This window comes from Pseudorasbora parva, chromosome 11, assembly GCF_024679245.1.
Source record: "Pseudorasbora parva isolate DD20220531a chromosome 11, ASM2467924v1, whole genome shotgun sequence".
In the NCBI taxonomy this organism is placed as follows: domain Eukaryota; kingdom Metazoa; phylum Chordata; class Actinopteri; order Cypriniformes; family Gobionidae; genus Pseudorasbora; species Pseudorasbora parva.
In genome coordinates, this window is record NC_090182.1 from 2,663,065 (window position 1) to 2,792,115 (window position 129,051).

General features: G+C 42.0%; 6 protein-coding genes and 1 long non-coding RNA gene across 7 annotated transcripts; all 7 read right to left on the minus strand.

The window, feature by feature from the left end:
* Positions 1–5,485: 5,485 nt before the first annotated feature.
* On the minus strand, positions 5,486–9,590 carry LOC137092994 (nuclear factor 7, brain-like). Its single transcript, XM_067457610.1, has 6 exons — positions 9,195–9,590; positions 7,086–7,181; positions 6,741–6,971; positions 6,608–6,630; positions 6,407–6,525; positions 5,486–6,030 (listed from the first exon to the last, which is right to left on the minus strand). Exons 1-6 carry the CDS (start codon positions 9,588–9,590, stop codon positions 5,486–5,488), a joined length of 1,410 nt encoding a protein of 469 aa, XP_067313711.1.
* An 8,120-nt stretch (positions 9,591–17,710) lies between these two features.
* LOC137092149 (uncharacterized) lies at positions 17,711–18,390 on the minus strand. Its single transcript, XR_010908164.1, has 3 exons — positions 18,322–18,390; positions 18,146–18,229; positions 17,711–17,834 (listed from the first exon to the last, which is right to left on the minus strand). It is a non-coding gene; the product is annotated as an uncharacterized lncRNA (long non-coding RNA).
* Positions 18,391–21,911: 3,521 nt separating this feature from the next.
* LOC137092150 (nuclear factor 7, ovary-like) lies at positions 21,912–25,323 on the minus strand. The gene is made up of 6 exons (XM_067456411.1): positions 24,928–25,323; positions 23,509–23,604; positions 23,164–23,394; positions 23,031–23,053; positions 22,830–22,948; positions 21,912–22,453 (listed from the first exon to the last, which is right to left on the minus strand). The coding sequence occupies exons 1-6, from the start codon at positions 25,321–25,323 to the stop codon at positions 21,912–21,914; spliced, it is 1,407 nt and encodes a 468-aa protein (XP_067312512.1).
* Positions 25,324–42,672: 17,349 nt separating this feature from the next.
* LOC137092151 (nuclear factor 7, brain-like) lies at positions 42,673–55,367 on the minus strand. The gene is made up of 6 exons (XM_067456412.1): positions 54,972–55,367; positions 52,454–52,549; positions 52,111–52,341; positions 51,978–52,000; positions 51,777–51,895; positions 42,673–43,220 (listed from the first exon to the last, which is right to left on the minus strand). The coding sequence occupies exons 1-6, from the start codon at positions 55,365–55,367 to the stop codon at positions 42,673–42,675; spliced, it is 1,413 nt and encodes a 470-aa protein (XP_067312513.1).
* A 19,980-nt stretch (positions 55,368–75,347) lies between these two features.
* LOC137092152 (E3 ubiquitin-protein ligase TRIM35-like) lies at positions 75,348–84,053 on the minus strand. Its single transcript, XM_067456413.1, has 6 exons — positions 83,658–84,053; positions 76,946–77,041; positions 76,603–76,833; positions 76,470–76,492; positions 76,269–76,387; positions 75,348–75,892 (listed from the first exon to the last, which is right to left on the minus strand). Exons 1-6 carry the CDS (start codon positions 84,051–84,053, stop codon positions 75,348–75,350), a joined length of 1,410 nt encoding a protein of 469 aa, XP_067312514.1.
* Positions 84,054–88,097: 4,044 nt separating this feature from the next.
* LOC137092153 (nuclear factor 7, brain-like) lies at positions 88,098–92,533 on the minus strand. The gene is made up of 6 exons (XM_067456414.1): positions 92,138–92,533; positions 89,696–89,791; positions 89,353–89,583; positions 89,220–89,242; positions 89,019–89,137; positions 88,098–88,642 (listed from the first exon to the last, which is right to left on the minus strand). Exons 1-6 carry the CDS (start codon positions 92,531–92,533, stop codon positions 88,098–88,100), a joined length of 1,410 nt encoding a protein of 469 aa, XP_067312515.1.
* Positions 92,534–114,544: 22,011 nt separating this feature from the next.
* On the minus strand, positions 114,545–120,324 carry LOC137092527 (E3 ubiquitin-protein ligase TRIM35-like). The gene is made up of 6 exons (XM_067456802.1): positions 119,929–120,324; positions 116,151–116,246; positions 115,808–116,038; positions 115,675–115,697; positions 115,474–115,592; positions 114,545–115,095 (listed from the first exon to the last, which is right to left on the minus strand). The coding sequence occupies exons 1-6, from the start codon at positions 120,322–120,324 to the stop codon at positions 114,545–114,547; spliced, it is 1,416 nt and encodes a 471-aa protein (XP_067312903.1).
* Positions 120,325–129,051: the final 8,727 nt, after the last annotated feature.

Genomic DNA, 129,051 nt, shown 5'->3' on the forward strand with positions numbered 1-129,051 from the left:
GGCTGTCTGCTGGCTGATAAGGACTGGGTATCCAGTCACTACCTGGGGACTCATCCCCAGGGAGGCCGTTAGGGGCCTACTAATGACGAGGTTTCTGCTGCAGCCGACATCGTGGCCCATGTGAGCGGGGAGGGTTCTCCCCAGGAACTCACCCGCAGGGAGGCCTACTGAGGCCTACCACCTAACCCAGAGTTAACTGCCCGGACTGCCTCGGCTGGCGTCTCCCGCCAGCCAGCCTTCTATAGTCGGTCCGCCCCAGCGCAGCGCAGCGCAGCGCAGCGCAGCGCAGCGCAGCGCAGCGCCTACGGGCGTGGACCTAAAACACAATGCCCACAGCAGTGCACTCAGCATAAAACGCCCTGAACCCTCTAAAGCGAGGGGAGTACAACTTACGCCACCTGCCTCCAGGGCAGCCGTCTGGTCGTCCAGCGGTCCGCCGTCCGCGCAAGGGCGTCAGCCGTGACAGTGTTTCGACTCCAGGGGAGCATCCTACCAACCGATGCTTTCAGATGGTTGCGAAGTACAGCTCGACCCGAGCCTAAAAGGTGAAGCAGAAGACACAGAGCAAAAAGTGAAAGATATTGAACACACACAACCGGCCATTTCCTGAACCAAGCCGGGGGGCCGCCCAGAAGTGGCGGCCGCACTAGCTCTAGGGGGCCGGGCTAGCAAAACCAGTCTAACTGCGCACCGCGAAGAGACGCCTACCCTGTCCCCACGACCACTGGCTGAGTCGCGATTCATTCTGCTATACACCTTTTTGCATTAATAACAACCCCCAAATGCAGAAGGGGGGTGGGCATTGGCCGGACGACCCTACTGCGGGGAGGCCGGGTAGGGATACAAAGCTCCTGCGGGGATACCGACAGGAGCCCGGGGCAACTGCCAGGGCGATATGCCACCGCGAGACGCCACCGTCATCCCATCAACAGCCTAGGCCAACTTGATGCACTAGCATCGGTCTGATAATCCCACAACAACGGCCCTAAAAAGGACTGGGACAGACCTTATTGCAGTTCATGCGCTAGCCTAACCTCACAAATTCATCTAGATATTTCACTAGCAGAGGTGCCACCGCTACCCAGAGGTGGCTACAGCTAAAAAAGTTCGCCAGGAGAACATACGTCAGTTTATGTCGCCGCTGCATGCCCACGGCATGTGCGGTGGCCTCAACTGCTCATATTACACATATCCAGAAGAGAAAACAGCCTTATAAACTACTGTTGCTACACTAGCAAACATAAGCCTACATAAACACACTGTGTTTATACAAAACATCGTTCTAGCCACCTTTACCGGGGAACTACAGGCCCACTTCTCCAACTGTTACACTTTTCTTCATCTTTTGTAGACAAAATATCCCTCAGGGAAGCATAGAGTCCAAACATACGGCATTGAAAAGAAGAATGTTTGCCCTAAAAGGGGACTCACCCGCTGTCTTCAGTGCCTCATCGCTTAATGTAACATGCATGCTTCGGCGCACTAACCTGAGGGCGGGGCGCTTTATTCTCACATGTAAGGCCGAGGAGGCGGCCGCGAAATCCCGCTTTTCCCAGAGACGATGCACTGTGTGTGGGCAGAGCACACACCGGCCTGGCAGGCTTTCGTCAGAGTCTCACCTCCGCTCATCATCAGCCCGTGCGGCCTGGTGTAAAGCGCGCCCGGAGAGAAAAAAGAAAAACAACAGAACAACAAAGGAGGGGACACAACATCACTTCCGCGCCCTCGGGGGCGGAGACTCACCACCTCGCTTTGGGCGCTGGAAGCGGTTCTTCTCCCCGATGTCCCTCCTCCTGTTGCGGGTGCCCCGCCTCTTCCGCGTCCTACTCCTCCACGGAGGGGTGCGCACGAGAGGCCAGGCTACTGCGTTGGCCCATTTTTTTATTTTTTTTTATTTTTTGATGATCCTCGGATCTTGATGGGCCAGGGACACCCCCCTGCCTGGGCGCCGCCCCAGACCTCAGCGGAATACACGTTCTATACGCCGCTGAGCGCGCCCTCGCCTCTCTGAACTTTCCCACCACCGCCTCGACGGAGGTGCCGAAAAGCCTAGAGGGCAAGACCGGGGCATCGAGGAGAAAAGCCTTTTCTTTCACCCCGATGCCCACCAAGTTTAGCCACCGATACCTCTCCGTGGCGACCATAGCCGCCATCGACCGTCCGATGGCGACTGCTATGTGTTTGGCCGCCCGGAGAGAGAGCTCCGTGGTGCGCCACTCAGCCATCGCATCAGGGGGTAGGCCCTCCCCCCGATCGAGGTCCCTCAGCAGGCCAGCTTGATAAGCCTGCAACACAGCCATTGTGTGCAAGGCCGCCGCTGCCTGACCCGCCGAAGTGTATGCCCTGCCATTAAGACGTGAAGTCGTCTTTAATGGTTTCGATGGCAGGGCTGGAGCTTCACATCCAGCAGCTCCCCATACACGGGGCAGGATGGCTGGGAGGATTTGGCCTCAGCCTTATTTTCCTCCTCATCCACAGCCATCCTCTGATCGACTGGAAAAGCACGGGCTGACGAAGAGGAGGAGTCTCCATTCGACTCCTCCTCCGTCCGCCTGCTCTCGCGACCTGGCTGATCGTCCGTGAGCACTGTGTTCTCCAGACGATGAGCCAGATCCATCTGGGAGCCCCAGGACAAACGGCGCCGCTCAGCCTCGGCATGAGCGGGACCGCTCCCAAATGCTGGCTCTTCTTCCCTCGAGAAGAAGGCCAAGCGAGAGCGGAGCGTCCTCAGTCGGAAAAACGCTCGCAGTTTGCGCAGGAAGCCCCCTCGAGAACCTCCCGCGCGTGCTCTTCCCCCAGGCAGAGCACACAAAGGGTGTGCGTGTCCCCAGGCGTGAGAAACCTGGGACACGGATCAGTGCACTTCCTGTACGCTCCCTTGAATTTACGTGTGCACTTCATTTCACTTTAGAAAGACTTTCTAGCGAATCAGACAAAACAGTCACTGAAGACGAAAGGATGTTGTCATGTTGGCACGGTGCCTTTTTATACTTCCTGGTCGCACGGTGATGACATCACCAGCTGCCGACGGTCAGTAGGATTGTGATTTGATAGCGATTTCAGACACCTGTCACGCTGAAGGCGTTCCCCGTAGCGTCAGCTGACGCAGATGACCGCAAACGGTCATCGGTTAACATCTCTAGGCAGGTGTTAACTTTACCAACTGTCTTGCTTGAATAAAAGGTTCTAAATAAAATAAAAATGTAGTCCATACTACCTTTATTTGTTTTTTTTATATCATTTCAAACTGCATTTCCATATTGCAATTTTGTATAGACTATTCATAAACTGAATTAACAGAAAAATTGCTATATCGTTATGTATATCGTTATCGGGATATCAAATGAGCTATATCGGGATATGAAATTTTGGCCATATCGCCCAGCCCTAGATTTAGCTGTATGAAATCATAAACAGGCATCGATATCGTTTTGATTATTTTACAGTAGCCTAATAAATAAACATAATTTCGTTCAGTTAGCGAACAGACGTCATGAACTGAGCTCAGACCGGCGGCAGGAGTCAGATTTCATTTATCACGAGTGAAAAGCTGACAATATACAGCGGAAGATTCAGTTTCAAAACTAAATGTAAAAGCGCCTATTTAAACAAGCTTGTCATTGTACTGTACTGTACTGTTCTGTTTTTCATTAATAACAGTATTGATGTTAATATTAAACACACCATTCAATCAGATTACACCCAAATTGATACTCAAGTGAAAGTATAATCCCTGCGGCTGCACGGGAATTCATAACGGTGCGCATTATGAATGCAGACTTTATTCTTCATGAAAGATAAAGATAGAAACGCTCACAGGAAGAAAAAAAAGCTTGCAAAAATGATATACGATCCACCTAATCCTGGCCAAATCACAGAGATGTCGATTCGCACGGGACTAATATTATCACAGGACCTCGGTGTTCGGCGAAATATGGTTGGTAATTTGCGGGGGAATTTTTACTTTACAAATTACAGACATGGCCGATTCGCACGGGATTAAGATCACCGACATTCTCTGCAATTATTACAAATCACCAGAGGTCCCCAGATAATACTAGTCCCGTGCGAATGGGGCTTTAGATAAATATTTTTCGTTGTTGTACTATAGCACGCAGTCATTTTCAAGAGGTTCGGCCAAGGACGACATCTGTTGGTGAAACTGCAAATAGAAAAAAAAAAAAAAAAACACAATCTCAGTGTTTGTATATTTTCATATTCACAGAGTTTAAATTATTAGGGCTGGGAAAAGATTAATCTCGATTAATCGCATCCAAAATAAAAGTGTGTGTCTACATGATATATGTGTGTGTGTACTGTGTATAATTATCATTAGGGCACCCACATGGCTAGCGCCGGCCCTGACAAGAAGTGTCATCATGTCCATCTTGATGAGTATCCAAGCAGACATAGTCTAAATATGGCTAAAGAGAACTGTGTACAGTCGAGAAAGACGACACATATCCCTGTATTAGGTCTTAAAGGGGCAGTAGCCGTCACTGCTGTCTGTTTAATGTCAAACAAAAGATAAGGAATCACTCACTGCTCTTGATTGAATAGCTTTTGTAAGTTTAATAAGGATTAATCTTTATTTTAAACAGTTGTATATGCAGTTATCTTACATTTGATTCTTTATTCAATTTCTCAACCTAAAACTAATGTTAGACCCACCTGAAAAGCATTGTTTATTTTATTAGTATCTTTGCTCAATAGTATTTATTTGTGCTGCTGCTTATATTTAAGTTATTTGTGTTTGTGTGAATGACACCTGTTCATTAATGTTGTCCTCAAAGCTTTGATTCGTCATGTGACTCATCTCCACTGTGATTGGTTGTCAGTGTATATCAAAGGTACATCACAGATATTAGCATTTCAATAGGTTGGTAATTTAACAATATTTCAGTCAATGAAATACAGTTATTTACTGTAAATTTAACTTAAATCTACAGTAGTTCTGGCGACCACAGCTACCGTTTGTGTTACCGTAAATGTTATGTGGATTTTTTACAGTGAACTCTTAGGTCGACCTCTTGTATTGAGCCGTTGATTCAGGGAACAGTGATTCTTTAACACACACTCCACTCCAAACGCCGTGTTCATTTCAAAAATACATTTAGTTTATTAAACACAGCCAAGCATTTCTAAATTCAGTTCATATTTCCAAGAAATTAAAATCCAAGCCAAAATAACAAAGTGCTCAAAAAACTGTACTCACCCTGCCCCAGATTATTTTTATGCTTTTCTTTTTAATTTATGAAAGTTGTAGTTTTCTGACCCATGCTTGAGACGGTCACACCACAGGACAATTCTGAGATTGGGCTCAAAAATATAAAGAATCAAAAGACAAAGCAGTTTTTATAACAACAGGTCCATAAGACAAATAAATGTTTAACCATTCACTGCATTTTAAATTATGACAATACTAATTATATTCATTCGTATCATATCACATCAATAACCCATTAATCTGGAAGCAGAATCAGATTTAACTGTGATTTTCTGCTGTAATAATCAGTTTAACTGGTAAGATCCTCAGAGGGGAAGTTGTGCAGAAATTACCTAAGAATGGAAAGACAGTCTCAGTGAAGGACGTCCTGAATGTGAGTAAACGTGTGTTAGTTACAGGATCAGAGAATGACACTGTTCCTCTGTCATAGTCCAGCTGAACTCTCACACACTGAAGCTTCACTTTAACAGGAAAGACAGTGACGGGTTGATCTGGGGATTTAGAGAAGTATTCGCTGTTCCCGTACCACACAAACCAGACATTAGAGTCAAAGAAATCCTTTCCCTTCCTCTGGTTTGATGCTGTGGTTATTCCAAGACCCCAGCCTGTACTGTCACCGACCTCCACATCCCAGCAGTGTGTTCCTGAGTTAAAGCCCTCAGATCCCAGGACACACAGACACCTGTCAAACCTCTCTGGGTTATCAGGAAGTGTTTTATCTTCATCCCTGAGCGACACACTGGTCAGATCAGACGAGAGTGTGAGACAAGGATGTGCTGTGTTTGGATCAAGAGTCAACGGAGCTGCAAAGAGAAGAACATCAGATTACAGGATGAAATATAATCAGAAATGTAAATATAAAACACATATAAAGACTTTCTATAAATCCTGCTATCATGACAATGGTCTGTCAGTTTCTGTCAGAATGGATTGAGGCTTCAGGTTTAATATCATATTCAATAAACACTATTGTGTCCTAATACATAAGCAGAGACCATGAGGAACAGACTTCTGTAGTCATTATGAGTTCACTGTATGATCTGATGATCTTCTGAAATACAGTTCAGATTCACTCAGAAACTCCAGTGATTATTAAATATATTTCTATCAGATGTTAATGTTGTGTGTGTTTCTATCTGAAGGATGTTTTGCGCTGGTGTCAGATCTGCTGAGACTCACTGTGTTGGACAGTTTCCAGCATCTTCTTCCAGACTCTGGACCGCAGGTTACCCAGATAACGGGACACATCAATCAAAGCTCCAGAACTCATCCGTGGATCCGGCTGTGGGATCTGGACTCTGGAGGAACATTCAGGAGTCAGAACTGCAGTGAATTTGAGTTCAGATCCACTGAGAGAAGAGATACGAGCAGCTCACTCACCTTTCCATTGAGGCGTTAAAGTTCTGGAAAATATAGAGTTTGAAAACATGTTAATATCTTCTCAAACACTCTCATTGTCAGTGAGGCTCAAGTTGTTTTATGCTCAAAGAATGAAGCCAGATTGATTGGTCACCTTTAGAAACGAGACGTCATTGGCTTTCATCATCTCCTCCATGTCTCTGATTGTGTGTGAAAGAGCTGAGATGTGTGTGTTCATCTCCTCCAGCTTCTCCTTCATCCTCTGCTTCTTCTGCTCCTCTTCCTCCCTCAGTGCAGTGATTGTAGCTTCTTCTTCGTCTCTGAGAAACTGATGAAGCTTCTCAAACTCTTCTTTAATCTGACGCTCTGTGTGCTCAGCTTGAGACTGAAATCACATCACATTCACTTCAGTCAGCTCTGTGTGAACACACACTCCACTAATGTCAATAATAAACTGTGTGTGTGTGTGTTGAGTGTTTAACTCTTTACACATCCTCACCTCGATGTGTTGGATTGTTTTATCACACTCTCCTTTCATTTCTTCTCCATGTTTGAGCTTGTTTTGTAAGGACGTCAGCGCTGTATTAAATTCCTCCTACAGGTTAAGATGAAAATCTGTGAAACTGAAGAAGCTTTAAGAGGTTTAAACATTGTGTGTCTGGATGTTTTTATTGTTATATAAATATTTTTATGATTTTATGAAGCATTTGGGCCTGACAATGGCAGGACATATATCTTTTAAGGTCCTGTTCTTTGCGATCCCATCGTTCAAGCTTTAGTTAGTGTGTAATGTTGCTGTTAGAGCATAAATAATACCTGTAAAATTATAAAGCTCAAAGTTCAATGCCAAGCGAGATATTTTATTTAACAGAAGTTCCCTTTCGAGGCCCAGCGAGCGGCCGGTTTGGACGACACCGCTGCACTTCCTGCTGTGATGACGTCACTAGAACCGTTTGTTGACTAAAGCTCCGCCCACAAGAACACGCAAAATAGGGGGCGTGGTCTCGTTGCTCTCCCACGTGGAGAAGAGCGCGCATTCAGCACTCGCATCGCCCCGTTATGGTAAGAGGCGGGACCTTTCCGGGCAAAGTGCGCTAAGCTGCTGTCCAATCACAACACGGGAAGCGCTGGCCCAATCAGAACTCGTTACATGTTTCTGAAGGAGGGACTTCATAGAACAAGGAAATCATCAGGCCATTTATAGGACAGAGGAAACAGCGCTGTACAGATCAGTCAATTGTGTGAAAAATACTGCATTTTTACACGTGAAACATGAACTCATGTTATATTGCACACTGTAAACATAAAAAAACGGGTCCTTTAAAATTATTTAATTGCAAATGATGAACATCAAGAAATCACCAAACAAATGTGTTTTTTGCAATGGCCAATTCTTAATTATTATATCCATGCAATTGTAAATTTGTGGTTGTACAAATGCAAATACAGGAACTGAAAGTACACTATATTGCCAAAAGTTTAGGGACGCCTGCCTTTACATGCACATGAACTTTAATGCCATCCCATTGTTAATCCGTAGGGTTTAATATGGAGTCGGCCCACCCTCTCTAACAGCTTCAGCTCTTCTGGGAAGGCTTTCCTCAAGGTTTAGGAGTGTGTTTATGGGGATTTTTGCCCATTCTTCTAGAAGCTCATTTGTGGGGTCAGGCACTGATGTTTGACGAGAAGGCCTGGCTCTCAGTCTCCGCTCTAATTCATCCCAAAGCTGTTCTATCGGGTTGAGCTCAGGACTCTGTGCAGGCCAGTCAAGTTCCTCCACACCAAACTCCTCATCCATGTCTTTATGGACCGACGCTTTGTGCACTGGAGCGCAGTCATGCTGGGACAGGAAGGGGCCGTCCCCAAACTCTTCCCACAAAGTTGGGAGCATAAAATTGTCCAAAATGTCTTGGTATGCTGAAGCATTGAGAGTTACTTTCACTGAAACTAAGGGGCCAAGCCCAACTCCTGGGAAAAAAAACCCACACCATAATTACCCATCACCAAACTTTACACTTGGCACAATGCAGTCAGGCAAGTCCCGTTCTCCTGGCGATCACCAAACTCGTCCATGGGATTGTCAGACTGAAGCGTGATTGGTCGCTCAGAGAACACGTCTCACTGCTCTAGAGTCCAGTGGCGGCTGCTTTACTCCACTGCATCCCACGCTTTGCATTGCTCTTGGTGATGTAAGGCTTGAGCTGCTCGGCCATGGAAACCCATTCCATGAAGCTCTCTACGCTGTTCTTGAGCTCATCTGAAGGCCACAGAAGTTTGGATGTCTGGAGCTGTTGACTCTGGAGAAAGTTTGTAACTTCTACACACTGTGACCCTCAGCATGCGCTGACCCCGCTCTGGGATTTTACGTGTCCTAACACTTTGTGGCTGAGTTGCTGTTGTTCTCAATCGCTTCCACTTTGTTATAATCCCACTAACAGTTGAGCGTGGAATATTTAGTAGTGAGGAAATGTCAGGAATGGACTTATTGCACAGGTGGCAACTTATCACGGCCCCACGCTTGAGTTCACTGAGCTCCTGAGAGCGACCCATTCTTACACTAATGTGTGTAGAAGTATTTATCACATGAAATGAGAGATATTTGTCTTACCTTGTGAGATGAAACCACTTCACTGATGGGTCTGAATGTGTGTTTGGTGTGTTTCTCTGAGTCTCTGCACACTAAACACACAGGCTGTTTGTCCTCCAGACAGAAGAGTTTGAGTTTCTCACTGTGTAAACTGCAGATCTCCTCAGACTCTGATGAACGCCTCTCATTTCTCTCCTTTATCAATGATTCACACAAGGTTTTTAACTCTAGATTAACTGGAGGATCACCTTTTGAGGATCTTCTCCTGCAGACGGGACACTCCTGAGTTTCCTGAGTTTTCCAGAACTGTTGTAGACACTCTTTACAAATACTGTGACTACAGGACAGAAAAACAGGAACCTTGAAGATTTCAAGGCAAATAGGACAAGTAGGAGTTTCAGCAGATTTTGAATCCATTCCCTCGTCTTGTAAAAGATCCAGTAATCTACAATTATCTTTCACTTTCCAAAATTTGGTTTGAAAAGTAAATAACAATTACAATAAAAATCTAATTTAGAAATACACAAAAATCCTAATGCAAATCGTCGTCCTCTGTTCTTCACAACACCGACTCGTTTTAGCTTTCAGTAAAAATGAAAGGTAGAAATAAAAAGATTAGTCACTTCCTGATAATGGTTTTATTAGAGGGTGGAATCTCTGGCGAACTTTTGGACCTTCTGGGGCCGGTTACATAAACCACTAAAACTAAACTAAGTTAGTCATCTTTTCTTTCTTTAAGACTGTTCATAACACTAAGTCATTTATATAAAAATGTACACTGGCATAATTTACTTCCAAAAATAAAACAAAATTGATAGTCTTATAGTATGAGACATTAGCAGTTCATCAAAGGACTGTCTCATCCTCCAGCTGTAGTGCTCATGATCTCCACTAGGGGGCTCTCCTCCAGACTCTTGTGCTGTCTTATCATGGACTACATTACCCATAACCCACTGCCTGGACTCATTATGCTTGATTATATTCAGCTGTGTCATTCCCTTCTTAACTCTGCCTATGATTTCAACATTTCTATTTCACATTTAAAACGCATATTGAGAAAATTATTGATAAATGTAGGAAAGTACTAGCCTAGAAATCTAGACGCACCCTAGCGGCAGCAAATTTAATTTTCCGGCAAGTGTCGTCTAGCAACTCTCAATACCCTTCTGAGCTGTGTTCCTCAGAATCTGGACGGCCCAATCACATCGTGTATAGAGTCGGCGGGCGGGGCCATAATGACGACGGCTGGGTTGCCTTTGCGTGCTTCTAGTAAACACAGAAACTGGCGAACGGCGGCGGTCTTTCGAATCAGCTTTGACTGCGACTCTGGAAGACTTGGAGTTAAGCTTTTCTCTGAGAAAAGAACAAAGAACGGCACTTAAGTCATTCTTGAAAAGGGAAGATGTGTTCGGAGTTTAGCCGACCGGATACGGCGAATGTTTAATCAGTCAGCGAGCTCTACTTCACCTTCGTTGCTCTGGTTGGTGTACCGCTATCCTATCGCGTGCAGAGGGAGTTTGAAAGACAACCGTTTATCCGCCCCTCAGATTGAGCCGTCAATGGTGAGTTTCCAGACCAAACATCTTGATGTCTGTCTGGCTTGTCAGGCTAGGAAAGTACAACATTTTATGCAATGTTTGGTGGGTAAGGATTGGGGGGCTGAGAGGATGGCAATGAGAAGTATGTATAACGGACTAATACGTTCAGCACTTGATTATGGATGTATAATATATCAATCTGCTTCTGTGAGCGGGCTGAAGGAATTGGACAGGATTCAACATAAGGCATTAAGGTTATTAACAGGGGCTATAAGGTCGACTCCTACTGCAGCATTGCAGATTGAAACGGGAAATGCCCTGAGATCTAAGGAGAATGCAATTATCATTAAATTATTGGGTCAGTATACAAGGACATGATACAGATCATCCAGTAAAAGATCGTTTAAATCCATGGTGGGAAAAAGAAAAGTTTGAAAGCAAGAGTTTTGGATGGATGAAGTGATGAAAGAAATGGAAATAAATGAGATGCCCATCAGTTTAACATTTCCATGGTCTGTTATTCCCCAATGGTTATTACCACAGGCCGATGTGGATATGTCTCTGTTGGGGAAAATAGACAAGGACAAAGGGGATAGATATAATGCTCAAATGGCACAAATGTGTATTCAAGGTAATTATTTTAGTTATGTCTTGATTTTTTCAGATGCATCCAGATATGGAAAACAGAGTAGGAGTGGCATTCACAGTATTAGATTTCAAGGTCAAAGTTAACAAAAGATTTTCAGATCATTTATCAGTATATACTGGAGAAATGATTGCAATTTTATTGGCATTACAGTGGGTTGAGGATAATGACTGAACAAGAGGAAGAATCGCCGACATCGCTCTCTCTCCGGTGCCCAAACTACGTTTCCCAACTACACGTGCAATGTGACTAGTAAACGCGAGATCACACGTGCGTCAGACCGGAGTTCTCGCGCGAGACTTTGAATTGTTATTAAAAATGATAAACTGCACAAAGTTTACTTTAAATTGTATGTGCGCTGATTTGTGAAAAAAAGAAAAAAGAATATGGCGGCAGAAATTGTTGGAGAGACAGAGGGAGCCAGGATTGTGTTCTGCAAAGACAGTTTGAGGTAAATAAACAATTTTGTAATGTGCTGCTGCTGCGGCTGGATGTGCAAATGTTTGGCCTTTGTTTCTGTTTGATAGAATTGTAAATATATCTATTAAAATACGGATATTCTGCTCTATAACTCGAGATATTTAGCATGCCAAATATCTCACCGGTGTCGGCGACTCGTCTGTGATTCTCTCTGATCGCGTCTTTGATTATTCACACTGTGTGATTGTCACTCGCGTGCACGAGCACCGATTTGCCTATGATCTCGGGAATTTGTCGCCGATTTCACAAAACCTGTCGGCGACTCAAAATCGGCAGTGTGAACTAGGCTTTAGTTTGAGCAGCGCCATGATGCAGGGTGCTTAGAAGAAGCGTTGAGTCATTTAAAGAGGAGGCTCACACCTCAATATGTAACAAACACATAAATAACTAAATTCAGCTTTGTTTTTATTAGAATCAGCAACTGAAATTATTATAGAAGCAGATCTCCTAGAAGTGGTAAACTCCTCACTTCTCTATGGGACGTTTCCAAACTCCCTTAAAACTGCAATAGTTTAGCCTGACAAGCCAGACCCACATCAAGATGTTTGGTCTGGAAACTCACCATTGACGGCTCAATCCGAGGGGCAGATAAACGGTTGTCTTTCAAACTCCCTCTGCACGCGATAGGATAGCGCTACACCAACCAGAGCAAAGAAGGTGAAGCAGAGCTCGCTGACTGATAAACATTCACCGTATCCGGTCAGTATCATGTATAGAGTCGGTTCTTTGTTCTTTTCTCAGAGAAAAGCTTAACTCCAAGTCTTCCAGAGTCGCGGTCAAAGCTGATTCGAAAGACCGCCGCCGTTCGCCAGTTTCTGTGTTTACTAGAAGCACGCAAAGGCAACCCAGCCGTCGTCATTATGGCCCCGCCCGCCGACTCTATACACGATGTGATTGGGCCGTCCAGATTTTGAGGAATACAGCTCAGAATGGTATTGAGAGTTCCTAGACGACACTTGCGGGCAAATTAAATTTACTGCCGCTAGGGTGCGTCTAGATTTCTAGGCTAGCAGTAGTTAAGCCTCTTCTGAAAAAGAGAAACCTGGATATCTCCAAAAGTTGTTTTCAATCAACTGAACAAATTCTTAAGCTCAAACGGATACTTTGACAATTTCAATCTGGTTTCCGACCGCATCACAGCACAGAGACAGCGCTCATAAAGATTATAAATGATATTCGCTTAAATACTGATACAGGCAAAACATAAATTCTGGTACAACTGGATCTCAGTGCTGCATTCGATACTGTTGACCACAACATACTTCAAGACAGGCTGGAAAACTGGGTCGGGCTTTCTGGGATGGTCCTCAAATGGTTCAGGTCATACTTTAGAAGGGAGAGGTTATTATGTGAGTATAGGAGACCATAAGTCTGAGTGGACATCCATGACATGCGGAGTCCCACAAGGGTCAATTCTTGCACCACTCCTGTTTAACCTGTATATGCTGCCAGTGAGCCAAATAATGAAAAAGAACAATATTGCTTACCACAACTATGCTGACGATACCCAGCTCTACTTAGCACTATCACCTAATGACTACTGCCCCATTGACTCCCTGTGCAAATGCATTGATAAAGTTAACAACTGGATGTGCCAAAACTATCTTCAGTTAAACAAAGACAAAACTGAAATCACTACATTTGGAAACAAAGATGAAATTCTCAAGGTGAACGCATATCTTGAGGCTAAAGGCCTGATAACAAAAAAATCACAAACACAAAGCTGTTCATAACGTTATCATTTGCATTTCGCACAGTAACGTTACAAAATCCCATTGATTTGTTCAATGCTAGTTCTAACTTACTTACTCAAGTATTGTTGCTGCCATTGCACCTTCGTCTTTGCGCTGAAAAGAGTTAAAAGCATGGCAACAATGTGTTAGAGTGAGTTACAAATGAGAAAACGTCATGAGGAACAAATAACAGTTTAAATCAAAACAGGATCTCAAATACTCCGAGTCACTTTGTTCACCCCGGAGCTTCAGCTGCTTTAGTCAAATCAACTAGCATCACATATGATAGAGAAAACTCGAATTCGATTAACAATACATTTAAAACGGTTGTAATATAAGGATTGCTTGAGTTTGCATTAACGTTACCTTTTGCTTTAACGTAGTTAACATTAGTGGCGTGAGAGACGTGGAAAGATGGCCAGCGGTCTCAAAAGCCAGCGTTTATCTGTCCGACTGTGAGAAAGCACAAACGTATATTTTTAATTCCCCGCTGACAAACTGTGGTGTAAAACAGCATATTTAACTCCAAACGTTTACATTACCGTTGATAACACTGATGCAATCGCGCGCTTGCTCCTAATGTTAGATTGTTTGCTGGCTAATTTTACACACATCATTACTGAGCTGGTTAATCTTCAGATAAACATAAAAGAGGTACGAGAATAACACGGAACACGTTCAAACATGCCCGAATTATGAATAAATAAGTTTGAAACGCTTACCTGTTGTTTTTCTTGATTGTAGCGCGAGCCGTCCTGCTGAGACTGGACTGAAGGAGGGAAAATGGCGCGGTTTTGTTGCCTCGGAAACTCACTGCGATGATACTTTGACACGAGTAAATGTAATGACTTTAAAAGAGATTAGTGTAAGACTGTAGGCTTAATATGAAGTAGATTAATGTATATACTATTGTTTATTTATTTGATCAGCTTTTAGTTATTTTATTAGCCATTGATGTAATTTACTAGATTAAAAAATATCTGTAATTTAGATTGAGGTTTGCTTACAATAATACGTTTTTGAGTTAACATCACACATATTTGTTAAGTTGAATTAACTTTTTTGGTAACATTAATTAAAATGAACTTATTTAATTTAGTGAATTTCACTGTTAGGTTTTACAGTGGCTTTCATCACCAGTAGGCTGGACTATTGTAATGGCCTTCTCACCGGCCTTCCCCAAAAAGACCATTAGACAGCTGCAGCTCATACAGAACGCGGAGCAGAAGCAGAAGCAGAAAATATGACCATATCACACCAGTCCTCAGGTCTTTACACTGGCTTCCAGTTACATCTAGGATCGATTTTAAAGTACTACTACTTGTTTATAAATCACTCAATGATCACTCAAAAATTAGGACCTCAATACATCGCAGATATACTGATTAAATACAAATCCAACAGATCACTCAGATCAGCAGATCAAGTCAGTTAGAAATACCAAGAGTTCACTCAAAGCAAGGAGAGTCTGCCTTTAGCTATTATGCCAGCCGTAGTTGGAACCAGCTTCCTGAAAAGATGTAAAGCACTTTGAATTGCCATTGTGTATGAAATATGCTATACAAATAAAATTGCCTTGCCTTACCTTACCTATGATGAAAAGTGATCAACAGTCCAAAAACTGAAAGAAACATAATCCAGGAAACCTGACAGCTAACCAAGCAGAACTTGAGAGAATATCTGAGGATCTTCAAGCCTCAGCCTTTGGTTTGGAGCAGATCATGAGGGAGAGCGGTCAGATCTATGAATCCTGTTCATCTGTGGAGAAGAACAAGAAAGGCCTGCAGGTTCACTTCTCTTCTCTCCCGAGTCTTGCAGCTGAGATGATGAGCTCTGGATTTCCACTGGAGCTGATGGATGGAGATGCTGCTCATGTTCCTGTGATCTGGATCTCTGCTGTTCTAGATCAACTCATCCAGAAACTGGGAGACCAGAGAGTGTTTGTGCTGTCAGTTTTAGGGATTCAGAGCTCTGGGAAATCCAAATCAATGCCATGTCTGGACTCCAGTTTGCCGTCAGTGCCGAAAGGTGCCGCAGAGGAGCTTTCATGAAGCTGGTCAGACGAGATGAACACTAGAGATGAAGTTTGACTAGATTCTGGTTGTCTTCATGCTCTAGATCTGGCTGGAAGATCAACAAGAGATCATGACAATGAATTGGCCACATTTGTTGTCGGTCTTGGAAATATGACCCTGATCGACATCTTTGGAGAAAACCCATCTGAGATGCAGGTGTAACCAATAGCGCTAGTATGCGCCGTAGCTACTCTTTTCTCTATCCGTGTCAGGATACACAGTAATGGACCAGAATACTAGGTCCGCTACAGAGGGCAAGAAATACAGTAAATCACATCAATACAGAAACCAGACAGACCAGGAAAATGACTTTAGCCAAATTATTTTCTTTACTTGCAGGAAATTGAATAAATGTAGATGAAAGGAAAAAAAACAGTAAAACAAGACGATTATAACCACCAAATAAATGGTGTCTTTCCCTTTAAGAAATGTATGTTTGAGCTCCTTTGTGGTTATTTTATCTAATTATGTTTTTGTTGACTTTGTTATTGAAATGGTCTTTTTAATAGTAATAATATTAATATTGATTTATTTAAATTATCAGGGCTTAGTTTATTTAAATTCTATGTAAGTTTGAGGTCTCTTTCTAACTTCTATTTTGGAGCTTTGTTTCCTATTGCTAGGGCCCTATAATTTCCACGATCACGGAATCGTGGAATTGGCATATTAACGCGGAATTGGCATATTAACGAGGAATCTGCATATAAACGCGGAATCTGGTGTTAACGCAGATTTCCCCGGAATTTTACTTATTTGTAATGAAATTCTGTGTCGTGTGGGTGGCGAACGTATCTGAGGAAAGCAAATCTTCGCGACACAACCCCTCCCGTCATGTCAGCTCGCCCCTCAAAACAATTAAAGTATGGCGAAGTTGGTCTCCACGGCTCTGCTTTCAGCAGGGAAAAAGTTAAGAAACTCGACGCTGACGGCGGTTTCACACTGCACGTGCAGGCGGCGCAGAACAGAAGTTTTGCGTATGGAGAGCGGGAGCCGCGCGCTCGTTGTGCTCAGGCAGCATTGGTCGCACGCGCAGCTGAACCGCGCTCGTGTATTGCACAGACAGACAAATATTGTCCATTCTGTCAGATTTTCCGGTGTTCTGCTCGACCCCTGTCATCTCGTGCTTTGATTTATAATGGGCACATTAGGCAGCAATGCATATCTGCTGCAAATGCGACCGTTTTCCCCTCTGTTAGCATAAGCATCTACTTTTAATAATTTAAAGGGGCCTTTAAAGTTGGGGGACTTCTGGCAGTGTATTTTTATTTTTCACAGCTCTGGATATCATAATTGTGATTGTTAAACACAGAACATTTCACTACATGATTTCATGGTGAAATGTTATTTTTTCATGTTAATTTTCAGCTTTAAATGTGTTATTAATAGTAGCCTACTGTCTGTAAAAGATGATTCTTATGAATTTTTTTTTTAGTTCTTTTTTAAAAAATTTTACTTGAAAGAAAAAGCTAATGGAGCACTTTCATTTTAACTTATATAAACTACTATAATGTATTTTACCAGAAAGTTTAAAGCTAATAACCATTAATATTTGAAGTACTTGAAGTGCAGTGTTATGTTGCATCATATTTGTCCTAAAAAGTAAATGTAATGTTTGTTACCTCAAAAATGTAAGGTCATTCCTATTTTTTGTTTTATGTTCTATTAGGGCTGGGCGATATGGCCCAAAAAAAAAATCCCCGATTTTTTCACCAAAACACACCATCCGCTTTTTTTTCCGCTCATTTTAACGGAAAAAAAGGAATCTGCAAAAATTAAAACGGAAAAAACGGAATTTGCAAAAAATAAAACGGAAAAAACGGAATTTGCAAAAAATAAAACGGAAAAAACGGAATTTGGGAAAAAATAAAACGGATTTTATAGGGCCCTATATTACCTTGGCCGAGTTAGAACCCTTAACTCACACAGGAAAATACAATTGCAATAAACAGATTGCTTTGAGAAAAAAATGAAAGTTTAACTGAAAATAAAACTTGACAGTAATTCACTGCATATTAACAGATCAGTTCAGTGCAATGTTGAGGCGATTGATGAGAAATACCGTAACAGCAGAGAAGGCACAGATCACTTGATGAATCGCAGCAGTTCTTCTGATCTCTTTCAGGGTTGTAAGGTGAGCGGCTCTCCGTCTCAGGATCACATCTCATTACAGACTCTCAAAAAAACCTGACCTGTTTATACAAACAGTGCCATGAACATCATAGGCAACTAATACGACATTTAAACTCAGCACATCTTCCATACATCAACTCAATTGGGTATAAAATACTCGGTATCACTCAATACCCAGCAAATCATTTACATCAATGATAATATTCTGCTGATTTGCATTTTTAGCTCTTCAGAACCAGTTACAATACATTACACAAACCATCCGAACAATAAATGCATATAAACTCACATGAAACACTTCAAAGGGTTATTGTAACTCATTAGCACTTCATTTTAGAGAATCAAACACTATATTATTTTTGAAACTCACCAAATCCAGAGAAATATTCCAAAATGTCAGACTCTATAGGCCTCACAATCGGCTGTCATCCACTCGAATAATCATCAATCATCACTAAAATGACCCAAATAACATTTATATGAGTGTTACAGCATCACATAACATATTATTTATGCATATTAAACAAGGATGATTTATATATTTGCCTTTCTGTCTGCTCCAATTTCACCCGCGATCTGCGAAGCGCGTGCTCTCTCTGATGATTTCGTCTCGTCTCAGTGACGTCATGCGCAGCGCCCTTCCTTAAAGGAGCGCTACGCTTCAATTATCAAAATAATTTTTGATCATTATAATTATTAAGTAGCACAGCAGAACAACTTTAGTGGCATATTCATTCAGTATTTTGAATAGAAATATAGTTATTATAATTTATATATAATTATCTTTTTTTTTGAACTTCTCAATTTTGACCTGTGTTGCACAGGACATTCTTCAGATCGTTGTACAGGTTTTCCTGTGGATGAAGAGGGTCAGACTGAATCCCAGCTGTGTGTATTTGTGCATCAGAACGTCTCAGACGTCACAGCTGTAGAGAAAAACACGGAGGGAAGGAGACAACTGCAGAAGACGCTGGATAAGATGACAAAACTCACTGCTATAGAGGAAGTCTATGATGTCTGAAGTCTGTGACGCCATTAGATTTGATGCTCATGATGATGTGAAGTATTCTGCTCATCTTTGGGGGGGAAATCCACCAATGGCACCACCAAACCCAAACTACTGTGAGAATATTCAAGAACTAAAGAAATCTATTGTTTCTCAAGCCTCGAAATCTGGACACACTTACAAAATAAAACTTATTTGAGATCTCTGGGAAGGTTGTGCATAGGCAGTGTTAATTTAACATGGGCGTTTTTCTGTGTACTATTACATAAATCTTACCTGTTACATTTATGTAAAACTGACATATATGAATCACATTCAGTTTATCAATTACGTAAATCTTACCTGTTACATTTATTTATGACTTACATATATGAATCACATTAATTCTTATCACTTATTAATCACTTATTCTTAGGGATGGGCGTATCGATATGAAGTATCGATATATCGATACTGGTGTGAGCATCGAAAGTATCGATACTCAAATAAAAATATCGATACTAAGGCGTTTTTTTTTTTTTTTTTTTTACCAGTAATTTTGTTTATTTAAAAAGATTATTTAATGCATACAATACAAATAAACTATGTTAATTGTGTAGTATAGGACTATTTTCCTGCTCATCTTAACCATCTGAATGCATGCAGACGCTGCAAGACAGAACCAATTGATCACAGAGAGAGCATTCGTTCACTGATGACACTATTCAAACAGAACTGCGTTTCCCAAAACTATCATAAGAAACCATAGATGATTTTGAACACACAGCCCAGAATAATGCTCATCAACAGACAGAGCCTGCATAGTGCAATCACACTCTTTAAATGTAATGTTAAAAGTTGAAATTGATCATGTTCTATGCTGTAACCAATGCTAATATAAATCACTATCAGAATAAAAAGGTTGCATCTTATGGGTGCAATGTTCAGTCACTGGCAGTCCCTTGTGAAAATGAACCATGTTTTTTTTTTTTTACTACAGTAGCCGTAGTTCAAATAGGCTAGTATTTGTAGGTTTCCATGGTTAATTTCACTACTACTAAACATTTTATCCATGTGTTAAAAAATTAGGATCTAATAAGTTTCAATTAAGGCATATTGAATGTTAAAATACCTTTCAAATATGTTAAGTGGGTATTTTTACTCTTAGTCATTTAAATAATTTAAAATATTTAATAATTAAAAAAAAATAAGTTTAAAATTATCGTATCGGTATCGATATCGGTGATACTGGCCTTGAAAGTATCGGTATCGTATCGAAAACAAAATAAGTGGTATCGCCCATCCCTACTTATTCTCTGATTCTCTCAAACTAAAAACAGCTTTACCAATATAGGAACGAGGGATGAACTGTTTTACTTTAAAATATACTCAGCTGCATCAATAAACAGTTTCTCTCAAACCCGTTTGTTTATTAAGTTTTTATTGTTTACATGCAAAAATGACATATGCCATGTCCCACTGGTCAATGACTTGATTCCTCAGAGATTTCCATTTACACCATATATGAATAACACATATTTGAGCAGAGCTCATCACTATATCAGTACAAACAGTGATCAAACAAACAAAATCAAACAATAACCCATAAATGATATAAATCACAGAAAGTCTTATCAGGGGAAAGAATGCTTGTGATAAAGTCCAGACACATAATGTAGGATCTGTCCCAAATGCCCTGGCACATCCGTCTCTTCTTCAATGAGCACCTCCACATTATTCCCGGAGCATGAGCAGATGAATAAGCAAAGGAAGATCATAAACAAAAATCCTTCTACAAAAGAAAATACAGACATTCAGAAAAACCCCACTCATAAACAGTCCTGTGCATGACAACCTCGAGGTCTAATAACCATTGCCTCAGAACTACATTTCACACACACAATCAACTATCAGAGTCAAAGCAGTTTAGAGTAACTATTAGTGGTTACAATCAAACATTACACACACCTGAGTTTCTCCACAAGGATTGTGTCTCAGGGCAGAGTAGGAGAGCTTCTCAATACTCAAACTGATGCGTCCTTATTCCCTCGCTCCTCATTCAGAAACATTAGTTCATATCAAATGTGTGTTAATAAAACATGTCAAACTCAAAAACTGGAATAAACTCAAAGCCATTAATCTAAAAATGTCGTGTTCCAAGATTTAGTTTGAGCGAGTCCCAAACTTTCCCATTAAATGTCAGTAAAGCTCCTCTGATCTGTGATTTACAGGACAGTAGAAAGTTTCTTTATCAAATATTATGCACACACACATTTGTTTTAAAAGGACACACAAGTGTTAAATTGACTCTAATGTTATATGTAAGAGTGAGCGATGAACGAGACATGGCGGAGGTGATTATAGTGTTGTTACTGAAGCAGTTGACATGTGCAGTAAAATGCTTTCTTTTCTTATTTTTAAATGTAAGATAAAATACATATATTTCTGTAGTGTGAAGTCTTTGTCATTCTCTGTCACACCAAAGGATGTTTCAGCCGTTTGAGTCAGTTCATGGTCTTGATAACCTGTTATTAGCAGTTAGCAAGACACCTTTGCATAGTTTCCCATGATTATGTAGTTTAAAGCACATTTTTAATGTAAAATATAATTTGGGGTGTCAAACCAAAGAACAATAAAACGATTAAAGAATTCTGAGAGAAAAATGAACCATGTGCTCATGCCATGGCCTTCAGTCACATGACCTTCACTGGGGTCCTTCAACTGATTATTAGCTGTCTGTGGAATTGCCCGATTTAATATCAGGATATGGCGTCACACCAGAGGACATGGTTTCTTTATCGCGATCCTACGCTTTTAGAAGTATATGGATGAAAAAAAAAGATTGCCATTTACTAAAATAGACACTTTTTTATTCCTGAGATATTTATGAACATTTTTATGCTTTTCTTTTTAATTTATGAAAGTTGTAGTTTACTGACCCATGCTTGAGACGGTCACACCACAGGACAATTCTGAGATTGGGCTCAAAAATGTAAAGAATCAAAAGACAAAGCAGTTTTTATAACAACAGGTCCATGTAAGACAAATAAATGTTTAACCATTAACTGCATTTTAAATTATGACAATACTAATTATATTAATTTGTATCATATCACATCAATAACCCATTGATCTGGAAGCAGAATCAGATTTAACTGTGATTTTCTGCTGTAATAATCAGTTTAACTGGTAAGATCCTCAGAGGAGTTGTGCAGCCATTACGTAAGAATGGAAAGACAGTCTCAGTGAAGGACGTCCTGAATGTGAGTAAATGTGTGTTAGTTACAGGATCAGAGAATGACACTGTTCCTCTGTCATAGTCCAGCTGAACTCTCACACGCTGAAGCTTCACTTCAACAGGAAAAACAGTGAAGGGTTGATCTGGGGATTGAGAGCCGTATTTGCTGTTCTTGTACCACACACACCAGACATTAGACTTAATGAAATCCAGTCCCTTCCTCTGGTTTGATGCTGTGGTTATTCCAAGAGTCCAGACTGTACTGTCACCAACCTCCACATCCCAGCAGTGTGTTCCTGAGTTAAAGCCCTCAGATCCCAGGACACACAGACACGAGTCAAACCTCTCTGGATTATCAGGAAGTGTTTTATCTCCATCACTGACCGACACACTGGTCAGATCAGACGAGAGTGTGAGACGAGGATGTGCTGTGTTTGGATCAAGAGTCAACGGAGCTGCAAAGAGAAGAACATCAGATTACAGGATGAAATATAATCAGAAATGTAAATATAAAACACATATAAAGACTTTCTATAAATCCTGCTATCATGACAATGGTCTGTCAGTTTTTGTCAGAATGGATTGAGGCTTCAGGTTTAATATCATATTCAATAAACACTATTGTATCCTAATACATAAGCAGAGACCATGAGGAACAGACTTCTGTAGTCATTATGAGTTCACTGTATGATCTGATGATCTTCTGAAATACAGTTCAGATTCACTCAGAAACTCCAGTGATTATTAAATATATTTCTATCAGATGTTAATGTTGTGTGTGTTTCTATCTGAAGGATGTTTTGCGCTGGTGTCAGATCTGCTGAGACTCACTGTGTTGGACAGTTTCCAGCATCTTCTTCCAGACTCTGGACCGCAGGTTACCCAGATAACGGGACACATCAATCAAAGCTCCAGAACTCATCCGTGGATCCGGCTGTGGGATCTGGACTCTGGAGGAACATTCAGGAGTCAGAACTGCAGTGAATTTGAGTTCAGATCCACTGAGAGAAGAGATACGAGCAGCTCACTCACCTTTCCATTGAGGCGTTAAAGTTCTGGAAAATATAGAGTTTGAAAACATGTTAATATCTTATCAAACACTCTCATTGTCAGTGAGTCTCAAGTTGTTTTATGCTCAAAGAATGAAGCCAGATTGATTGGTCACCTTTAGAAACGAGACGTCATTGGCTTTCATCGTCTCCTCCATGTCTCTGATTGTGTGTGAAAGAGCTGAGATGTGTGTGTTCATCTCCTCCAGCTTCTCCTTCATCCTCTGCTTCTTCTGCTCCTCTTCCTCCCTCAGTGCAGTGATTGTAGCTTCTTCTTCGTCTCTGAGAAACTGATGAAGCTTCTCAAACTCTTCTTTAATCTGACGCTCTGTGTGCTCAGCTTGAGACTGAAATCACATCACATTCACTTCAGTCAGCTCTGTGTGAACACACACTCCACTAATGTCAATAATAAACTGTGTGTGTGAATGTTGAGTGTTTAACTCTTTACACATCCTCACCTCGATGTGTTGGATTGTTTCATCACACTCTCCTTTCATTTCTTCTCCATGTTTGAGCTTGTTTTGTAAGGACGTCAGCGCTGTATTAAATTCCTCCTACAGGTGAAGATGAAAATCTGTGAAACTGATGAAGCTTTAAGAGGTTTAAACATTGTGTGTCTGAATGTTTTTATTGTTATATTAATATTTATATGCTGAATGTGTTAATCTCAGAAGCATTTGTGCCTGAAAATGGCAGGACATAAAGAAATCACGTTTTCACCAAACAAATTAGTTTTTTTATTGCAATGGCCAATTCTTAATTATTAGATCCATGCAATTGTAAATGTGTGGTTGTACAAATGCAAATACAGGAAGTGAAAGTACACTATATTGCCATAAGTTTAGTGACACCTGCCTTTACTTGCACATGAACTTTAATGCCATCCCATTGTTAATCCGTAGGGTTTAATATGGAGTCGGCCCACCCTCTCTAACAGCTTCAGCTCTTCTGGGAAGGCTTTCCTCAAGGTTTAGGAGTGTGTTTATGGGGATTTTTGCCCATTCTTCTAGAAGCTCATTTGTGAGGTCAGGCACTGATGTTGGACGAGAAGGCCTGGCTCTCAGTCTCCGCTCTAATTCATCCCAAAGCTGTTCTATCGGGTTGAGCTCAGGACTCTGTGCAGGCCAGTCAAGTTCCTCCACACCAAACTCCTCATCCATGTCTTTATGGACCGACGCTTTGAGCACTGGAGCACAGTCATGCTGGGACAGGAAGGGGCCGTCCCCAAACTTCCCACAAAGTTTGGAGCATGAAATTGTCCAAAATGTCTTGGCATGCTGAAGCATTAAGAGTCCTGCTCTAGAGTCCAGTGGCGGCTGCTTTACTCCACTGCATCCCACACTTTGCATTGCTCTTGGTGATGTAAGGCTTGGATAAGCTGCTCGGCCATAGAAACCCATTCCATGAAGCTCTCTACGCTGTTCTTGAGCTCATCTGAAGGCCACAGAAGTTTGGATGTCTGGAGCTGTTGACTCTGGAGAAAGTTTGTAACTTCTACACACTGTGACCCTCAGCATGTGCTGACCCCGCTCTGGGATTTTATGTGGCCTAACAGTTTGTGGCTGAGCGGCTGTTGTTCTCAATCGCTTCCACTTTGTTATAATCCCACTAACAGTTGAGCGTGGAATATTTAGTAGTGAGGAAATGTCAGGAATGGACTTATTGCACAGGTGGCAACCTATCACGGTACGACGCTTGAGTTCACTGAGCTCCTGAGAGCGACCCATTCTTACACTAATGTGTGTAGAAGCGTCTGCAGGCCTAGAGCTTGATTTATATACCTGTGGCCATGTCTACTAGTCTATTGTATACACAAATAGTATGTGTGTCTGTTTAGCACTGTATTTATCACATGAAATGAGAAACATTTGTCTTACCTTGTAAGATGAAACCACTTCACTGATGGGTCTGAATTTATGATTGTCATGTTGTTTTGAGACTATGCACACGACACACACAGGCTGTTTGTCCTCCAGACAGAAGAGTTTGAGTTTCTCACTGTGTAAACTGCAGATCTCCTCAGACTCTGATGAACGCCTCTCATTTCTCTCCTTTATCAATGATTCACACAAGTTTTTTAACGTGAGATTAACTGGAGGATCAACTCTTGAGGATCTTCTCCTGCAGACGGGACACTCCTGAGTTTTCTGAGTTTTCCAGAACTTTTGCAGACACTCTTTACAAATACTGTGAGTACAGGACAGAAAAACAGGAACCTTGAAGATTTCACAGCAAACAGGACAAGAAAGCTCTTCAGCAGATTTTGAATCCATTTCCTCGTCTTGTAAAAGATCCAATAATCTACAGTTTACTTTCACTTTCTAATCTTTGCTTTGAAAAGTTAATAATTACAATAAAAATCTAATTCAGAAACACACAATAATCCTAATATAAAGTGTCCTTCTCTGTCCTTCACAGCTCTGACTCGTTTCAGCTTTCAGTAAAAACGGAAGGAAATAATAAGACTAGTCACTTCCTGATAACGGTTTGTAAGAGGGTGGAGATTCTGGTGTTACATAAACCACTAAAACTAGTCACAAGTTAGACATCTTTTTTCTTTTTATACTTAATAATGTTAAATCAGTTACATAAATGTGTACATTGACATAATTTGATACCAAAAACCCAAAACTGATTGTCCTTTGATGAACTGCTAGTGTCTCTAATATAAGACTGTCTCATCCTCCAGCTGTAGAGCTCATGATCTCCACTAGGGGGCTCTCCTCCAGACTCTTGTGCTGTCTTATCATGGACTACATTACCCATAACCCACTGCCTGGACTCATTATGCTCGATTATTCAGTTGTGTCTCATTAAAATAAACGGGGATTGGTTGACCGGGCAATAGGAGTTCGGAACAGTGCTGCGTTCCGGTTCGTTTTTATTATCCCCTTCACTTGCTAACTTCCCTCCATCTCGTTCACTCGGATGTGCGTCATTGCTTGCGTTGTACGAGCCCCACTACTGGTGGAAACTTTGCAATGGACTGAACTGGAACATCCTAAACCCTTGATCACTTGGAATCCACTGTGGTGTTTTTTTTTATTTTATTTTTCCTTTACGAAATTGTTTAATGCAGCATTCTATATGTATATGGATGTGTTTAGGTTGTTTTAAATGTTTTAAAAACTATCATAGAGTTGTTTGTGGTAGGGATAATTAATCGCGATATGCAGTGATGTCACAATCGCGTTGCATTGTGGTATATGAAGCTGCCCGAAGTGTACATATGAAGAAGACTCGCTCCCTCGGTCAAAATCGAAGGAGCAAGGGTCTGTCCATATAAACTTCCTTTGTCCACTTCATGAAGTGGAACGCACTTCAAAATGGCGGCGGGGATTCCTCCAAGGGGGAAGTGCTGAGGGAAGTTCGCAAGTGCGTGTCTTAAAGTGGAGTGGAACGTAACACAGGTCGATTCTGTGGTTGGCAAACAAATGGATTGTGAATGGAGCAAATGATGGAAGGAAGTGACGTAGATAGTAGAAGGGATTTGGATATGGAAGGAGAAATGTTTGATCGAGGTAAGGAGGGATCTAGAAATGGTAATTGGACAGTAGTAGAAAATAGGAAACAAAAGAAAAAATGGAGTCCTATGCCAGGTACGGATAGTGAAAGAGAAAACGGGGCAACTAGAAAAAAGGAAGCATATAAAGTACTGATGAAATTTACTTCAGAATCGGTGAGTGCAATAAACACATTAAAACAAACTAAAGCACTGAAGGAAAAGTTGGGAAAAATAGACAATGCAAAGATGTTGAGAGATAACCGAATGTCACTACAACAAAAAACAGCAATAGGATTAAAATCAATGATGGGTCAAAAAATCTGCTCCATAGTGGAAGAAAAGAAGTGGATAAGAGGAGTGATTTCAGGAGTACCGACTGATGTTTCTGATGAGACAATAAAAGCCAAACTTACAGAGGCATCAGTAAATAATGATAAAAGACTGAAATGTGTCAGAAATAAGGAAAGGATGGATAGTTTGTCACTTATGTTGCAATTTGATGAGGAGAAGTTACCAGCTAGAGTATTTCTTGGATATGTGAGTTATATGGTACGGCCATATATTCCTCCACCGCTCACCCAACTAGCAGAACTTCGGCTAACATTCCCTACAAGTTTGGTTAATGTTCTGAAGAAAACATTTGAATGAATTTGAATTTTCCTATCCCGTTAAATGCAAACCAAGATATAATATTTTAACTGCAACATTCAAAGGATGTTTTAGTAATGTTTCTGAGGTAACAAGTTGTACAATGATCTTAAAAAAACATTGTCCCAAAGTTTCATAATAACAAAGGAAGAACATTCCCTCTGCCACATTAGGAAACTGTTTTGAGGATATCATTGAGCGATGAGATGTTGAATGTTCTTCTAATGTGACGACTTAACAAAATTAGAGCATTTTACTTGCAACCTTTTGAGTATATTTTGGGAATGTTCTTAAATTGAATGTGTTTATAATGATCTTAATAAAACATTGTCCCAATGTTTCATAATAACAAAGGAAGAACATTCTCTCCGCCACTTTAGGAAACTGTTATAAGGAAATAATTGAGGCCGGAGATGTAAGAAAGCGTTCTGATGAGCCCCAAAAACTGGGGACCACTATAATCATCACCAACTTTCAACGTGATGTACCGCGACGGCCTTTAGGACAGAATCAATAAGTATCGGAGTGGGACTATCGGAAGAGCCTGTGGCAGGTTGACTGTTGAGGGAACTCTTGTAAAACTGTTTAACGATATCTCAGAACCTAGACGTAGTTTTGGGAGTTCATCTTCCCGATAGGTCCATTTAGCTCATTGATGGACTCTGGGCCCGTATTTATCAAACATCGTCAAATTACTCACAAGAACACTGCTAAGAATTAACTTAAGAGTAAAAAAATTCTTGGCTCAAAGCTGCGCTTAAAAGTTAGTTATCAAGCATCCCAATCACACTTTACATTTACATTTACATTTAATCATTTAGCAGACGCTTTTATCCAAAGCGACTTACAAAAAAGGGGAGAGCAATAGAAGCAACGAAACAAACAAGGCCAAAAACCTGTAAGAGCTGTAAGAAATCTCAATTAATTAGCACAGTACACAACTTTTTTTTTTTTTATATATATATAGCCAGCTACAACAAATACTCACGTACGGAAAATACAGAACACTGGATTTTGATAGCTATGATAACAACCCATTAGGACTAAGGCTGTTGCCCCAGCTGTTGTCATTAATGCAGATTCAGTGGCCCAATGGGTTGGTTTTGTATGGCATTCTAGCTAAACGCGCAGCAATAGCCATCGACAGCAAAAACTCACGTACGCAAAATACAGAACACTGGGTTTTGGTAGCTATGATAACTATGTAACATACCCGCCTGAAGGCACAAATCCGGATGAGAGACGTAGATATGATCAGTAAGTGCTATTCTGTATTGGTCAAGTGCAATAGGAAAAGTGCAATTGGAAAAGATGTGTCTTAAGATGTTTTTTAAGAATGGCTACAGACTCGGCAGCACGAATTGAGATCGGCAGGTCATTCCACCAGGTGGGAACGGTCCAGGAAAATGTCCATGAGAGCGATTTCATGCCTCTTTGGGATGGAACCACGAGGCGCCGCTCATTTGCAGAACGCAAGCTTCTGGAGGGTGTGTAAGTCTGAACAAGTGAGTTTAGGTATATTGGTGCAGAGCCAGAGGTTGTTTTGTAGGCGATAACTAGTGCCTTGAATTTGATGCGATCAGCCATTGGCAACCAGTGCAGTTTGATGAAGAGAGGCGTAACATGCGCTCTCTTCGGCTCATTAAAGACCACTCTCGCCGCTGCATTCTGGATCAGCTGCAAGGGTTTGATAGTGCATGCTGGAAGCCCAGCCATTATAGTACCAATACCCTTTAAGTAAAGTGTAGGACTAAATCTTAAGTGTCAGTCTTAAGCTTGGGACATACTCTGCAAGAACAAAGAAATGTGTTCGTTTTCTCGAGGTTGCAAGAACAAGAATGAAGTTCGTTCTGGCCAGTACATTCATACTTCACGAGAAAAGCAGGTGCGTAATCTACGTTTCTCCGCATTAACCACGCCCACATTAAATATCTGACCAATCACACAATAGTTCTCGGACACCAGCAAGAAAAAAGTTCTGCTCAGACGATGTGCCGAGAACATGCTGCGAGAACAAAATAACGTAATTGTTCTTGCGTTGTATGTTGAAGCCTTTAGAGTCGATTCAAGACTTTGCTGTGCCACAAACAGGATTTTGGAAGATGTCACTGAATCGCTGAATAGATGTCCTTATTGAAGAACTTTCTCAGATAAATTCCCATTGAATGGTGAAATTCCTTTACATTCAACACACATTTGACGATAAAGTATTTTCAAGACAATACATTATAATATACACATTAGAAATGAAAGATAATCACGTTTCCACCATGTCTTAATTAAAAGTTTTAAACTGGTGTGCTGTTAACTGACCCGTATACAGCCTAGATTTCATGATATAATCAGCCACCATGGACTCCAAAAGAAAACCAAACTGGCGGGAGGAAGAAGCGATCGCAGAATGTTATAAAAGGCAGTTCAGTCCAGCAGCACTGACAAAGATTATGCCTGCTCTGTCCAAACGATACGTTTGATTATCGTTTGTCAAACATTTCAAAAACATTCTTCCTCTTCTAAAACACATTTGTCTCCTCAGTCATCACAAGCCCCTACTGGCAACTCCTCAACACTTGAGAGACCTCTCGAGCGGTCTTAAAGCTGCTGTCCGTAACTTTTTTTGTGTTCAAGATTTACAAAAATTATATTATGAGAATGTACAACATGAAGCCATTTTCCAAACCGTGTTTTTGTCTTACACTGAATCATTATGGGACACTTATAATAAGTGTTTATATTGGGACTTGTTACGTCCCTATGTAATCTAGGGTTAAAAGGACTTATAACCGAATAGCTGTTGGTGTGATGTGTGGAGGCAGCAAGGTTCAGTTCCCAACCCCAGAGCTTCTTAACAAGAGATAGACCTCAAAACAACTTGTGTGGAAAAAGAACAAGGACTTTTATTTCCAAACGGGAGGATTGAGGCTTCAAGAGGGGGCAAGGCCAAAACAACAAACATAAAACCTCTAACTAATCAGGAGAAAACTAACTAAACTCAAAAAGTAAAGAGAGCAAAATACAACAGAAGTACACTGACTCCCTAACTAACTTAAATAGGAGAAAACAGAATATAAAGAAATTGGCACCCACCTCTCTACTAATCCTTTCCCCAAATGATTAACAAAATAAAAGTGATAAACAAGAAGACGACAAGATCATTAAATACTAACAGATGATGACGTACAAAACAAAGGAGTTTACTTGTAGTAGGTGCCAGTTACCACAATAACTTTAACACAATACAAACTCAAGCAACAATGGTTCTCCTTTAAAGTAAAAAAGATAAAGAAAGAAACTAATAAAGCTGATAGGGTTTGAGAAGCGAATCCTCCCAGAACAGCCCTCCACACACACACACACACACTCCGTGTCTGGAAAGGTACTCCTTAAATTCCCAGAACCTCCTCTTCTTCTTCTTCTTCTTCTTCTTCTTCTTCTTCTTCTTCTTCTTCTTCTTCTTCTTCTTCTAATTTAATGGCGGATTGCAACCATATCTTATCAGGTGCATACCGCCACCTACTGTACCAGAGTATGAAGCATGGATTCAATGAAACTACCTAACATCATGGTATTATAAAAAAAAAAAAAAAAAAACCTTCATATTCTATAATATACCCCTATATTTTTCAGGTATTCCACAACTGCTTTCTGTGTGTCCTCTATACCTCCCCCTTTCGTTCCCAGTATACCTTCAAGGTTCCATGTTCTTCCTGCCTGCTTTATTTTTTGCTTTAGACTATTTCTTTGTTCTACATATTTCCTACAATGCAACATTATGTGTTCCACACATTCTGTAATTTTGCATTCCAAGCATTCATTTGATTGATTTTTACCTAACATAAACAATGTTTTATTTAACCCTGTGTGGTCAAACCTCATTCTGGTTAAAACTACCTCCTCCCTTCTGTTTCTTCTGATTACACCCTGTGCATTGATAGATTTCTGTATACTATAATATTTCCTTCCATTATTATCAGTATTCCACCTATATTGCCATTTCTTCATCATTTCTTTTTTAATCATTGCCTTAGCTTCTCCTTTACCAAAGGGGATATTTATAATATCGCTCGTCCTAGTTGATTTTTTTGCTATTTTATCAGCCCACTCATTTCCTTTTATATTAGCATGAGCAGGTACCCAGCAGAATCTCACATCTATCCGAAGCTTTCTTAGTCTAAATAAACTTTGAAGGATTTCTAGCATTAAATCTTCTCTATTAGATTTCATATTTTGAATACTGTAAAGGGCAGCTACAGAGTCAACACAACATACCACTCTGTCTGGTTTTACTTCCTCCACCCACTGCAACCCTACAATAATTGCCATCATCTCTGCCGTGTAAACTGATAGCTGATCAGGTAATTTTTTCCCAATACTTAAATCCCATGTCAGAATGTATATTCCTATGCCTACCCTATCTTTTTCATCTTTGGACCCATCTGTATAGATGTCTAGGTAACTGTAATATACACTTCTTATGTATTGACTTGTCAAGTGTCCTTTCTCACTCTCTTCCCATTTTTCCTTTAGTTTCATTATATTTAAATCTACCTCAGTTTTTGGAAACAGCCATATAGGGATATTACTTATAGGTGTAGGTATTACTTATAGGTGTAGGTGAGTTAAACCAAGTATTCTCTAATATATATTCCTCTGATTTAGCCTTAATTACCCATCCAAAGCCATTACCTTGAAAAGAATTATATTCCCAGCATTCTTGAATAACATTATTGGAAGGATTTTCCTTACCGCATCCACGTAGGCGACACCAATATGTAAGCATGAGTTTCTCTCTTCTTAAGTCAGATGGCACTTCTCCTAACTCTACCTGGATTGCATTCGTCGGTGTTGATCTCATCGCACCAGTACAAAGCCTCAAAGCTTTATTTATAACTCTGTCTATTTTTATTAAATGTGATTTAGCTGCTGCTCCATATACAAAGCATCCATAATCTATTGTTGACCTCATTAAAGCCCTATAAATATACATCAGTGATTGTTTATCTGCTCCCCAGTCTTTCCCAACTAATGTTCTCATTAAATTTATAACTTTTTTACATTTTGTTTCTATCTTTTCTATATGTACTTTCCATGTACCCTTTTGATCTAACCATAAACCTAGATATTTAAATTGATCTATGGTTTCCAAATTGTGTCCATATAATTTCAAGTTTTGTTTGTCTATCCCTTTCTTCCTGGTAAATAACATATGACAGGATTTACTTGGAGAAAGCTTAAAGCCCCAATTGTATGACCATTGTTCAACTTTCTTTATTGCTTCCTCGATTTTACTTCTCACACCTATGGGATCTCGTCCTCTTGCCCAGATGGCACCATCATCTGCATACAAAGCTGATCCAATACTTCTGTCCAGATTCATAAAAATATCATTAATCATAATGTGACCGGGGATTTAAATTAACCACCAGGAACACATTGAGGGGTTCTTTTCACTTTGTAGTTTATTTATCTGCATTTCTTTAAGAGTGATTCACTATCAGAAATGGCTTCTCAACTTTAGTTGAGATGACAGTTCACAAAAATCTCAGTGAAAAAGATAGAAAGATCAAAGATAAAGAGTAGAATAATGTAACACGATTCCAAAATCAAAATATGCACAATACAATACGACAGTGGGAATACTGTACAAAAAGATCAAACAGCATGAGTACATTTTTATATTACCCAATTACACATCATTGGAGTGAAATGTTAGAAAATAACACTCACATAACGATCAGCTCCTATACAGTATACCACCACATTCAATTCACCAGGGCTGAAATCACCAATATAATGTTGTACACTGTGTAAACAATCACATGAACATTACATGAAACATTTGGAAAACATACGTTTATCACATTTCTCAATGTTAACTGAACAGGCCTAGACCGCATGGTGTGACGTCATATATCCGCGGACATTATACACAACATTACCTTTCAAATATGACAATTCTCCGAAGTAACACAGAAAAATATACATCCACAATTGGTATTTATCCAGGATATAATCATAAAACACTGTATTCACCCGTGGATGATCACAAAATCTCCCCAATTTCCCAAGAGTGTGCGTCTCTCTCGCACTGCTCGCTGCACATCGGACAAAAATGATCGAGGAGAGAGAACGCATGCGCATTGCCTTGCACCCAGCACACACAGTGCCACCTGCTGACGACTCCAGGAAAATACAGATAACCACTGTTTAACATGACTCATTTCACTGAGAACAGTAACTAACAAAGAAATAACAGTTTTAAACATACAAGAAGAGAAACAAACGTTAAAGGTATTTACCACCCGGTTACATTCTCCCCTGCAAGAAGTCAGCGTCCTCGATGTCTCATTCAATCACGAATTTCAGCATTCATGGCACCTTGTAACGCCTTCTCGAACAATGCAGTGCCAATACTAGCCAGTACTTGAGACACCATGTCTGTGCTGACACTCACTGCGTGACAAGCCGACCTGGGTGCATGAAAAGGATTTGTGTGGACACCCGCAGTTGCTCGCTTGCTCCTACGCACAGCTGGTACTGGTACCTCCCTCTTGACTGGGTTACGCACCTCACCAGTCTCTAGCTCCTGTGATTGGACACACTCTTCTGGAGCCTCTGCATTCAGGACCACATCATCCGATTCTACAGAGTCTCTACTAGTATCTGCTGATACTCGTACCTGGATACCTTTAGAGCGGTCACCTCTCAACTCTGGATTCATGGGAGAGTTTGCAGCCACGCCCACTGAGGGTTGCACAACCTCCTCTATTACCACAAAATCTAGTCCAGAAATCTCGTTCCCATCCATGACGACAGGCTGTATATCTGGCAGGGATTTCGCTCTACTCCTAGGCCTAGGAGTTGGCACGGCACCTGGACGCAATTCTGATCTGTGCACCCTTTTTGAAGGCCCTCCCTCCAAAGGTTCAACAGTGTAAGTTGTGCCTACTACTTCCACTACTCGAAACACAATCGGGCTCCAGGCATCTTGAATCTTGTTCCTGCCTGGAGACCGCTGGCGCAGATATACCAACTCGCCCACACTGACCTGGGGACAAAATGTCTTTTCATTTAGACGAGTCACTCTCTCAAGTGCTTTCTCTTCTGAGTGCTCCCTTGCTTTCTCATGGGCGTATCTGAGTCTTTCCTGATGAACAGCCAACCAGTCTTGTTTTCTCTCTGAGACCTCCTCACTACCCAACAACGCATCAATGGGCAGATGTGGTTGTACCCCAAAAAGGAGATAAGGGGAAAACCCTGTAGTTGCATGAGGCGTTACATTATACGCGTGAACTAACTCTGGAAAGTACTCAGGCCAACAACGCTTACGTTCTGGCGGTAATGTACGTAACAGGTTGTGAAGTGTTCGGTTGTATCGTTCACATTGGGCATTTCCCTGCGGCCTGTAAGGGGTCGTACGGGTCTTTTTCACCCCATAGAGTCTGCACAGCTCAGCAATTACCTCGCTTTCAAAATTTCGACCTTGATCGGAGTGCAACCTCTCTGGAACTCCGTACTTCATAAACCACTCTTTTAACAAGACCTTTGCTGTGGTATCGGCCTTTTGATCTTTTTTGTGGGAAACGCCTGTGTAAACTTTGTGAAAACGTTGGTAACAACCAAAACATTTTCACGCCCATCAAAAGCAGGCTGTAAGACTGTGAAGTCCACCGCAATCACTTCCAGAGGTCTGGAAGCCAAAAATGCTCTCATAGGGGCACGAACTTTGGGCTGAGGCATCTTTGTGAGGATGCACCGTTGACACTTCTTTACCCATTCCTCCACATCCTATTGGAGAGGCCTATTGCCGAATGGCAGTTCCCTATTAGATTGGTGACAGACGGTGCTTATCCGATGGCAAATCCCACCGGAAACCCCGCAGGGCCGGGAAACGACCATAGGACGGCCTGAAGCGCCCCGTCCCTGATAGCAGACCATGCTAGCCGCCTGGCTAGCACCCACGCACACTGTTGCAAGACCTGGGAACCGGGGCTCACCCTACAGGAGGCCTAAAGCGGCCTAGATTAGGGCTGTGCGATAACACGATATTTGATCGTGGACGATCAAAATTACTGCACAATCCACTTTTTCAGAAAAATCGTTGTATCGCCATATATAGTGCGCAACACGTTATATCCTTAGCAGTTCGATAGACGGCGCCAGGTTAACAATCTCGTATATGTTGCTCGTAAATTCAGTGAGATTAAGTGACGGAGTCCGTGACAATGGAGGGAAACACGGAGGAGTTGGTTCCTAAAAAAAATGCAACTTCTGTAATATGGAAATGGTTCGGATTTTTGCTAACAGACACAGCGCAAACAACAGTTATTTGCAAATGTTGCAATGATAAGATTCGCACGACAAATAGCAACACAACAAACCTTTTTAACCACCTCAAGAGAAAGCACCCGAAAGAATATGCAGAGGGTTTAATTTTAAAAGGACCCCACGCGAGTACATCACCAGGTACAACCAAGCAGCCAGAAACGACAAGGCTTAAACAAACAACTCTAACAAAAGAAACATATCAGAAAGGAGCTCCGTATGAGAGGACGAGCAAGCGCTGGAAAGACGTAACTGATGCCGTGACATTTTACCTGACCAAAGACATGATTCCTATAAAGACTGTGGAAAATGAGGGCTTTAAAAGACTGTTCAAAGTCGTAGATCCACGTTACGAAATACCCAGTCGCAAATATTTCTCCTCCACTGCCATTCCACAGCTTTATTCAGAGTGCCGCAGCAAGATTCAAAATAAAATTCAAAACGTTAAGTTTTTTGCTACAACGGCTGATTTATGGTCTAGCCGTACGTCAGAGCCGTATTTAAGTCTGACGATTCACTTTGTTCATGAGTGGAAGTTGTGCAGTGCGTGTCTAGAAACAACATATTTTCCACAAGACCACACAGGCGAGCTCATAGCGCAAGGTCTTAAGGACGCGCTTGAATGTTGGGGACTGAAAGAAGCAAACATGACCTGTATGACGACAGATAGTGGGGCCAATATGGTGAAGGCATTGGAGCTCAACAGCTGGACTCGTCTGCAGTGTTTTGGGCACAGACTGCTCCTAGCCATCGGTAAGTGCAACTAAAAATAATGGTCTCCGATATTCAAGTGATTATATTCAGCTATTATAATAAATCATTGCAAATTACATTAGGAACTTTGAACATAGTAAAATCATGAGATTAATTTGCTATAATAATTGCACTGGTATGAGTAAATGTTTTGTAAATGAAATGTTATATATACATTTAAACATTTTATATACATTTTTACATTGTGTTGTGCATGTGGTTAAATCTAATTGATACATTGTTCTTTTTTTTTCTTTTCTTTTTTAAAAAGTGCCAAAGACCCTCGTGTTGAACGTGCAACATCTGTCTGCAAGAAAGTTGTCAGCACATTCTCCTTCAGCTGGAAGAAAAAGAGGGAACTAAGTAATGCTCAAGCTGAGCTAAAGCTACCTCAACAGAAGCTCATCACTGAGTCCCCAACGCGATGGGGTTCGAGGCTCAGCATGATTGAGCGAGTGCTTGACCAGGAAAAGGCGATTTCTCAGGTCCTGAAGGCAGACAAGAAGGTAAGGCATTTGGTCACATCATGGCAAGATGTTGACGTGATGGAGTCTGTGAAAAAGGCACTGAGTCCACTGAGAGACTTTACTGATGCACTCTCAGGTGAGGACTATGTGAGTGTGTCTTATGTCAAGCCAGTGCTTCACATGTTGAAAGTCAACATTTTGAGCCTGAATGATGAAGACACTGAACTAACAAAAACAATGAAGACAACCATTCTCAATTACCTCACTGACAAATATCAGGACCCCACCACTGATGACCTGTTGGATATGGCTTCGCTTTTCGATCCCAGATTCAAAACACAATTCATTGCCAAAGACAAGGTAGAGGGAATACAAACCAGAGCTGTGGCTGAGCTGGAGTCTTTGATGAACATAGACATACAGTCTCCAAAATCAGATCAGCAGCCCACATCTAGTACCTCAGCCTCCACATCACAAATCCTTGATGAGGATCAGACTCCACCCAAGAAAGCAAAGAAATCACTTTCCAGCTTTTTAAAAGCCTTCGGTGTTGCAAGTGCATCTGCAACCACATCAGTTTCCTCATCTGTGAAAGAGGCAATAGAAGGAGAATTGAAGGGATACTTGTCCACGCCAAATGCAGAAAGTGAGGTGGATCCGCTGGAATGGTGGAAAGTACATGAGGCAAACTTTCCAAGAATTAGCCAGCTTGCTAGAAAGTATCTCTGTATTCCAGCCACAAGTGCTCCCTCGGAAAGGGCTTTCAGCACTGGTGGCAATATCGTCACCTGCCAAAGGGCATCTCTTAAGCCTGAGAAAGTGAATCAGCTGGTCTTCCTTTCTAAGAATTTGTGATTGTGATTTGTCATACTTTGTAATCTTTACAAATGTATATGTTCCAAAGCTGCTAAGTTTACAAGACTCAGGAATGAGGTCAGGAAATATTTTTGTATCTTTATTTAAATTTTTTTTGTTTCTGAACTATGGTACTATTTGTATCTTTATTTCTGATCTATGGTACTTAACAGAGTACAAAAGGTTGTTTACAGTTTGTATGTTTATTTTTCTTTTCTAAGCCAATGTTTATTTTGGGAGTTATGCTAAAGTCTGTGCACTTGCATTGAAAGTTATAATTTTTATTTAAACTTTATTTAACTTTGAAAAATAATAATAATCCATTAACATTTTTGAAGGTGTTGCTAAGGATCTATGTCTAATAAGCTATTTGATTTGTAAGACTTGTTAAACTAAGATTTGTTAGATTTGTTAAACAAATGTTCATTTTAATGGTACAGTAATTGTAATGCAAGTCTTGTTGAATGTTCTTTCTTTGCAGAATAGCACTTGCATTAAATCTTCACTTGATTAAAATATTCTTAAACATATATGGTAAGAGTATATATTTTTATATGGGGACATTAGTTTGGTTGTATTGTACCTTTGTAATTTGCAAAATAGTCTTAAAAAAACAACTTGAAAAAGAATCGGGATAAAAAATCGTGAATCGTGATGTCCCCAGAAAAAACCGTGATATGATATTTTTTACAAATCGCCCACCCCTAGCCTAGATCCTGCCAACCAATGGTCAGAACCCTAGGTCACCCCCTCAGGGGACGCCATGTGAGGCGTGCTGTAACTCAGCGAGCCCTCAAAGTCGGGCTGACAGTGGCTGTCTGCTGGCTGATAAGGACTGGGTATCCAGTCACTACCTGGGGACTCATCCCCAGGGAGGCCGTTAGGGGCCTACTAATGACGAGGTTTCTGCTGCAGCCGACATCGTTGGGGAGAACCCTCCCTGCTCACATGGGCCACGATGTCGGAACTCACGCGCAGGGAGGCCTACTGAGGCCTACCACCTGACCCAGAGTTAACTGCCCGGACTGCCACGGCTGGCGTCTCCCGCCAGCCAGCCTTCTATAGTCGGTCCGCCCCAGCGGCCCATAGCAGCCTAGAGACGATGCACTGTGTGTGGGCAGAGCACACACCGGCCTGGCAGGCTTTCGTCAGAGTCTCACCTCCGCTCATCATCAGCCCGTGCGGCCTGGTGTAAAGCGCGCCCGGGGAGAAAAAAGAAAATCAACAGAACAACAAAGGAGGGGACACAACATCACTTCCGCGCCCTCGGGGGCGGAGACTCACCACCTCGCTTTGGGCGCTGGAAGCGGTTCTTCTCCCCGATGTCCCTCCTCCTGTTGCGGGTGTCCCGCCTCTTCCACGTCCTACTCCTCCACGGAGGGGTGCACGAGAGGCCACGCTACTGCGTTGGCCCATTTTTTTTTTTTTTTTTTTTTTTTTTGATGATCCTCGGATCTTGATGGGCCAGGGACACCCTCCTGCCTGGGCGCCGCCCCAGACATCAGCGGAATACACGTTCTATACGCCGCTGAGCGCGCCCTCGCCTCTCTGAACTTTCCCACCACCGCCTCGACGGAGGTGCCGAAAAGCCCAGAGGGCAAGACCGGGGCATCGAGGAGAAAAGCCTTTTCTTTCACCCCGATGCCCACCAAGTTTAGCCACCGATACCTCTCCGTGGCGACCATAGCCGCCATCGACCGTCCGATGGCGACTGCTATGTGTTTGGCCGAGAGAGATCCGTGGTGCGCCACTCAGCCATCGCATCAGGGGGTAGGCCCTCCCCCCGATCGAGGTCCCTCAGCAGGCCAGCTTGATAAGCCTGCAACACAGCCATTGTGTGCAAGGCCGCCGCTGCCTGACCCGCCGAAGTGTATGCCCTGCCATTAAGACGTGAAGTCGTCTTTAATGGTTTCGATGGCAGGGCTGGAGCTTCACATCCAGCAGCTCCCCATACACGGGGCAGGATGGCTGGGAGGATTTGGCCTCAGCCTTATTTTCCTCCTCATCCACAGCCATCCTCTGATCGACTGGAAAAGCACGGGCTGACGAAGAGGAGGAGTCTCCATCCGACTCCTCCTCCGTCCGCCTGCTCTCGCGACCTGGCTGATCGTCCGTGAGCACTGTGTTCTCCAGACGATGAGCCAGATCCATCTGGGAGCCCCAGGACAAACGGCGCCGCTCAGCCTCGGCATGAGCGGGACCGCTCCCAAATGCTGGCTCTTCTTCCCTCGAGAAGAAGGCCAAGCGAGAGCGGAGCGTCCTCAGTCGGAAAAACGCTCGCAGTTTGCGCAGGAAGCCCCCTCGAGAACCTCCCGCGCGTGCTCTTCCCCCAGGCAGAGCACACAAAGGGTGTGCGTGTCCCCAGGCGTGAGAAACCTGGGACACGGATCAGTGCACTTCCTGTACGCTCCCTTGAATTTACGTGTGCACTTCATTTCACTTTAGAAAGACTTTCTAGCGAATCAGACAAAACAGTCACTGAAGACGAAAGGATGTTGTCATGTTGGCACGGTGCCTTTTTATACTTCCTGGTCGCACGGTGATGACATCACCAGCTGCCGACGGTCAGTAGGATTGTGATTTGATAGCGATTTCAGACACCTGTCACGCTGAAGGCGTTCCCCGTAGCGTCAGCTGACGCAGCGCGAGTTCCCTTTCGAAAGGGAACTCTTTTTTTTTTTACTGACAACTTTGATCGGTTAACGTTGATACGGTCAACCATCGGTCAAACGGTCATCGGTTAACATCTCTAGGCAGGTGTTAACTTTACCAACTGTCTTGCTTGAATAAAAGGTTCTAAATAAAATAAAAATGTAGTCCATACTACCTTTATTTGTTTTTTTTATATCATTTCAAACTGCATTTCCACATTGCAATTTTGTATAGACTATTCATAAACTGAATTAACAGAAAAATTGCTATATCGTTATGTATATCGTTATCGGGATATCAAATGAGCTATATCGGGATATGAAATTTTGGCCATATCGCCCAGCCCTAGATTTAGCTGTATGAAATCATAAACAGGCATCGATATCGTTTTGATTATTTTACATTAGCCTAATAAATAAACATAATTTCGTTCAGTTAGCGAACAGACGTCATGAACTGAGCTCAGATCAGCGGCAGGAGTCAGATTTCATTCATCACGAGTGAAAAGCTGACAATATACGGCGGAAGATTCAGTTTCAAAACTAAATGTAAAAGCGCCTATTTAAACAAGCTTGTCATTGTACTGTACTGTTCTGTTTTTCATTAAGAACAGTATTGATGTTAATATTAAACACACCATTCAATCAGATTACTCCCAAATTGATACTCAAGTGAAAGTATAATCCCTGCGGCTGCACGGGAATTCATAACGGTGCGCATTATGAATGCAGACTTTATTCTTCGTGAAAGATAAAGATAGAAATGCTCACAGGAAGAAAAAAAGCTTGCAAAAATGATATACGATCCGCCTAATCCTGGCCAAATCACAGAGATGTCGATTCGCACGGGACTAATATTATCACAGGACCTCGGTGTTCGGCGAAATATGGTTGGTGATTTGCGGGGGGAATTTTTATTTTACAAATTACAGACTTGGCCGATTGGCACGGGATTAAGATCACCGACATTCTCTGCAATTATTACAAATCACCAGAGGTCCCCCGATAATACGAATCCCGTGCGAATGGGGGTTTTAGATAAATATTTTTCGTTGTTGTACTATAGCACGCAGTCATTTTCAAGAGGTTCGGCCAAGGGCGACATCTGTTGGTGAAACTGCAAATAGAAAAAAAAAAAAAAACACAATCTCAGTGTTTGTATATTTTCATATTCACAGAGATGTCAAATTATTAGGGCTGGGAAAAGATTAATCTCGATTAATCGCATCCAAAATAAAAGTGTGTGTCTACATGATATATGTGTGTGTACTGTGTATAATTATCATTAGGGCACCCACATGGCTAGCGCCGGCCCTGACAAGAAGTGTCATCATGTCCATCTTGATGAGTATCCAAGCAGACATAGTCTAAATATGGCTTAAGAGAACTGTATACAGTCGAGAAAGACGACACATATCCCTGTATTAGGTCTTAAAGGGGCAGTAGCCGTCACTGCTGTCTGTTTAATGTCAAACAAAAGATAAGGAATCACTCACTGCTCTTGATTGAATAGCTTTTGTAAGTTTAATAAGGATTAATCTCTATTTTAAACAGTTGTATATGCAGTTATCTTACATTTGATTCTTTATTCTTTTTCTCTACCTAAAACTAATGTTAGATCCACCTGAAAGGCATTGTTTATTTTATTAGTATCTTTGCTCAATAGTATTTATTTGAGCTGCTGCTTATATTTAAGTTATTTGTGTTTGTGTGAATGACACCTGTTCATTAATGTTGTCCTCAAAGCTTTGATTCGTCATGTGACTCATCTCCACTGTGATTGGCTGTTAGTGTATATCAAAGGTACATCACAGATATTAGCATTTCAATAGGTTGGTAATTCAACATTATTTCAGTCAATGAAATACAGTTATTTACTGTAAATTTAACTTAAATCTACAGTAGTTCTGGCGACCACAGCTGCCGTTTGTTTAACCGTAAATGTTATGGGGATTTTTTACAGTGAACTCTTAGGTCAACCTCTTGTATTGAGCCGTTGATTCAGGGAACAGTGATTATTTAACACACACTCCACTCCAAACGCCGTCTTCATTTCAAAAATACATTTAGTTTATTAAACACAGCCAAGCATTTCTAAATTCAGTTCATATTTCCAAGAAATTAAAATCCAAGCCAAAATAACAAAGTGCTTAAAAAATTGTAATCACCCTGCCACAGATTATATATAATTTTTTTATATATTTTTTTAATAAAAGTTGTAGTTTTCTGACCCATGCTTGAGACGGTCACACCACGGCTCAAAAATGTAAAGAATCAAAAGACAAAGCAGTTTTTATAACAACAGGTCCATAAGACAAATAAATGTTTCACCATTTTCTGCATTTTAAATTATGACTAATTATTTAAATTTTTATCTTGTCACATCAATAACCCATTGATCTGGAAGCAGAATCAGATTTAACTGTGATTTTCTGCTGTAATAATCAGTTTATCTGGTAAGATCCTCAGAGGAGTTGTGCAGCGATTACATAAGATTGGGAAGACAGTCTCAGTGAAGGACGTCCTGAATGTGAGTAAATGTGTGTTAGTTACAGGATCAGAGAATGACACTGTTCCTCTGTCATAGTCCAGCTGAACTCTCACACGCTGAAGCTTCACTTTAACAGGAAAGTAAGTGACGGGTTGATCTGGGGAATGAGAGAAGTATTCGCTGTTCCCGTACCCCACACACCAGACATTAGAGTCAAAGAAATCCAGTCCCTTCCTCTGGTTTGATGCTGTGGTTATTCCAAGAGTCCAGTCTGTACTGTCACCGACCTCCACATCCCAGCAGTGTGTTCCTGAGTTAAAGCCCTCAGATCCCAGGACACATGCATACCTGTCAAACCTCTCTGGATTATCAGGAAGTGTTTTATCTTCATCACTGACCGACACACACACACTGGTCAGATCAGACGAGAGTGTGAGACGAGGATTTGCTGTGTTTGGATCTAGAGTCATCGGAGCTGCAAAGAGAAGAACATCAGATTTCAGGATGAAATATGATCAGAAATGTAAATATAAAACACATATAAAGACTTTCTATAAATCCTGCTATCATGACAATGGTCTGTCAGTTTCTGTCAGAATGGATTGAGGCTTCAGGTTTAATATCATATTCAATAAACACTATTGTATCCTAACACATGTTGGGTATAACGGGGCTAAAGGCTCTTTGATTTTATTTTCCTCTAAACCATTAGATGACACAAAAACTTGCCTCAGCACTTTCCAAAACATGCGCTTTTCGAGATGCTCGTGGAGATTCGTCTGATCTTTGAGGCGATCTCAGGCAGCAGCGCAAAGTTGATCCTGCGCTCATTTGATCTAATATTTGATGTTTTTAAAAAGATTTAAGTAGCAAATACAAGGCGCTATAATTATTATAATTTAATATTATTATTATTGTTAATGTTGTCAGTTTTGTTCAAGGTAATTAAAGCATCAGTTTGTCAGTAATGGTGGAATATGTAAAAGTATGATATTTGGGGTAAAGGCACCATATTTAACATGATAATAAACAGCTGCTGACTTTTCCATTTGTTGACATGACGGTTAGATTCAGATGATAAGTTTCATATATTAAGCTGGGTGTCCACCTTAGAGATAATCACCATATTTATAATGAAACCATCATATTTAAAAACCATCATATTATAATAAAATATAAGTTATTGTTATAACTGTAAATATATATTAAATTATTATGGGTTCCCTTTCAGTCGGTCACGTTCGACGTACGTCAGAACTGAACCGACGAATTGGGATCTGACTTCAGAGACCTATCCACTTCGAGTGTATAAAAACGAGCCAATCGGAGATTGGCATGTGATCCACACATTCCACACTCCGCCCCACAGCGCGGGTATAAATAGGAAGTGGAATGGCAGATCAATGCTTTCAACTTCGGAGCCGAACAGTAGTGTTTGCTGTGGCCACGAAGAGTGTGTAAATTGAGTCTCTCTGAGAGGAATGAGAACTGCCAGTGCGGGTGAAACGGCGCTTCAGCGAGAGACCGATTTGACGTTGCAATCGTTTGCATTCAAAAAGAGCAAAAGAGCTTTATTGTTGGTTCGCTGGGCGTTTTCCCTTGAGTGTCACACGCAGGCTTGCACTGTGGACTGCGTGCTGACCGCGGTCATCTCCCTGAGTGCTTCAGCACATCTAAAAGAGCAGTTTTTCCGTTCTAAAAGAACAACATGGTTTGACCCTGCGTCTTTTTCAAGATGTCATTCAAACCGTACATTCCTGGAATGCAACTGTTTCCTGTCCTCATTGACGGCCACGATCGCATGTGAGACTGCGATCGTGGGTGATTCATGTTCTCACAGAAGAACATGGTCACGTCGGCGCGTTGTTCGTCTCACCCTTTCTCATAAAAGGCTTGAGTGTTCAACGCGCCGTGTGCCGTCGAGCGGCAGGCTGAAAGCGGTGGTTGTCACAGCAACCGGCGCGCGTCAGTCGGTGCTCTAGATGCGCGGCCGAGACTATGAAACCTCAGATGGGGTTGAGTCCCTTCGCCTATCCCCCGATCTAGATCATATTCTGGTGTTACTGGAAAAAGGGCTACTTTGGCTGATAAGCGCTGGTGGCCTGAGGATTACAGTGGGAATTCCCCGCCGGGTAAACCCCTTCGGGCCCCCACTCCTCTATGGCATCAAAAGCATGCTGAGACTCTGTTCGTGGGTGGAACGGATTCTCTCATGAGAACATGACCACGTCAGGGCATTGTTCGCCTTGCCTTCTTCATTGAGGCTTGAGCGTTCAGTGCTCTGTGTGTCGTTCTGACGGCCACGTTCACTGTCTCACATGCCTGCTTGTAGTGATAGATGGAATCGCTGATCCTGAAAGAGAAAGGGTCTTAGCGTTTAATTTTTTGCTCTGGCAAGAGGACAGATGTCAATTGCTGCATCGGAGAGAGGGAAATATGGAGGGCCAAAAGGGCCAAAAATAATTTTTTTTAAAAAAAAGTATAATTGTTTTCCCTCTCTCACTGCCCTCTGCCCTGCACGCACGAGGGTAGTCCCAGCCCAGGGGTTGTGCAGGAACTGCGTGCGGTGTTGGACCTCGCCCTAGGGGCGATGAAAATCCCTGCACGCTCCCTGGGTCTGGCGATGTCCACACTAGTGGTCCAGGAACAGGGGGCTAACCCGGCAGATATGCGTAAGGAAGGCCTGTCTGTTCTTGGTGGCCCAGAAGCAGACGGAGGCGTTGCACCAGGGTGCCGACGACCAGCTGCTCGGTCGTCGGTCGCGGCACCTCTGCCGGCTTGTCGCCGAGGGCATCCCCTCCTGTGTCCACCTCCACCCTGCTAGAGCCCAGCAGCAGCCTCCACTGGAGGAGCAGGGTGTCGGGTGCGAGGGAGGTGCCCAACCCGTCCAGGGCCCCGCTAACCGGCAGGCAAGCGTAGGGGACGTAGCCCTGAGACGGACAGGCTGGGGAGAACAGGAGCTGCTCGGGGGGAGGTGATATTCGTATCCCTCCCCCACCCCCCGGAGGAGGACCGGGGGGCTCTGACTGGTTAACGTTCTGCCACTGGCTCTCCGGAGTCCAGCGGTACCCACATATTCAGAGCAGTTTCCTCTCACTCTGGGCCTCAGAGGGCCAGGTTGGAAGTGTGCGACACCCCCGGGCCTTGCTACTTCTTTCCTCCCCTCCCTCGCCAGGGGGCAGTAGTGTGGGCATCGAGACCGCCCCTGGGCCTTCTCGCCCACACTCTGCCCCAACCTGGAGTACTCGGACAACACTCCAGGCCGCCTTCGGGCCTCCCGAGTAGGGTCTGAGTGCCCCACCTCCCTGCCTTCGGGCAGCAGGCAGCAGGGTGGGCTTTGAGGACGCCTCTGGCCTTCTCACCCACTCTCTGCCAGTGTTAATTTCGTTGACGAAGACTATGACGAAAAATATTCGTCAACTAACCTTTTTCACGGACGAAAACTAAATAAAAACTAAATAAAAAGTCAGATATGATGACGAAGAACGTGACGAAATATAACTGCCACTTTAGTCAACGAATAAAAATGAGACGAAAATATATGGGAGGGACGAATGGAGAAGAGATCCAATCATAAGTACTCTTTTTGTGGGCCGTGTTGGGTAGAAACGTAGAAATCCAATCAGAGCGAATCTTTGAGGGTAGGTTGATCTATGCAGAAGCAGCCGAGAGCCATTTAAAAAAGCCGCGGCAAATGCAAGCGCAACAGCTAAACAAACGCAGCAGCAGTTACACAAAAAAGACAGAACAGAAATGTCAGAGGCACATGAGTTACATGCCAAAGCACGCACGCCAAGTTTATTTTATCAGATAAACCACCGTGTTTCCGCTAGCTGCTAAACTTGGAATAAAATAGAAGCTCAAGAAAACCACGTCTGACCTGTATTGATTAGACCAGCGGTTCCCAACCGGGGTGCCGTGTAAAACGCACTTGCACCGCGGTCCATCTCACATCTGATGATGACGCATCTTGGATATGGGTTGTAACTTGAAAATAATGCTTTATGTATGTTTCTGTCGATGGATACACGTGCTGGCTCCTCAGTGATAGGCTACACTACAACAACGATAATAAAATAAAAACTGGCAAAACGGTTTCTCTTTGTAAACTGTGTTCAATGCATGCGAGTGCTGCCGTTTGTCCAGTCATTTCGCCGTCCTCACCCGGGACGGGTATATTCGCCAGAAGACGCGAATGAGAGCGCGCACGCGCTGTGTGAAGATCTGTCATCCGAGAGCGCGCACGCGTCCCACAGCGCGCAAATATTCAGTTATCGTTCAAGTCTTGCGCTTGAACGGACAAACTCATACAAAAAGTATGTCAACATGTCCATCTTGTTAAGTATCCAAGCAGACATAGTCTGAATATGCCTTAAGTGAACTTTATACAGTCGAGAAAGACGACGCATACCCCTGTCTTAAAGGGGCAGCAACCTTTAATGTCAAAGAAAATATGAGGACTCACTGCTCTTGATTGAATAGCTTGTGTAAGTTTAATAAGGATTAATCTTTCATTTAAACAGTTAAATAAGTAGTTATTTTACATTTGATTATTCTATTTCTCTACCTAAAAACGTTAGACCTACCTGAAAAACAGGAAATGCATTGTTCATTTTATCAGTATCTTTGCTTAATAGAATTTATTTATGCTACTGCTTGTATTTAAGTTATTTGCTCTTATCTTCTTTATTTTTAATAGTCCTTTATTCTGTGAACATAGCAAATACCGAACCGTACTGAAACCGTGAACCTAAAACGTTATACAAACCGACCCGTGAGACTAAGACTAAAACTCTTATGATATTTAGTCGACTAAAACTAGACTAAGACTAAAAGATTTCAGATGACTAAAATGGGACTAAAACTAAATGGTGTGTTATTCAAAAGACTAAGACTAAGACTAAATCTGAATTTGCTGTCAAAATTAACACTGCTCTCTGCCCCTCCCGGGAACACTCAGATAACACTCTGGGCCGCCCACGGGCCTCCCGAGTCGGGTCTGATTCTCCCACCTCTCTGCCTCCGGGCAGCGAGCAGCCGAGTGAGCTCGAGGACGCCTCCGGGCCTTCTCACCCACTCCCTGCCCGCACCAGGAGGACTCGGGCCACCTCCGGGCTTCCCGAGTTGAGCCAGAGCACTCCATTGCGCTGCCCCACCCCGGGCATGTCTGTGGTGCTGTTGGTGTGGCTACAGCTCCCTCGACCGTCCCGTTGGCTCATCAGTACCATCAGACTCGGCTACGCGATTCAGTTCGCTCGCCGGCCACCCAAGTACAAGGGCGTCCTCTTCAACTCAGTGCGAAGCAGCGACGCTCGAGTCTTGCGGTCAGAGATCGAGGTCCTACTGGCGAAGGACGCGATCGAGCCGGTTCCTCCAGCCGAGATGAAGACAGGGTTCTACAGTCCCTACTTCATCATGCTCAAGAAAGGGGGTGGGCTACGGCCAATCCTGGACCTGCGCGTCCTGAATCGGGCCCTGCTCAAGCTCCCGTTCCGGATGTTACGCAGAAACGCATTTTTCAATGCATCCGTCCCCAGGATTGGTTCGCAGCGATCGACCTGAAGGACGCGTACTTCATGTCTCAATTTTTCCTCGACACAGACCGTTCCTACGTTCTGCGTCCGAGGCACGGGCATACCAGTACAAGGTCCTGCCCTTCGGGCTGTCCCTGTCGCCTTGCGTCTTTACTAAGATTGCGGAGGCAGCCATTGTTCCACTCCGAGAACGTTGCGTTCACATTCTCAACTTTCTCGCCCAGTCTCGGGAGCAGTTGTGCGAACACAGGGACATGGTGCTCAGTCACCTCAGCCTGTTGGGCCTTCGGGTCAACCGAGATAAGAGCAAGCTCTGCCCTACTCAGAGAATCTCTTACCTCGGTATGGAGCAGGATTCGGTCAACCAGACTGCGCGCCTCATGGAGGAGCGAGTCAGGTTGGTGTTGAACTGCTTGAATATGTTCAAGGCAGAACAGCAGTCCCACTGAAACTTTTTCAGAGGCTCCTGGGGCATATGGCATCTGCAGCCGCGGTGACGCCGCTCGGATTGCTTCATATGAGACCGCTCCAACACGAGACCGCACAACGCTTCATGGCCGAGTCCCAAGGTGGGCGTGGCGGAGCGGCCAGTACTGGGTCCCAGTGACTCCGTACTGCTGCCAAACCTTCAGTCCTTGGTCAGACACAACATTTCTCCGGGCCGGGGTGCCCTTAGAACAAGTGTCCAGGCATGCTGTGCTGTTCACGGATGCATCATCCACGGGCTGGGGGGCCACGTACAACGGGCATGCAGTTGCGGGTCTGTGGACAGAACCGCAATTGCATTGGCATATCAATTGCCTCGAGTTGCTAGCAGTACACTTGGCACTGCGCCGCCTCAAGGGGCTGCTACGTGGCAAGCATGTACTGGTCCGTACGGACAGCATGGCGGCCGTTGCGTACATCAACCGTCAGGGTGGTCTACGCTCCTGTTGCATGTTCCAACTCGCCCGCCACCTGCTCCTGTGGAGTCAGAAGCAGCTGAGGTTGCTTCGGGCCATTCATGTCCCTGGTGCGCTTAACCAGACAGCCGACGAGCTCTCTCGGCAGCCAGCACCTCCGGGAGAGTGGCGACTCCACCCCCAGGTGGTCCAGCTGATATGGGACCAGTTCGGAGCCGCACAGGTAGACCTGTTGCCTCTCCGGACTCGACCCATTGCCAGTGGTACTTTCCCTGACCGGGGGTACCCTCGGCACAGATGCACTGGCGCACAGCTGGCCCCGGGACCTACGCAAGTATGCGTTCCCCCAGTGAGCCTTCTTGCACAGACTCTGTGCAAAGTCAGGGAGGACGAGGAGCAGGTCTTGCTAGTTGCGCCGTATTGGCCCAACCGGATGTGGTTCCCAGAACTTACTCTCCTCGCGACAGCCCCTCCTTGGCCCATTCCCCTGAGGAAAGACCTTCTTTCTCAGGGACGGGGCACTCTATGGCACCCGCCTCCAGACCTCTGGAATCTTCATGTCTGGTCCCTGGACGGGACGCGGAGGTTCTAGATGGACTACCACAAGCAGTCGTAGATACCATCTCTTCAGCTAGAGCCCCCTCTACGAGGCGCCTCTATGTACTGAAGTGGAACCTGTTCGTTGACTGGTGCTCTTCCCACCGGGAAGACCCCCAAAGGTGTTCGATTGGTGTTGTGCTTTCCTTCCTGCAAGACAGGTTGGAGCGAAGGCTGTCTCCCTCCACCCTCAAAGTGTACGTCGCCGCAATAGCGACGTACCACGACGCAGTTGAAGGTAAGTCCGTAGGAAAGCACGACCTAATCGTCAGGTTCCTCAGAGGTGCGAGGAGATTAAACCCTCCTCGTCCATCCTCGATACCCTCTTGGGACTTAGCTCTAGTGCTCGGAGCACTTCAGAGCCCTCCCTTCGAGCCGTTGGAGTCAATTGAGCTTAAAATCTTGTCAATGAAGACAGTGCTCCTGACTACATTGGCCTCTATCAAGAGGGAAGGAGACCTGCACGCACTTTCGGTCAGCGAATCGTGCCTAGAGTTCGGGCCTGGTAACTCTCACGTTGTCCTGAGACCCAGGCCCGGATACGTGCCCAAGGTTCCTACCACTCCCTTCTGGGACCAGGTGGTGAACCTGCAAGCGCTGCCTTCGGAGGAGGCAGACCCAGCCCTGGCTTTGCTGTGTCCGGTCCGCGCTCTTCGCGCTTACATTGACCGGACCCAAAGCTTTCGGACCTCAGAGCAACTCTTCGTCTGTTATGGAGGCCAGCAGAAGGGAAAGGCTGTCTCCAAGCAGAGGTTAGCCCACTGGATAGTGGATGCTATAGTCTTGGCTTACCAGTCCTAAGACGTGCCTCCACTAGGAGTGTAGCATCCTCCTGGGCGCTGGCTCAAGGCGCCTCGCTGACAGACATTTGTAGAGCTGCGGGCTGGGCGACACCTAACACGTTCGCTAGATTTTATAGCGTGTATATACGTGTAGAGGCGGTATCTTCCCGCATCCTTGCCCCTGGTGGCCAGGAGCGCTAAGTGCCCGTTCTAAGTGTCGGCTTGCAACGCCACTCCCGCCCTCTGGGCCGGATACGTGCGTTTATTTTCTCCAGTTGTGTTCCCCGGGAAACCGGCTAACCCTGTCGAGCTCCTCTGTCACCCCATGCGGTGTCAGACGTTGCGGACCGTCTGACGCTAGGCCTGCACCTGTATGCTTGTGGAACGTGGTTGTAGGCAGGGTTCCATATGTAGCGGTTCCCTCACGGTAACCCCATATGTGTATTCTTCCACGGTACCTGCTACCCTTTGGGCTAGCCCCGTGTCTTTCCCTTGACAGAGCCCCGCTGGGCCATCTCTGGGCGTGTTCTTTCCCCCCTACAATTAGGTTGGAACCACCCCAGAGACTGCCATATGTTGCACTACCCTGCCAGGTTAGTCCTTATGTGTATTCCGCCTCCACTCCTTCCCTGAGGGATGTGGCCCCGCAGCGTACCTCTTCCGAGAGAGCACGCTTCCCAGCGGTCTATGGTCACTCTAAGTGGGTCTTGCAGAAACAGCAGTGACTGACAAAAGTATTTGTATTAATACTGTGCCTTTTGCCCCATGTGTGGCCCTCGTCACCTCATACATTTAACATATTTTTAAAAAAAGTAAACCACTTTTATGATTTATTTTCACACAAAATCTGTTGCTCCATAAATGTTCAATAGAAACCTGTATATTTTTCTGTATATCATACACTATAGGAAAGAGATCATGAATCCTGCTATCATGACAATGGTCTGTCAGTTTCTGTCAGAATGGATTGAGGCTTCAGGTTTAATATCATATTCAATAAACACTATTGTATCCTAATACATAAGCAGATACCATGAGGAACAGACTTCTGTAGTCATTATGAGTTCACTGTATGATCTGATGATCTTCTGAAATACAGTTCAGATTCACTCAGAAACTCGAGTGATTATTAAATATATTTCTATCAGATGTTAATGTTGTGTGTGTTTCTATCTGAAGGATGTTTTGCGCTGGTGTCAGATCTGCTGAGACTCACTGTGTTGGACAGTTTCCAGCATCTTCTTCCAGACTCTGGACCGCAGGTTACCCAGATAACGGGACACATCAATCAAAGCTCCAGAACTCATCCGTGGATCCGGCTGTGGGATCTGGACTCTGGAGGAACATTCAGGAGTCAGAACTGCAGTGAATTTGAGTTCAGATCCACTGAGAGAAGAGATACGAGCAGCTCACTCACCTTTCCATTGAGGCGTTAAAGTTCTGGAAAATATAGAGTTTGAAAACATGTTAATATCTTATCAAACACTCTCATTGTCAGTGAGGCTCAAGTTGTTTTATGCTCAAAGAATGAAGCCAGATTGATTGGTCACCTTTAGAAACGAGACGTCATTGGCTTTCATCATCTCCTCCATGTCTCTGATTGTGTGTGAAAGAGCTGAGATGTGTGTGTTCATCTCCTTCAGCTTCTCCTTCATCCTCTGCTTCTTCTGCTCCTCTTCCTCCCTCAGTGCAGTGATTGTAGCTTCTTCTTCGTCTCTGAGAAACTGATGAAGCTTCTCAAACTCTTCTTTAATCTGACGCTCTGTGTGCTCAGCTTGAGACTGAAATCACATCACATTCACTTCAGTCAGCTCTGTGTGAACACACACTCCACTAATGTCAATAATAAACTGTGTGTGAATGTTGAGTGTTTAACTCTTTACACATCCTCACCTTGATGTGTTGGATTGTTTCATCACACTCCCCTTTCATTTGTTCTCCATGTTTGAGCTTGTTTAGTAAGGACGTCAGCGCTGTATTAAATTCCTCCTACAGGTTAAGATTAAAATTTGTCAAACTAATGAAGCAATAAGGCAGGACATATATTTTTGAAGTTTTTAAACTGTAAACGATGAACATCAAGAAATCATGTTTTTGCCAAACAAATGTTTTTTTACCCCGCCCCATAATCCCCCCTCTACTAAACTTACACTTGGCACAATGCAGTCAGGCAAGTCCCGTTCTCCTGGCAACCGCCAGATTCGTCCATGGGATTGCCAGACAGAAAAGCGTGATTGGTCCAGTGGCGGTAGGGCTGAGCGGTATATCGAGTTTGTACAATATATCGATATATTTTTAAGAGACGACATGGAATGAGTCAATACCGTTTATATCGATATACAGCAGATTGATATGAGCGCATCTGGAAAATAGCTGGTATGCTGAGTGAGCTGATGCAGAGAAAGTGCATGGTACAATTTGCCTTCAACATGACACGCTTTTTTATTAAGGGGTTCAAGATAACTGGCTATAGTGCAGCAGAATGGGACAGAGATCTAACTTAGACTCGTTATTACTACCTTGCACCTTCCTGGAATGTTTCTATAAATATATATTTCTGTGCATTCTGACTAATAAACAAATCTCCCCACTATCCTGCAGCAGTCCAGTGCCCGTCCTCTCAGTAACAGTGTTTTTCTCGTACTCATCATATTTTATACCTGTTGCGTTTACATTTCTCAATGAATTTGACTAATAAAAAGGATCGCTTGTGTGTGCTGGTGCTTTTAGTCCAGCCTTCTTAAGTAGAATAAATGCTCGGTATGTGCCTTAAATAAATGCAAAGTTAGAGGAAAATGACAGCCAACTATAGGCCTAAGTTACACTGAATATTAATTAAGCATTTTGGGCATAATTTATAATGTAAATTACATACAATAATTTGGAGTAAATGAAAAATGACAGAATTGTTTAATACAAATAAACAATAGATCGTATTCATCAGGTGTCAACACACTTCAGCATCGCGGTCACTAGACGATGACTGACACCCTGTGGTGAAATAATGGCGTATGTTTACAGAGCTTTCTCGGGTCGGCTTGGATGGATTAAAATTTCATTTTCCGTTGAGTTTGGAAAATAAAGTACATCGTAATCATCAGAACATCTCTCCTCCACTCTCTGTCTGATTTCACTACCTGGCGGGCATCCTCCCAAAATGGCGGGGATGTCGTGATTTATGGGGGCGGGGCGTGGTGTCATGACGACATCTCATTCTCAATTGAGAATTTCCACGACAGGTGCTTTCCTCAGTGCATAACTTACATTTCACATGTATATTCTCCATCTGAAAATGTTAGAAAGTCCAGCAAATATGTCCATTTTGCTGTCAGGAGAGGACGAGCCTTTTAAAAGTAAATATTCGCTAAAATGCCGTGTTCGGCATACAGACGGAGCGCAATAAAATAGGAACGCTATAATTATGACTAAAATGTTTCTAAAATATTTGTTATTGGACAATAAGTATCCCATATGTGGAGTTTCAGACCTACAAGTAAGTCTATTTTTTGTGAAAGTGACCATTATAATGGGGTAATATAAATATAGGCTATGCTTATATTATTTTCATTTTTAGTTTAGTGAATTTAAAAACAAAATGATTAATTTTGTTTTTAGATTGTAAACCCCCAATTTTCACATAATATATTGCATAGCCTACATTTGAACTGTATTTGTTTATAGTCTTTAATATCAACATTGTTTTTAGGACATCACTGGGCAGGATGTGAAATAAAATTATTATTAAAGAATTTTTTTAAACAGATTTTTTTTTCTTCATCCAAATCGAAACACTTAGAAAATACCGGGATATGATTTTTTTTTGGGCTATATCGCCCAGCCCTAAGTGGCGGCTGCTTTACTCCACTGCATCCCACGCTTTGCATTGCACTTGGTGATGTAAGGCTTGAAGCGTGGAATATTTAGTAGTGAGGAAATGTCAGGAATGGACTTATTGCACAGGTGGCAACCTATCACGGCCCCACGCTTGAGTTCACTGAGCTCCTGAGAGCGACCCATTCTTACACTAATGTGTGTAGAAGCGTCTGCAGGCCGAGAGCTGGAGTTATACACCTGTGGCCATGAAGAGACTGAACACCTGAACTCAGGGATCTGAAGGAGCGGCCCAATACTTTTGGCAATATAGTGTATTTTAGTATCAAACACTTTTGGTGTGTCTTGTAATAAATCACATTTGAAAAAAAATGAATAACCCATGACATATCTATTTTTTCCAAACATGTTTGTGCTGAACATTAGAGCAATTGAAGCTTAGTGGAGAATTTTATATCAGTAGTGATCATGGAGATTTAGTCTGAGCAAAAGCCTATTTAAGGTTACTATTCTATTGTATACACAAATATTACCGTGTGTATCACTGTATTTAGCATTAAACGAGAGACATTTGTCTTACCTTGTAAGATGAAATCACTTCACTGATGGGTCTGAATGTGTGTTTGGTGTGTTTCTCTGAATCTCTGCACACGACACACACAGGCTGTTTGTCCTCCAGACAGAAGAGTTTGAGTTTCTCACTGTGTAAACTGCAGATCTCCTCAGACTCTGATGAACGCCTCTCATTTCTCTCCTTTATCAATGATTCACACAAGTTTTTTAACGTAAGATTAACTGGAGGATTTATATTTGAGGATCTTCTCCTGCAGACGGGACACTCCTGAGTTTCCTGAGTTTTCCAGAACTGTTGCAGACACTCTTTACAAATACTGTGACTACAGGACAGAAAAACAGGAACCTTGAAGATTTCAAGGCAAACAGGACAAGAAAGCTCTTCCAAAGATTTTGAATCCATTCCCTCGTCTTGTAAAAGATCCAATAATCTACAATTTACTTTCACTTTCTAAACTTTGCTTGGAAAAGTAACTAGATATTACAATACAAATCTAATTAAGAAATACTAAAAAATGCTAATATAATGTGTCCTCCTCTGTTCTTCTCAATACCGACTCGTTTTAGCTTTCAGTAAAAATTAAAGCAAGATATAATAAGACTGTAAACGGTTTTGTAATATGGTGGCGTTTCTGCTGTAACATAAACCCAGTGGTGGGCCGGCCATTGGAGACCCTCGCTGCAGCCTGCGGTGGACGTCCAACCCCGCCCACATCCAAGTGTGACGTCAGAAGCCACGCTCATTCCTGGGTACGTCATATTCTCGTTGACTTTGAAAAAAACGATTATACTACTAGATTAAAAAGGTCGTCGAGAAAAACTTTACGTTGGCTTGGGAGAGAGTCGATCAGAAAGTTTGAAAAGGTTTAAAAAGCTTAAAGTTTGAAGATTTTTAGTTTAATGTAGTTTAAAGTTTAAAGTTTGACGTTTTTGAAGTCGATAGATAGATAGATAGATAGATAGATAGATAGATAGATAGATAGATAGATAGATAGATAGATAGATAGATAGATGTAGGCCAGTGACAAATAAGGTTTTCAACTGATAAAAAAATCAAATAGGCCTAGCTTAAAACTGCACATCACAGTAGTTATTATCTTTATGGGACGTATTTATTTATTTATTTATTTATTTATTTTTACTCATGACTGAAATCTAAATTATAAACAATGCATTTAAAGCAGTTAAACTGAGAATCATGTCAACACCAGTCAAAATGTCATAAGGGATAACGTTAATGCATTTTCTATGATTAAAACTTTTCAAATCAATAATACTTAAGGAATATATAAAGTGATACAGTAAACAATGTGTAGAGCTCAGAAAAAGAACATTTGCACAACAATTTTTTTCATTATATTGTGATTTCTTTAAACATGACCCTACTTGTTCAAGTTCTTTTCTCACATTTTAACACTGCGATGTGATTTAAAATGCAAAATGTCTGAAAATGTTTTAAATGACTCGGTATCGTGTTATTATTGTTTTCTCACCGCCATGAAGTGAAATAATGTAGCCTATTTCAATGATTTAATGTCAGTGTTGGACTCAGCTGTGCTGCTTAATATTTTTTATAACCTGCTGTGATACTCTTTTCAAGATTTTTTGATTAATAAAAAGTTTAAAAGAACATAATATAATATTATATTTCACAATATTAGGCTACTACTTTTTCTGTATTTTGTTTAAATAAATGCGGGCTTGATGAGCATAAGACACTTCTGGCAAAAACATAAAATAGCCAAACTACACACACACACACACACACACACACACACACACACACACACACACACACACACACACACACACACACACACACACACGTTGGTCTATGTGGTTTACAGGGACTTTCCATAGGCGTAATGGTTTTTATACTGTACAAACCGTGTCTATCCCCTTACACTGCCCTAAACCTACCCATCACAGGAAACATTCTGCATTTTTACTTTCTCAAAAAAACATAATTTAGTATGTTTTTAAGGCCATTTGAATTATGAGGACATTTGATATGTCCTCATAAACCACATTTATAGTGTAATACCAGTGTAATACCCATGTAGTTATACAAATTTGTGTCCTCATAAACCACATAAACAGGCTCACACACACACACACACACACACACACACACACACACACACACACACACACACACACACACACACACACACACACACACACACACACACACTGCCGCTTGGATGACAGCTGGATCAGACCCAATACGCTGGGGCCCTGCATTTTTAGGGGGCTTCTGAGGGCTGATAATTTAAACAACCAGAAATGGCCATATAAACATGCAGCGACATCTTTGCATCCCCCTTAGTGGGGCACCCCTCTCTCTTTACGCTGGTAATGCTTCCGCCACCTCGCATCGACCACCTTCTTCAAACCACTGGCGTAGCCAAGAATGACAATGTAGGTGGACCCAGGGAAAAACAAGTGGGCCTAGCCTAAAATGCATCTGTTATGAAAATAAAAAAAATAGACCAACACTACTACTACACCTGCTTGAATACACCACCATTTAACCAGAGCACGCCTGTATGTCATCATAAGCTGTGTTAAGAACATAATGGTAAGAGCAGCTTTAGCATGCACCACACACACACACACACACACACACACACACACACACACACACACGCGCACACGCATGCGCGCATCTGACAGACGCAACTCAACACTATCATCAAGTCAGCACAACAGTAGTGAATAGTACAGTAGTGGATAGTACAGTAGTGGATAGTACAGTAGTGAATAGTACAGTAGTGGACAGTTTGTAAAAACAATAATGCTTGTCATAGTTTGGCTCAGTGGACACATACACCATATAAAATAAAGAAACAGTGACCAGGCAACTACATAGTAGAAAATGTATTTCGCCTTACTTTTGATGATTATAACAGGAGACGACGGGGCTTAGAGTTGAACACTGAAATTGCCATGTTAATCTTGGACTAAATCGGCCACCGTAGGAGTAAAAACAAAATCAGAATTGAGAGGAACAGAAACTGTTATTCACTGGATGGTCATATGGCTTTTCACCGCTAGATGGGGGAAAATATCACACAGCGGAGCTTTAACGCAATTTCAACATTGGGAAACGCACACTGGAGCTGCTTTTCTTTGAGGATAAGCATTCAATTTCGAGGCGAGAGCTCATTAGTCAGGGAGCAAAACGCAATAAACTGAATGTAACGAAGTTTGTAGATGGGAAGGAAGGAGGCGGGAACCGGCGAACATTCAAAGCTTTAATTCAAAATAAATAAACAAAACGAAAGTAAAACCGCGGGCAGCCCCTCACGGACGACTGCCCACACAAAGATAATAAAACTTAAACAAAACTCAACATAAAATTCCAGGCCTGGTCCTCTCTCGTCTTCCGCTGCCTTGGCTCCTCCTTTTATGCTCCCGTCCCTCGGCCGCGAGACGAGACCGGTGCGTCACGCAGCTGGTACTCATTACCACTCGTCACCGGCCCGCTCTCGCGGTCCCTCGTCCCGCTGCTTGCCACACCACACTGAACAAGTTCATCATCTAAATGCTCCTGCAGATCTTCAGAGTATTTTTGTACGAGACTCCGACAGGATCTCTTCAGTGGGCATGTCTTTTAGACGGGTTAAAAAGCCCCAGTAGCGGCAGGTTTCTTCGTATGCATTACACCTTCTCTGTAACATGCTGGTCAGGTTGTCAATAATGACAAGGAACACATCTACACAAACCTTTTCACTGCCAGTGAGGATGTGATCAGGAGTTGTAGATTCATCTGCTCTTGTTTTATTTTTTATTTTGCGAGTGGTTGCGGTCCTGTATTCTTGGGTAGCAGAAATTAGTTTGGCTATCATCTCCAACTCTCCAAACTGTTAACGCAAATTTTCTACAAAAGTTGCAAGTGACCGAAACATTTCTACAGCTGTCACTAGATCCAAGTGTACTTTCTGAAGAACGGTGCTCGTTTTCTGAATGTTTTGCAGAATCTTGTTCCATAATATGCATAAAAATGCAGTCTCACGGTGAATTCGCAAGAGATTGAGCTTAATTTCGAATAGCAGGGTTTTCACTGTCGTCTGCGGACAAGTTAAGCAAGACATCCAATAACTTTTGGTAATGCAAGCAAAGGACTTTAGTGGCCTGCGCGTGAGTGGCCCATCGGGTGTCGGATAGTCCTTTTAATGTCTCTAGGCGACCGTTTTAGTTTGAGTCAAGTCCATCCATAATGACTTTCCAACACCTTGGGGATGCCGGAAAAAAAATGAAAACATGACTGTATGAATGCAAAAAATGAAAACGTTTCACTGCAGCAAGTAAAACTGTTCATTCCAACAAGGTTCAGTGAATGAGCAGCGCAGGGTATCCAGTCAGCTAATGGGTTCACCTCCTGAATGTGAGCCCTCAAACCCCGATAAAGACCAGACATGTTAGATGTGTCATCATAACACTGGCCCCTACAGTTTTTAATATCAAGATTCATCTCATTTAGGATCCATGATACGGACTAAAAAGTGAATCTCCTGTGTGACTGAATATCGGCAGAAATTTTAGAAAGCGTTCGAATACTTCCCCTTCTGTGGAAACGTAATGTACCACAAATGTGAGTTGGTCGTCATGTGCTAAGTCTGGGTGGAATCAACTATCATGGAAAAATATTTAGAGATCTGTACTTGAAGAATTATTTCATCTTGAACTCTCTGTCCCATCAGTGCAATAAATTCCTCGCATATGGTGTTAGATAGATAAGATGTACTTCCCCTCCCCTTATTTCCATATTTTCTCATATGTTCTGCAAGAAAAGGGTCAAACTTGCTAAAAAGTTCAAGTTTCCCTAAATAATTGCCATTACTTGGAGACCCGATCGTCTCAACGTCTCCCCGGAATGCGAGGCCGCGTTCTGACAGGAACTTTATCACAGCAAACACTCGTTTTAGGACTTCTTGCCAATATTTTTGCTCGTCTTCACATTGCTCTTTCAGTTCTGCGTCTATTCCATGTGCCTGCGTTCATGCCAACCATGTAAGCATGGTATTTCTATGAGGCAGACTTGATTCATGTTCCTCTGCACACAAATGTTTCCGATCACAGAAACGGAGTGAGAAAAAGAACTTGCAGACTGCCCAAATAATCAACAAAAAAAGCAAAACACGTTTCCAGTCGAAGGAGAATAAACAAGCCATTCTCTTTGCACAGCTTCACCATTACGCATAGAGCAAGTGAACAAGCTTTTGCTAAAACACCTCTTCTGGTTTTTGTAAAATCGCTCTGATGCATGGAATGGTGCGTCTTTATTTTGACACAACAGGGATGCTTTCACCCCCTTACTAATCCAGTAACAACGCAATTGCTCAGTGACAGCAGGGCCCCAACAAGCAGCATCAGTGGATGTAGTATGTTCTTTAATTGGAGAAAACTGCAGGCCTGTAGTATCCGTTGCATCATCATCACCTGATTCAGAAGTGCTGGTCGAAGGAGGGGGTATATTCGGTATATTTGGCGGTGGCCTACCTAAAGTGTGTGAGGACGAGGATGTCTCGATAGATTCACAAAGCCTCCGCGGCTGATGTTGTAGCTGATAGGGAATTAGCCTCGTCGTCTTTGTCGGCAGTGTTATTTTCTATGTGTTCTTCTGATTTTTTTTTAAAGACAGTCGTAAGCTTGGGTATTTTTCTCAGAGTTTCTTCATTTCTCAATTTTTTCTGTGTCTGCTCTTTTCTCTTTTTAGCGCCACTGTCAGATTTTCTTACATTTTCGTTCGACATGTTGAGGAGATGATGTACTGCGTGCATGTCCTGTGACTCTTGATTCGAGTGTGTGACAACTGTGTTTAACGTACGCATAATTACCTCGATCAAAAAAAAAGAAGTTTATAACGCAAAAGAGAATAGTCTTGGGGGCCCCCTAGTGTTCGGGGCCCTGGGCTGCAGCTCATGTTGCCCATTAGGATAACGCGGCCTTGCCTGTCATCCTTAAAACAGGGGTTCAGTTCCATGATCTGTTTGTCTAGAATATCATTCCTCAATTGTTTCAGGTCAGGGTTACCCTTGATAGGTGATGCTTTGCCCACGGTAGACTTGATCACCACATCGCCCAACTAAGCTGGCAAGTGACGTCCAAATTCACAATGTCATGCCTTTTCATCAAATCATCAGTCAGTGCCATTAGTCAGGTCATTTTCTTCATTTCTGAATCCAGTGTAATTCTCTTTAAGCCCTTCGATTAGATCAATGTAATCTGTTACTGATATAGTGGCAGACTGTAAGCCCTTAGTGGCAAAGTCACTCGTTTCAAACAACTTGTTGAACGTTACAAGTAGAAACAGAATTTTTAGCAGTAGTGCGTCGGCCTCAAGTTTGGTCTTCCCTGAGCTTTCAGAAAATTCAGCAAGAGTCTCTAATATAGGACCCAAAAGTGTCAGCACTTTACTCACGGCAGTTACCCACGAGCTCCATCTGATTTCATAATGACCTCTCTAGCCCCAAATTCATTCTGGATTTCCATAAATCTAGCATGTCGATGAGACCCCGTGATAAAACTATGCAAGTGACATCAAAAAATGTTGATATGCTAGGAGAGCTTTAATGCTGTGCACAGGACGAGGTTAAAGGGTTACTCCAGCGATTAGCATATGGCTTTGTATCAGTAGAAACTAAGGTTGCCAACCGTTATGTATTATACGGAATCGTCCCGTATTTGACACATAAAAGTCTTGTTCCGTATTGAACTGATACGGAACGCGCCTTGTTCCGTATTTTTGAGAATCAATTCAGTGCAAATCCATGACAGACATTTTCATTTTTTTTTACTGTTAAAATCAGTCATTTTTTGCAGTGTGCGGTAGATAGGCCTACTAATTTCTCCCCATTTTTCTATGACCAGCGTAGCGTTTTTAACATCTTGGAACATCATTAGAGAATGCTCTTTTAATTGGTCGTTTCAGTCATTGTGAGTCACATATCGTAGCAACCATAGATAATAAAGGCTAGATGTCTTACAGCGGAGTCACCATCGTCATCACCGGCGGCCATCTTGTCACAGGCAAGCTTTCTGTCGGGCTCAGTGGAACCTGATGTAAGATGAGTGATCTGTACGAACATAAATACTTCTATCTCGCTGAAATCTTGACGGATTTACAAATGGTTTGGTTTCTTACAAACGTTATTAACATGGCTACAAATCTGGCTGCTTTAACACGCTGAAATGGCAGCTTTTCGTTTCGATAAACGGGTTAATCGTGCAGCTTGTGTAAAAAAACTATATTCTAGCCGCTATAACTCTGTGCCAGTACTTCACACAATTATTCCGCTTGTTTCCTGAGAAACTACAGGGTCTCAGCTTTCTAAAGAGGTAAGGCATTTGATGGTAGCCAAAATTAGGGGGGAAACGTGATCTCCGAAGTAGGCACAGTGCAATGTAGGGGGGGAAATCCTAGTAAATTGCGTTTTTGAAGTTAAAATAAACTTAGTTTGCATGTTTTATTTGTTTATTTTTTTCAATATATATATATTGTAATGGGTGTATGCCTTTAAGAGAACGTGATTACGTTGTGATGACGTTTTAGAGCATGATGCTGGATGTTGAGTGTGTTCATGTTCCCAACAAGAGAATAAAGTAACCCTGGTGTTCTGTTCAGACACGTGTGTTCAGTAAGTTATTATATGGTGTCAGAAGTGCTTGACGACCACACAGCCTCGGAAGGATGGCTAAATTCAATCCCCCAGATTTTTTTCCATTTGATCGTCCAAATGAGTGAGCTGACTGGAAGCAACATTTTAAGCGTTTTCGGAGCGCTACAAAATTGGATAAAGAAGACGGGGAAGTTCAGGTCAGAACACATATTTAAGTCATTCACCTTTAAAGGGTTACTTCAGCGATTAGCATATGGCTTTGTATCAGTAGAAACCCTGGAGAATATTCAAATGATTGTGCTTTCCCCCCTCATATCCCCCTGAGACAAGAGATTTATGCATTTTATTTCTGGGAAAATTCCTCCTATGATGCAAATTGACGATTTTTGCATCATAGGAGGAATGTTTGCCCAGAGGCTAAAGACTACAGCCAGCAGAGGGAGCCGTTTCCGCATGTTTTGAATCTGCGCATGGGGGATGGAGATCACACTCAGCTGGCAGGGAGAGCTCAGCTTGCAGACAGGATCATTTAAACGGAGCTATGGTGAGCAATGTAAGTCTTTTAACTTCTCAAATTCATTTCTATGAAAGTTAAGCTTGCAAAGGCATTAACTGAAACGCGTGCCAGACTGAACTCCTGTGTGAATGTATGCTGCGAATGTAGTCGCGATTACCTCAGCTCTCATCACTCGTGCAGTCAGTGCTCAGTGCTGTGACACTCGCGCGGTGACTCATTCATTATATTGAACAGACACGTTCAGTTTTTAATTGTAGTCTCTTCTCTAACTCAGTCACAGTAATGACGGTGGCGTTGGGAATGGCCTCACAGGGCAGCGAAGCATTCTGGGAATTGTAGTCTTTCATCCCCATGGGACAAAAATACATTTTCTGTCTTTTCTCAGTCTAGAAGACACCAAATTCAAAAATAATTTCACATTTCTACTGCATTGATGACCCAGTTAAAATACAGATTCATCTTCCCAGCGCTGAAGTACCCCTTTAATGAGGAGGATGACCAGAAGAAATTCAACTTCGTGTTAAGAAAATACGACGAGTATTTCTTTCCTAAACGGAATGTGATTCACGAGCGAGCCTGTTTCTATCAAAGAGTACAGCGCCCTGGTGAAACGGCTGAAACTTTCATCAGAACTCTCTATGATTTATCTGAAACTGTGACTTTGGTGAACACAGAGATGAACACATTTGGGATTGGATAGTCGTGGGGATACATGATAAAGATCTGTCGTGCAGACTGCTGTTAATGTCCGATCTAACTTTGGCTCAAACAATTCAAAGCGTGCGCCAATCTGAAGAGGTAGCACTCCAAGTTGACCAGCAGGGGGAGGCGTGCGCTGCAGTACAAGAGATAGCTCAAGAGAAAACAGCACATAGATGGCAACATAAATGGAAACCTAAACGGAAAAATGATAAAGAGCAAGGAGAACCAAAATGTGGAAGGTGTGGGAAAATCAAACACAGACAACAGGAAAGATGCCCTGATGAAATTGTCTCAGACAATGGTCGTCAGTTTGTGAGTTCTGAGTTTCAAGAATTTGCAAAAGAATTTGACTTTCTGCACATCACACTCAAGGAAATGGACATGCAGAGAGAGGAGTGCAGATTGCTAAGAAAATTTTAAAACAGAAAGATCCACTTCTGGTTTTGATGAGCTACAGGGCAACACCTTGCATCACTACTGGCGTAAGCCCAGCTGAACTCCTTATGGGCAGAAAGATTAAAACGACACTTCCAATGCTTGATACAAATCTTCAGCCGGAATGGCCAAACTTGGACGATGTACGGAGAAAAGATTCCATGGAAAAGCAAAAGCAAGCCTTCTACTTTAATCGCCACCATGGGGCTAGACCCTTACCATCATTGAGGTCTGGTGATGCCGTACAAAGTTAGATCATCAAAAGATCTGGGGAACAGCTGCTGTGGTCACAGGCGAGAGCACGACTCCTCGATCTTTTATTATTGAGACACATCAAGGGGCAACTCTGCGCCGCAATCGCCGTCATTTGCACTTCATCCCTAAATCCGCTAGCCTAGAAATCTAGACGCACCCTAGCGGCAGCAAATTTAATTTGCCCACAAGTGTCGTCTAGCAACTCTCAATACCCTTCTGAGCTGTGTTCCTCACAATCTGGTCGGGCCAATCACGTCGTGTATAGAGTCAGCGGGCGGGGCCATAATGACGACGGCCGAATTGCGTTTGCGTGCTTCTAGTAAACACAGAAACTGGCGAACGGCGGCGGTCTTACGAATCAGCTCTGACCGCGACTCTGGAAGACTTGGAGTTAAGCTTTTCTCTGAGAAAAGAACAAAGAGCGGCACTGAAGTCATTCTTAAAAAGGGAAGATGTGTTCAGAGTTTAGCCGACCGGATACGGCGAATGTTTAATCAGTCAGCGAGCTCTGCTTCACCTTCGTTGCTCTGGTTGGTGTAGCGCTATCCTATCGCGTGCAGAGGGAGTTTGAAAGACAACCGTTTATCCGCCCCTCGGATTGAGCTGTCAATGGTGAGTTTCCAGACCAAACATCTTGATGTGGGTCTGGCTTGTCAGGCTATAAATCCGCTGGATTAAGTCAGTCTCGGGTTCAAAAAGAACAATCACATGAGCAGCAGCCTGAGTCTACATTGAATACTGGGACAACTTTGTCTCAGCCTCCAAAGACACAAACAGGACTGGTGATGACTAGATCTGGTAGAACAAGTAAACCAGTGGACAGATTAGATTTGTGAGGAAAAAAAGGATGTGGGAAGAAAGAAAGAAAGAAAGAAAGAAAGAAAGAAAGAAAGAAAGAAAGAAAGAAAGAAAGAAAGAAAGAAGGGAACTTTACTGTTTTATGTATGTTTAATATACATTTAAACAACGTAATTCAATGTGTTTGGACTAGGCAGTGAGTAAATTAATAAAGTTTTAAGACACAATAAAGTTAAAAAAAAATCACAAGCAGGTTAGAACTAGTGTGTTTTATTTCATAGATCAAAACGTGAAAATATTTAGAGGCTTTGTTAACCACAGACAGGGCTGGACTGGGGCTCAAATTCGGCTCCGGCATACCCAGCACATCCGGCCCATGAGTTCCCCGTGAATGTTTCTGCTGCGGTTGGGGCCTTAAATTGGCGTATATAAATAAAACTAGGACAAATAATGATAGATATTATCGAATTTTCTGCAAATGCAGATAAACTTAATATTGCTTTTTTGGTCAGACAGAAATGCCCTTAGCAGTAAAGCACTGATGTTTTTGAGCTAGGATGCTGTAAAGTACATTTACTGCTTTTAAATGCCGTCATCATTTACTCTCGTGTCATTTCAAACCTGCATGACTTCTGGGAAACACAAAAGAAGATGTTTTGAAGAATGTTGGCAACCAACCCATTTTGGTTAGGCTACCATTTGAATATTGTATGAACAAAAAAACAGACTCAAATTATTTTATTTTATGCTACACAGAAATAAATTCATTTAGGTTTGGAATGACATTAGGGTGAGTAAATCATCACATTTCTGGGTTGAACAATCATATTTTTCAAGAGTTAACACATCATTTAAGTAAGACACTGATATCTATCTTTCATGAGGCTATTACATTTCATTAAATCTATTAATAAAAGTTAATAAAACTTTTAAAGAGGAAAAAAAGCTTTGTCCTTTATTTATGGGATCTAGACTTAAAGCTGTTTTATAGACTAGTTTAACTGTAGACCAGTTTCATTTAACTGTAAGATCATGGCAGTCACCGGGGTAAAAAACATACTGTACAAACCTTGCTCATCATTATATGGCTATATTGTTTCCAAAACTATATAAAACATATATAATAAACTTATTTGTAAGTAAAAAAAAATGTAAACACCTGTAGAAAATACGAAAACAGCCTCTATTAAAGTGATTTATATTCTGCAATATTAATTTATGTAATATAGCAACATTTTTAATAAATGTTTCTTCCTAAACACCATATTTCTTCGCTGTTAGCTGCAGAGTAAGTTGTGGTTGTGCTGAAGTGAAGCGTTTGTGTGTATTGCCGTTTTCCACTTTCCCTCGTCATGAATAGGTTACGTGCTCGCGGCTGTTTTCAGCGGATTCACCACAGAACTGTAACGTTTCCATATCACACGATTGAATAAAACTAAATAAGTCAAAGTGCCGTTCATAGAGCAGTATTTAAACGCAGCGTACGTTCGTCAGCGGCTGTGCTGTGCGGATATTCGCCTTTTGCAGTTCCATGTGCTCAAATAATAAATCAATAAATAGAAAAAAGCGCCTAATATGGAGGGGAGGTCTCTGTCGCTTCGGCTTGTCAATTCAGAAGACAAACCAATGGGCCGCTGTCGCTGCATGTTGTCAGTGGTAAAAATTATTATTATTTTTTTTAAATTTTAAACACTATACCGGCCCCAAAAGTGCGTCGGCCCACCGGGGGTATGCCAGATTACCAGTCCAGCCCTGGCCACAGACCTTATTTCAGGCGATTTAGCAAAAACCCATTCAAAAAACCCGTAGACTTTAGAGCGAGGGAACCGGAAGTGCTAAAATGCGAACTCACTTCCGCGTTTTGGCCTACAATGTGACGTCATGACTTCGGCACTCTATACTCCCGGCTCGTTAACATGACGCAATCGGTCACATGACACACGAGAGCCAATGGAATTTTACAATCAAAGCTGACGTAATGACGCGATTGGTCCCGAGACACACGACAGCCAATGCTGTCAAAGCTGACGTGACGTTTCTTCCGGGCGGCAAAATTTGAAACATGTTAATCATTAATCATCGGCCGGTGGATGGACTCGACGCTGCTGATCGCTTCTGCGGATTTACTTCACACACACCAATCGTTTGGCCTCGGGACACTTGGAATATTTGTACTTTTTGAATAAATTGTTCTTGCAGTCGTATCTGCCTGTTTTTTTATATATATATAAAACACAAACGGGAATGTTTAGGGAAGGGATTGGTTGTGACGAGTTGGAGTTAAATGCTTTCAGTAATTAGATCAATTACATATTTACACATTTCTATTGCAACAGGTGAGGAATAGCAGAATTTAATTTTTTAATTAATGTTTATTAATTTGACAACTAGTAATTTATCATTCTTTAAAAAAAATTGCTTTAGCATAAATGCATTTTGTGGGTTTTAACAGACCAGCTTAAAAATGTAATGATGCATCAACAAATTATATATTCATTATCTACTAATGGTTTGATCATCATTTGTTCATAACTTGAGATAATGGTACACTCACATTTCAGTGATTAATAATATATTAACAAGTAACTTAACCATTTACTAACGATCTGTTTGATTATTTTATTATATGCTATTTTTTAAAGATAACTTACCACAGATTTGCAAATTGTTAGCATATTATACTTAATCATTTATGAATGTATAGTTATGATTTGAAAATGATTAGTTTATCATTATCTAATAACTTATAAATAATTTATAACTGAATCTACAAAAAATACAAAAAAGTAACATTTATGAAATGCATTGTCATGTTTTGTAAATCATTAGTTCATCATTAACTAATCATTTGTAAATTACTTAAAACTGAATCTACTAAATATATGTAAAATAATTAACAAATCACTCATTAATCATTAATGAACACGTAGTCATGTTTCATAAATCATTAGTTCATTATTTACTAATCACTTGTAAATTACAAAACATTCATTAAATGTTAGCATATCACTTGATAATCATTTATGAATGTTTTGTAAATGATTAGTTCATCATTAACTAACCACTTATAAATGACTTACAACTGAACGTTATTATAAAGTGTTACCTGATCTTTTAGTCTTTTAGATCTTTAGTTTAAACAAAAAACTCAAAATGCCTGAATCTCCTTGATTTTCTTCTGGAGTTGAGCACACAGGGATTGTTCATCTTCTATCTTGCTGAGCAGCTGGCTTGTTTCAAAGTCTTTCCTGCAGGTGTTCAAGTAGTTGCAAAAGAAAAATTGTCTCCAATTGAAATTTTCTAGAGATTGATCACATCTACATTTTTCAGTTGGCCAAATTGAAATTCTGTGAATTGATGCAATTTAATTGAAATTAAATTTGGTTGCCTGAAAAATGTAGATGTGATCAGTCACTAGAACATTTTCAATTGGAGACCATTGTGTAATTTACAGTGAAAAAACCTAAATTGATATTCCCAGAATTCCCTGCGTGACACTTGACAATTGATATATTTTCATTGAAATAACTGTTTCTTTTTGTTTTCTAACCAGTTATGTACATTAGGGTTTTAATAAATTTAATGTTGTTAATGATTATTTTATTTGTAAAATGTCGTGTGTTACCGTGATGGTGTTTAGTGTTTGTGTGAATGACACCTTCTGTTCATTAATGTTGTCCTCAAAGCTTTGATTTGTCATGTGACTCTCATCTCCACTGTGATTGGTTGCCAGTGTATATCAAAGGTACATCACAGATATTAGCATTTCAATAGGTTGGTAATTTAACATTATTTCAGTCAATGAAATACAGTTATTTACTGTAAATTTATCTTAAATCTGTAAAACCTAAAATGTTGCTACCGTATTTCTTACGGTGAAGTTCTGGCGACCACAGCTGCCGTTTGTTTTACCGTAAATGTTATGGGGATTTTTTACAGTGAACTCTTAGGTCGGCCTCTTGTATTAAGCCGTTGATTCAGGGAACAGTGATTATTTAACACACACTCCACTCCAAACGCCGTCTTCATTTCAAAAATACATTTAGTTTATTAAACACAGCCAAGCATTTCTAAATTCAGTTCATATTTCAAGAATTTAAAATCCAAGCCAAAATAACAAAGTGCTCAAAAAACTATAATCTGTCACGAATCAGGACGAGATTCAGTTGCAGACACAAAACTTAATTTATTAACAACAGTACTTGCACACAACTGGGCAGATCAGTAGAACAAAAGTTATCAAGGAGAACAGCAGGGGGCGCTGGTAGCTCGGTCCCGTGCGGTCTTCAGGAAGGCCGAAGAAGCAACCCGCGGCGTAGATCGGAGCGCCCGGGAGGGCGGGGCGAAGCGTCCGGCAGCGAGAGAGACAGCTGGTGGGCGAGGAGCGCGGGCCTGACGCGAGGCGGCACAGAGCCGAGGGCGGCAGACAAAGCGGGCAGGAACAGCGCGCGAGCAGTCTGGGGCGGCAGGAGAGGAGAGAGAAAACTAAAAGCAACTCAAACAGGCACTGGAGCCTCAAAACGGGACACAACACGAGCAGTTCCAAGACAGGACAGGAGAAAGGCTGGCCGAATCGCAAGGTAAACAAACACAGACAATCTGGCACAAGACAGCAGACACGAGAGGATTAAATAGGGGAAGTCAGATTGATCACAGGTGAGAGCGGTGCGTGATAGTGCTGATGGAATAACAAGGGGGTGGGGAAAACACCACACTGACGGCAGCGCACATGGTGAACTGTCAACACAAAACAACGAGACATGACAACATGAGACAGATCAGGTCGCAGACATGACAGTACCCCCCCCCCCCCAGGAGCGCCCCTAGGCGCCCCAGGGAGGGGCTCACCTCGTCGCCGACGGAAGTCCCTGACCAACGTCTGGTCCAAGATGTCCCGAGCCGGAACCCAGCTCCTCTCCTCCGGACCGTAGCCCTCCCAGTCCACAAGATACTGGAAGCCCCTGCCCCGGCGTCTGACATCCAACAGTCTCCTGACAGTGTAAACAGGAGCGCCATCCACTAAGCGAGGGGGAGGGGGGGCAGGGGAAGAAATAACAGGATTAAGATGGGACCTAAACACAGGCTTGACCCTGGATACATGGAAAACAGGGTGAACCCGACCAAGAGAAGGAGGAAGCTTGAGCCTAATCGCCACCGGATTCAGAACCTTGGTGATGCGGTATGGCCCAATGAACCTGGGGGCCAATTTACGAGAGGCAACCCTGAGAGGCAGGTCCTTGGTAGATAGCCATACTCTTTGACCACACACATAACGAGGTGAGGGAATCCGATGACGATCGGCTGCTGCCTTGGTCCGTCTGGAAGTCCGGGCCAGGACCCCCTCAGCCCTCTTCCATGTGCGGCGGCAACGCTGGATGAAGGCCAAGGCGGACGGGACCGCAGCATCGGGTTCCTGTGAGGGAAACAAAGGAGGTTGGTAACCAATAGAACACAGAAATGGGGACATACCTGTCGACGCTACAGGCAGGGAGTTGTGGGCATATTCCACCCACGACAACTGTTGGCTCCAGGAACTAGGATTCTGGGAGGTCAGGCAGCGGAGAGCTCTCTCGAGATCCTGATTAGCTCGCTCACACTGCCCGTTGGTCTGGGGGTGAAAGCCTGAGGACAGACTCGTAGAGGCCCCGATCTGTCGACAGAATTCCTTCCAAAACCGAGAAACAAACTGTGGCCCCCTATCAGAAACCACATCAACCGGAAGGCCATGAATCCGGAACACGTGGTCTATCACAGTCTGAGCAGTTTCCTTGGCAGAGGGGAGTTTGGGCATGGGGATGAAGTGGGCCGCTTTGGAAAAACGATCCACTACCGTCAAGATGACAGTGTTGCCTCTCGAGGGTGGCAGCCCAGTGACGAAGTCAAGGGCCAGGTGTGACCAGGGACGAGAGGGAATGGGCAAGGGTTGGAGCAGACCAACGGACGGGCGGTTAGAATTCTTGTTCTGAGCACAAGTTGAGCAAGCCAACACAAACTGCCTGACATCCGGGGCCATGGACGGCCACCAAAACCGCTGGCGGATGGCAGCCAGTGATCTCCGAATTCCTGGGTGACAGACTAACCTGGATTCGTGGCCCCACCGGAGGACTTCAGGGCGCAACGCAACCGGCACAAAAAGCCGACCCTCCGGACACTCCTCCGGCACTTCTACCCCTCTACCGGCCTCCCCCACTCGCCTCTCGATGTCCCAGCAGAGAGACCCGACCACCACCCCCTTGGAAAGGATGGCCTCGGCCGGCGCCCCCTCCCCAGGAACCTCGAACAGACGAGAGAGGGCATCAGGCTTGACATTCTTGGAGCCCGGCCGGTACGAGAGGGTAAAGTTGAAACGGCCAAAGAAGAGTGCCCATCGAGCCTGTCGTGAACTCACCCTCCTGGCCGAACGGACGTACTCAAGGTTCTTGTGGTCCGTCCAGACCAGGAAGGGCTGCGTCGACCCCTCCAGCCAGTGACGCCACTCACCCAAGGCCAACCTGACTGCCAACAGTTCCCTGTTTCCAATGTCATAGTTACATTCAGCCGGGCTCAGCCGATGGGAGAAGAAGGCACAGGGATGCACCTTCCCATCCTTGGAGCACCGCTGAGACAGGACCGCGCCTACCCCAACATCGGAGGCATCCACCTCGACAATGAATTGTCGATCAGGATCTGGAATAGAGAGAACAGGAGCAGAGATGAAACGGGACTTAAGGACATCAAAGGACTCCTGAGCCTGACTATTCCATCTGAACGGTACCTTGGTGGAGGTGAGAGCCGTTAAGGGTGCAGCTACCTGACTGAAGTTCCTGATGAAGCGCCTATAAAAATTGGCGAACCCCAGGAACCGCTGCAGCGCCTTGCGGGTGTTGGGGACTGGCCACTCGGCTACGGCCCTTACCTTGGCGGGATCAGCCCTGATCCCATCCGCTGAGATGACATACCCCAGGAATGTAACTGACTCGGAGTGGAACTCGCACTTCTCCGCCTTTACAAAGAGCTGGTTCTCTAACAGCCGTTGAAGGACCTTGCGAACGTGCTGAGTGTGTACCTGTAGAGAAGGGGAAAAGATGAGGATGTCATCCAGATACACAAAGACAAACTTATTTACCATGTCCCTCAGCACATCATTGACCAAGGCCTGGAAGACAGCTGGAGCATTAGTCAGACCAAAAGGTAGGACTAAATATTCAAAGTGTCCCGTAGGGGTATTAAACGCTGTCTTCCACTCATCCCCCTCACGAATCCGTACCAGATGGTATGCGTTGCGGAGGTCTAACTTGGTGAAGACCCGAGCTCCCTGCAATAACTCAAAAGCAGACGACATGAGCGGTAGGGGGTACCTGTTCTTGACAGTAATGTCGTTTAACCCTCGGTAGTCAATGCAGGGCCGCAAAGAACCATCTTTCTTCTCAACGAAGAAGAACCCTGCCCCGGCGGGCGAGGAAGAGGGGCGGATGAGGCCGGCACTAAGAGATTCTTGAATATACCTGTCCATGGCCTCTCGTTCAGGACCAGAAAGGGAATATAACCGACCCTTGGGCGGAGAAGTGCCTGGGAGGAGATCAATAGCACAATCATACGGCCGGTGGGGCGGTAGGGACATGGCTCGGGACCTGCTGAAGACCCGATGAAGATCACGCTACCCCGCCGGGACTCCGGTCAGATCTGCTGCCTCCACCTGAGAAACAGGACACACAGAACCAGGACAAGAAGCAGGACCCAGACAAGACGCTAGACAAAACTGACTCCAGGCTAACACAGAATTCCCAGACCAATCCACGTGAGGGTTGTGCTGCACCAGCCACGGATGCCCCAGAATGATAGGAGCACCCGGTGAATTCAGTAGGTACAGCTCAATACCCTCACGGTGATTGCCTGAGACAATAAGACTTACACGAGGAGTGATGTGGGTAATGGTGGAGATAAGCTGGCCCGCCAACGACCACACCGGAATGGGCAAGGAGAGGGGGATAGCTGGAATGCCCCACTGCTTAGCAACCGTGCTGTCCAGGAAATTGCCCTCAGCCCCAGAGTCCACGAGGGCCTGGCAGGAGCTGGAGAAGCCTTCATGCTGGATGGAGACGGGTAACAGCGTGCGAGAACCAGGGGTATTAACACAAGGAGATGCGCCCACCAGGAGTCCCCGATTCACTGGTGGGCTTTGGCTTTTAAAGGGCACTTTAGAGCAAAATGCCCAGGCTTCCCACAGTAAAGGCATAAACCTCTAGCCAGACGATCCTGCTTCTCCTGAGGTGTTAGACGGAGACGGCCCAATTGCATGGGTTCAGGGTCTGCGGGGAGAGGTGAAGACTGGACAGGGGTGACTTGAGAAAAGGAGCCCTCCCCCAACCTCCAGAATGGGTTACCAGACCGACGTTGGCGGCGACGAAGGAGTCGAGACTCAATACGAAGGGCCAGGTCGACCATAGAGTCCATGTCACTGGGCAGCTCGTGGGTGGCGATCTCGTCCTGGATGCTGTCATCCAGTCCGTCAAGAAACCTGGCGCGCAGGGCACCCTTATTCCAGTCGCAGGAGGCCGCCAAGGTTTGGAACTGGATGGCGTAGTCAGTGACGGAACGACCCTCCTGCGAGAGCCGGACCAGCTTGGAAGCTGCCTCATCACCCCTTGCTGATCGATCGAACAATTTGATCATTTCTTCACGGAAGTCTTTAAAACAACGGCAAAAGGGTGCTTGAGCATCCCAGACGGCTGTACCCCACTCACGAGCCTTACTGGTGAGCAAAGTTAAGACATACGCCACCCGGGAGTCTTCAGTGGCGTAGCGGCGGGGCTGCAGTGCGAACACTAGGGAGCATTGGGACAAAAAAGCCCGACAAGAGTTAGGATCCCCGTCGTAAGGTGGTGGGCTGTTGGCATGGGGTTCGGGCTCATGGTGAGGAGCGGGTTGCACAGGGAGGTTGGGCGGTTGAGCCCCCGCGACTCCCTGCTGGAGCTCTAGAACACGTGCACTGAGATCGGCCACCTGAGCAGTCAGAACCTCTACCTCCCGTGAAGTGGTGGTAAGCTGGGTAACTTGCTGGCCTAACAGGACACCTTGCTGGATGAGCGCTGCGCGAACCGGGTTGGTGTCTGCTGAATCCATTGTGGCCAGATTGTCCTGTCACGAATCAGGACGAGATTCAGTTGCAGACACAAAACTTAATTTATTAACAACAGTACTTGCACACAACTGGGCAGATCAGTAGAACAAAAGTTATCAAGGAGAACAGCAGGGGGCGCTGGTAGCTCGGTCCCGTGCGGTCTTCAGGAAGGCCGAAGAAGCAACCCGCGGCGTAGATCGGAGCGCCCGGGAGGGCGGGGCGAAGCATCCGGCAGCGAGAGAGACAGCTGGTGGGCGAGGAGCGCGGGCCTGACGCGAGGCGGCACAGAGCCGAGGGCGGCAGACAAAGCGGGCAGGAACAGCGCGCGAGCAGTCTGGGGCGGCAGGAGAGGAGAGAGAAAACTAAAAGCAACTCAAACAGGCACTGGAGCCTCAAAACGGGACACAACACGAGCAGTTCCAAGACAGGACAGGAGAAAGGCTGGCCGAATCGCAAGGTAAACAAACACAGACAATCTGGCACAAGACAGCAGACACGAGAGGATTAAATAGGGGAAGTCAGATTGATCACAGGTGAGAGCGGTGCGTGATAGTGCTGATGGAATAACAAGGGGGTGGGGAAAACACCACACTGACGGCAGCGCACATGGTGAACTGTCAACACAAAACAACGAGACATGACAACATGAGACAGATCAGGTCGCAGACATGACATAATCACCCTGCCACAGATTATTTTTATGCTTTTCTTTTTAATTTATGAAAGTTTTGATTACTAACCCATGCTTGAGACGGTCACACCACAGGACAATTCTGAGATTGGGCTCAAAAATGTAAAGAATCAAAAGACAAAGCAGTTTTTATAACAACAGGTCCATGTAAGAAAAGAAATGTTTAACCATTCACTGCATTTTAAATGATGACGATATTAATTATATTCATTTTTATCTTGTCACGTCAATAACCCATTGATCTGGAAGCAGAATCAGATTTAACTGTGATTTTCTGCTGTAATAATCAGTTTAACTGGTAAGATCCTCAGAGGGGAAGTTGTGCAGAGATTACCTAAGAATGGAAAGACAGTCTCAGTGAAGGACGTCCTGAATGTGAGTAAATGTGTGTTAGTTACAGGATCAGAGAATGACACTGTTCCTCTGTCATAGTCCAGCTGAACTCTCACACGCTGAAGCTTCACTTTAACAGGAAAGACAGTGAAGGGTTGATCTGGGGATTGAGAGATGTATTCGCTGTCCACGTACCCCACACACCAGACATTAGACTTGAAGAAATCCTCTCCCTTCCTTTGGTTTGATGCTGTGGTTATTCCAAGACCCCAGCCTGTACTGTCACCGACCTCCACATCCCAGCAGTGTGTTCCTGAGTTAAAGCCCTCAGATCCCAGGACACATGGATACGAGTCAAACCTCTCTGGATTATCAGGAAGTGTTTTATCTCCATCACTGACCGACACACTGGTCAGATCAGACGAGAGTGTGAGATCAGGTTTTGCTGTGTTTGGATCAAGAGTCAACGGAGCTGCAAAGAGAAGAACATCAGATTACAGGATGAAATATGATCAGAAATGTAAATATAAAACACATATAAAGACTTTCTATAAATCCTGCTATCATGACAATGGTCTGTCAGTTTCTGTCAGAATGGATTGAGGCTTCAGGTTTAATATCATATTCAATAAACACTATTGTATCCTAATACATAAGCAGAGACCATGAGGAACAGACTTCTGTAGTCATTATGAGTTCACTGTATGATCTGATGATCTTCTGAAATACAGTTCAGATTCACTCAGAAACTCGAGTGATTATTAAATATATTTCTACCAGATGTTAATGTTGTGTGTGTTTCTATCTGAAGGATGTTTTGCGCTGGTGTCAGATCTGCTGAGACTCACTGTGTTGGACAGTTTCCAGCATCTTCTTCCAGACTCTGGACCGCAGGTTACCCAGATAACGGGACACATCAATCAAAGCTCCAGAACTCATCCGTGGATCCGGCTGTGGGATCTGGACTCTGGAGGAACATTCAGGAGTCAGAACTGCAGTGAATTTGAGTTCAGATCCACTGAGAGAAGAGATACGAGCAGCTCACTCACCTTTCCATTGAGGCGTTAAAGTTCTGGAAAATATAGAGTTTGAAAACATGTTAATATCTTATCAAACACTCTCATTGTCAGTGAGTCTCAAGTTGTTTTATGCTCAAAGAATGAAGCCAGATTGATTGGTCACCTTTAGAAACGAGACGTCATTGGCTTTCATCATCTCCTCCATGTCTCTGATTGTGTGTGAAAGAGCTGAGATGTGTGTGTTCATCTCCTTCAGCTTCTCCTTCATCCTCTGCTTCTTCTGCTCCTCTTCCTCCCTCAGTGCAGTGATTGTAGCTTCTTCTTCGTCTCTGAGAAACTGATGAAGCTTCTCAAACTCTTCTTTAATCTGACGCTCTGTGTGCTCAGTTTGAGACTGAAATCACATCACATTCACTTCAGTCAGCTCTGTGTGAACACACACTCCACTAATGTCAATAATAAACTGTGTGTGAATGTTGAGTGTTTAACTCTTTACACATCCTCACCTCGATGTGTTGGATTGTTTCATCACACTCTCCTTTCATTTCTTCTCCATGTTTGAGCTTGTTTTGTAAGGACGTCAGCGCTGTATTAAATTCCTCCTACAGGTTAAGATGAAAATCTGTGAAACTGATGAAGCTTTAAGAGGTTTAAACATTGTGTGTCTGGATGTTTTTATTGTTATATTCATATTTTTATGCTGAATGTGTTAATCTCAGAAGCATTTGTGTCTTAAAATGGCAGGACATATAATGTTTAATTACAAAAGATGAACATCAATAAATCATGTTTTCACCAAACAAATGTGTTTTTTGCAATGGCCAATTCTTAATTATTATATCCATGCAGTTGTAAACTTGTGGTTGTACAAATGCAAATACAGGAACTGAAAGTACACTATATTGCCATAAGTTTAGGGACGCCTGCCTTTACATGAACTTTAATGCCATCCCATTGTTAATCCGTAGGGTTTAATATGGAGTCGGCCCACCCTCTCTAACAGCTTCAGCTCTTCTGGGAAGGCTTTCCTCAAGGTTTAGGAGTGTGTTTATGGGGATTTTTGCCCATTCTTCTAGAAGCTCATTTGTGAGGTCAGGCACTGATGTTGGACGAGAAGGCCTGGCTCTCAGTCTCCGCTCTAATTCATCCCAAAGCTGTTCTATCGGGTTGAGCTCAGGACTCTGTGCAGGCCAGTCAAGTTCCTCCACACCAAACTCCTCATCCATGTCTTTATGGACCGACGCTTTGTGCACTGGAGCGCAGTCATGCTGGAACAGGAAGGGGCCGTCCCCAAACTGATCCCACAAAGTTTGGAGCATTAAAAATTGTCCAAAATGTCTTGGCATGCTGAAGCAATAAGAGTTCATTTCACTGAAACTAAGGGGCCAAGCCCAACCCCTGAAAAACAACCCGCATCATAATCCCCCCTAAATCAAGGCAAGGCAAGGCAAGTTTATTTATAAAACACATTTCATACACAATGGCAATTCAAAGTGCTTTACATAGAAAGGAATTAAAATAGGGCTAAAAAATGCATAAGAAAAAGAATACAATGTAAAGAGAATTAAAAATAATAAAATGATGATAACCAAATAAAAGAACAGGTAAACTAAAACAGTTATAAAAAATTATTTAAAAAATGATGCATAGATAAGGTGCAATCAGTCGGACGTACAGTGCTCAGAGCTCATTCAGTAAATGCACAGCTAAACAGATGTGTTTTGAGTCTGGATTTGAATGTGGCTACTGTTGGAGCACATCTGATCTGTTCAGGAAGCTGGTTCAACTACGGCTGGCATAATAGCTAAAGGCAGACTCTCCTTGCTTTGAGTGAACTCTTGGTATTTCTAACTGACTTGATCCTGCTGATCTGAGTGATCTGTTGGGTTTGTATTTAATCAGAATATCTGCGATGTATTGAGGTCCTAGGTCATTGAGTGATTTATAAACAAGTAGTAGAACTTTAAAATCGATCCTAGATGTAACTGGAAGCCAGTGTAAAGACCTGAGGACTGGTGTGATATGGTCATATTTTCTGGTTCTGCTCACAATCCTGGCAGCAGCGTTCTGTATGAGCTGCAGCTGTCTAATGGTCTTTTTAGGAAGGCCGGTGAGAAGGCCATTACAATAGTCCACCCTACTGGTGATGAAAGCATGAACGAGTTTCTCTAAGTCTTGTCTGGAGACAAAACATCTAATCCTTGCAATATTTTTCAGACGATAGTATGCTGATTTAGTTATTGCTTTGACATGACTACTGAAACTCAGGTCTGACTCCAAAATCACTCCAAGATTCCTGACTTGATTTTTTGTTATCAGACCTTTAGCCTCAAGATACGCGTTCACCTTGAGAATTTCATCTTTGTTTCCAAATGTAATGATTTCAGTTTTGTCTTTGTTTAACTGAAGATAGTTTTGGCACATCCAGTTGTTAACTTCATCAATGCATTTGCACAGGGAGTCAATGGGGCAGTAGTCATTAGGTGATAGTGCTAAGTAGAGCTGGGTGTCGTCAGCATAGCTGTGGTAAGCAATATTGATTTTTTTTCATTATTTGGCTCACTGGCAGCATATACAGGTTAAACAGGAGAGGTGCTAGAATTGACCCTTGTGGGACTCTACATGTCATGGACGTCCACTCAGACTTATGGTCTCCTATACTCACATAATAACCTCTCCCTTCTAAAGTATGATCTGAACCATATGAGGACCATCCCAGAAAGCCCGGCCCAGTTTTCCAGCCTGTCTAGAAGTATGTTGTGGTCAACAGTGTCGAATGCAGCACTAAGATCGAGTAGAACCAGAATTGATGTTTTGCCTGTATCAGTATTTAAGCGAATATCATTTATAATCTTTATGAGCGCTGTCTCTGTACTGTGATGCGGTCGGAAACCAGATTGAAAATTTTCAAAGAATCCGTTTGAGTTTAAGAATTTGTTTAGTTGATTGAAAACAAATTTTTTGATGATTTTGCCTATGAAGGGGAGATTTGAGATTGGTCTGTAGTTGCTCAGTATGGAGTTATCTAGATTTCTCTTTTTCAGAAGAGGCTTAACTATTGCAGTTTTAAGGGCGGTTGGAAAAGTCCCATAGAGAAGTGAGGAGTTCACCACTTCTAGGAGATCTGCTTCCAAACAGTTAAACACACTTTTGAAAAAATAAGTGGGGAGTGCGTCAAGGGCGCAGGTTGATGTTTTAAGATGCTGTACTGTATCTTCTAAAATTTTACCGTCAATTGTTTCGAAATCAGACATAGAAATTTTCCGAGGGTTTGGTCTGATCTGACTGACCCCAGAGCAACTAGAGGATGTGCTGATCGATTTTCTCTGAGAAGAAGGAAGCAAACTCACTGCATTTGCTGTCTGAGAGCATTTCTCTGGGAATGTGACTCGGGGGGTTTGTTAGTCTGTCTACAGTAGCAAAAAGAGTGCGTGTGTTGTTTATGTGTTTGTTTATAATATTTGAGAAGAAGGTCTGTCTAGCTTTGCCTAGTTCAACATTGAAAGCATGAAGGCTGTCTTTATAGATGTTATAATGGACTACAAGTTTTGTCTTCCGCCACTTTCGTTCAGATTTTCTGCATTGTCTTTTCATTATTTGAACTGCTGTTGAGTTTCTCCATGGTGCCTTTTGTTTGCCACTCTTTTTCCTGACTTTCAGAGGGGCAATATCATCAATTACACTCTTAACTTTTGAGTTAAAGGAGTCAAGGAGAAAATCAACAGAGTCTGCAGATATGCTTGGTTTTAGAGATAAAGCCTTCATAAACAGAACATTAGTGTTCTCATTTAAGCATCTCTTTTTGACAGAGACAGATCTAGCTTCAATGGCAGGAGAGATTGATATGTCAAAGAAAATACAGAAATGATCAGACAGTGCCACATCCTTAATAACAATCGATGAAATGTTTAGACCCTTACTGATAAGTAAATCTAGAGTGTGTCCACGATTGTGTGTGGGTCCATTTACATGCTGTGTCAAATCAAAAGTGTTAAGAACAGTCATGAGCTCTTTTGTTGTACTGGATTCAATATTGTCTATGTGAATGTTAAAATCCCCAGCAATAGCAAAACAGTCAAACTCTGAGGAAATTATTGATAACAGTTCTGTAAATTCCTCAATAAAGGCTGGAGAGTACTTTGGAGGCCTGTAAATAATGATAAGCAGGATGCGTGGAGAGCCTTTTAACACAATACCCAGATATTCTAGAGACAAATAATCACCAAATGATACTTGCTTACATTGATAGAAATCTTTAAAAAGAGCAGCAACACCCCCACCTCTCCTAACTGCTCTGCAAACACTCATAAAAGTAAAGTTAGGAGGGGCTGCTTCATTGAGGACTGTTGGACTACAGTTTTCTTCTAGCCACGTTTCATTTAGAAGCAAAAAATCAAGGTTGTTTGTGGTTATTAAGTCGCTGACTAGGAATGATTTGTTCTTAAGTGAACAGATGTTTAAAGGTGCTAACTTAACAGTATTAATTTTTTCACCCACATTAGTCTCAGTTTGACAGGTAACAGGCAGTAGATTATATTGGTTTGTTAAACGGCCTGACAAGGCTTTAACGTAACAGAACAGAGATAGAGAAAGAGGCAGGCACACTGGGTTCCCACTTGTTTTGTAAACATTTGATAAAGTTACTGTTATCATAGCGGGGACCCAAAACACATCACTGAGAGCTGGAATCAGTTGTTTTTGGTTCACCTACAACAGATGGGCCCTGGCGTTGTGACCGAAGAAATCTCACAGGAGGAGGGGGAGCTGGGCCCACAGGCTTTGGTGGTTGTGGGGCTCGACGCTTTTTGGTTGATATCTGGGGGCTCGCAGCAATTGAGTGTGATAGTCTAGTTCCAACAAAAATCAGTTCCTCCATTTTCTCTGAAAAGCCCAGATGCGGGGATGCTGGAGAGAGGAATGACATGTCCGGTGAGAGGGGCTGTTGCTCTGGTGTTATCGGAAGTTGAAGTATGTTGTCCTGGCTTTGCTGTCCATTTTCAAGAAAGTCATCTTTGGGTGCTGAATCTTGGAGCAGTTCTAATCCTTCACAGTCTGTCTGTAGTGAGCTCTGTGGGCAGGGCTCAGCTGGGAGTGTGTCCATGAGCAATTGTTGTGGCTGTGTGGAGTTCTCATTGTCCTTGTGGGATGTGTCAGCCGAGTGTCCATTCAGGAGCTGAAATGAAGTCCTGTGGTCATCCATACTCTGTATCAGGTTGAGTGGGTTAAAACACAAAGCTGAAGGATGATGAAGGGAAAAATAAATATTGTCCTTTAACACTCTTGCACCAAGTTTGTTTGGGTGGTGGCCATTTGATGTAAACAGTTGTCTCTGACTCCAGAAGAGATTGAAGTTATCAATGAAGTTCACTCCATTCATGTTACAGGTTTTTTGCAGCCATGTATTAAGCCCAAGCAACCGTGAGAATCTATTTGTTCCTCTTGCTGGCAGTGGTCCACTGATGAACAGCTGAACTTTCAGTTTTCTAAGTGTTTCAAAAAGTTCATTGAAGTCCGATTTCATGAGTTCTGACTGCTCTTTCTGAATATCGTTCTTCCCCACATGAATTAATGAAGTTGATTTGCAGTCTTATGTTTCATCAGAATGTTCTCAATTTCCCTGTTTACATCAGAAATGGTTGCTTGTGGAAGGCAGCATGTAGTTGTATCTCTGCTGCTAATGTTTCTGACTGTGGAGTCACCCACTATCAGAGTCCTTGGCTCGGCTGTGCTCTGAGCTGAGGGCCGCTGTCTGCTCGACCTTGAGCGCCTGTTAGCATTAGTGTTAGCTGCGGGATGATGCAATCTGTGTTCGATCATATTCATCACGTTTGGGGATTCCTCACCCACATTCATTAATACTTCAAATCTGTTTTCGAGATGTATCGATGGTGGTCGGAAACTAGTGTTTGCAATCCTTGTGTCTGGGGTAGAGCATGCAACGACAGCAATATATGAAGCTCGTGACAATCTGATGTCTCGAGTGCGTTTGGGTCTTGCCCCCTGTTTGTGCCATCGATTAATGTGTCGATCAGTTTCTTGTTTCTCTATTTGTTGAGTAGCACTAAATTTATGGGACTCACCGGCTGTGTGCAGAGGGCGTTTGTGATGAAGCTCTGCTGTGTGATTCGTCCGGTTTGGTGGTTCCGCAAATAACTTTGTTTCAAGAACTGCAATCCTTTGTAAAAGTCTGTGGCAGTTTGTGCAGCAAGAAGATTCCTTAGCTAGAGGAGGCATTTTCTTATCCTTTCGATAGTAGGCAGCTGTGTTTTCCCTTCTGGAATGTAAGCTGATGGCAGCGAGAGGCTGGTCAGATGAAATGTTGCACTTTTTTGTAGTAATCCAGTCAACAGAGTTTCTAGTTTTATCGTTGAAGTCAAGATTTGTTGTTAGAGCACTGTGTTGATTTGCTGAAGTTAAAATTATGAGATAAAATATAGAAGCGATAGAGCAAAGCGCGGAGCAGTAAGCAAGAGCGTCCGAACAGTAGCGAAGCAGGAAGTCGTAGCGAAGCAGGAATCAAACTTTACGCTTGGCACAATGCAGTCAGGCAAGTCCCGTTCTCCTGGCGATCACCAAACCCAAACTCGTCCATGGGATTGTCAGACTGAAGCGTGATTGGTCGCTCAGAGAACACGTCTCACTGCTCTAGAGTCCAGTGGCGGCTGCTTTACTCCACTGCATCCCACGCTTTGCATTGCTCTTGGTGATGTAAGGCTTGGATGAGCTGCTCGGCCATGGAAACCCATTCCATGAAGCTCTCTACGCTGCTCTTGAGCTCATCTGAAGGCCACAGAAGTTTGGAGGTCAGGAGCTGTTGACTCTACAGAAAGTTTGAGACTTCTACACACTGTGAACCTCAGCATGTGCTGACCCCGCTCTGGGATTTTATGTGGCCTAACACTTTGTGGCTGAGTTGCTGTTGTTCCCAATGGCTTCCACTTTGTTCTAATCCCACTAACAGTTGAGCGTGGAATATTTAGTAGTGAGGAAATGTCAGGAATGGACTTATTGCACAGGTGTCAGCCTATCACGGCCCCACGCTTGAGTTCACTGAGCTCCTGAGAGCGACCCATTCTTTCACTAATGTGTGTAGAAGCGTCTGCAGGCCTAGAGCTTGATTTATACACCTGTGGCCATGTCTACTAGTCTATTGTATTCACAAATATTACTGTGTGTTTATTACTGTATTTAGCATGAAATGAGAGACATTTGTCTTACCTTGTAAGATGAAACCACTTCACTGATGGGTCTGAATGTGTGTTTGGTGTGTTTCTCTGAGTCTCTGCACACGACACACACAGGCTGTTTGTCCTCCAGACAGAAGAGTTTGAGTTTCTCGCTGTGTAAACTGCAGATCTCCTCAGACTCTGATGAACGCCTCTCATTTCTCTCCTTTATCAACGATTCACACAAGTTTTTTAACGTGAGATTAACTGGCGGTTCAAGTTTTGAGGATCTTCTCCTGCAGACGGGACACTCCTGAGTTTCCTGAGTTTTCCAGAACTGTTGTAGACACTCTTTACAAATACTGTGACTACAGGACAGAAAAACAGGAACCTTGAAGATTTCACAGCAAACAGGACAAGAAAGCTCTTCAGCAGATTTTGAATCCATTTCCCCGTCTTGTAAAAGATCCAATGATCTACAATTTACTTTTACTTTCTTAAATTTGCTTTGAAAAGTTAATAATTACAATAAAAAACTAATTCAGAAACACACAATAATCCTAATATAAAGCGTCCTATGTTCTTCACAGCTCTGACTCGTTTCAGCTTTCAGTAAAAATGAAAGTAAGAAATAATAAGACTGGTCACTTCCTGATTTCTGGTGTTACATAAACCACTAAAACTAGTCACAAGTTAGACATCTTTTTTTCTTTTTAAATAATTTATAATTTGATTTAAAAAAAAAAAACTGATTGTCCTTTGATGAACTGCTAGTGTCTCTAATATAAGACTGTCTCATCCTCCAGCTGTAGAGCTCATGATCTCCACTAGGGGACTCTCCTCCAGACTCTTGTGCTGTCTTATCATGGACTACATTACCCATAACCCACTGCCTAGACTCATTATGCTCGATTATATAGACCATTTCAGAATGTTTGTAAACAATCGGCACCAAGATACTTCCGGGTGGCAGAACGCGAGTGGCTTCTACTGACAAACTGAAGAGATCAGCCGGCAACTGTAAACGGTTACATAGTTAAAAACATTGTTGTTGATTAAAGTTGAAACTATGATGAAAACGTGTTGTGTTTGGGGTCACGCCATCAGATATACAGCAAACGGTGTAGGATTGTATCGATTTCCTTCAGAATAAAGTAAATATATCCAGCAAAACCTGTGGGTGAGGAGGCTAAAGCGAGTGGACGTCGTCAAAAGTGGCGCTACAGTGAAGTATTCTCAAAACGGTCCATCTACAAAATCATAGCAGAGCATAATTATCTTCAGCTGGGGAAATTCGAGACTAATATTAGTAAACTTTAGATCTCTTTTAAAGATCGAACTCATTGCCAGTCACTGCCTGAAGTAAAAGTAGAAGAGACTGAACTTCTAGTGTCATGTAGGCTACTGATCGAATGTCAATGGAAGAAATAGGAAAAGCAGAACATGTTGTAGGCTGATGGATGATTGATGCATGGACCACACTGGCTTCTTCATCACCGCGAGTTTAGTTTGAGTGAATGCCTAACGTTAGCGGAGGAGCGCTAGTCTACCGCACGCTATCCTTTACACCGTCAGAAGCTCACGTCTGTGCCATCTGATCCGACCCCGACCGGGCAACAGAAAACCATCATAGCCTTTTTTAGTTTGATAACAGGGAAATAGACCATCTACAATAGCTTTACATATTGTAAGTCAAACAGCAACAGTCACTAAAATAACTACTCAATGGTAGGCTGAAGCTCATTTAAAAATGATGGTATTAGACTAGCGCTACATCTACTGGAGCAAGGTTAGGCATTTCATGTATTGCTATCTCCTGAATTAGTTAATCAGTCCCTCAATAATCATGTTAATGATGTCTGAATCCCAAGCAATTTACTAGCGTTGCCGTATGAAAACTTTGGCTTTTGCCACCCGGAAGATCGTTTATTACTGTTGTGACGTCACGGTGAATTGTCATATTCAGTTGTGTCTCATTTAAATAAATGGGGATTGGTCGACCGGTCCACAGGAGTTTGGAACAGGTGGATTACCACAAAAAAAAAAGTCAGTGCCATGGTGGAATGAAAGATGTAGTGAATTAATTACAAAAAGAAATAAGGCACTTAAGAAAGCAAGGAAAACATTAGTGTTCAGTGATAATATATGCTATACGAGAGCTCAGGCATTGGTGAGGAGAGAAATTAGAGTAGCAAAGAGAAATTGTTGGAGGGAATTTTGTAATAGCATTGGGGAAGAAATAGACATTAATGAGTTATGGAGTATGATTAGGAAGATGGGAGAAATTCAGAGGAAAAATAATATACCTGTTTCGGTTGATTGAGTAGCCTATATGTGCGCTTCACACTCCAGACCAGTAGGTGGCGGGAATGCACCTTTTAAGTTGGTTTGCCAAACTGCCATAAAACATAAGAAGAAGAAGGAACAGGTGGATTTTGAGGTTGGCAAACTATTAGCTGTGTCTCATTTCGTTAAATTTCGAAGGCTGCATCCTCCGGAGGACACGTCCTGTGTAGGATGCAGTATACGGAGTGTCCTCAATCAGAATTAAATGAGACGTCCTTCGTAGGACACACAGGCAGGAAGTATCACGTTGCTATGCCAACAAGCTCAGCCTCGTTGCGCTATTAGGCAAGTTATATGAATGAAAATTATTTATAACTTGAAAATGACCATGAAATGTTTCTTGTCTTGACAGCAATGTACTGTTCTAAACGTTTAAAATGCACTAAACAGTTGTAATCCTGTTTACCACAACTATCTGTTTGAGGTACTAGAGCTTAAAAAACAACAACAAAAAAGCTTGAACTACTTAATTTAAACACCACACCTACGATCGCATGTATATCTGGCGGTGGTGCCGTTTTTTCATATAATATATTTTTAAAATATGACGGTTGTTAACGGAGACGCAAAGAATTGTGGGTTATCTCCAGACGTGAAGGCTGCACCTCAGCACACTCCGAATTCCTGTGAAAGAAGGACGCGTTCGAAGGCCGCATTTGGAGAGTCCTACTCACTTTTTTGAAATGAGACGGCCTTATGACGTATGCACCCTTCAAATGCGACCTCCGGAGGACGCAGCCTTCTGAAATGAGACACAGCAAAGGTGTCCCGATTCGCCTACTTATACTACGTCCTAAAAGTATGTACTCTTTTTGTGAACAAAAAGTACATCCTTTTGAGTGTGTAGCAGACGAGTATGCAAGCTTCGGCACTACTTCATCATCTCCTTAACGGACTCTGTCACTTAGTTACGTGCATCCTGTCACCGTTTAACTGAAAATAAATGAGGCAGGTGTGAAAGCACCCTTAAACATTTTGGTTTTGGTCCTAAGTTTATAAACATTAGTAAAATGCTTTACAAAGACATAAAGAGCTCTGTAGCTCTTACCCAAGGTACACGCCCAAGGTCCGAGATCAAAAGAGGCATCAGACAAGGGTGTGGATGTTCACCTTTATTATTTATTATGGTAACAGAAGTTTAATCTATTTTGCTCAAAATGGGTATCAAATTGGGCTTAGATTTAGAAGGAAATAATTGTATTGTCAGTCAATTTGCCAACGACACCACTCTCTTTTTAAAAGAATGAACAGCAAATACCCCAAGCACTTAAGCTAAGCAACGGTTTTTCTAATGCTTCAGGTCTAATGCTAAATATGTCTAAATGTGAGTTATTGCCCATTCACAATTATACTGTTACATTGTACGTTATCCCAGTTAAAAAACAAGTTAAATTGAGCTTTGATTCGTCATGTGACTCTCATCTCCACTGTGATTGGTTGTCAGTATATATCAAAGGTACATCACAGATATTAGTATGTCAGTAGGTTGGTAATTTAACATGATTTCAGTTAATTAAATAGTTATTTATTGTAAATTTAACTTAAATCTGTAAAACCTAAAATGTTGCTTCTGTATTTCTTACGGTGAAGTTCTGGCGACCACAGCTGCCGTTTGTTTTACCGTAAATGTTATGGGGATTTTTTACAGTGAACTCTTAGGTCGGCCTCTTGTATTGAGCCGTTGATTCAGGGAACAGTGATTATTTAACACACACTCCACTCCAAACGCCGTCTTCATTTCAAAAATACATTTAGTTTATTAAACACAGCCAAGTGCTTTTCTAAATTCAGTTCATATTTCAAGAAATTAAATCCAAGCCAAAATAACAGTGCTAAAAAAACATGCCACAGATTATTTCTATGATTTTTTAAATATATATAAAATATTAGCCTATATATAAGTTATAGTTTACTGACCCATGCTTGAGACGGTCACACCACAGGGCAATTCTGAGATTGGGCTCAAAAATGTAAAGAATCAAAAGACAAAGCAGTTTTTATAACAACAGGTCCATAAGACAAATAAATGTTTAACGATTTACTGCATTTTAAATTATGACAATACTAATTATATTAATTTTTATCTTGTGTGAGGGAAAATGCCATATCACATCAATAACCCATTGATCTGGAAGCAGAATCAGATTTAACTGGGATTTTCTGCTGTAATAATCATTTTAACTGGTAAGATCCTAAGAGGGGAAGTTGTGCAGAGATTACATAAGATTGGAAAGACAGTCTCAGTGAAGGACGTCCTGAATGTGAGTAAATGTGTGTTAGTTACAGGATCAGAGAATGACACTGTTCCTCTGTCATAGTCCAGCTGAACTCTCACACGCTGAAGCTTCACTTTAACAGGAAAGACAGTGACGGGTTGATCTGGGGATTGAGAGCTGTATTTGCTGTTCCAGTACCGCACACGCCAGACGTTAGACTTGATGAAATCCTTTCCCTTCCTCTGGTTTGATGCTGTGGTTATTCCAAGACCCCAGTCCGTATTGTCACCGACCTCCACATCCCAGCAGTGTGTTCCTGAGTTAAAGCCCTCAGATCCCAGGACACGCAGATACCAGTCAAACCTCTCTGGATTATCAGGAAGTGTTTTATCTTCATCACTGACCGACACACTGGTCAGATCAGACGAGAGTGTGAGACGAGGATGTGCTGTGTTTGGATCAAGAGTCAACGGAGCTGCAAAGAGAAGAACATCAGATTACAGGATGAAATATGATCAGAAATGTAAATATAAAACACATATAAAGACTTTCTATAAATCCTGCTATCATGACAATGGTCTCCCAGTTTCTGTCAGAATGGATCGAGGCTTCAGGTTTAATATCATATTCAATAAACACTATTGTATCCTAATACATAAGCAGAGACCATGAGGAACAGACTTCTGTAGTCATTATGAGTTCACTGTATGATCTGATGATCTTCTGAAATACAGTTCAGATTCACTCAGAAACTCAAGTGATTATTAAATATATTTCTATCAGATGTTAATGTTGTGTGTGTTTCTATCTGAAGGATGTTTTGCGCTGGTGTCAGATCTGCTGAGACTCACTGTGTTGGACAGTTTCCAGCATCTTCTTCCAGACTCTGGACCGCAGGTTACCCAGATAACGGGACACATCAATCAAAGCTCCAGAACTCATCCGTGGATCCGGCTGTGGGATCTGGACTCTGGAGGAACATTCAGGAGTCAGAACTGCAGTGAATTTGAGTTCAGATCCACTGAGAGAAGAGATACGAGCAGCTCACTCACCTTTCCATTGAGGCGTTAAAGTTCTGGAAAATATAGAGTTTGAAAACATGTTAATATCTTATCAAACACTCTCATTGTCAGTGAGGCTCAAGTTGTTTTATGCTCAAAGAATGAAGCCACATTGATTGGTCACCTCTAGAAACGAGACGTCATTGGCATTCATCATCTCCTCCATGTCTCTGATTGTGTGTGAAAGAGCTGAGATGTGTGTGTTCATCTCCTCCAGCTTCTCCTTCATCCTCTGCTTCTTCTGCTCCTCTTCCTCCCTCAGTGCAGTGATTGTAGCTTCTTCTTCGTCTCTGAGAAACTGATGAAGCTTCTCAAACTCTTCTTTAATCTGACGCTCTGTGTGCTCAGCTTGAGACTGAAATCACATCACATTCACTTCAGTCAGCTCTGTGTGAACACACACTCCACTAATGTCAATAATAAACTGTGTGTGAATGTTGAGTGTTTAACTCTTTACACATCCTCACCTCGATGTGTTGGATTGTTTTATCACACTTTCCTTTCATTTCTTCTCCATGTTTGAGCTTGTTTTGTAAGGACGTCAGCGCTGTATTAAATTCCTCCTACAGGTTAAGATGAAAATCTGTGAAACTGATGAAGCTATAAGAGGTTTAAACATTGTGTGTTTAGATGTTTTTATTGTTATATTAATATTTTTATTCTGAATGTGTTAATCTCAGAAGCATTTGTGCCTGAAAATGGCAGGAAATATATCTTTAAATGATTTAACTGCAAAATGATGAACATCAAGAAATCACCAAACAAATGTGTTTTTTTGCAATGGCCAATTCTTAATTATTATATCTATACAGTTGTAAATTTGTGGTTGTACAAATGCAAATACAGGAACTGAAAGTACACTATATTGCCAAAAGTTTAGGGACGCCTGCCTTTACATGCACATGAACTTTAATGCCATCCCATTGTTAATCCGTAGGGTTTAATATGGAGTCGGCCCACCCTTTGCAGCTCTAACAGCTTCAGCTCTTCTGGGAAGGCTTTCCTCAAGGTTTAGGAGTGTGTTTATGGGGATTTTTGCCCATTCTTCTAGAAGCTCATTTGTGAGGTCAGGCACTGATGTTGGACGAGAAGGCCTGGCTCTCAGTCTCCGCTCTAATTCATCCCAAAGCTGTTCTATCGGGTTGAGCTCAGGACTCTGTGCAGGCCAGTCAAGTTCCTCCACACCAAACTCCTCATCCATGTCTTTATGGACCGACGCTTTGTGCACTGGAGCGCCGTCATGTTGGGACAGGAAGGGGCCGTCCCCAAACGTCCCACAAAGTTTGGAGCATAAAATTGTCCAAAATGTCTTATACATACTCATACTGAAGCATTAAGAGTTCCTTTCACTGAAACTAAGGGGCCAAGCCCAACCCCTGAAAAACAACCCCACACCATAATCCCCCTCCACCAAACTTTACACTTGGCACAATGCAGTCAGGCTGATCCTGTTCTCCTGGCGACCGCCAAACCCAGACTCGTCCATGGGATTGTCAGACTGAAGCGTGATTGGTCGCTCAGAGAACACGTCTCACTGCTCTAGAGTCCAGCAAGGGGGTAATCTAGCGCTCGGAAAGCGTTCCACCCCTAGGGGCTGCCATTGCTAACCAAGCCATCACCTGCTGTTAGCATCCCATTGACTCCCATTCATTTTTGAGTCACTTTGACAGTGAATAACTTTGCATCTGAGACGTTTAAAGACTCCATTTGTCCATTGTTTATTTCTAAAGAAACACGACAATGTATAAAAGGCTCCATTACCTTGTATCTTACACTATCGCCCCGCAGAAGCTGTTTTTGTAAAAATAGGCTAACGATTGCGTCATAACCAACGCGACCCTGTCGCACAGTTGAGAAATTACCGTATAGACCTGAGGAGACGCTCGCAGGCAATCTTTTACTGTCTATGAGACAGTCGGGGGGACGTGGAGACATGTCCTGGAGACTAGTCTGATAAAGTCAAGGGGGAAGAATGGGGAGAAGCCCATAGTGAGCCAAAAGCAGCGGGAGAAAATATTTAAACAACGTGATTCAGATTTCGCTTTCCACATCTAGTAGAAGACTCACAGCTGTCAGACAGGAGGCTCACGTCACATCTACGTCGTCAAGCTTAGTCTGAGCCTGCGCAGTTCGCTCAGCCATCAGGAAGTGAGTGCCCCTAGGTTGACTTCATTCTTTCGCCGTTGATGTCAATGGGAACGCTCCGTCCATTTCTTTTACTGTCTATGGAGTCCAGTGGCGGCTGCTTTACTCCACTGCATCCCACGCTTTGCATTGCTCTTGGTGATGTAAGGCTTGGATGAGCTGCTCGGCCATGGAAACCCATTCCATGAAGCTCTCTACGCTGTTCTTGATCATCTGAAGGCCACAGAAGTTTGGAGGTCTAAAGCTGTTGACTCTTCATAAAGTAAGTGACTTCTACACACTGTGACCCTCAACATGCGCTGACCCCGCTCTGGGATTTACGTGGCTGAGTTGCTGTTATTCCCAATCGCTTCCACTTTGTTATAATCCCACTAACAGTTGAGCGTGGAATATTTAGTAGTGGGGGAATGTCAGGAATGGACTTATTGCACAGGTGGCAGCCTATCACGGCCCCACGCTTGAGTTCACTGAGCTCCTGAGAGCGACCCATTCTTACACTAATGTGTGTAGAAGCGTCTGCAGGCCTAGTGCTTGATTTCATAACCCATGACATATCTAATTTTTTTCCAAAAATGTTTTGTACCAATGCTGTTACATTCAAGATTTGAACATCAGAGCATTCAAAGCTTAGTGGATAATTTTATCAGTAGTGATTATGGAGATTTAGTCTGAGCAAAAGTAAATAGGCTACTATTCTATTGTATACACAAATATTACTGTGTTTATTACTGTATTTAGCATGAAATGAGAGACATTTGTCTTACCTTATAAGATGAAACCACTTCACTGATGGGTCTGAATTTATGATTGTCATGTTGTTTTGAGTCTCTGCACACGACACACACAGGCTGTTTGTCCTCCAGACAGAAGAGTTTGAGTTTCTCGCTGTGTAAACTGCAGATCTCCTCAGACTCTGATGAGCGCCTCTCATTTCTCTCCTTTATCAACGATTCACACAAGTTTTTTAACTCTAGATTAACTGGAGGATTTATATTTGAGGATCTTCTTCTGCAGACGGGACACTCCTGAGTTTCCTGAGTTTTCCAGAACTGTTGTAGACACTCTTTACAAATACTGTGAGTACAGGACAGAAAAACAGGAACCTTGAAGATTTCAAGGCAAATAGGACAAGTAGGAGTTTCAGCAGATTTTGAATCCATTTCCTCGTCTTGTGAAAGATCCAGTAATCTACAATTATCTTTCACTTTCTAAAAATTTGTTTGAAAAGTAAATAACGATTACAATAAAAATCTAATTTAGAAAAACACAAAAATCCTAATGCAAATCGTCGTCCTCTGTTCTTCACAACACCGACTCGTTTTAGCTTTCAGTAAAAATGAAAGGTAGAAATAAAAAGATTAGTCACTTCCTGATAATGGTTTTATTAGAGGGTGGAATCTCTGGTGAACTTTTGGACCTTCTGGGGCCGGTTACATAAACCACTAAAACTAATCACAAGTTAGTCATCTTTTCTTTCTTTAAGACTGTTCATAACACTAAGTCATTTATATAAAAATGTACATTGGCATAATTTGATAGTCTTATAGTATGAGACATTAGCAGTTCATCAAAGGACTGTCTCATCCTCCAGCTGTAGTGCTCATGATCTCCACTAGGGGCTCTCCTCCAGACTCTTGTGCTGTCTTATCATGGACTACATTACCCATAACCCCCTGCCTGGACTCATTATGCTTGACTATATTCAGCTGTGTCATTCCCTTGTTACTCTGCCTATGATTTCAACATTTCTATTTCAAATTTAAAATGCATATTGAGAAAATTATTGATAAACGTAGGAAAGTACAACATTTTATGCAATGTTTGGTGGGTAAGGATTGGGGGCCTGAGAGGATGGCAATGAGAAGTATGTATAATGGACTAATAAGTTCAGCACTTGATTATGGATGTATAATATATCAATTGGCTTCTATGAGCGTGTTGAAGGAATTGGACAGGATTCAACATAAGGCATTAAGGTTATTAACAGGGGCTATCAGGTCGACTCCTACTGCAGCATTGCAGATTGAAACGGGAAATGCCCTTAGATCTTAGGAGAATGCAATTATCATTAAATTATTGGGTCAGTATACAAGGACATGATACAGATCATCCAGTAAAAGATCGTTTAAATCCATGGTGGGAAAAAGAAAAGTTTGAAAACAAGACTTTTGGATGGATGAAGTGATGAAAGAAATGGAAATAAATGAGATGCCCATCAGTTTAACATTTCCATGGTCTGTTATTCCCCAATGGTTATTACCACAGGCCGATGTGGATATGTCTCTGTTGGGGAAAATAGACATGGACAAAGGGGATAGATATAATGCTCAAATGTATATTCAAGGTAATTATTTTAGTTATGTCTTGATTTTTTCAGATGCATCCAAAGATATGGAAAACAGAGTAGGAGTGGCATTCACAGAATTAGATTTCAAAATCAAAGTTAACAAAATTTCAGATAATTTATCAGTATATACTGGAGAAATGATTGCAATTTTATTGGCATTACAGTGGGTTGAGGATAATAAACCACTGAGGACACTTATATGTTCTGACTCAAGTTCTTCTTTAATGTCAATAGAAAGTGGTCATACTGAAAGCAGATCTGATGTATTGAGATCTGTCAGACAGTATATAGGATTCAGATGATGGGGTTAAAGGTTTCTTTCTGTGTGGTACCAGCTCATGTTGGAGTGAAAGGAAATGAGTTGGCTGAGGAATGGGCTAAGGAAGCAACTTAAAATCAGATGTAGACATGCAAGTAAATTATAGTAAGACTGAGATGAAGTTTTTAATTAAAAAACTGGTGAGAAATAGATGGTAGAAACAATGGGAAGAGGAGAGAATAGGAAGACGGTTTTATAATATTCAAATAAATGTTGGTAAAGGTAGAACAAGAAGAAGAGGAAAGGAAGAATCAATTATATCAAGACTTAGATATGGACATACAGCACTTAACAGGACCTTGAACAAAATAAACATAACACAAGAGTATGTGAATATTGGTTTTTAATTTGAAAAGAATTAAGATGAAGCTTGATTTGGTAAATATATTGCACAAGAGTTCGAATGATGATTTATTTATTTATGCTATATTTAGAAATGACTCATTTAGATAAAAGTATATAAGTAGTATGTTGCGATCTTGAGCCACACTCCTAATCAGCAGAAGGCAGTAATGCAAAATTAAAGAAGATGATTTCTCTTTCATACCCTGTGGAGAAATCATGTGTGTCCACTCACAGGTGTCGTAACTCTGACACTATTGAGGATTGTTGTATTGTGTTTAATGAGGGGACCGCCTGCCTCTGACCTATGCCTGTTTGACTTACATTTCTTGGAGTGCCCTTCTTATATGTTGTTTGAAGTTTATGTCTGCATTCCTCTGCTGGCTCACCTGTGTTAATAAATTACTGCAGATGGATCCGAACGCCTCAGTCTCTTCATCACAAGAGCTTGAGCCTACTTCAGACTGCACGATTTTCAAACTCGTTGGGTCACTGCTCTTTTCACACTGCACAATGGTTTGATGACAGAGGAGTACACACTGCATGCCTGAACAAGAGGAAGAGTCGCCGACAACTCTCCCGCGCACAAACTACGTTTCCCAACTACACGTGCGATTTGATAATTAAACAACGCGAGATCACATGTGCGTCAGACCCAAGCGGCAACCTCCCGCGATCTCTCTTGAAGCCAATACGGAAGTATTGTAAGCTACAATTCCTCAACTGGCCACTAGAGCGGCTCCAGAAGGGAGCAGAATCTCATTGAGCCCCATGTTAAAATTCTCAACTTTAAAGCAGAAAAAAACATGTTTACAGCCTGGTACAAATTGTGGTTTTGGCTTGTGAGGCTAATTTTGATCTTCATGACAACTGTGAGGGGGGTGAATTTTTTTATAACTCATTCGTTTACGTTATATAAAGCCTTAAGTTTCTGCATAATTAAGGGCGTGGTTACAAGTGGATAGCCATTTATCTGCCGCCTGTAGTCATTGCGTCACCTCAGCTCCGCGTACATCCCGCCTTTTTGCCCATTTTCTGTTATCCGAGAGTGACACGCGATGACTCGCTCACAAGATGGCAACGCCCAGCTCGACCATACTTTTAGCTTCAGAACGGCTTATCAGAATCCTATGGGTGACGTCACGGACACTACGTCCATATTATTTTACAGTCTATGGTCAGACCGGAGTTCTCACGCGAGACTTTGAATTGTTATTAAAAATGATAAACTGCACAAAGTTTACTTTAAATTGTATGTGCGCTGATTTGTGGAGAAAAAGAAAAAAGAATATGGCGGAAGAAATTGTTGGAGAGACAGAGGGAGCCAGGATTTTGTTCTGTAAAGACAGTTTGAGGTAAAGAAACAATTTTGTAATGTGCTGCTGCTGTGGCTGGATGTGCAAAAGTTTGGCCTTTGTTTCTGTTTGATAGAATTGTAAATATATCTATAAAAATACTGATATTCTGCTCTATAACTCCTCCCTGAACCTCCCGCTGCCCTGTATCTCACTGTCTCATTGGCTGTCGGTCATCGCCGATGTAATTTTCAGTCAGAACGCAGTTCACACAGCAGGAGTTAAATCGCCGAAAGGTCCAGATATTTAGCATGCCAAATATCAAATATATATGTCGGCGACTCGTTGGTGATTCTCTCTGATCGCGTCTTTGATTATTCACACTGTGTGATTGTCACTCTCGTGCACGAGCAGCGATTTGCCTATGATCTCGGGAATTTGTCGGCGATTTCACAAAACCTGTCGGCGACTCAAAATCGGGAGGAAAAAAAAAAAATCGGGCCGTGTGAACAAGGCTTTAGTGTGAGCAGCGCTATGATGCAGGGTGCTTAGAGGAAGCGTTGAGTCATTTAAAGAGGAGGCTCACACCTCAATATGTAACAAACACATAAATAACTAAATTCAGCTTTGTTTTTATTAGAATCAGCAACTGAAATTATTATAGAAGCAGATCTCCTAGAAGTGGTAAACTCCTCACTTCTCTATGGGACGTTTCCAAACTCCCTTCAAACCGCAGTAGTTAAGCCTCTTCTGAAAAAGAGAAACCTGGATATCTCCAAAAGTTGTTTTCAATCAACTGAACAAATTCTTACGCTCAAACGGATACTTTTTAAAAAATTTCAATCTGGTTTCCGACCGCATCACAGCACAGAGACAGCGCTCATAAAGATTATAAATGATATTCGCTTAAATACTGATACAGGCAAAACATCAATTCTGGTACAACTGGACCTCAGTGCTGCATTCGACACTGTTGACCACAACATACTTCAAGACAGGCTGGAAAACTGGGTCGGGCTTTCTGGGATGGTCCTCAAATGGTTCAGGTCATACTTAGAAGGGAGAGGTTATTATGTGAGTATAGGAGACCATAAGTCTGAGTGGACGTCCATGACATGCGGAGTCCCACAAGGGTCAATTCTTGCACCACTCCTGTTTAACCTGAATATGGTGCCACTGAGCCAAATAATGAAAGAGAACAAAATTGCTTACCACAGCTATGCTGATGACACCCAGCTCTACTTAGCACTATCACCTAATGACTACAGCCCCATTGACTCCCTGTGCAAATGCATTGATGAAGTTAACAACTGGATGTGCCAAAACTATCTTCAGTTAAACAAAGACAAAACTGAAATCACTACATTTGGAAACAAAGATGAAATTCTCAAGGTGAACGCATATCTTGAGGCTAAAGGCCTGATAACAAAAAAAATCACGAACACAAAGCTGTTCATAACGTTATCATTTGCATTTCGCACAGTAACGTTACAAAATCCCATTGATTTGTTCAATGTTAGTTCGAACTTACTTACTCATAGTATTGTAGCCATGTTGCTGCCATTGCACCTTCGTCTTTGCGCTGAAAAGATTTAAAAGCATGGCAACAATGTGTTAGAGTGAGTTACAAATGAGAAAACGTCATGAAGAACAAATAACAGTTTAAATCAAAACAGGATCTCAAATACTCTGAGTCACTTTGTTCACCCCGGAGCTTCAGCTGCTTTAGTCAAATCAACTAACATCACATATGATAGAGAAAACTCGAATTCGATTAACAATACATTTAAAACGGTTGTAATATAAGGAATGTGTGAGTTTGCGTTACCTTTTGCTTTAACGTAGTTAACGTTACTGTGGCGTGAGACGTGGAAAGATGGCCAGCGGTCTCAAAAGCCAGCGTTTATCTGTCCGACTGTGAGAAAGCACAAACGTCTATTTTTAATTCCCCGCTGACAAACTGCGGTGTAAAACAGCATATTTAACTCCAAACGTTTACATTACCGTTGATAACACTGATGCAATCGCGCGCTTGCTCCTAATGTTAGATTGTTTGCTGGCTAATTTGACACACATCATTACTGAGCTGGTTAACCTGATAACCGTCACGAGGACGAGGACGCACTGAAGGTCTCTTTGCTTAAATTAGCTCAAAATTACTATCAGATGTAAGTAATTACCTTGACAAACTATACATCATTAAAAAGATCTAAGACTAAAGTTTAATTTTTTTACCTCTGTTTTATTCTCAAAGTCTTATAGTGACCGTAATGTGTTAATATGTTCCAGGAGTTATGAATATGATCTTGGGCGTCGCTACCTTTTGATTGTAATATGCGCGTCATTTGCTCCCATTCATAAAAAACTCCTCCTTGGTCGTCATGAAGACACTCGACAAAACAACTTCCCTCAGGGCTTTTACTTCAAAAGTGTGCAGATGTGGAGAAATATTGATAGATTCTCACATGTTTGAGTCAAATTTCTATACAGAGAAGTATTATTTATTCAATCTTTATCCAAAATCCGCGGATGTATGATTATGAGAGCAGTAGGCTGTGATATGCTGTGTTTTCAATTCATTCTGGCAGCCGGAGGGCGCTGGAAAGCTGTACTACTGAAAATTCACCCCATGGGGAACACATGAAGAACAGACACACCATGTGACATTCAGGAAGTATCTGACATATGGACATATCCACACAGCTCCCTGGGATCGTCAGATCGCTATTTTATGCAGATAAACACGTTTTAAGACAATAAACACACAATCGCGGCAATATATGGTTGGTCTGTGTTCTTTATGCCATGTTGGGTGGTTTCATAATAGATGATATTTATAATGCAATGCTATTCCACATAGCTTTTAGCATTGTATATTTTCTGTCAGATTTTTTGACCCGAAGCTATATGAGATCACATATTGTTATATAAAACACTCTACATATAAAATATAAAGTGATATGAAGCAAGTTTTGAATAAAACATGATTTTAATCGTATAAATTGTTGTTTTGCTGGTGTGCTAAGCTAACATGCTAGCTTGCCCTAGATGCACCTGCCACTGAGTAAATACTTTATTTTTATGAACATTTTCTAAATGTAAAACTACTGAAATGCTTATTTGGACGAAATGCATTCAATAGAGTCTCAGTGAGGGTAAAGTGAGAGGTTTGATTTAGAAATGAGGTTTGAATAGAACAGTTTGAATAGAGAATCGTTAGTAATTATAATGCAGACAAAAGAATAATAATTGGAGCCATAACCAGTCCGCAGAAGTGTGAATGCCGGGGAGACAAACTGAATGGGGCAGTTTGCACCTCTAAACAATAGAGGCAATACAGCGACTGAAAGCTGAGAAGACATGGCAATAAACATCAGTTGATATTTCAGCGATATCTCAAAATAAAATCACATGAAACGATCTTGTAAAACGTTTAATAAAATGCAGAGTTTTAGACTGATCATCTTCAGATCTGAAATATAACATGGTCAGACTTGTGGCTTTAGCTGTAGTGCATTTCTAGATTTCTCCAAGGCCCACTTCAATTTTATTTTCATAAAGATATATCATACAAATAAATTTCTAATAACTTTACAAAACTTTGAAGCTTATTATAGCTTTTTTTTATTATAAAAAATATTATCATTTTGACTTTACAGTAAACTGCCAGGTGTCTGCTTTCAAATGAGACCATAATTATGCTTTTAGTGCAAAGGATTCACAAACTGTATTTGTTTTAGTCTGAGTATACATTTCTTAGGATTTTTTCAAAATTTAAAAATCAGCTTAACAGGTTAATCTTCAGATAAACATAAAAGAGGTACGAGAATAACACGGAACACGTTCAAACATGCCCGAAATATGAATAAATAAGTTTGAAACGCTTACCTGTTGTTTTTCTTGATTGTAGCGCGAGCCGTCCTGCTGAGACTGGACTGAAGGAGGGAAAATGGCGCGGTTTTGTTGCTTCGGAAACTCACTGCGATGATACTTTGACATGAGTAAATGAAATGACTTTAAAAGAGATTAGTGTAAGACTGTAGGCTTAATATGAAGTAGATTAATACTATTGTTTATTTATTTATTTTATCAGCTTTTAGTTATTTAGTTAGCCATAGATGTAATATACTAGATTAAATAAATATCTGTAACTTAGATTGAGGTTTGCTTACAATAATACGTTTTTGAGTTAACATCACACATATTTGTTAAGTTGAATTAACTTTTTTGGTAACATTAATTAAAATGAACTTATTTAATTTAGTGAATTTCACTGTTAGGTTTTACAGTGGCTTTCATCACCAGTAGGCTGGACTATTGTAATGGCCTTCTCACCGGCCTTCCCCAAAAAGACCATTAGACAGCTGCAGCTTATACAGAACGCTGAGCAGAAGCAGAAGCAGAAAATATGACCATATCACACCAGTCCTCAGGTCTTTACACTGGCTTCCAGTTACATCTAGGATCGATTTTAAAGTACTATTACTTGTTTATAAATATCTCAATGACCTAGGACCTCAATACATCGCAGATATGCTGATTAAATACAAACCCAACAGATCACTCAGATCAGCAGGATCAAGTCAGTTAGAAATACCAAGAGTTCACTCAAAGCAAGGAGAGTCTGCCTTTAGCTATTATGCCAGCCGTAGTTGGAACCGGCTTCCTGAACAGATCAGATGTGCTCCAACAGTAGCCACTAGGCATGTGCCGATATCAATTTTTCATGTTGCGATTAATTGCTGAAGTTATCACGATATACGGAATTATCACGATATTGAAATAAGTTGCAAAAAAAGTGTTGCCATAGCATAACAGCTTTAAGAACTATTTTTGTAATAACAAAAATAACTGAATGTTTAAATACAATGCACCAAAAATATATACAGCTCTGGAAAAAAATGGTTAAGTGGTCTCTTGATTTTTTTCAGAGCTGTAAAAGTACAATTTTCAAACAGATTAAAGTGCAAAAGAATTAGGCTATAAAGAACAACAGGTAGGCTAACTAAGGTCTCATTATTTAATGCATTAATTAAAAAGTTACTTCAGCGATTAGCATATGGCTTTGTATCAGTAGAAACCCTGGAGAATATTCAAATTATTGTGCTTTCCCCCCTCATATCTCCCTGAGATAAGAGATTTATGCATTTTATTTCTGGAAAAATTCCTCCTATGATGCAAAATGACGATTTTTGCATCATAGGAGGAATGTTTGCCCAGAGGCTAAAGACTACAGCCAGCAGAGGGAGCCATTTTCGCATGTTTTGAATCCGGCATTGGGGGATGGGAGATTACACTCAGCTTGCAGGAAGAGCTCAGCTTGCAGACAGGATCATTTAAACGGAGCTATGGTGAGCAATGTAAGTCTTTTAACTTCTCAAATTCATTTCTATGAAAGTTAAGCTTGCAAAGGCATGAACTGAAACGCGCCAGACTGAACTGGCGTTGTGAATGTATGCCGCGAGTGTAGTCGCGATTACCTCAGCTCTCCTCACTCCTGCAGTTAGTGCTCAGTGCTGTGATACTCGCGCGGTGACTCACTCATTATATTGAACAGACACGTTCAGTTTTTAATTGTAGTGTCTTCTCTAACTCAGTCACAGTAATGAAGTTGTTGGTGTTGGGAATGGCCTCACAGGGCAGCGAAGCATTCTGGGAACTGTAGTCTTTCATCCCCATGGGACAAAAATACATTTTCTGTCTTTTCTCAGTCTAGAAGACACCAAATTCAAAAATAATTTCACATTTCTACTGCATTGATGACCCAGTTTAAATACAGATTCATCTTCCCAGCGCTGAAGTACCCCTTTAAAGATTGAGCAACAGCTAGATTTGGTACAAAAAGTAGGCTATAATGTTTTTGGTAATGTTAGTTAAGAAATACTGATCATTGTTAGTTTTATCTTAGGTCCATTAAAAAGTTATTTTGATTGTAATGTTATTAAACAGTAACTAAGAAATTAACATTACTTAGAATGATCAATTCTTTATAAGTATTTTTCATTGTCAGTTTGGTAATAATGAATTATATTGTTAACCAATGAAGTCGTATGTCTCAAAGTTTTACTGAACAATAACAAATAATTAGAGTTCTAATTATTAGGGCATGTTGTAGTCCAGATTAAAACATAAAAATGTTTAAATTTGAAAATAAATAGTCTATTAAGTCTTTAAGTATTAAGTATTTGGTGCTGTGATGAACAACATTGAGATTACAAAAAAACGAATGGCTGTTTTAAAAACTACACGTTTTTGTTTGTTTGCGGGTTTCCGGGGTAACCGCAGCATTCTGCAGTTCATCAGCGCCCTCTGCTGTCACTGAGCGGCACTTCAGCAGCGCGTCTCCTTCACTAGTTCATGTGCTTCTCATTTACACCTGAGCGCGAGCGTGTCCCTTTGACGCAGAATGTAGCGGTGTTGAGCATTTATACGGTTGATGGGCAAAGTATTCTTGAGTGCATTATAAAAAAATATATAAATTGTTAATAAATTATTATTTACAATATTTTAAAGTGCCCACGATAACAATATCGTGCATATTCATTATCGTGATAAATCGCATTATCGAAAATCGGCACGTCTAGTAGCCACATTCAAATCCAGACTCAAAACACATCTGTTTATCTGTGCATTTACTGTATGAGCTCTGAGCCACTGTACGTCCGACTGATTGCACCTTATTTTATCTATGCATCATCTTTTTATGCTTTTACAACTGCATTAGTTAACCTTTGTTCTTAACTTTGGTTATTGTTATTTTATCTATATTTCATCATTGTATTCTTTTTAATTCTCTTTACAACTGTATTTATATTTCTTATGCATCTCAATTATTATTTTTGGTTAGGGCTGTCTGACTGGAAGAGATTGGGAAAGGAGAGCAGTGTGCTTCGCTTCATTCTGCTTGTGGTAGCAGACAGTGAAGAGGACTCAAGAAAGGGGAAGTCCTGCGGGGCAAAGGTCACGACCCCTACAGAAGCCCATCTTGGACCGACTTGTAAGGTCAAGAAAACATTGCAAACCTGCTCCATCAACTATTTTAACTGCCCTTTTTTTATTTTAATTCTTACAAATGATATTCTTACTTATTTTGTATGTTATCATTATTTTAATTAATTTCTATGTAAAGCACTTTGATTTGCCATTGTGTATGAAATACAGGGAGTGCAGAATTATTATGCAAATTAGTATTTTGACCACATCATCCTCGTTATGCATGTTGTCTTACTCCAAGCTGTATAGGCTGAAAAGCCTACTACCAATTAAGCATATTAGGTGATGTGCATCTCTAATGAGAAGGGGTGTGGTCTAATGACATCAACACCCTATATCAGGTGTGCATAATTATTAGGCAACTTCCTTTCCTTTGGCAAAATGGGTCAAAAGAAGGACTTGACAGGCTCAGAAAAGTCAAAAGTAGTGAGATATATTGCCGAGGGATGCAGCAGTCTTAAAATAGCCAAGCTTCTGAAGCGTGATCATCGAACAATCAAGCGTTTCATTCAAAATAGTCAACAGGGTCGCAAGAAGCGTGTGGAAAAACCAAGGCGCAAAATAACTGCCCGTGAACTGAGAAAAGTCAAGCGTGCAGCTGCCAAGATGCCACTTGCCACCAGTTTGGCCATATTTCAGAGCTGCAACATCACTGGAGTGCCCAAAAGCACAAGGTGTGCAATACTCAGAGACATGGCCAAGGTAAGAAAGGAAGAAAGTCGACCACCACTGAACACACAAGCTGAAACATCAAGACTGGGCCAAGAAATATCTCAAGACTCAAGACGATTTTTCTAAGGTTTTATGGACTGATGAAATGAGAGTGAGTCTTGATGGGCCAGATGGATGGGCCCGTGGCTGGATTGGTAAAGGGCAGAGAGCTCCAGTCCGACTCAGACGCCAGCAAGGTGGAGGTGGAGTGCTGGTTTGGGCTGGTACCATCAAAGATGAGCTTGTGGGGCCTTTTCGGGTTGAGGATGGAGTCAAGCTCAACTCCCAGTCCTACTGCCAGTTTCTGGAAGACACCTTCTTCAAGCAGTGGTACAGGAAGAAGTCTGCATCCTTCAAGAAAAACATGATTTTCATGCAGGACAATGATCCATCACACGCGTCCAAGTACTCCACAGCGTGGCTGGGTATAAAAGAAGAAAATCTAATGATATGGCCTCCTTGTTCACCTGATCTGAACCCCATTGAGAACCTGTGGTCCATTATCAAATGTGCGATTTACAAGGAGGGAAAACAGTCCACCTCTCTGAACAGTGTCTGGGAGGCTGTGGTTGCTGCTGCACGCAATATTGATGGTGAACAGATCAAAACACTGACAGAATCCATGGATGGCAGGCTTTTGAGTGTACTTGTGTAAGGCCGGAGACACACTGCAAGCGTGGCGTTTCTGCTGCGTGTCAGCCGCGGGGCGGCTGCGCAGGGTTTTCTCTGTCTTTGCACACCAGAAGCGTGTCTGACGCGGCGCTGCTGCTGCTGGGAAGCCCTATACTTCATGTTAAATATAAATATATTGCCTATTGATACAGCAAAGACAACGTCGGCAGTAGCCTATTGACCATACATATATTTGGCATTGACAGCAAAATAGGCTACAGAATATTTCGTTCTGTATTGACAGGTTTAATATTTCAAAATGATAATTGTGTTGTTTTTTGTTATTGCAAGTAGGCCTATATCTGCATTTATGTTAACCTAAAGACTTTCACACATGAAAATGTCATTTATTAATATGTATTCGTGTCAAAATGGCATATAAACTCCTTTTCCTATGCTGTTTTGCCTAGAAACGCTTCCAACACGCTCGCGTGTCGCGCGAAAAATAGGCGACTCTTCTATTTGAAGCATGCACACGTTTTCCGCGCGGCTCGGACCACGGCAAGCGCTAACCGGTTAACATGGGAGCCGAAATAAAAACGGACACGCCACGCAGCCGAGACGCTCACGACACGCTTGCAGTGTGTCCCCGGCCTAACCGGTCTTCGCTCTGCGTTGTGTAGGGTGGTAAATTAATGAGTCTTGGCATCAGGAATCACTCATGGCATATTTTATTTCGCCTGCATGAATAAAATAAAATTTTATCAAGCTGGAGAGTTCTGTGGCCTTCTTTCACAAGTTTGCCTCTCTTCAGTCGCATTTACCGCAAACTGAACTACATTTAACACTTAACTTCTCTCATATAATGAAATCAATAGTGCTCACATATTTCATTAAAAAAAACATCTGACATGAATTTAAAAATAACATGAGTGAAAACATACCTGCATGAATAAAATGAAATTTTATCAAGCTGGAGAGTTCTGTGGCCTTCTTTCACAAGTTTGCCTGTTAAGCCTAGTTCAGACTGCACGATTTTCAAACTCGTCGGGTCACTGCTCTATTCACACTGCATGACTATCTGGGTTGTTATTCAGTCACTGCTGTGTTCACACTGCACGATGGTTTGACGACAGAGGAGTTCACACTGCATGACTGAACAAGAGGAAGAATCGCCGACAACTCTCTCTCTCTCCGGTGCTCAAACTACGTTTCCCAAACACACGTGCGATGTGACGAGTAAACAACGCGAGATCATACGTGCGTCAGACCGGAGTTCTCGCGCGAGACTTGGAATTGTTATTAAAAATGATAAACTGCACAAAGTTTGCTTCAAATTGTATGTGCGCTAATTTGTGGAGAAAAAGAAAAAAGATAATGGCGGAAGAAATTGTTGGAGAGACAGAGGGAGCCAGAATTTTGTTCTGCAAAGACAGTTTGAGGTAAATAAATAATTATTTAATGTGCTGCTGCTGTGGCTGGATGTGCAAATGTTTGGGCGTTTGTTTCTGTTTGATAGAATTGTAAATATATCTATTAAAATACTGATATTCTGCTCTATAACTCCTCCCTGAACCTCCTGCTGCCCTGTATCTCACTCTTTCATTGGCTGTCGGTCATCGCCGATGTAATTTCCAGTCAGAACGCAGTTCACACAGCAGGAGTTTGAATCGCCGACAGGTCCAGATATTTAGCATGCCAAATATCTCACCGGCGTCGGCGACTCGTCGGCGATTCTCTCTGATCCCGTCTTTGATTATTCACACTGCGTGATTGTCACTCGCGTGCACGAGCACCGATTTGCCTGTGATCTCGGGCATTTGTCGGCGATTTCACAAAACCTGTCGGCGACTCAAAATCGGGGCAAAAATCGGGCAGTGTGAACTAGGCTTTAGTGAAAGGCATTATTTTAGCCACAGAATTAGCCTGCTTGTGCTTAATGAATACTCTCCAAAAGTACTTGCTTTACATCACTCACACAAACTTCATACACATCTGAATAATATTAAAGTGCATTTAAGAACTAAACTGCATATTTTATTTTAGTTAACAAAGCTCATATAAAACTTTTTATACGGAGCTTCAATACAACTCACCTCTCTTCAGTCGCATTTACCGCGAACTGAAGGAGAGCGGGCGGAACCGGAACAAGAGTCTTAAAGGGGCCACGCGCCTTATTTAACAAAACATCAAATCACTGAAAAATGGACATATAACAATAGAAACATGACATCCCATTCAAAATAATCCAATATTAAAAGAATAAATGAAATGAAATATTAAAAGAATACTTTTCAGAATACAAAACAATAATATAAATGTAAAATAATTGAGAGAGAGATTTTGAGTGGAATTAAATAAATATTACACCCGTTACACTCGCAAAGAAAGGTGGCTATATTGGTCAATGAATTTTTTTTTGTTTGGTTTTTGAATGTCAGAAATGTATATTTGTGAATGTTGAGATGTTATATTGGTTTCACTGGTAATAATAAATAATTGAAATGGGTATAAATTAGTTTTTTGTTAAGTTGCCTAATAATTATGCACAGTAATCACCTGCACACACAGATATCCCCCTAAAATAGCTAAAACAAAAAACTTCCAAAAATATTCAGCTTTGATATTAATGAGTTTGTGTTCATTGAGAACATGGTTGTTGTTCAATAATAAAATTAATCCTCAAAAATACAACTTGCCTAATAATTCTGCACTCCCTGCATGCTATACAAATAAAATTGCCTTGCCTTACCTATGACCTTAAAAGTGTCAACATCCAAAAAACTGAAAGAAACATGAACCAGAAAACCTGACAGCTAACCAAGCAGAACTTGAGAGAATATCTGAGGATCTTCAAGCCTCAGCCTTTGGTTTGGAGCAGATCATGAGGGAGATCGGTCAGATCTATGAATCCTGTTCATCTGTGGAGAAGAACAAGAAAGGCCTGCAGGTTCACTTCTCTTCTCTCCCGAGTCTTGCAGCTGAGATGATGAGCTCTGGATTTCCACTGGAGCTGATGGATGGAGATGCTGCTTATGTTCCTGTGATCTGGATCTCTGCTGTTCTAGATCAACTCATCCAGAAACTCAGAGACCAGAGAGTGTTTGCGCTGTCAGTTTTAGGGATTCAGAGCTCTGGGAAATCCAAATCAATGCCATGTCTGGACTCCAGTTTGCCGTCAGTGCCGAAAGGTGCAGCAGAGGAGCTTTCATGAAGCTGGTCAGACGAGATGAACACTAGAGATGAAGTTTGACTAGATTCTGGTTGTCTTCATGCTCTAGATCTGGCTGGAAGATCAACAAGAGATCATGACAATGAATTGGCCACATTTGTTGTCGGTCTTGGAAATATGACCCTGATGTTATCATGCATCATATCATATAGTCGTGAGGAGTTGTTACATATCAGGAGGATTACACCTGACAATTTGGAATTATTTGCCAACATTCCAGAGGATATACTGGATATAAACAACACTGGATCGCCATCATGGGGAAATACATCTAGCACAAAAAGACGGAGAACTGGAGTGGTCTCCAGGTTCAGGAGACGGCCCTACCGGCCCCCACTACCGGCACTGATCTTATCAAATGTGCGATCCCTTAAAAATAAAATGGATGAACTTCTGCTTTTAACACAAACAGACAGGAATTACAGTGACTGCTCGGCCTTCGGCTTTACCGAGACATGGCTGGATCAGTCGGTTCCTGACGAGGCGGTAACCCCCCCTGGCTTCACTATCTTCAGAGCCGACAGGTCAGTCAAACTATCCCTCAAATCTAAAGGAGGGGGTATTTCTCTCATGGTAAATCAGCGTTGGTGTAACAATTCAACAATCCTTCATCGTCACTGCTCTCCTGATCTTGAATTCATCAGTTTGAAATGCAGACCATATTACCTCCCGAGAGAATTTGCCTCAATTATACTAATTGGTGTTTACGTTCCACCACAAGCTAACGCTAATATAGCCATTAGCGATCTCTCCCAACACATCTCGTCTGTTGAAAACTCCAACCCTGATACGTCTGTCATCGTGTTAGGTGATTTTAACCACACAAACCTGTCATCTGAACTCCCAAACTACAAGCAACAAGTCACTTGCTACAGCAGAGATAGCAAAACACTGGATCACTGCTACATCTCTGTTTCAGATGCTTACCGGGCATTCCCGAGGGCTCCACTGGGGAGGTCTGACCATGCTGTGTTGCTCCTCATTCCGAAGTACAGACAAAAGCTTAAATCCGTTAAGAAAACATCCAAATCTGTCAGGTCCTGGTCCATAGATGCCATTGAAACGCTTCAAGGGTGTTTCGAATGCACAAATTGGGACATATTCAGTGCAGCGTGTGACTCCCTCGACGAACTCACTGATACTGTGACATCATACGTAAAGTTCTGCGAGGAAATATGCATCCCCACCAAGACAGTGACATTCTATGGCAATAAAAAACCATGGTTCTCCAAAGACTTACATCTCTTACGCAAAGAAAAGAACTGTGCATACAAAAGTGGAGACAAGAGTCAATACAGAATTGCTAAATATAAACTACGAGCTGCTATAAGGAGAGCAAAGCAGAGTTATGGAACAAAATTGGAACAACAATTTTCATCAAGCAGCCCAAGATCAATATGGAAAAATCTCAAGGACATGACAAACTACAAAAAATGCCCCATCTCCCCCCGTAACAGTGATCCAAGTCTCCTAGACATATTAAATAACTTTTATGCAAGATTTGAAAAACCTACCTCACCAGTCATTCCCCCCGACCCCATTTCAACACCACCCTTCTGCATCCAGGAGGATGAGGTGAGAACTACATTTAAGAGGCTTAAGATCAGGAAAGCAGCAGGGCCGGATGGGATCAGTCCTGCTTTGCTTAGCCATTGTGCAGCCCAATTGGCGCCTGTTTTTTCCACAATTTTTAACATTTCATTAAGCCAATGTACAGTCCCACAATGTTTTAAATGCTCCATCATTATTCCTGTGCCAAAGTCCTCAAAGATCACCTGCCTTAATGACTTCAGACCAGTTGCCCTGACATCTGTGGTAATGAAAGCATTTGAACGGATTATTCTGGCATACCTGAAATCCCGCACTTCCTTGAAGATGGACTCTTATCAATTTGCCTACCAAGCCAACCGGTCCGTTGAGGATGCAATCAGCATAGCACTCCACCATACCTTGCAACATCTGGAATCACCAAACACCTATACACGCATCCTGTTCATAGACTTTAGTTCCGCTTTTAACACGATTAACCCATTTAAACTCTTTACTACACTCTTGGACATGAACATTGACCCAGCCATATGCCACTGGATAAGGAGCTTCCTGTGGAAGAGATCACAGAGGGTGAAAGTTAATAACATAACCTCAGACCCTCTCACCCTCAGTACAGGAGCTCCTCAGGGCTGTGTTCTCTCCCCTTGGCTCTTTTCCCTTTATACATCGTACTTTAGATCCATGAATACTTCAGTGAAAATAATAAAGTATGCGGACGACACAACCATTGTAGGCCTCATCTCAGACAAGGATGAAACACAGTACCGCATGGTGGTGGACCAAGCTGTAAATTGGTGTTCGAACAATGACCTCCAGCTCAACACAGCCAAAACCCAGGAATTCATTGTTGACTTTAGACGTAGGCCATTTCCTAAAACACCAATACAGATAAATGGCAATTCAATCACCATCACTGACTCCTTTAAATTCCTAGGAACACACATTAGCAATAACCTGAAGTGGAAAACTAATACTAATCAAATCATTGCAAAGGCTCAACAAAGACTTTACTTCCTCAGACAGCTTAAAAAATACCGGATCAGACATCAGCTCCTTGTTCTGTTCTATTCCGCTATGATCGAGTCCATCATTACATCATCAATAACAGTATGGTATGGTAACACAGATAGCCAAACAAAGAAAAAACGACAGCAGACTGTCAACAAAGCATCCAAGATCATAGGGAAACCACTGCCTTCAGTTGATTCACTCTACACATATCGGACTGTAAAGCGGGCAAAGGAAATCATCTCTGACACCTCACATCCAGCGAACCACCTTTTTCAGCTCCTTCCTTCAGGGAGGCGCTACAGGTCACTATCTACCAAGACCAAACGCTTCACAAACAGCTTTTTCCCCATAGCCATCAGGACTCTGAACTCCTCTCTTTAGTTTAGTTTTTTCCACTCATACACTACGCATGGTCATGTACCCACTGTATCTTGTATTATTACATGTTGTGAAGTGTATTGTCTATTTTTGTCTGTAATGTATGATGATGTAGAGCTTAAACATACTGTACCGAAAAAAAATTCCACCGGCATTGTCGTGTGGCTAAAATAAACAATCTATCTATCTATCTATCTATCCGATCGACATCTTTGGAGAAAACCCATCTGAGATGCAGGTGTAACCAATAGCGCTAGTATGCGCCATATCTACTCTTTTCTTTATCCGTGTCAGGATACACAGTAATGGACCAGAATACTAGGTCCGCTACAGAGGGCAAGAAATACGGTAAATCACATCAATACAGAAACCAGACAGACCAGGAAAATGATTTTAGCCAAATGATTTTCTTTACTTGCAGGAAATTGAATAAATGTAGATGAAAGAAAAAAAAACAGTAAAACAAGACGATTATAACCACCAAATAAATGGTGTCTTTCCCTTTAAGAAATGTATGTTTGAGCTCCTTTGTGGTTATTTTATCTAATTATGTTTTTGTTGACTTTGTTATTGAAATGGTCTTTAATAATAATATTAATATTGATTTATTTAAATTATTGGGGCTTAGTTTATTTAAATTCTATGTAAGTTTGATGTCTCTAACTTCTATTTTGGAGCTTTGTTTCCTATTACCTTGGCCGAGTTAGAACCCTTAACTCACACAGGAAAATACAATTGCAATAAACAGATTGCTTTGAGAAAAAAATGACAGTTTAACTGAAAATAAAACTTGACAGTAATTCACTGCAGATTAACAGATCTCAGTATGTGCAATATAAAGAAAGGAAAAAAATAAAGTAGTCATTTGAATCCAAGAGATGAATCAAATGAATGCAAAGTCTCTTGGTGGACTCGTAGTGCAAATGGCTTGTAGTGTAATGTTCAATAGTGTAACGATCAGTTCAGTGCAATGTTTAGGCAACTGTAGTGATGTCCGGTTCGCGAACAAATTGTTCTTTTTAACCGGATCTTTATAGTGAACCGGTCGAACCAGTTCACCAAATCGAACTGAATCGTTCTAAACTGTTCACGTCTCAAATCAGGGCTGATCCCACAAATTACTGTAGTTATTAACTTTCTGCCATCAGTGACAGTCTCTCAAACTAGAAATAAAACGAATATCTTGAAGTAGATGCTGTAACTCCAATCGTTAGCTGAAGTGAGACATGTTTTGCTGAGAGATCTGATGAACTCACGAGCAGCTGATACTGAGCATGCGCGTGTAACCGAACGTAGCGGTTCTCGGATCCTCGGATCAGCAGTACAGAATCAAAAACCGTTTCTGTCGGACACGTTCGATACAAGCGGGTAATCTAGCGCTCGGAAAGCGTTCCAGGGGCTGCCATTGCTAACCAAGCCATCACCTGCTGTTAGCATCCCATTGACTCCCATTCATTTTTGAGTCACTTTGACAGTGAATAACTTTACATCTGAGACGTTTAAAGACTCCATTTGTCCATTGTTTATTTATAAAGAAACACGACAATGTATAAAAGGCTCCATTACCTTGTATCTTACACTATCGCCCCGCAGAAGCTGTTTTTGTAAAAATAGGCTAACGATTGCGTCATAACCAACGCGACTCTGTCGCACAGTTGAGAAATTACCGTATAGACCTGAGGAGACGCTCGCAGGCAATCTTTTACTGTCTATGAGACAGTCGGGGGGACGTGGAGACATAAAGTCTGATAAAGTCAAGGGAGAAGAATGGGGAGTAGCCCATAGTGAGCCAAAAGCAACGGGAGAAAATATTTAAACAACGGGATTCAGCTTTCACTTTCCACATCTACTAGAAGACCTACAGCTGTCAGACAGGAGGCTCACGTCACATCTACGTCCTCAAGCTCAGTCTGAGCCTGCGCAGTTCTCTCAGCCATCAGGAAGTGAGTGCCCCTAGGTTGACTTCATTATTTCGCCGTTGACGTCAATGGGATCGCTCGGTCCATTTCTTTTACTGTCTATGGTTCGATACTGAGAACCGATGAGCCGATGAGCTGCGCATGCGTCTATTTGTTCAGAGGAACGAAATGCAGGTTAAGTGTATTTAAAACTATAATCACGTTTGGAACATAGACCGTAAAAAAATATGGACGACTCGACATTATCCGTTTCCGCTTGGCAGATTTGAAGCTTTCAGGCGGCCTTGCACGGCGCGGACATCTTGGGACCGAGTCTGCGCAGTAGAGAGCAGGAAGTACAGTCGCGATATCAAAAGCCCGCCCACACTCTCGCAGATGCAGAACAATTAATTATGTTGGTGTGAAATAAACAGTTATGGAAATGTAGAAATTAAAGCTAAAGCTCTAATCTGCTCCCAAAAATTTCAAAAAAAGTCTGTTAGTGCCTCAGTGACAACTTCACTCAGAGAAGCCGTCAGTCTCAGCTGTCAATCATGACGTCACACCCCCCGTTTTTATAGCATCAGATAACTAACTCAAACTAAACTTATTTTTAAAACGAACACCTGAAATGAAATCATCGTGATGATAACTGCCTTCAGTGACATAAACTAACTTTGGGGAAACATTTTTGAAGTGCAATTTTATTATTTAGTTTGCCTCGCGTCCATTAGAAATCACAGAGGGGCGGCTATACTGGGACCGGTCACCGGGGGGCAATCGAGGCCCGAAAGCTTCAGTAAATGAGAGGGAGACTGCAGGCTTGGTTTGGAAACATCATAGCAAAGCTGTCACTGTATTATTTTAAAGTTTTGGAAACAATGGATTGTAAAACGGTCAAATTAAACATTTATTTGTTTTATCAATAATGCAGGATATTTTCAGGAACAGCTTTTATCTTATTTAATTTCTAAATCGATACACATTTTAAAATGTAATCAAAACAGTAGGTTTGATATAGACTATTCAGGTTGCAGCAGTTCGCAGCTCAGCACCCTGTGCTCAACACACACACACACACACACACACACACACACACTGATACAGCGGTTCTCGAGTCAGATCGACCGGTCACAACGGATCACCAGTACAGAATCGAGAACTGTTTCTATCGGACACGGTCGATCTTTCAGACATGATCGATTCTGAGAACCGGTGAGCTGAGATACTGAGCATGCGTGAGAGCGTCGTAACCGAACTGTTTCTCTCGGACTGGGACAGCTGATGCTGATAATACATGAGCACGGAGGTGAACACTGAGGATTTGTGTAAGTAGGCCTATTATGTCAATGTACGTTTATTTAATCCGTGTGAAACATCAGAGTTTGCACGACAGTGACAGTCTCTCAAACTAGAAATAAAACTAATATCTTGAAGTAGATGTTGTAACAATCGATTCAGTTCGGTTTGGTGAACTGTATTGAGTGCTGTTACAAAACATAAATGAAAAAATGTTTCCAAGATGATGATGATGTCAATTATAATTATTACTATACTAAGTTTTGATTACAAATACTTTATATAGATGTGTTTGAAAGCATTTTCATCCGCCGGGATGATAGAAATGACGTCATTATGTAAAGACGTAAAAGAACCGGTGATCCGTTTTTTTTAACCGGATCATGGAAACGAACTGTCCCAAAGAACCGTTTCGCGGAAAAGAACCGAACTTCCCATCACTATTATCCTCCTGAGCTTTGATTCGTCATGTGACTCTCATCTCCACTGTGATTGGTTGTCAGTGTATATCAAAGGTACATCACAGATATTAGCATTTCAATAGGTTGGTAATTCAACATTATTTCAGTCAATGAAATACAGTTATTTACTGTAAATTTAACTTAAATCTGTAAAACCTAAAATGTTGCTACCGTATTTCTTACGGTGAAGTTCTGGCGACCACAGCTGCCGTTTTTTACCGTAAATGTTATTGGGATTTTTTTACAGTGAACTCTTAGGTCGGCCTCTTGTATTGAGCCGTTGATTCAGGGAACAGTGATTATTTAACACACACTCCACTCCAAACGCCGTCTTCATTTCAAAAATACATTTAGTTTATTAAACACAGCCAAGCATTTCTAAATTCAGTTCATATTTCAAGAAATTAAAATCCAAGCCAAAATAACAAAGTGCTCAAAAAACTGTACTCACCCTGCCCCAGATTATTTTTATGCTTTTCTTTTTTAATTTATGAAAGTTGTAGTTTACTGACCCATGCTTGAGACGGTCACACCACAGGACAATTCTGAGATTGGGCTCAAAAATGTAAAGAATCAAAAGACAAAGCAGTTTTTATAACAACAGGTCCATAAGACAAATAAATGTTTAAAACATTTCTGAATTTTAAATTATGACAATACTAATTATATTAATTTTTATCACATCACATCAATAACCCATTGATCTGGAAGCAGAATCAGATTTAACTGTGATTTTCTGCTGTAATAATCAGTTTAACTGGTAAGATCCTCAGAGGGGAAGTTGTGCATTCATTACGTAAGAATGGAAAGACAGTCTCAGTGAAGGACGTCCTGAATGTGAGTAAATGTGTGTTAGTTACAGGATCAGAGAATGACACTGTTCCTCTGTCATAGTCCAGCTGAACTCTCACACGCTGAAGCTTCACTTTAACAGGAAAGGCAGTGAAGGGTTGATCTGGGGATTGAGAGAAGTATTCACTGTCCCAGTAGTCCACAAACCAGATATTAGACTTAAAGAAATCCAGTCCCTTCCTCTGGTTTGATGCTGTGGTTATTCCAAGACTCCAGCCTGTATTGTCACCGACCTCCACATCCCAGCAGTGTGTTCCTGAGTTAAAGCCCTCAGATCCCAGGACACACAGACACGAGTCAAACCTCTCTGGATTATCAGGAAGTGTTTTATCTTCATCACTGAGCGACACACACACACTGGTCAGATCAGATGAGAGTGTGAGATGAGGATGTGCTGTGTTTGGATCAAGAGTCAACGGAGCTGCAAAGAGAAGAACATCAGATTACAGGATGAAATATGATCAGAAATGTAAATATAAAACACATATAAAGACTTTCTATAAATCCTGCTATCATGACAATGGTCTGTCAGTTTCTGTCAGAATGGATCGAGGCTTCAGGTTTAATATCATATATTTAATAAACACTATTGTATCCTAATACATAAGCAGAGACCATGAGGAACAGACTTCTGTAGTCATTATGAGTTCACTGTATGATCTGATGATCTTCTGAAATACAGTTCAGATTCACTCAGAAACTCGAGTGATTATTAAATATATTTCTATCAGATGTTAATGTTGTGTGTGTTTCTATCTGAAGGATGTTTTGCGCTGGTGTCAGATCTGCTGAGACTCACTGTGTTGGACAGTTTCCAGCATCTTCTTCCAGACTCTGGACCGCAGGTTACCCAGATAACGGGACACATCAATCAAAGCTCCAGAACTCATCCGTGGATCCGGCTGTGGGATCTGGACTCTGGAGGAACATTCAGGAGTCAGAACTGCAGTGAATTTGAGTTCAGATCCACTGAGAGAAGAGATACGAGCAGCTCACTCACCTTTCCATTGAGGCGTTAAAGTTCTGGAAAATATAGAGTTTAAAAACATGTTAATATCTTATCAAACACTCTCAATGTCAGTGAGTCTCAAGTTGTTTTATGCTCAAAGAATGAAGCCAGATTGATTGGTCACCTTTAGAAACGAGACGTCATTGGCTTTCATCATCTCCTCCATGTCTCTGATTGTGTGTGAAAGAGCTGAGATGTGTGTGTTCATCTCCTCCAGCTTCTCCTTCATCCTCTGCTTCTTCTGCTCCTCTTCCTCCCTCAGTGCAATGATTGTAGCTTCTTCTTCATCTCTGAGAAACTGATGAAGCTTCTCAAACTCTTCTTTAATCTGACGCTCTGTGTGCTCAGCTTGAGACTGAAATCACATCACATTCACTTCAGTCAGCTCTGTGTGAACACACACTCCACTAATGTCAATAATAAACTGTGTGTGAATGTTGAGTGTTTAACTCTTTACACATCCTCACCTCGATGTGTTGGATTGTTTTATCACACTCTCCTTTCATTTCTTCTCCATGTTTGAGCTTGTTTTGTAAGGACGTCAGCGCTGTATTAAATTCCTCCTACAGGTTAAGATGAAAATCTGTGAAACTGATGAAGCTTTAAGAGGTTTAAACATTGTGTATCTGGATGTTTTTATTGTTATATAAATATTTTTATGATGAATGTCTCAGAAGCATTCGGGCCTGAAAATGGCAGGACATGTATCTTTTAAGGTCCTGTTCTTTGCGATCCCCTCGTTCAAAGTTTAGTTAGTGTGTAATGTTGCTGTTAGAGCATAAATAATACCTGTAAAATTATAAAGCTCAAAGTTCAATGCCAAGCAAGATATTTTATTTAACAGAAGTTCCCTTTCGAGGCCTACAGCGAGCGGCCGGTTTGGACTACACCGCTGCACTTCCTGCTGTGATGACCTCACTAGAACCGTTTGTTGACTAAAGCTCCGCCCACAAGAACACGCAAAATAGGGGGCGTGGTCTCGTTGCTCTCCCACGTGGAGAAGAGCGCGCATTCAGCGCTTGCATCGCCCCGTTATGGTAAGAGGCGGGACCTTTCCGGGCAAAGTGCGCTAAGCTGCTGTCCAATCACAACACGGGAAGCGCTGGCCCAATCAGAACTCGTTACGTGTTTCTGAAGGAGGGACTTCATAGAACAAAGAAATCATCAGGCCGTTTATAGAACAGAGGAAACAGCGCTGTACAGATAAGTATACTGTGTGAAAAATACTGTGTCTTTTTTACACGCGAAACATGAACTCATGTTATATTGCCATGGGCGTAGATTACGCGGGGGACGCGGGGGACGTGTCCCCCTCACTTTTAATAAAATGTATTTTCGTCCCCCGCACTTTTACTGGGTCTCACCGATCCTAGTCGACCCGCTCCGAGCGGGATTCGAACCGGGGTTACCCTGTGCGGGGGCGGACAAGTTAACAGGAACGCTAACGACAGCCTTCTCTAAACTCGGTTGATAGCGCGCTTCTTGAGGTCAGGGGCAAGTGTATTTACATAGAAACCAATGTGAATACATCAAGATTTAAACTCAGAGACAAAAAATTATCTATGCATGACCTGTAATTTTTTCCGAATCTTAATATGAGGAGGGCGCTCTCACAGAAAGTCCAAAAGTGGATTCGTAATACCCTGTCACGCTGGAGCTGCAGCTGAAGGAAAACAATCGTTATGAGTGATGAAACGTGACGACGACAATCAGACGAGTGCGACAATATATGCTTTATGTGTGTTTTTTAAGTCATCTCAATGTAGGCTATTTATTGACAATAAAGTATCATATGAATAATGCAACTTTTTTAATGTTTAGTATTCTGCTCATTTATGTAATCGAAAATAGTTAAAACAGTAATATTTTGAACATTATTACAAATTAAAACCGCTTTTTTTCCTATGTGAATATATAGTAATTTATTCCTGTGATCAAAGCTGAATTTATCATCATTACTCCAGTCTTCAGTGTCACATGATCCTTCACTAATCATTCTCAGATGAGGATTTCATAATCAAGAAACATTTATGATTATTATCTGTGTTGAAAACATTTCCCAAAATGTTGTGGAAACCATGATAGCCTACATGTTATTTTTCAGGATTCTTTAATGAATAGAAAGTTCAATGGACAGCATTTATTTGCATTTATTAAATAAATTATCTAATTTGTAATATTAAAAATATCACTTGTGATCAATTTAATGCATGTCTGAGCAATAAAAGTATTAATTTCTCTCTTTTTTAATTTTACCACAAATGTTTAGAAAATTAAGCATCACCATGAGCAGCACAACTGATAATAATCCTAAATGTGTGTTGATCATCAGATCCTCATATGGGAATGATCACTGAAGACTGGAGTAATGATGATAAATTCAGCTTTGATCACAGGAATAAATTACATTTTACTATATATTCACATAGAGAACAGATGAGTTACATCAGAATATATATATATATATATATATATATATATATATATATATATATATATATATATATATATATATATATATATATATATATATATATATATTTTGCATTGCATAAAATCTATGTCTTAATGTCTTCTGAGTCTTAATGCAGAAGTGTTTGTAGTATATACACCAATCATAAAATTGGCAAAAAAAATAGGAGAATAGGAGAATAATATTATAGATATTAATTATTGATTATTGTTCACCATTCTATTTGATATCTTGCCCAATTAAAAGCAAGAGATGCGATAAATTATATTGGTCCAAAAAAAAAAATGGTAATACGACATTTCTGTCCCCCTCACTTCTGAAAAGATGGCTACGCCCCTGTATATTGCACACTGTAAACATAATCAAAGCTTTACAAACACATGAAAAACGGGTCCTTTAAAATGATTTAACTGCAAATGATGAACATCAAGAAATCACCAAACAAATGTGTTTTTTTGCAATGGCCAATTCTTAATTATTATATCCATGCAGTTGTAAATGTGTTGTTGTACAAATGATACAGGAAGTGAAAGTACACTATATTGCCAAAAGTTTAGGGACGCCTGCCTTTACATGCACATGAACTTTAATGCCATCCCATTGTTAAGCCGTAGGGTTTAATATGGAGTCGGCCCACCCTCTCTAACAGCTTCAGCTCTTCTGGGAAGGCTTTCCTCAAGGTTTAGGAGTGTGTTTATGGGGATTTTTGCCCATTCTTCTAGAAGCTCATTTGTGAGGTCAGGCACTGATGTTGGACGAGAAGGCCTGGCTCTCAGTCTCCGCTCTAATTCATCCCAAAGCTGTTCTATCGGGTTGAGCTCAGGACTCTGTGCAGGCAAGTCAAGTTCCTCCACACCAAACTCCTCATCCATGTCTTTATGGAGCGACGCTTTGAGCACTGGAGCGCAGTCATGCTGGGACAGGAAGGGGCCGTCCCCAAACTTCCCACAAAGTTTGGAGCATGAAATTGTCCAAAATGTCTTGGTATGCTGAAGCATTAAGAGTTCCTTTCACTGGAACTAAGGGGCCAAGCCCAACCCCTGAAAAACAACCCGCATCATAATCCCCCCTCAATCAAACTTTACACTTGGCACAATGCAGTCAGGCAAGTCCTGTTCTCCTGGCGATCACCAAACTCGTCCATGGGATTGTCAGACTGATAGCGTGATTGGTCGCTCAGAGAACACGTCTCACTGCTCTAGAGTCCAGTGGCGGCTGCTTTACTCCACTGCATCCCACGCTTTGCATTGCTCTTTGTGATGTAAGGCTTGAGCTGCTCGGCCATGGAAACCCATTACATGAAGCTCTCTACACTGTTCTTGAGCTCATCTGAAGGCCACAGAAGTTTGGAGGTCTGGAGCTGTTGACTCTGCAGAAAGTTTGTAACTTCTACACACTGTGACCCTCAGCATGTGCTGACGCCGCTCTGGGATTTAACGTGTCCTAACACTTCGTGGCTGAGTTGCCGTTGTTCTTAATCGCTTCCACTTTGTTATAATCCCACTAACAGTTGAGTGTGGAATATTTAGTAGTGAGGAAATGTCAGGAATGGACTTATTGCACAGGTGGCAGCCTATCACGGCCCCACGCTTGAGTTCACTGAGCTCCTGAGAGCGACCCATTCTTACACTAATGTGTGTAGAAGCGTCTGCAGGCCGAGAGCTGGAGTTAAACACCTGTGGCCATGTCTACTAGTCTATTGTATACACAAATAGTATGTGTGTCTGTTTAGCACTGTATTTATCACATGAAATGAGAGACATTTGTCTTACCTTGTAAGATGAAACCACTTCACTGATGGGTCTGAATTTATGATTGTCATGTTGTTTTGAGACTATGCACACGACACACACAGGCTGTTTGTCCTCCAGACAGAAGAGTTTGAGTTTCTCACTGTGTAAACTGCAGATCTCCTCAGACTCTGATGAACGCCTCTCATTTCTCTCCTTTATCAATGATTCACACAAGTTTTTTAACGTGAGATTAACTGGCGGTTCAAGTTTTGAGGATCTTCTCCTGCAGACGGGACACTCCTGAGTTTCCTGAGTTTTCCAGAACTGTTGTAGACACTCTTTACAAATACTGTGACTACAGGACAGAAAAACAGGAACCTTGAAGATTTCACAGCAAACAGGACAAGAAAGCTCTTCAGCAGACTTTGAATCCATTTCCTCGTCTTTTAAAAGATCCAGTAATCTACAATTTACTTTCACTTTCTAATCTTTGCTTTGAAAAGTTAATAATTACAATAAAAAACTAATTCAGAAACACACAATAATCCTAATATAAAGTGTCTTTCTCTGTCCTTCACAGCTCTGACTCGTTTCAGCTTTCAGTAAAAACGAAAGTAAGAAATAATAAGACTAGTCTCTTCCTGATAACGGTTTGTAAGAGGGTGGAGTTTCTGGGGTTACATAAACCACTAAATCTAGTCACAAGTTAGACATCTTTTTTTTCTTTAATACTTAATAACTTTAAGTCAGTTACATAAACATGTACATTGACATAATTTGATACCAAAAAGCAAAACTGATTGTCCTTTGATGAACTGCTAGTGTCTCTAATATAAGACTGTCTCATCCTCCAGCTGTAGTGCTCATGATCTCCACTAGGGGGCTCTCCTCCAGACTCTTGTGCTGTCTTATCATGGACTACATTACCCATAACCCACTGCCTGGACTATGCTCGATTATTCAGTTGTGTCTAATTAAAATAAATGGAGTTCAGAACTGGTCGATTCTGGAGTTGGCAAACAACTGGATTGTGAGTGGAGCAAATGATGGAAGGAAGTGACGTAGATAGTAGAAGGGATTTGCATCTGGAAGGAGAAATATTTGATCGAGGTAAGGAGGGATCTAGAAATTGTAATTGGACAGTAGTAGAAAATAGGAAACTAAAGAATCATTGGTGTCCTGTGTCGGGTACGGATAGTGAAAGTGAACTGAGTGTGGGGGTTTATTCTTCACATAGAAATCACTCAGTTTTACCAGGGGAACCTGCTATTGAACCACAAAACCCTGGAGGTTGTCTCGCTCTTGCAGGGTAATGTGCCGGAGGCTCAGGACTGCATGGTTGAACTGGCTCTTGCTCTGCATGATCTGGCCTCACTGGCTGACCAGTAAGTTGCTCTGGCTCTGGTAGGACGGTCTGCGCTGCAGGCGCCACTGGGGTAGAGACGAGGTGGTTTCGGCTGCGGCGCAGGTTTCCTCTGTAAGTATCAATGACGTATGACCTTGGTGCTTCCGCCTGTCTTATCACCGTCCCCTTCTCCTTTGTGTCCTTTAAACAGACATGGTTGCCTGGTGTCAGTCTTGTGAGATGTTGAGCTCTGTGTCTTTTGATGAAGTTCCAGCTCAATCTCTGTCTCTTCTTCTGTTCCTCCTCTTTGAGTTTGGTTATGTCAGTCCAGCCCGGCTTGAGAGATGACAGAGGTACAGATAGGGGTCTTTTTCTTTCTGGAGGAGGCCTTTAACTGTCCGCCCGGCTCGCTCTGCCTCTCCATTGCTCTGATCATATTTGCTGAACATTTAGCGTCTGAACCCCCACTGTGTTGCGAACTGAGTGAAGCATTCAGACGAGAACTGGGGTCCATTATCTGTCATGACCTCGGACGGTATGTCATGCCTGGCAAAGATAGATTAGCAATGTTAAACTACTGCTAATGAGGTTGTTGATGTGAGTTTAGCTACCTCAATGAAACGGGAAAAGTAGTTTACCACCAATAGACACTTGTTTTCGTCCCACTGAAACAAGTCAGCAGCCACCTCTGCCCATGATCTATCAGGGAATTCTGTCGGCAGCAGTGGCTCTTTGGGGTTAATTCTTTCTTTTGCACTTGTGTCGCAGCCCTCGACCACTTTCTGAAGCTGTGTACCAGACAGATTGTTTGGCTCTTTCACGACACTTTGCTATACCTTGGTGTCCTGCGTGCAGTTTCTGAAGGATTTCTGTCTGTAGGAGCTTGGGAATAACTAGCCTACTTCCTTTTAGTAATGAGCCGTTCTCCACTGATAGCTCTTCCTCTACATGTGCGTATGGCAGGTAAGCTCTGTCTATTGTGGATCTGTCTGGCCAGCCCTCAGTACAGTATCTTTTCACTTGGCTCAGTATTTAATCACGTTCTTGGTGTTCCCTTATTTCTTGTAGCCTCTTTTCTGTAGCTGGGAGGGTTGACATGGTCATGTTTCCGTAAAGGTTGACTTCCTCTCCCTGCTCCGGCTGCCCTCTGTCTCTCAGTGGCGCCTTGATAGCACCCCAGCCAGCAGGGAACGGTCTCAGAACTTCGGCTAACATTCCCTACAAATTTGGTTAATGTTCTGAAGAAAATATTTGAATGTAATGTTAAATGAATATTAATATATTTTAATAATGTTTTCTCATTTAAAACATTTCCTATAGTGTTAAATGCAAACCAAGATATAACATTTTAACTGCAACATTCAAATGTTTCTGAGGTAACAAGTTGTACAATGATCTTAAAAAAAACATTGTCCCAAAGTTTCATAATAACAAAGGAAGAACATTCCCTCTGCCACATTAGGAAACTGTTTTGAGGATATCATTGAGCGATGAGATGTTGAATGTTCTTATAATGTGACGAGTTAACAAAATTAGAGCATTTTACTTGCAACCTTTTAAATATATTTTGGAAATGTTCTTAAATTGAATGTGTTTATAATGATCTTAATAAAACATTGTCCTAATGTTTCATAATAACAAAGGAAGAACATTCTCTCCACCACTTTAGGAAACTGTTATAAGGAAATAATTGAGGCCGGAGATGTAAGAAAGCTTTCTGATGAGCCCCAAAAACTGGGGACCACTTTAATCATCACCAACTTTCAACCTGATGTACCGCGACGGCCTTTAGGACAGAGTCAATAAGTATCGGAGTGGGACTATCGGAAGAGCCTGTGGCAGGTTGACTCTTGAGGGAACTCTTGTAAAACTGTTTAACGATATCTCAGAACCTAGCCGTAGTTTTGGGAGTTCATCTTCCCGAAAGGTCCATTTAGCTCATTGATGGACTCTGGGCCCGTATTTATCAAACATCGTCAAATTACTCACAAGAACACTGCTAAGAATTGACTTGGCTCAAAGCTGCGCTTAAATGTTAGTTATCAAGCATCCCAATCATACTTTAAGTAAAGTGCAGGACTAAATCTTAAGTGTCAGTCTTAAGCTTGGGACATACTCTGCAAGAACAAAGAAATGTGTTCGTTTTCTCGAGGTGGCAAGAAATAGAATAAAGTTCGTTCTGGCCAGTACATTCATACTTCACGAGAAAAGCAGGTGCGTAATCTACGTTTCTCCGCATTAACCACGCCCACATTAAATGTCTGACCAATCACACGATAGTTCTCGGACACCAGCAAGAAAAAAAGTTCTGGTCAGGCGATATGCCGAGGACAAGCTGCGAGAACTCCCAAACCAGGCCTGCGAGAACAAAATAACGTAATTGTTCTTGCGTTGTATGTTGAAGCCTTTAGAGTCGATTCAAGACTTTGCTGTGCCACAAACAGGATTTTGGAAGATGTCACTGAATCGCTGAATAGATGTCCTTATTTAAGTATTTGAAACTTCACAACTTTATTGTCCGCCAGAAAATAAACAGTGACATAATCGATTATGGCACTTTGCCGCATCGATGCTGAATCGTGCATGCCCCGCATCGCGATGCATTGCCGAATCGATTATTGTTGACACCCCTAATAATAAGTGTTTATATTGGGACTTGTTACGTCCCTATGTAGTCTAGGGTTAAAAGGACTTATAACAGAATAGCTGTTGGTGTGATGTGTGGAGGCAGCAAGGTTCAGTTCCCAACCCCAGAGCTTCTTAACAAGAGATAGACCTCAAAACAACTTGTGTGGAAAAAGAACAAGGACTTTTATTTCCAAACGGGAGGATTGAGGCTTCAAGAGGGGGCAAGGCCAAAACAACAAACATAAAACCTCTAACTAATCAGGAGAAAACTAACTAAACTCAAAAAGTAAAGAGAACAAAATACAACAGAAGTACACTGACTCCCTAACTAACTTAAACAGGAGAAAACAGAAAATAAAGAAATTGGCACCCACCTCTCTACTAATCCTTTCCCCAAATGATTAACAAAATAAAAGTGATAAACAAAAAGACGACAAGATCATTAAATACTAACAGATGATGACGTACAAAACAAAGGAGTTTACTTGTAGTAGGTGCCAGTTACCACAATAACTTTAACACAATACAAACTCAAGCAACAATGGTTCTCCTTTAAAGTAAAAAAGATAAAGAAAGAAACTAATAAAGCTGATAGGGTTTGAGAAGCGAATCCTCCCAGAACAGCCCTCCACACACACACACACACACTCCGTGTCTGGAAAGGTACTGCTTAAATTCCCACAACCTCCTCTCCTCATCCAATCACAGCAGATCAATTGCTTATTGGAGTCAGGTGGCAGCCATCATTTCCTGCTTGCGGAGACATGAGCTGTGTCCCAAAGTGAAGTGCGCGGACTTCGAAGGCCGCATTTGAAGTGCGATTACGTCATAGCGGCACTACGAAGACTGTCCCAATGTGAAGGCTGCACCCTCTGAAGGCCGCATTTGAAGTGCGATTACGTCACAGCGGCACTACGTAGGCTGTCCCAAAGGGAGAGCTGCACCTCTGAAGGCCACATTTGAAGTGCGATTGCGTCACAGCGGTGCGACGAAGGCTGCCGCAATTCATGAGCGACTTCAAAATGCGCCCTTCGGTTCTCAGGCAAAGGAAGGGTACAGCACATGGGACCTTCCCATAACTTCGCAGCCTTCCCTATCCCAGAATTCATAGCACACTGGTGACTACAGGATTTGACTAATATCGAGGGGTCCGCATTCCCGCGCCACTCGATCAGATTCCAGTAAAAGACGGTAGCGGTCAGTAACTCAAGTGTAGCCTGAGTACTATTGAACACAACAGCGCAAGCGCTAGAAGTAAATAAAACGTTCAACGTTAGTGCATTCACACAGTTCCCAGTTCCCTGCCCTGAGCAAGATAAACTTTAATTTCCCAATTTTTAAATGCTATTCATTTCTCAACCATTATCTCAAGAAGAGGAATCAGTCCATTATCACCCTTTTCGCTGTTTCTTTTTTTCCCATACACTTTCTTTAAATAGCCTTCAAAATATAATCTGCGCGGGGCTGTATTTTCGTCCTGCTCCCGCTATTCCGCACCGCACCATTCTGCTCGCGCAAAATTCACTCCTGCTCACCCGCTATAAATTATTTTATTCCCGACCCAGCTAAATTTAGATTTTGTTTCCACAATCTATCTTTTAAATTTCCCTTACAGAAAGAGAGACACTGGATAGGAATTGTCCGTGCAATCATTTATTTTTCTTACAGCCTAGGCTAGCCTATGTCAACACCGTAACTAAAACAAATATCACAGAAAAATAGGCTAAATCAAATGTGACATCTGTCACTCAGAATTATAAGAAAAAAATACAAACAAGCGAAAACTGCTGACTTAGATGCTAAGATAAAGTTTTATATATATATATATATGAATGAATGAATGAATGTTCACTGACGACGGTCAACGAAACATCGATCCTCTAAAGGCTGAATGCGTGGCCCACACAGAACAATTTAAATGGCAAGTGTTTAGGAGAAAGGACCACAGGTGCTTAGTAGGTTATAGTTCTCGCCTTGGAGCGTCGGTCAGAACGCAAGACAGGAGTCAGGAATGAGTTTGAACACTTTACTGAAGTTTCTTCAGCAGCACAGACATACATTAGACCACAATGTTGTCACACTTTAGATTACAGGTGCAGATTTGTATGCAGAGGATGCAGTTGGTTTGCATTATACTTGACTGTATATGTGTATGGCTGCAAATAGACAAAATAAATGTTACATCCAACACCATTATTGATGCAATCTTTCAGTTTAACATCATGTCCAACTATTTATCCAGGCAAAATAACTTTTGAATCCCTGTTCCTTAACATGTTAATCTTTACAGAACAAATGATATATGTGTCTAAATATTACAAGAACAACACTTATATTACTTCTAAACGACGTGAATATGAATTATACGATGACGTTCATCCTTTGTCAACAACACGGCATGACTCATTTTGTCCCGAGTGGATTTATGATCCATATACTCGATTATTCCTAGAAACTCACATATATAAAAAATCTTAAACAAGTAAGGAATATAATGAAACTCACTTTCTTCAAATGGACGCACACAGTCATTAATAATCAGCGCGAACACTGCACCGCGACTTCGGAAACGGTCTTCTTGGGGAGAGCGCAGCTGTTTCTCGTCATGCACATTACTCGTGCACAGTCACTTCCGCCGCTCCGCCACAGGCCACTAGATGGCGCCTCAGCACTACCTTTGCAATAGCTAGCTTATTAATTTTTATGCAAGTTATTTGTAAATTAAACGAACTGCTGTCTATTGTTCATTTTCGTTAACGTCAAACGTAGGCTAAATTAAAGAGAAGTGGTTTTTCTAGCTATTGTTTATTTTTGTAATGCACGTTATAATTTCAAGCTACATTAAACACAGTTATGTTTATACATATATTTTCTTGACATGTAATTTAAAATGAAAATGAAAATAAATTGGTCTATTACGTAGGCTTTTTACAACTATAGCCTATTTATAGACCAATAAAATAACTTTAAGTTTAACATTAGAAACAACACATTTTTATTGTCAGCCAAACCCGAAGAAAACCCTTTTCTACACTTTCATTGCGCTGAGCGGGAGAAGCGGGAGCTGGACCGGGATGGGGAATAATGCACAATAGAGACTCTGGTAAGGCCTGAGCGGGACATAATCTTCTGGGATGATCAGGGCATATTTCCACTGTCCGCAGCTTTGCGGGGCCGAATAGGTCGACGGCTGCATGGCATGCCATACAAAATGCATCTGAGATGATGAGTTGAATAAAAATAAGTAGGCCTACTTAAAAAAAAAAAACTTGGACGTATATAGGCTAAATGTTTAAAATATATTGTAACAGTTACATTTAACATAAGAAATAAACTGTTAACTAATATTTGCAATTTGACCATATTTAACCGGCTACATATTTACATGCTTATGGTCCAGCCCATCGTCGCAGGCTTTGAAGCATGTCAAAACCCAATAGAAAGCTCAAAAAAGTATATATATATATATATATATATATATATATATATATATATATATATATATGCTCCATTTCTCTTTTTAAAATCTCCTCACGAACGTCCACTGTCAGTTGTCAGAACCTGCTAGTCCATTAACGGTGCTTTGGTTCATTGTTGCCAAGTCTGGAATGGGGTTGCATTTAGGCTACTGTTGCTTTGGGGTGTTTGTAGCCTATAGTCCACAGGTTAAGTTGTCTTTACTTAAGCAATATTTCTACTGCCCGCGCCCCGCATTTTGGGATATTTTGGACCATTCTGGCTGTGATTCCGATACTTTTGAATAACAATTGGAGGGGTTTTATTATTCAGACCTGGCAACCCTGTCCCTCGGTTCGCCCTTCGTGCACTTCGTGCACTTTGAAGGCGTGGCCTGGTCTGGCCTTCAAAGTGCATGGCCTTCGAAGTGCGCACCCTTCACTTTGGGACACAGCTATGGAAAGAAAACAGGAGGGGAGGGGAGGGGCAAAACAAATACGTCCGTGGACGTAACAGGACTATTTCAGGCCAGACTGGTCGGTACCGCTGCGGAGGAGCACAGTCCCTGCGTGATCCGCCATAGACAGAAACAGAGAGAAGTAGATCCGGCTGCAACGTTCTTCCACAAGACGCATGCAGTTCTGTTTCTTAACCACTAGAGCGCAAAAACTTACGGACTGCAGATTTAAATAACTGGGAGAGTAAGCGGTTGTAATAAAGTTCGTAGATATGGGAAGGAAGGAGGCGGGAACCGGCGAACATCAACATTTAATTCAAAATAAATACAACGAAAGTAACACGGGCAGCCCCTCATGGACGACTGCCCACACACACATAATAAACCATAAACAAAACTCACCGTAAAGTCCAGGCCTGGTCCTCTCTCGTCGTCCACGGTCTTTGCTCCTCCTTTTATACTCCCGTCACTCCTCCGTGAGATGAGACCGGTGTGTTGCGCAGCTGCCGCTCATTATCACTCGCCACCGGCCCGCTCTCACGTCCCTCGCCTCGCTGCTTGCCACAGCGGTATTCTTAGCTTTAAGAAATGTGAAGACTTGCTTTTATACTTAAGTTTGAAAGTAGGGGTAAATTTCATGAATTCTCAGCACTTAATAAAAATAAAAATGGCACTTTTAGGGTGCTTTCACACTTGGTTCGATTGCCTGGACCAAACCCGAGTTCGTTTGCTCTTCCTGCCCTCGCTCGACTGTGTTCATATTATATTATTTGGGAACGAACCGGGGTTCATTTGCATCATCAAAGCAGCAGCTCTTTACCCAGTTGCTCAGTAACGACAGCGAGCGTGAAGGCGGCAAAATGTATAGCGTTGCTCCTGTCACTTTTCTGTTTGTTTTTGAACCGTTGGTTTTGTTACCAAAGCTTCAGTACATATCGGCACTTGTGTCTATCTGCTGCAAATGCACTGCAAATGCTCTAAAGAATGCCGAAGACCAGCAGAAATTAGATCTACTTATGCAAACAATACATTTCTATAATGAAGCGCAGCTTTGACTTGAAAACAACGCTCTAATGCACTGTAAACGGCGAGCGCGCATCGCTCGTCACTCCAAGCGGAGGCGTGCATTAATTATTCTTAACTCTGACTACGGCAGCTGGTTTAGTCCAAAAATGATCAGTACTTTTGCAGTTGGTCCTGTTCGAGGTCGGATCACGTTCTCACCACAACCGAACCGCTCCAGAGTTCGTTTGAAAGCACCACCTCTTCAAGGAGC

What these genes read in the sequence shown, in the direction of transcription:
- LOC137092151 (XM_067456412.1), bottom strand. Translation starts at nt 55,367, where the DNA reads ATGGATTCAAAATCTTTGGAAGAGCTTTCTTGTCCTGTTTGCCTTGAA. An exon ending in AAGTGATTTCATCTTACAAG is followed by an intron (nt 52,550 to 54,971) that starts GTAAGACAAATG and finishes CTTAACCTGTAG; the next exon opens with GAGGAATTTAATACAGCGCT. An exon ending in GCTGGAAACTGTCCAACACA is followed by an intron (nt 43,221 to 51,776) that starts GTGAGTCTCAGC and finishes TTCTCTTTGCAG; the next exon opens with CTCCGATGACTCTAGATCCA.
- LOC137092152 (XM_067456413.1), bottom strand. Translation starts at nt 84,053, where the DNA reads ATGGATTCAAAATCTGCTGAAGAGCTTTCTTGTCCTGTTTGCTGTGAA. An exon ending in AAACAATCCAACACATCGAG is followed by an intron (nt 76,834 to 76,945) that starts GTGAGGATGTGT and finishes ATGTGATTTCAG; the next exon opens with TCTCAAACTGAGCACACAGA. An exon ending in TTTAACGCCTCAATGGAAAG is followed by an intron (nt 76,388 to 76,469) that starts GTGAGTGAGCTG and finishes ATGTTCCTCCAG; the next exon opens with AGTCCAGATCCCACAGCCGG.
- LOC137092153 (XM_067456414.1), bottom strand. Translation starts at nt 92,533, where the DNA reads ATGGATTCAAAATCTGCTGAAACTCCTACTTGTCCTATTTGCCTTGAA. An exon ending in AAACAATCCAACACATCGAG is followed by an intron (nt 89,584 to 89,695) that starts GTGAGGATGTGT and finishes ATGTGATTTCAG; the next exon opens with TCTCAAGCTGAGCACACAGA. An exon ending in GCTGGAAACTGTCCAACACA is followed by an intron (nt 88,643 to 89,018) that starts GTGAGTCTCAGC and finishes TTCTCTTTGCAG; the next exon opens with CTCCGTTGACTCTTGATCCA.
- LOC137092994 (XM_067457610.1), bottom strand. Translation starts at nt 9,590, where the DNA reads ATGGATTCAAAATCTGCTGAAACTCCTACTTGTCCTATTTGCCTTGAA. An exon ending in AAGTGGTTTCATCTCACAAG is followed by an intron (nt 7,182 to 9,194) that starts GTAAGACAAATA and finishes CTTAACCTGTAG; the next exon opens with GAGGAATTTAATACAGCGCT. An exon ending in GCTGGAAACTGTCCAACACA is followed by an intron (nt 6,031 to 6,406) that starts GTGAGTCTCAGC and finishes TTCTCTTTGCAG; the next exon opens with CTCCGTTGACTCTTGATCCA.
- LOC137092150 (XM_067456411.1), bottom strand. Translation starts at nt 25,323, where the DNA reads ATGGATTCAAAATCTGCTGAAGAGCTTTCTTGTCCTGTTTGCTGTGAA. An exon ending in AAGTGGTTTCATCTTACAAG is followed by an intron (nt 23,605 to 24,927) that starts GTAAGACAAATG and finishes CTTCACCTGTAG; the next exon opens with GAGGAATTTAATACAGCGCT. An exon ending in AAACAATCCAACACATCGAG is followed by an intron (nt 23,395 to 23,508) that starts GTGAGGATGTGT and finishes ATGTGATTTCAG; the next exon opens with TCTCAAGCTGAGCACACAGA.
- LOC137092527 (XM_067456802.1), bottom strand. Translation starts at nt 120,324, where the DNA reads ATGGATTCAAAGTCTGCTGAAGAGCTTTCTTGTCCTGTTTGCTGTGAA. An exon ending in ATGACGTCTCGTTTCTAAAG is followed by an intron (nt 115,698 to 115,807) that starts GTGACCAATCAA and finishes TATATTTTCCAG; the next exon opens with AACTTTAACGCCTCAATGGA. An exon ending in TTTAACGCCTCAATGGAAAG is followed by an intron (nt 115,593 to 115,674) that starts GTGAGTGAGCTG and finishes ATGTTCCTCCAG; the next exon opens with AGTCCAGATCCCACAGCCGG.